The 144,179-nt window shown below is 39.3% G+C and overlaps 1 protein-coding gene across 1 annotated transcript; it reads right to left on the reverse strand.

Annotated features, from left to right (window-relative positions):
• Positions 1-16,177: 16,177 nt before the first annotated feature.
• On the reverse strand, positions 16,178-105,188 carry LOC146329223 (cGMP-inhibited 3',5'-cyclic phosphodiesterase 3A-like). Its single transcript, XM_084718157.1, has 16 exons — positions 102,873-105,188; positions 62,612-62,662; positions 46,205-46,450; positions 41,644-41,789; positions 40,026-40,132; positions 39,590-39,833; positions 39,320-39,396; positions 37,281-37,477; positions 35,594-35,731; positions 33,397-33,508; positions 29,806-29,913; positions 28,316-28,515; positions 26,095-26,298; positions 25,762-25,923; positions 19,182-19,449; positions 16,178-16,702 (listed from the first exon to the last, which is right to left on the reverse strand). The coding sequence occupies exons 1-16, from the start codon at positions 103,791-103,793 to the stop codon at positions 16,386-16,388; spliced, it is 3,498 nt and encodes a 1,165-aa protein (XP_084574283.1). The 5' UTR covers positions 103,794-105,188; the 3' UTR covers positions 16,178-16,385.
• Between the last annotated feature and the right edge of the window lie 38,991 nt (positions 105,189-144,179).

Consider the following 144,179-nt stretch of genomic DNA (forward strand, 5'->3'; position numbering starts at 1 on the left):
TTAATACAAATATTTTAATGAAGAGGTACAGTGATACAGTATGTCACCTCTTCTGCTTGAAAAGTGTGTGTTAATGACATTTTTTATTATTCGGAGGGGATCATGCGATTGCTTGCGTGTGTGGGTGTCCACAGCTAATCTTCATTACCACTGGGCTGTAATGTTTTTTGTGCACATTCATGACTGTAAACTGAAGGACCTGTGTGATTCACAATTTTTTCAACAACCTTGAATAACCTTTTTTATTGCTCTATGCCAGTGACAGCCATGAGCAGAGACATTATGTGTTCAAGTCATCGCGAAGCCAATATCTCAAGAGAATTTCTTAAACTTGGTACAAATGTCTGCTTGCACTCGAGGACGAACTGATCAAACCCTCGAGGGAAGTTCTTCAAACTTGGTACAAGTGTCCACTTGGACAAGAATTCATTTCACACAAATATTTAATGGGGTGAAATGATGAGGTGATGACATTTTATATATTTTTATATATAATAATTATATATAATTTTTTATATTTATATATTTTTATTTTATTTATATTTCTCACTTGAAATTATTCATTAAAATCATAAATGTGATTATTTCTGTTTTGCCAAAAAATACACTTAATACCTTTTATTAAATCCCTTCAAAGTTACAGGACAATATAATGCTAAATTCTATATCAATTTCCTTCTAAGTCATCACTGCATACATTATATAAGTCTGGACAGACAGATTTAAAAATACTTACAGGCATTCAATTTTAAATATGACAAATGACAGCTGACCTCTCACACTTCTGAACCGGCCACTAGGGGCCACAAGTGATCAACAACCGCTTCAGTTTGATGTCTTGTTTTAGCTCTTGACAGCGTTTGTGGGAGTCATGTTAATGCTGATGGAACTTCCAGTTTTAAGTTTGAATCTACTTTAAGTGGACAAACTTTTCAAAACGTACAAATTTACATAAAGTTATTAATACGTGAAGTTATTATTTTTTGGTCCAAATCACCAAAAGATTTAGATTCAGATTTACTGTATTATCTTTTGGTGATTTGGACATATTCCACGTCTTATGTATTGTTATTACAGTAAGCGTGACTCAGAAAGGATCACGGTGTGCTTGAACTGCTGTTGCAATTCCTCTGAGGAATTCAGTGGTGTGACCGTGGCCTTGGCCTGTATATAGTAAGCAGATATGTCATATGATTAGATACACATTACAGATGCTGTGCTGTGATTCGTAATATCATATGACACTATACATTCACATAAAACGTCATTGTCCTGTGCTGCAGGAATAATGACGACATTGTAAACTGCAGTTTCAACACGTTTTCACTCGCTGAACACACTGAATAGTTTGAGTGTGTTTACAGTGTGAGGAATTAATTGTGAAGAAAGCATGCAGGGTACAGGACTCACGTGGCAAAAAAAAAAAAAAAAAAAAAAAAAAAAATACATGACCCATATCCAACAAATACAATCATGTCAGTGATAGCAAGTCAAGGATACCATGTCTGTGCAACTTCAAACAGAGCCTTAGTGCTGGTTGTGTGTCAGTGAGTGTGTGCATATTGGAGTTATTGTGTTATGCTTTGATGTATGCACAGTAGTGCACATCTGCTGGCATCTGTTTGTATTTTTGCACTTCTTGTCCTTGTCATTTTTGTGTACCTGAAATAATCTTTGTCCTTTAAAAGTTAACTATTTGACCCTGATCACCACCGCTCAAAAAATATGTTTTTCTTCCTCCTACAGCTGAAGGTTTGAGCGTCACTGTGCAGAATGATGTATGTGCAGAGTTTGGAAAATAAAGGATGTTTTTATATTGATCTGCTGAAAGCAGAAAGTTTGTGTCTGCTCATTAAAAATCCCATTTTCCTGCGTAGGCTTGCAAGTATGGTTTGTGACATCAGAAATAGTTTGGACGTCAATCCTGGTCCAGCATTCAACTTGCAAAAGTGTGATGTTGAAACTTGAAACCTCACACACACATACACACACACACACACACACACACACACACACACACACACACACACACAAACAAACAAACAAGCTAATCAAGGACAAATAGTAAATTACTAAAAATAAAAGAACACCATCATCAGGTCAGAATTTCAGTCTCACCAATACTTTTAATCATGAATAAATACCTACAAAATGATGACTTTCCCAGCTGTAATAACTTTTGCCAGTTAGCAAATGTTAGCATGCTAACATACTGAACTACGATGACAAACATGCTAAACATTAGCACGTTAGCACTGTTGTTGTGAGCATGTTAGCATGCTGACATTAGCTCATAGCTCAAAACACTGCTGTAGACTTAGTCATCACTGTCAAAGATCTTTTTTCCCCTTTTAATTTTACATCTTATTTGTAAGCAACTTTATCAGCTATTTATTGTCAGTGTCTACAGTTAGCTTTGACTATGTGTACTTTGGAACGAGCACCTCCACGTCTTTACTTTTCGATCTACTTTTCCTAATTGGTCAGACAATCGGATCAGCTGTACTGTACATGTGTGAGATGACAGGAATCCTAGGTGAGGTGAGAGGGCTCTGGCAGATCTCATTTTAAACAGCTTATTTCCTGATGTCATTCCTTGGTGTGGGATTAATAGGGATTACAGGACTGCCTTAATTAATGTCCACACAAAGGTGTCTAAATCTTAATTTATAGTTACAATTTAAGTTTTTTTTAAGTCCCTTGTCCATAGTGAAATCTTAAACCAATAGGAAACCAGCTGGTATATATTTTTTTCTTTTTCATCTTCTGTTCTTCTACGACAAAATTGTGCAAATGTGCAAGTTCAGCCATTGTTGGGAGAATCCCTTCTTCCAGGAAGTGGTCACTCCATACTTCCAGGAAAGTGACCCAGTAAATCCTGCAAAGTAAGACAGATTTTTTTTGGACTTATCCACTCTGGTTTGATTGTGGTCACAGTATTATAAAAAAAAATACTGGTCTTAGAAAAATACTTAATTAAAAGTATTAATCTCAAAAACTTCTCAGAGTATTAGTTACTTTTTAAATGTTGATGTTTAATACCTGCGCTGTTCTGGTCGGTGGTCACAGTCACCTCTATAAAACCAGCCTGTCCTAATTTCCATCACATCACATCTGAACTATTTGTCACCGCTCCTCTGTGGATGGAACCCTTTCATGTCTGAAACCAACACACCAGGCTTTACAAGTGTCTTCAATGTGAACCAAAGACGCCCCAGGCTGTTGACGTGATGTGAAGAAGGAGAAAGTCCACACACAGAGACGGTTGGGTGGATGGATTGCTTTTCCATACACATGTGCTGGCTTGGCGTGACTGAGTTTTACTCGGCCCGTCAGCCCGGCACAGCAGGGATTTGCATTTCCATTCCAGCAGGGCTACTCGCTTGACGGTGTGTCTTTAACTGAAGACGGGCAGATTAGCTCAAGTCGAACAGCTGTAAAACAGCAAATAAACACAGAACTTATGCACAAAAAAATGTCCTGTATCATTGTGATATTCAAAAGCTTTTGTTATGGACCAGCAAAACCGGGACATTTTTGGTTTTCATCCTATTCATAACTAAAACAAGTAGTTTTAGTGCCTAAACCTAAACAAACCGCAGCTGTTTCACAGCATTAATCGCATGCTAAGTGGGCTTTCTGGCTGCACCAGAAACAGCTGCTAAAGGATACCTTGCGCTGCAGCATCAGGCGCTGAGGGACAGTGACAGTCGTCATCATGTGCTGGGTTTGCATGAGAAGGTGTTGCCGAACCAGTGCCTGCTGCAGCATTTGGGGTGTTTTTCATCAGAATGTCTGGTTTGGTTTTCAGTGGTCCGTTTGTGATTAGATAGCCATATCAGCTGCAAAAATACAGATTAAAGGTTTAGATATGAATTCAAATTGTACTTATTGTACACTAATGCACACTTAAGAACAGACTTGAAAATATACTCGTAAAAGTACAAGTATCTATGCTCAATATGTATAAAGTTAGATCTAGAAGGGGCACAGATTATCAGGACAGAGGAATGAATGAAGGGGAAGAAGTGAAGCTCTACAATAGTCGAGGATACAGACAGTTGGTGGGATGATGACAAGAAAGCTCAGACTTGGCAGTTAGGACAGGGAGGCAGCGAAAAAATACTGTGCCGTGTCACTTCTTAGCCGTTTACTGAAGTAGATATCAAATATTACATAATTGCCATTAAGATTGAGGGCCAAATGCTGGGCCAAAAGTTGGATCCTATCCTATAAGCTGAGTCCACTCAGTGGATGGAAGGAAAAGATGACTCTTGTTCTTTAAGATTCTCAGTTAATTCTAAAGGCTGAGGCAAAATTGACCAGACAAGAGGTGCTTCAAAGAAAAGGCAGCTTCAACCAAAACAAGATTACCAAAGGGACTGCTATCAAATTGCTTAAAACAAAATCCCAAAGCATTGACCGGTCCTGACAGTTTTAGCTCTGTTCTCCAATCACAGCTGAGCAAACTTTCTCTTGTTCCCGTAAAACTAATGTTAGCAAAACACTATCTAACTACTAAGAAAATGTAAATGAAATGTTAGCTAATTATCTAGCTAATATGGAGATTATCTAGCTAGCTAGCTAGTGTAAACATTAGCTCATGTAAAATGTTAATATATGTCATTTTTACAGGCCTCCCACCAATGTCTTAAAACCATCTTCAGAATTTGCTTTTCTTTTCAACATAGTTGACACTAGCATATAGCATATCTAACTACAGGAAAGGAAAGCAGAAACTTTAGTCAGGTACAGTCATTGGAGCACAAAGCAAAAAGGGGCAGGTCTTAGGAAGGGTCAATTGAGGCGAATGTTGTTAGCATCCAGGTGTCAGTACCCAGAAAAAATAACAAATGTGGCTATTTGTACTGGCATGTCACTTTCCTAAGCAAGTAGTTTTGATGCCTACACCTTATGATACCGCAACTAAAACGGAAAACTGAAAATAATAATAAAAATCAGTGTATATAATGCCTTACTGAAATGTCTAAGTCATGCTGCAAACTCAGTTACTTACCAGTTACATGTCACTTGAAATCAGGCATGATCCTGTGCGACTCACTGATCACCTTTCCTCTTCAGACTCCAATCAGATTGTTTGTTCTTGCAGCCATAAAGGCTCAGCGGTGGCAGCTGCAGGTTCCCAGCCCTGGTGGTACCTGTGGGAACTTTACATGATCTTTTCATGGTCTTTCCTCTCAGGTAGACAGCAGACTGCTAACAGCCCATGTGCAGGAGCTGTTTTAGACCTTTGATAGACAGCGTTTTACCTGAAGTGTGTCCTGCCTTTTACCCTGAGCGTCATCCCCTTGTGACTGGAGCTTTGAATTGGACTGTAAAGACAATAAATGGACTGTTCTGTTGATACTCACTGTTCTCTTAATAGTCTGTGGAACAGTGTTACTGTATTACACTTGGCTGCACTCCCACTACACATATTGTGAGGAGCTTAATTGTAAACACAAGACTCAGCCAAGCAGAAAAATACATGAACATCTAACAGTATTATTTATTACAAAGTCGTCAGCACATATGGTCAGAGACACAATGAAATAGGCTAAAGGCACAGAACTGTGTTTTATGTTACATGGCAGTACTGTATGTCAAGTTGAGTAATTATGGACCAACAAGACTGGAATATATAGAGTATATGTACACATTGCCAGCTGGACATGTATGAACAATGTTATCACCACAATTGCAACTGATATGAAGTCAAACTGTAATAAGATATATCTGAATTATGGTACACTAATAAGAAGTAACAAGCTGTCTTTGTGTCAGATTAGATAAATACTATAAATAATATGTGAAGGGTAATTTACACTTTAGTTTTCAGTATATTTCTGTTATAGTGTGTAACTAATTACTCTAATAAAGTCTAATAAGTGTATAATATTGTCTAATAAGTAACATTTTTTCTAATTTTTTTGTCTAATTTGATACAAAGCTTGTGAGATCTAAATAGTGTACTGTAAAATAAAGGGTGACCAAAAATTTTACTGTAGTACAGTGTAAAAAAAAAAAAGTTTTAACTGCCTTAAAATTTTAAAAAATATCAAGTCAAATAAACTTGATATTAATTCAGTTGTACTTAAAAATGTTCAATAAACTTAAGATATTAAGTTGGAGCAACAACTCCTCAGTCATGCTGATGAATATTACAGACAAACTTGATGACCATTTACATTTTGTTAGGTAATAAGTTAAATTAATGAGAACTGATTCTACTAAATTCCTGTATGATTTTTACAGTGTATTTAAAAAAAAAAAAAAAAGTTCCCTTCCACAAGTTATTGGAGAAATGGCTGAAGAACAAGACAGACACGTATGCAGCATTTATAAATCTTATTATTCAACAATATTCACATTACAACATCAACACTGCTCTGCTAGTGACATGGTCTAATAATCCCAATATATTGTATAGTTACTTTGTAATACATTATCGAGAGGCACTTCCAGTAAGTCTGGCAATAGAGGAGCTACAGTATTGTGTCTAAATTACAAAACAGTAAAAATAAATATTTTTCTAAAAGTTTTTTGTTATAATATACTTTTGAATCTGTACAGTATATATTTTTTTTATACAAAGTCAAACAATATCTAGAAATAAAATGTCATATTCCACTTAAACAAATACTGGTGAATCACACAATTTCCCCATCCTGTAGGTATTGCTACATGTGTTAAGTGCAAGATACTGGAGAGAAGAAAAGAATTGAGTCTGTGAAGCGCCTGCTATAGTAGATAAAAACATACCAGTCTTTGTTTGTCTTGTTTTAAAGGTGGTGAAAAAAAAAAAGTTTGTTTTGGTTTCCTTTGTGACAAACAAGGAAAGCTGACGAATAGAGCATTCAAACAATGTATTCATACATACGTACAAGTGAAAATGGTATGGCACAGGAGCATAGCCGCCTTTTTAAAATGGCTGAAACAACAAACAATACAAAAAGGGAATGTTTTTGGTTCAGACCATCAAAAGAAAGTACAAGGGCTTCAGTCTGAGAGCAGAACAGTTGGTCAGTCCCATTGTGGTGCTACTGCTGCCTATTGACACGGCAGTGAAATAATAACAGACGACACTGTGAGCTCCGGTCTGTTAGATGCAAGAGTTCTTACGCTGCTTTTAATCTGTCCTGTCTTCACATGAGAACTTGTGGCGAAGCGTGCGCGCATCCAGACGTCCTCGCCAGGCTCTGGATAACACTGACAAATAAGAAGATGCGAGGAACATGCTCCCTTTAGGGCTCGTTTTGTGCAAATCACAAAAAAACACAGAGTTCAAAAAGTTTCTTTGGTTTGCACAAGTTAATCCAGTGTGCAGCAATCCCCTTCTTCTCGTCACATAAAAGAAACCACTGGCTTTGATATACTGACATTATTTAGTTGTAGACCCTGTACTTGGTGTTCTGGCCCAGTTTTTAAACAAAGATATCATAAAAGGAGATTTATTAATGCCATGCCATTGCCTGCTATAAAACTGGCCTATGTTGTAATGATGACTTGAAAGAAAACAGATGACTTGGATTTTTATGTTTTGGTGGCCAAGAATCTTAACTTAATGAATTCAAAATGAAAATAATTTTGTCAAAAATATTTCTCTTGTTGAACATATATTAACCAGAACCAAAAAGACACAAGTTATAATGATCTTTAAGACCAACTTAACACCCCCTGGAAACCTTGTTTTTGTGACCTTGCGGCAGTGATGAACAACTGTACTCCTGGGTGTGTCAGCACGCCATGACATCACCGTCGGGTGTGGTCAGAGGTGAAAGAGACATGCAACATTCAGTCAGAGTGGGCAGTGAAACACTTTTGCAAACGATACTCCTGCGTTTCACAAATTTGTGTTTTATCAACTGTTCCAGGCGTCCGTTTGTTTCCATTAATTTCTGCACAACACGGAAATCTTGTAGTATACTTGAGGAACTTGTCCACGCTGAACAAAAATCAACTTTTTGCAGGCTGCAGTGTTGTTGTGGAGAGTTTTCATATTAAACTACACAGAAACTGCATAAAGATGCAAAGTAATGCAGGCAAATATTGACTATGATGGACTGTAGCGACAGTTTCAAACTGTAGAGAAATTAATGAAAACCAGTTGCTTGGCCTGGAAAAAAATACAGCTAAAAAAAAGTCTAAATCTGTAAAGCCTGCCCATGTAAAAATGTAAATATGTAAAGGAATAGTTTGGATAACTTGAAGTGGGGTTGCATGAGGTCAGTGTATTTGCTGCAGTAGATGGAGGTCAGTCAGCCCCCAGTTTGAAGAGTGGAGTACCAGCATGAAGCTTAGCAAAGTACTGCTGTGGACAGGGTCAGCAGCAAAAGATATTTTAAAAACTTAATTAAGATCCACCCCCCCAAAAAAAATCCATATCAGTGTAAGTGTATAGAATATTCTCAGCACACTTTGCCATCAGACAGCTTTTTTCTGATACAAAACTGCTGTTATGTAAGCCAAGTATCATTTTTCCTGAACCAACCAAACTCCATATGAAAAATCAGTCATTTCATTTTGCCAAACAAAGGAGTTTCTAATCTACCCCTGCCATGATCAGTTATTTAGTTTGTTATTGTGTGACTTCAGTGTGTTGAAAGGATAGTTCGGATTCACCAAAAGTTGCACAATTACACAAACAAATGAACAAATCAAGGCAGGGATAGACCAACAGTTCCCATATTCTATGAGGTAAAATGACTGATTTTGCCTATGGAGTTTGGTTGGTTACAAAGCCAGCGATATTTGGCTTATATAATGGCGGTTTCCAATCAGAAAAGGCTGGCTGATGGTAAGGTAAAGTGGTGAAATATTTTTAAATATAGAGTACACTTAAACTGATACTGATTTTTTTTAGGTGGCTAAAATACCTTTTATTCCTGACCCTGTCTACAGGAGTACATTGCTTTGCTTCCAAGCTGATACTACTCTGTTTCTCCATGCTGATACTAATACACTGACTATCAGTAAGAGTCTCATACAACCCCACATCAAATAATCCAGGCTATCCCTTTTAATATACATGATTTGTAATTAAGAGGCAAGATATTACACAAGTTTCATTGCAGAAATACCTGAAACCTGGTGTTAAAAGATTGAAGGAAACTCGTCCACTTTGCTGCTCCTGTATGTCTCACTCAAAATGGCTACACACACACACACACACACACACACACACACACACACACACACACACACACACACACACCAGTTCTAATGTTTTGGACTGTTTACGACAAAAATAGCGACCCCCGGAATTCTATCACAGCTTTGATTAAGTCTCTTTGATTGCTGCACTGTAGTTTACACAGTTAGTGAGGCAGAGCTGGAAGGGGACATCAGACGAGTGTCTATTTTGACTAACTTGATCCCTAGTGAGCTTTGAATCCTCTGATCGCACACAATTCAAGCAAATACTGTAAGTGAGGGGAGTGTGAGAAAGTCTTCAAACACAGAAGTGGAACATGGGATGGTACAAGTGTGAGATATGAGAAAAAAAGCCATTGCAATACTATGCACACATTGCAAGTGAGGCATTGATATACTATATGGTGCGTAGGGTATTTACAGTGCATGGAGCTTAAGCTCATTCATGTGTGAGCAAATGTCTGTTGTTTACAGGAGGCCTGCAGAGCTGTTTTCAGTGTTGGCTATTTTTAGAACAACTGTATGTATGAAAGCTACGTCGCTGTACAGTTTCAATGAATAGGCCCCAGTCGACTCCTTGCATGACCCACAGATGTGATCAGTTGTGCATCAGCTGGTGTTTACAGATCATTTTACTGCTACAGGTAGTCAGCACAAAGCCAGTGCGAGGAGAGGCTAGTGGAAGACATTTGGTTCAGGAGGGGACTCCAACTGCGCCTCACTGCGTACGCTACAATTACACTGCTGCCATTCGTGTCGGCAGGTAAGACACACATTGTTTCAGGGGTCAGATATCGCTTTGCCTTTTTTCTGTTGCTAAGCAACATTAGCTCTTTTCATTATGGGCTGTCTTTGTCCAGGGCTTCATGTCTGATTTGCACCAATGCTGGAGGTATTTTTTTTCTTTAATTAATAATAAAAAATTAACCATTACGCTGCATCCCAATTCAGTTTTTCCAAAATAAAAGATCCTCCTGTGAATGTTTGCAATAGCTACTGTAAAAAGAAAAAGAAAGAAAAAGAAAAATCAGACTTTGAACACCTATTAAGGGCTTTCAACTTGAACTGAAACACGGACAATAAGCTCAGGCTTTGGTTAGCACAGGCTTTCTTTCTCATAGAAGTAAAAACAAGCTCAACCACTGCACCCTTTTGTAAGTACAGGGAATAAGCAGTCAAGGGCATTATATTGCACAGTTTAGCCTTCCTTTGCACAATGGGCATTTTGATAACAGTGCAATGGATACAGCTGAGGATTTAGACAGTATTAACGTTAGCAAAACTCTAATTGAGTTAAGAAATTGGGTCACAGTAGGGCAAGTTCAGCCAGTAAAAACTTAAGACAGCGTCTGCAAACAAGCCTGTTTAATAGATTGCGTAGTTTTTATCCAGTGTATGTGGATCAACACTCACTGATTGCATAAAGTGTTTTGTATTTTTAGTGAATGTTTGTGTTTCTATATGCCCTTTTTGCTTGCTCTTTTCATGTCAGTCTTGCTGTTTCTGCAGTTTCCCTCCCTGGTAATGTTTTTTTCCTCTGCGACATCATCTCAGGTAGCGATCAGAGCGACTGACCCTCACCCAGGAACTCACCAGCACCACACAGGTTTGGTTGCTTTTAAAATAGTCAGTTTGCTATTTTGTGTCTAAATGTTTCCCAAATCCCAACACTCCTGGGAAATGACCCTTTGCTTTGCCGCACCCTCATAAGTTACTCTTGCTACGTCTGACAAGCTTCTCATTCTCACACTGCACATACACTGTTTACAGTGATAACAGTGGCAGATTTAACATCAAAATTGGGAGTAATTTTTGGAAATCCAAGGTCTTTCAATCCACAGAGGAGTAAACAAAAACAGGTTCTCATTTTTAGCTGATTATTGTGGATTTTGTTGGTTAAAATGATCTCGTTAGCAGAGTGTAGCTTGCTAATGAAAGCTAACGCTAATTCTTGAACTCCTTGAGTCCGCTAGGAAGTCTGTCTCCAGAGGACTTTTTAATGATTCCATCTGACACATTTAAAAAGGATAACGGCTGTCTTGTGTTTTATATTTTTGAAAGACTACACCGCCCAGAGTCATGAAACACTAGTCTTAGAGCCCTGGGCACACTGCTGCAACATGTAGAAAAATGCAAATCTTAACAGACCTGTGGTACCTAGTTGTAATTGCTAATCTATGATTGCACAGTTGCTATTTGGAGGCGGGGCTTGGTGAAGCAAATTTTATGTCATCACATGTGCACCTCAGCTAATCATTGAGGGAATTTTGCAGCACCAGTGTTGCAAATTTGCTACCTGCTCCAGAGCTATAGACAGTGTAAATAGTGGACGGTAGGCCTGTGATGGTAGGAATGTTTTCTGACAAAGCAGCTGGATGGTGGTTTACCATAACGGACTGGATAATTGCGTTTTATTGGAGTTTATTGAAGGATGTTGTTTTAAAAGTAGTGTCGCTCCTTTAAGGTATAGGGTAGAATATAAGTGTCTGCAGTGTGTAAGTGAGGGACAGCAAGCAGCAGACTAATGGCGTTGCTCATAGCGAACTTAGAAGAAAGTTGTCAGTCTGGCAGTAAATGTACAGTACAGGTTACAGTTTGTTAGTTAACAAACGCTACAGCTTTTCAACACCAAAACAAATCTCATTGGTTGTTTCCCAACTGCTGGAAAAGTGCTGTGGTTAGCCCCAAAGTAAGCCAAGCATAAGAGGCTAATGTTAAGCTAATGTTAATACTAAAGCTAGTGTTATACGTTTACAATGCTGGCTTCGGCGTGTCCGTATGCCTTTCAGAACCTTGATAATCCAGACTTAAACTGCAGTGTCTTTTTTGGAGATGTGGTAAAAATGAATGATAAATCCAACACTGGATGTCTTCTGTGATCATATATCAATTTTTCTTCATCGAAAACAGTTGTTGTTAACTTGTTGTTAGCTGCTCACTGACAATCTCAAGATGTCTTGGACAGAGTGTCAGTCAATCAGAGTCTATGCTCCTGACTTGTCTGCTAAGAGACAACAGGCTGTATTCCTGGTTTGGTGTGTGACAGCCGCTGCTCTCAAATGCATTGCATGATAGAATATCATGAGATCGACACTTCAAAATAAAATTTGCTGTGATGACGGCAATGAGCTCAACTCCACGATAAGCATCACATGACTGTGGTTTTGCAGCATTGCAGCATTACAGTAATGCGTTTTCGTGACAGCTCTAGTGGATGGAGCTACGGAGGTGCCTTAAACCTACACTGGTTCTAAGGGTGCGACTCCACCAAAGTTTATGGTCTCAACTGCTTGTTTCAAGTCTTCTTCAATACAACATGATGCTAATTTTTTATACATTTTGGTCCCATTTAGAGTAAAATTGACAATAAAGTAGGGTATGCTTTAAGGCCAGGGTCAAAAATGAACTAGCATCTGATTGGTCCTCATGTTCTCAGCCAGATCCAATCAGGAAAGGAGTGTAGAAATGTGTACTCTCGCCACCTCCAATCTCTTGTTCATATATGATCACTTCTGGCCACAGCAAATCAAGATGGCAACCGACATAATGCAGAACGTCACCAAATCAATGGGTGATGCCACAGTGGTTTTTGCACTTATGCAGAGATGAAGCAAAATTACACGTCAGCGCCAGTGACAAAGATGGACGACATGAGAACTCCCCAAAAGTGAAGCCAAAACATCTGTATTGCTCCCTGGTGGCTGGCTGCAGTATAGGTCATGACTTGTTTGGGAACATACCTCCAACCCTAATCAGTATTGCACAGACTTTGGTTCCAAATGACGTCAGCAGCACAACACGGCTACATTTTTGTACAGTAGGAAGAGTGAAGATGTGCCATACGTCTTTATTGTATATTCGTCAGTGACCAATCCTGCTTAAAGACCTCTGACAACTACCTTCCTATCCATCTGTACCTCAAGTCTTGAACCAGCCTTAAGTCTCAGGCTAATTCTCCAAAAAGTGCTATCAAAATCAAACAAAGTCCTTCAACTGTATTAAAACATACCCTGGTTCTCTTTGCAGTTTTGACCTGCTACAGATCGGTGTCTCTGTTGCTTTTCTGGTGTCAGATCTCATACACTGTCCTGCATATCACTGTAATACACTGGAAATGTAGATCATCACATGATTTTGAATCTGACCGAACTGGCTCATCTTCAAAGAGTTACATCTCAGAGAATCTACTGAAATATGAAACCTCTCTGACCCTTCATGAGCAGCTACGAGTCCAGCTAAAAGGCTTCTCACTCTCCTCCCTGCTCTTTCATTTCTGAGCCTTATTACTGAGGCTGCTCCCCTTGTTCACACTTTCCTCCATCACCACCAATCTGAATCTCTAAGGACATCAAAGGAGAGCACCGACACAACCTGTTAAGCCATACGCTGTATCATCAGTAAGGACTACAGATGGAGAAAAAAAATCCAGAGGTGTGTTGAGTCTATTGGCCCATGATCAGATTTCTGTTGCCAAAATATTACATGTGTGTTACTTTAAAAAGAAACTAAGCAGATCACAGACTACATCAATGACAGCTTTTGTCAAAGCACATTTATCTCTTCATCTGTGTCAAATACCTACATCTCGCGCTCTACTTGTTTTTATTTGCTCTCATGTGGACTGACTCCATGTATAAAATATTTTGATTTCCTCAGTGTAGGTTAAAGAAAAAGTCCTGGGGATGGTCCCATAGCTCAGTTGGCAGAGCATTTGCCCCATGTGCTGGGCCTGTTGGTCTTCTGCAGCGGTCGCTGGTTTGATTCCTGCCTGTGACCCATTTGCTGCATGTCATTCCAAGCTGTCCCTATCTAAAATAAAGGCAAAAGCCCAAAAAATAATCTTAAAAAAAAAAAAACCCTGACAGTGTCAAAGAAGAGACAGACAGCAGTATTTAAAACTATGCAGCTTGAACTCCATTAATCTTAAATTTGACTTCACTTGACTTAATGAATTAATAACTGACATGATATAATAAAGGTGCAATTGTGCATACAAAAATAAGAACTGCAGTCCAAATAGTGAGCTGGAGCCATAGATGCTATATTAAAAGGTTGAAATCCTATTCAATATTCAGTCTGTGGTTGAAATGAGTTGTTGACCCCCTGACCCCCCCCCCCCCTTCCTAGACCCGTGGAAGCTCAGGCAGGCTGCAGGAACACTACAGGAGTGCAAATCAAGTGCAACATTTGATAATAAAAAGTGGCAACCTGGAGAATCAGCTGTCAGTTGTCTGTCAATGTAAAGTTAAGTTTGTTATCCTGAAAACTAAAGCCCAGTGCACACTGGAGTTGGAGTTCAGTGACTGCCTGCCTTCTGCCTGCCAAACCCCATTAACATATTGCTCAATTTAACTGTTATAAACACCTATTCTGTCTAAAAAGACAATTCATGATTTCTTACAACACATAAACAAACACTTACTCACTCTGCGAACATTCGGCATTAATTTGAACTCTAATTAACATGAAATGGAATGGAAATTTCAAACAAGGACATCACGGCTGTAGCATTGTTGTCAGAGAAACGAATTTCAACTTTGCACGTTTCCTTCGTTTCTGCTGACATACCATGGTCAAGTTATGATTTATCACAGCAAATATATTACAGATTTCTCTTTTAATTATCACTATATATTTACATACTTGTGTACTTTTTTTTTTTTTTTAGTAAGCTGGGTTTTAAAGCTGGTTAATATTTTTTCCCCACATTACTTTCTCTGCTGTTTTGTGCAATAAAAAAACCCCCAAAAAATTATGAATGATTTGGATCTAATTGAGGTTCTTGTGGGTACAGCGCACACCCCCTGGATGGCAATGAGCTCCACAGGGTGGTTTTTACAAGAAAAAAATGTCTTACTGACGTAAATCCTTGTGGGTGATTTGGAGCTGCGAGTCAGCTCTGGCCGGGGCCACTATGGCTTACTGGATTACTTTACTCTCTGAAACATTTGCCCTACATACCAGGCTATAAATTATATTGCAAAGAAGAAAGAAATCTTGTCATTAGTGAGCACACTGCCGTAAAGATTAGGGAAACAAGTTAATAAGTGACATAAATGATATTTGACATAACACATAATCTGATTATCTAGTTTTGTATCATGTGTGTTAATTAGTTTTAATGTGATCTGCTGTGTTATAGAATAAGAACCAATGTGAGGCTGAGAAAATACAAAAGAGAATTGTGATATATAATTAAGTGTGATCAATAATCTCCTCTTTGTGGATATCATTAAATCAATAGCATCTCAAACAGCACAGACAAAATATTAAACAAGCGGCAAGAAAAAGGGCAAGGACACTGCAGGTCCTTTTCATTTTTTTTTCCTTTGTTTCCTACGGGTGTCTGCCTTCCTGAGTTGTGTGGCCTGGAGACGTGTAGGTGCGCTGGACGGACTTTGAGCAACAAGAGACGGGGAGAAAACATGCAGCTGAGGACAAACATTGTTCGACATGAAGAAAACCTTGTTTTGTATGTTTTTCCTTGAGTGAGAATAAAGCTTTCAGAGCAACAGGGTTCTTTGTTAGACTTCCTATCTGTTCGGACTGTGGAATGTGTTCCTACTGCACTGTGTGCGCGTGTGTGTGTGCATGTGTGTGTGGCGGTGTACGTCAGCATACACAATGCGCTACAACTGGCCCTTTTTTCTCTGAAATCCACACAGCTGAGCCTCAGTGGACACAGCCTTTTCCCTGGCTTTCATCCCATTGTCCTCAAGGAGAAGGGGCTTGTTGCACATCCTCGACCAGCCGGGTGGCTCCGCGGTGTGCTGATAGCACGGGAGCAGCAAGAAGGAGTGGGGAGTGGAGTGTGGGGGTGGGGGCTCGTGACAGTGTATTACTCACTGGTGGAGTGACTGGGGTTGGCCCATATAAGTGCAGGCTGGGCGGCCTGGGTGAGGGAAGGGCACCAGATCCAGACTAAAACAAATGCTACAATGAAAACAAATACAGTCCCAATCATTCTTTCTCATCTTCTGCCTCTACTCCTCAGTCGCTCCGTCTTTTGCTCGTCTCACCCCCCCTGCCCCCTCGTCAGATGAACTGGGCGTGCATCATCCCCCATCCTCAAACCCAGTTTTTGTTAGGCACATATTACCCAAAACATCTTCTACAGTGTTGTGTCGAAGTGATGTGCTGGCTACCATATCGAGTTAGGAAAGAAACAAACATTTTTTTTTTTTAGACAACGTTCAGATTCCTGCTTTAAGAGGAGGTCAAAGTTCACAACATCACTCTGGCTCCTCCTCTTTTTCCCCTGAAGTCTCTGATTGCGGAAGGATTTCCTCCTCCTCTATAGCCGGCACCTCTTCCCTTTCGTCCAGGCCGTTGGTGGACTCCTCCTCTTTGCTTGCTTGCTCCTCCTCTTCCTCGTGGATGGCTGTGATTGGGTCGGCGGGGCTGCTGATGCAGTTCGGCTCCTCTTTCTCAGCCTCCTCCTGGACCTCTGTGGCGAGGACTCTTTTCCACATTTCGTGGTTTTCCAGAAGATGCTGTGTGATCTGGCAAAACACTTTCCTCTGGTTGACCTTTTTGGTTTCTTGCCGCTCTGCCACAGATACAAAGAACACAGTTATTGCCAAGTTAGTGAGAAAGTTGGGCATGACCTCACTTTCTTGCCAAGAATTAGATGAAAGGACAGTGATGGACAGTAGTGAAGTACATTTACTTGAGTACTGTACTTAAGTACATTTTTTGAGAATCTGTACTTTACTTGAGTATTTGTTTTTTTTTGGAAACTTATTACTTTCACTCATTCACATTTCAAAGACAAATATTGTACTTTTGACTCCACTACATTTCTAGGAAGGTTGTTGTTACTTTTTGACTAAGCTTTGAAGTCAGCTGTTGGTGTTTTTTTCTTTTCTAAAATGCAATTGGTCACATGCTGTGATCCTCACAGAAAGAAACCAATCACAGTAGCTCCTCTCAAAGCAGAAATACGTCCAGGCGCTCTGTAACAAGCACAAGCAAGTTCTCCCTCTTTCATTCAAACAAAAAGCGGTAATGGTGACCACAGGAGAAAAACAAAATTAAATCTCAAGATGTTATTATAATTACTCATTATTCCAGGTAGCTTTTAAAGTTGGATTGTTTTTATTGGGGTGAAAAATATGACATAATTCATGTATATATACTGCCTCTGAAGACAGAAAGAAATCTCAGTTATTTAACAGACTTGGAGAAATCCTTACAGTTGGCTTCAATCTGCTTTTATGCAGTGATTTTAATACAGTTATATCAGAAAATGACAACAGCTGTCTTTTTTGTTTTTGATTGTATTTCTATACTGAAGTTTTTATAGGTGTTTCTATAGACTTTGTGTAGCAGAGTGGTTCTACAAGCATCAGTGCATCATTAGATGGTTTCAGAGAGTTACAAGCTTCTGTAAATGCACCATGATAACAATACAGCATGTATTGATATTACAAAATGTACTTTGTAATTTGTACTTTTGAATACTTAAGTATTTTTAAAAACATGTACTTTTGAATACTTAAGTATTTTTAAAAGCAAGTACTCTAGTACTTTAACTCAAGTAAAAATTTGACTGCGCAACTTTCACTTGTAGTTGAGTAATATTTGACCAGGAGTATCTGTACTTTGACTCAAGTACTGGGGTTGAGTACTTTGTCCACCACTGTGAAAGGATTGATACCACCCACATGACTGTACAATAAAAATATAATATGTACTATTTCTCCATTAAAACATCTAAACAGCAAACCAAGCTTTCCTTTTCTCTGTATGTTGAAGGTGTGCAGGAGGCACAGGAGGCAGGAAAGTTTGGCAGGCTTAGCAACAGTAACTAAGGAGGGCGGTGCTTAGCAAAGGGTCAATTTGTTGCTATATACCACCAGAGAGTGAGGAAGGAAGTTTGCGAACATGTCTAAACATAACTTGTGGACAACAACTCCCACAATGACGTGGCAGATTTGACAAAATTCATGCCTCTTTCCATCAAAACTTTCCCTAAGAAACAGGAATTCTCCGTTCCAGAGAGTCTGGTTTGGTGTAGCTGTATTGTCCGTGTGGAAACAGTAGACCTTTGGAGTCATGGGAGTTATCCACACTGTACAGTGCCAGAATCAGGTTGTTGTAGTGAAAGTAAAAAAAAAAAAAAAGGTGTGAAACCAGTCATAAACTGGGAGAGCTATGGAAGGATTGTGATCCCAGGGTCTCCTGGGAAATCGGGTGTATTGGCAAGTATGCACATGAACCCACACTACTACTACTACTCATGACGTCCTCAATATTTTGTTGTTTTAATTTAGTATTGCATGTTTAAATATGGCGCTACAGCCAAGAGATGGTTAGCTCAGCTTAGCATAAAGAGTTTAATCAGTGTGAAAGACACACTGTCTGTGTGGCTAAAGTGAAAACACATCTGCCAGCATCTGGAGGGTCATGTGCCGAACTTTTCCCTGACTGGGCAAACTGTTTTGGCAGGTTAAAGAAATATATAGATATATGTTTGTGTGTGTGAGCTTTCCACACTTCCAGTCTTTATGCTCGGCTAAGCTAACTGTCTCTTGACTCTAGTTTCATATTATCATGGGCACATATGAGAGTGGATTTTAATCTTCTAACTTTACTCTCAGCAAATCGTCCCAAAATGTCAAACTGTCCATTCAGATGTCCCGTTCAGGAAGTATGTTAGCTATGTAACAACTAATCACTAGTCCTTTTTCATGGTCACCTTCCCTGTGGGCATTCTCTCTAAGTATGTCAGAGTATGTCCAGTGGTTCAAAGACCTTTTAATAAATGTAAATAAAACTATTTGTATTAAAAAACAGTAAAAATCAAATGCTTTTTGCATAACAATTCTGAAATTTACAGCTCACCTGTAAACTAATTTGAATGGGCCAAATACCATAGATTGAGAAGTGACTAGTTATACAGTAACTCTACACCATGTGCTGCTTTTAAATGTGCTCTTGTGCACATCAATGTGTTGAAACCAACACAACCATATGTAATCAGCAGGACACTTTCTGCGTTATGAATGATCAAGAGGTCGACCTACGGGAGGTGTCAGAACTTGTTGATGCATCCTCGTCCGCTATATCCTCCTCTTCCTCTTCTGTATCTTGTCCCTCCTTCGCCTCTTCCGGCTCCGTCTCTTCCTCAGGTGGGTCAACCCAGCGTCCCGGCATGAGGGCAGCCGAGTCGTAGGAAGAGCACAGAGGTCCCACTATGTGAGTGATGAACGACTCCTGTAGCTTAGCGAGCTGCGGAGCCGACCGGTCCATGAACGGGCTGATGGGAAGGCCCAGGCTTGCTTCTTCGTCACCCTACATGGGTACAAACATGGCAATAACATTTATGATGATTTATGATAGATGTGTATTTATATTATATAATGATGAGATTTTAATTAAGAGAGAACTTTTCCACTGCTCCACATTTCTATACCCCCAAGACCAAAAAAATTATGTGTTTAGACAATCTATAGTGCGTCTAAGGTGCATGATGCATTTAGAGCATGTCCAACTTGCTATCTAAACAGCGCACAAAGTAAAGACACAAAGAGGTTTTATTTTGTCTCTTAATTAATCAAAGGTGTGTTTTGAGCATAACATGAATGAAACTAGTCAGAGTGTCATCTCTCATTCCCTTTCACAGCCAAGTGTACCTGCCTGATGGACTCGGCAGGTTGGAGGAGCAAACGGAGATGTGAAATGTGAAGACACTGCGTCTCCCCTTGTCCCAGCTGTATGTGTGCGCATTATTGCATGATCTGAGCCACAGAGGGACGACTGCTCTGACATTACAGCGCACATTAAAATATTATGCGCACATTTTTGTTTCCATGCGCGCATAATGCCACTTTGGCAAATATTGTTATTAATTAAGCAGGAAAACTGAAATCTGTAGTTATAAACAGAGACAGAGAAAGCTCTCCAAAGGAAAGAAGACATTTTTAAGACAGCTTTTGTTGGATCAATGGCACAGTCGGTTTCTGCTGCCTCAAGGTAGCAATGACCTGACCACACTTCATTTTAAGACCAACACACCCATGGCCGCAGCACGAGTACACTTGCTGCCTACGCAGTGTGGGTGCCAGGTGAGAAAATGACAACTGCATCCTTCAGAAAATAGCAATGACAACTACGCTGCACTGTGTGCCACTTTGTGCTAGAGAACCTCTTTTATAAAGCAATTTTTTTCAGTCTACTGAACATAAATTCATAAGAATTCATGAGGTACTTGAATTAAAACTTATCTTAAAATTAGACTTCTGTCTGTCCAGTTAATGTGACTTTCAACAACTAAAATCTGATTTTATCATACATGGATGAAGATATTTTTCTTTATTATTAATTTAAAAATGTCTTCTTGGATGTTTAAAGGGATTTACTGGCAGATTATGGCAGAAATGCAATATAATATGCAGAAGTATGTTTTCATTGGTGTTACATCACCTGATAATTAACACATGTTGTGTTTTCCTCATCATAGAATCAGTCCCTTATGTCTACAGAAGACGCGGGTTGAACAAAGAACAGAGCACAGAGCGAAGGATAGATGAGAGGAAACTGAAGATTGACACACTGCAGACCTGATAAATGCATTCAAAAATAGGTCAGTCCTGTCTGTTTGCTTTGTTACTGGACCGCAGTGTCATTTACAAAATAAAACATGGAATGATTACCTGTCATAAAGAATAAAGCACAGGCCACTGAATTAATTAAAATAATGATTGACAACCTTTATGTTTAAAACTTGCAACTGTACATCACTATACTGCTCGCATCATCCTCCCCTTCCAAATCCCCCTAAATCTTACATACTGGACCTTTAAGACAAGCACTGTGTTATACAAATTGAATTATTTATTACATATATTGTGTTGTATAGATATTAAACATTTAGATAAACAATATGTAATGTTCTGCATCAGATATACATTTTGTCCTCTGAACTGCTCCACTGGAAGCACAGACCCGTATACACTTCCCTCCGGGAACAATCTCGTGAAAGTAGGTCAAGAGGACTACAAATAGAAAAACATCAGTTGAAACTATGGCTCATCTGTACGCATCAACCATATAAATGAGACAATCAGCTGAGATATGGCGCAGTAACTGGGATTGTAATCTGTGTATTTGTTACTCAGAAGGTCACCCTATGAATACTGATATAAATGTTGGACGAAAATGGACTAATTATTACTAACTAATTGCACTACATAGACAAGAACCACAACATGTCCTAACAACATATCAGATGTTTGTGATTGTATTTGTTAGAGGACATACTGTTCCTTCCTCGTCTTTAACGTATTTGTCATTCATGCCTTTTCCCTTTTTCTGCTTTGCATCCACTGAAAGAAAGCTATAATGAATGCATATTCTGGATAGCCAGTGTTGTGATCTCATCATTTATTCTGTTTATTGCACCCCTGGTGGCGTTCATGTTCACCCACACTAACACCATGTTTACACTAACCTTTAAAATACATCAGTTCATCTGTTCTTATCTGACAATAAGATTACTCTTATAAATTATTTATAAATGGTTTATAATCAAATTATATGTAATGAATCATTAATAAGCTGTTCAACACATTAGATAAAAATGGCGACAGTGACCTGTTGCTGGTCAAATAGTGAACTCATGTTTATGTGTCCTCTTAAGCCTCAGGTCTCATTGCTCACTTTGTCTTCTCCATCAGCAGCATTTATACCTGTCAGCTTCATCAGATATTCATTAATAAATTGTTGGCATTTAACCACCATCAGTGTGTCCTAATGGTCAAAAATTTAATTTGCCATATCAAATTAACATATCAAATTACCAGATTCTAACATTAAAGCTTTGGCAAAATTGTATTTTCAGCAGCACCGTTTTATACTTTGCAACAAGGCTCCCTTTGCAGATTGACCCTTTCTTTCTAAGTCCCGCCTCTTTTCACCCTTTGTTCCAATAACAGTTCAGCAACCTTAGTACCTTGGTCAACTTGCTTCTTTCTTGTTTCATGTACTTGAATATGTTATGTGCTCGGCTTCTCAACGTTCACATTTTGAAGACTGTAAAAATATGTTACTAGGGAACCTGTAAAAGCAACATATTCACATCTTAAAGGTATAACAACAACAGCAACATTTTCCTGGAGAAAAAAAACAATGTATAGAGCATTCTTGCATCATCCCTTTCAGTCATAACTTATGACACACTAGAAGTGTGTGGTGGTGTCTGTATCTGCAGAGACTCTGCCCTCAACCTGTATTTCCTTATTTTTATTTTTATTTTTTATTTTTTTTGTGCTGAGGACATTTCACCAACCCAAAATGTTGGTATTTGCTGTGCTGATGCGTCTACGAACAGTTCAGCCAAATCCTACTGACTCACCTGTAAGTTAGCTAATGTTAGCAACACAATATTACATAACACTAGCTAACTAGCTAGCTAATCTGCATTAATCAATAGCTAGCCAATTAACATTTTGCCAACATTAGCTTAATTAAAATGTAACACTATATGTCACTTTTACGGGAAAAGGAGAAAGTTGACTGAGGTAACAAGTTTGCTCAACTGTTATTGGAGCACAGAGCAAAAAGGGGCGGGACTTAGAAAAGATTGGTTATAAATGTTAGTAACTAATTAGAAAAATTAATGAGTAGTAAGCAGTAACTGCCAAATCATGAGCCCACATCTATGTATAAAAACTATACAATTTACAACTGTTAATTAATTATTATTATTATTTACAACTTAATTAATAACTTAATTATAAAACCATTTGTAAATTAGTAAAAAATATCTTGACTTTGTTCATTTTATCACCAAAATGTAAATAAATGGATCTTATTTTGGAATATTTTCCATACTTTCCACCGTTTCTTGACAATAAAGGTGGTTTATGTTGCAGAACGTCTGATGTGAAATTCATTGTGACGCACTTTCATACATTGTGAGAGTCATGTATTTTGCCTTTGTGTTTGTTTTCTGATGTCAGGGCTTTTAAAGCAATTCAGTAGGAGGACAGAGGGGCAAGGGCTCCAATTGCTATGGCAACCTGAAACCTGGATGGCGTGGTTCATGTAAGAGGTGAGTGTACATACGTATAGTGAGAGCATGAGCGTGCAGAGAAAACTGTTAATCATAAGCAGAGATTCCTTATGATTTGAACATTAAAGTGTTGCTTTGCAGAGAATAACGTCAATGCATGTGTGTGTGTGTGTGTGTGAGTGTATGTGTGTACAATAAATACGTGTGTGTGCTGACTCTCTTGGCACCGCGAGGCTCAGTTCCATCCCTGTGATCTTCCTCTGAGTGACTGTGAATGAGTGCTGTCAAAGATGACTCATTTAGGTCATCCGTCTCCCCTCTGAAGAGAAAAACATACACACACCCTCTCTTACGTCACCCGCCTCACTCCTCCCCCCCCATACATAATTCTCAAAGCTATTATGAGAATTGAACAGAAGGTTTGAGAGGAGTAGCAGAATGCTCAGCCTCGGAAGCAGATCGGATCAGAGGGCGGACGTTTTCCTCAGTAATCATCACGTGTGATTTGTGTTTTCTAGCTGCCACTCAGTAGACACACACACCCCTTCATTAAAAACGGACAGACAAACAAAATAAAAAGAACCAGCCTGGCATTTTAAGAAGAGTGAATATCATGGATATCACCGACTGCAGTGCATAAAATTTCCTCAATTATAGCTTAAAGGGCTCAAATTAGTGCTATTCTACTTACAACATGTCGTTGCTAGGCAAGTAATCATATCTCTCCGGCTAATCAGATTTGATCTTTATCGACCTGCTCGGCACTGACTGACCTGAACAATGAGAGCCGGCATTAGTTAAGAACGGGATTTGTTGCCAGGCATCCATCTACAGTAATCTTTAACAAATTCATGAGCTAGAAGGAAAGTGTTTTGACTATTCTGTTTGTGTTTCCGAGAGTTCATCCAGGTGCACGTGTCAAACTCCGCTGAGGGGCTCCTGAGCATGAAGCTAAGTCTCCGTCATCATACGGAGGTGCTGCTACGCAGATGAGCCTGAAAATAAATGAGGACTTTACTTTGAAGTTTTTAGTTTTTACATGTAACTTTTAAGTTAAATGTGCAATATGTAAGTTTTACTTTAAAACAATAACAGATGTAGTTTGATGACATCTGAAAAAAAACCCTTATCGTCCGAAACTCCCTTAATGTTATTATTATTATATATTATTATAGACCTTTTCTATGATGTTCCTTACAGTGTGGGTGCCATAGGTGTCCTAATTTGGTATTCTGGGGGAATTTTTTATGAGCTCTCCTGTTGTCAAAATGGTTAAAATTTGCAGTAAATTTGCCTAATAAATGGTATCAACTTGACTCCATTTGTGCCACTGTTACACTTAATTTTGGCATTTACTGTTATATATATGCTATAATCACTTGTGATCTAACAGCATGCAATTTGTAATTTTCCTCTAACCTCATTTTCAGTTTCTACACTTTACATTTTTTTCCACTTCTGTTAGAAACAGTTTTTGCACATTTTTTTTTAGTTAAGTGGGTGGGTATTATTCAGTGTAACTTGCAGGCTGAATATTTTACTGGGTTCACAGTTTAAGTATAATGAAGAATATCCTGTGAAAGTTTAGTGCATGTTCAATGAAACGTAAAAGGCAGAAACTGAGAGAGAAAAGTTTGCATTTTGAGCAGCTCCCATTCTTCCAACAATGTGTCATACTGTGTAGTTTGAGACAGAGGCTCTCCCAGCTGCAGCACACTGTGTGTAGGTGCTAATTAATCTGAGAAGCTGTCATCATTTAATTCATTTGTTTGTTTGTTTTTTCACTGGTTTTGCTTTGCGTTTTTGATTTTTCGTCTTTTTGTTCTGCTCCTACTTTATGCTAATCCCATACACTTTTGGGAAAAAGCATGCAGTTATTTGCATCTAGTATAAATGTTGAATTTTTTGTCTGTTCTATTTGAATATTTCTGCACACTGGGGTCCCTAAACAGTATTGGGACTAAATAAATTACCAAGAAAGCTGAGACTCTTGTGTATTTGAATTCCTGTGTGATTTTATTATTGTATTATTGTGAGGACAGTATTTCATTGTAAAATAACCTATAGTAACCTCAAAGATAATCACAGCCTTCAGGAGAGGATGGATGGCTTTCCTACTTTTATTGACAATAATCTCTAACAGCATGAATTTTTCTATGATGTTTCTCAAGGTCTTAGAGTCTTACTGTGTTTTTGGAGGAAGTTTTGACCAGTTTTATCCACTCTACAGATCCAAATCTCTGTACTATATTGTATTTACTTTATGACTCTCCATTCGTGCCACTATTACACTTAATTTTAGCATCTATTGTCATGCTGTGATCATCATTTAGCTTCTTAACAGCAAAATTAGATCGATTTGCTTTTAATTTACAAACTTGTGAAAGTGGGCACTAAAGTTCTCAGTTTGATTTTATGTAAATGTATATATTTTGTCATTTTATGAGCCTCTAACCTCATTTTTTCAGTTTCTGCATGGGTGGATATTATTGGTATTATTCAGTGCTTAAAGTACATCTATCTAAATCCTAATAACTCTGACAGTGATGGTTTTTCTCCAGAAATCAGATTGCAGAGATTTCTAAGCTCACTTGTTCATAGAATTCATTGACGATCCCCTCCGTCCACTGCAGGTGCAGCTCTTTACACTTCAGCGGTCCATTGACATCAGCCAGCTTGATGCACATCTGGCACACCAGCAATCGGTCGTTTTCGTTAGTCCAATCAATGCCAGACACTCCTTCATCACCCACCTGTGGAGATGTGCACAAGAAGGTTTGTGTAAAGAAAAAAAAACAGGTATGGATTGTGAAGAATTCCAGATACAGATTGGTTGTCAGAAAGGACAATCTAGGACAAAAGACCATTTTTATCAAGAGAATAGAACAATATATTTGTTTTTTTAGTGGTATTTCAATTGTTACCTTTGCATTAAACTCTGCTAAGAAGTCGAAGTGCTTTTTGAGGTCGGTGGCCAGGATGGCTTCAATGACGAGGAAGCGGAAGCGCTTGAACTCCACATGTTCAAGGTTAACCAGGAAGTTATACTCAGGTCGAGACATGAAGAGGTTCCACGCTGAAGCTGCATGGTGATTTTCCAACACCGATCGATCGTTGTATAGAAGAGCCTGCAGCGGGAGGCCAAGAGGAGAAAGACACATTCAGTCTCATTATTCAACATGTAGATTCATGTGTTTCACATTCACAGCTTCATTTAGATTGTGATGTGGGCTGAAGAAATTAAAAATACAATTAATTATCACATTGCACCGCACTGTGATAATGTCAAGCTGTTTTAAGCTGTTGTGAGATATGAATACTCATGTTGTGTGTCATATTTCTCCCGAGGGTGACCAAATGAGAATGGGTGAACTTCAGGACAAGGGAGTTGAGCATGGGTGTGTCACGTCAGAGGGATTACAATGTGGAGAATAATTCAGAGCAGAGGTTTTCACAGTGGGAGGTGGACCTCCCAAGTAGGGCTTCATACATTTTCAGGGCAGGTGGATGGAAGTGAAACTATATTATATTACTTATTATGGATGAATACTAGAAGGAAAGTGCTGCTCAGGTCTGTCTGTTGATTATCTTGAGTAACTGGGTTATGATTTCTGGAAAGCGACACTGGTTTTGAATTTTTAAAACATATTTTTTTGGGCGCTTTAAGCCCCACAAGCCAAGTAGCATTATTCCCATTACACAGGAGAGAAGGCAGACATCTCTGCAAAACTCTGCAACTCACACCAAAAAAATCTAGACTATTAAATAGCACTACAGGCCAGGGACAAATGTGTAATTTTAGGGTGAACTGTCCCTTTAAGCTGCATTTTAAGCTCAAACAATGTAATTATAGTGATCTGCAGCCTGCGTAACATTTCATAAACAGACACTGTCTTCAAGCCTTGTTGTGAGCTTAACGTGCTTAAGTTGATGTCTCAGCCTGTTAATGTGCATCATGTAGATTTCTGATATTAGGTTTATCAATCACAATGTGATTTATCTTCTGCAGCATCTGGAGCTGATTGATGAGGAAATTTCCACACAGCAGCTGGTGCCCTGCAACACATGGCTGATTCAACATGATAGCTGGAGTTGGGCTCTGGATGCAGTTTTGGTTTGGATTAAGTTTATTTTTATCATATTCCAATTTAAGAGCTTAGTGTTTGTTGAGAGTGATCTGATTCACACTCTGCATTCACACAAATACATAGTTTTCATATGAGTGGGCTGACTGAAATAGCAGTTGTTGTAAAGGGTTACTTTAACTTACCGACAAAAAAAAGATCGGAACAGAAAATAAATTAGACTGCAAGACTGCATTTATCCCCATCAGACAACAGATGGTGAAGCACCTACTGCAATGCCACCACAGCTGCTAGATGCACCCAGCAGAGATTTGCAAAGCTCCGTCAACATTAACATGACCCCAACATATGTTGTCCTGAGCTGAAACAAGATTTCAAACTGAAGCAGTTGTATAAAACAGAGCAGACAAAAAAAATCGAATTATTTTCCTGCAGTTGTTTGTCTCCACCAACCAGTCAAGTTACAGTTTACATCTATGTGAGTACAGACTCAAAAAATGTGTGTAGTGAAGACTCTGAAGGAATTTAATATGGAGCCTACCACTATATTGACCTGAAACGTTGAAGAAATGTAATAAAATAAGTGGGGTTATTTTTGGCAAAATGGAAGTTAACTACACATGTGTGATTCCAGTGAATAATTTCCAGTTAGAAACATGCTGTCTTCACTTAGACTATTTTTAGAGAGGAGAAGAGGGGACTGATGGAGAGCTGAACATTATGACTTCACAGTGAAGCTGACCTTTGACATTTTGGATCTAATAGGTCACAAAGGTAACAAAACAACTGATTTTCAAAAAACTGTGAACCACAGAGGTCCTTCAGCGTACACTCACGAATGTGCAAAAAAAAAAATCAAGATTCATCAAGATTAAGATTACCTCTAGAAAAGCTGTAGGTTCAATGATCATGGACGCACACACTCACTCACTCACACACTGAAGTGATTACATGATCCCCTCTCGGTTTACGCCTGGCGGGTTTAATGATCTTCATTATCCATCACTGCTACCTCAGTTAATCCACCATCACCTCCTGAAGCACACCTACATGTATTTACCTGTGGTGCACTGGTAGCTACTAGGAAGGCGTTGGTTCTCCCAGGATGGTCGTAGTCGTGCATGGCAGCAGCTACATACAGGGCCATGAGCTCCAGGCCAGGGATCAGGCCAGCCAGGGAGTTGTAGCTTTCCTCCAGCACAGAGTTCATCTTGGACACCAGGAAGCCCGTGGCGCCAGGCGTGATGCCATTCTCTGTGTCTACGAGAAAAAAAAACAACAGCTCATGCACCAGCCACTGCTCTTTGCTCACATGCTTCCACCTCATTACTTTAAGGCGGTTTAACTTTAAGCATTCCACCTCCTCTACAGCGTTGATAAGCAGAATGTTGACTGTGAAATGAGTCATAAATGACAAAACAGGTGTGCAATCAGAGAGGCAGTGGGGAGCCAGAATACTTTCACATCAGTGGATTAAGGATTTATTTAAAACCATAGCTCCTGATTTTTGAACAGTGGAAAGACAATCCAAGACGTTTTATTTTGTTTCAGTCGACTCAGAGGATGAATTTTACGATGAGTTGAGAAGGCAATTAAAGGAGCAATATATGGCAGTTATGCATGCTAAACCCTATTCAATATAGATCTATAGTTGACTCAGGTTTTTCCCTCTGCCCCCTCCTCTCAGACTTGAGGAAGCTCAGGCAGGCTGCAGGAACACTGCAGGAGCGCAGGACGCACGCAACATCGTGAATTGACAATGACAAGCGAGGATGAGTCCTCCACTGTAAGCTGATCAGCTGCTAATAACTGTCAGTTGTGTGTCACTGTAAAGTTCAACCCGTTATCCTGAAAACAAAAGCCCACTGCTCCGAAAATACACACTCCGGACTTTGAGTTCAGTGAGTGCCTGTCTCACTGCCAGACCCCATTAACAAATTGCTCAGTTTAAGCATTGTAAACCAACCTATCTATTTTCAGTTCAATTCAATTCAAACTTTATTAGAGACTCAAGGTCCAGATCAAAGGCAGACATTACACATAATATAATTTGTCTTTGAGTGCATGTTTTGTAACTCCATTTTTTGCCTTGTTTTGAAATCCTCCGTCTATGAGTGTCTGTGTCACTGATATGCCTGTTGTATTAAATGGTTTATCCAGAGAAGAATAATGACAACACTGAGTTTCCCCCAGTTACAGGCAGACAAGAAGGGGCAGAGAACGTTGAAACAGAGAAAACATTTTTGGCAAATTAAACAGGATGTTGGATTTGTTCTCTTTTTGCAAAATAATTAGTTTGCAACATTTTAGAGGGGACGTTGTAATTTATGTTCGACGTCTCACTGCTTCAGCAACAGGACAAAAGGCTGATTTGGTTGACAAAGAAGAGTGATTTACAGCTAATAAATCTATTATTTATACCGCTTAAGCCAATCAAAAAGCTGCTGCCAGAGTCTAAAACTGGAAACAAAAAAAAAGTAGATTTTAAATTTCCCAGAATAAGGGTAAGAGAGAACGTTCTTCCAGCAGGTTGTTGTCAAAAGTCCTCACCTGTGTGTATCCCGTTCTCAGTGAGCAGGGTGGGCAGACCAGGCACAGGCTGAGTGGTGAGGTACCACACAGCGTGCAGCACGTCAGTGGCATGGATCCGGTTGTGATCTGAGGAGAGTGAAAGAAAATGCTGATTCATGCCAGTGGAGGGCAGTAAGACTGCTGTGAAGAAATCCCAGCTGGACCTGGAAACATCAGACACTAAAGCAACACTGATGCTGAAGTAATGGTTTTCTGAATTTTGTCATAAGTCTGTTTAAAGTGTTGAAAGTGTTGACCCATAATTAAATATGAGAGAACACAATATGGATAGGTACTACTGTGTTATTGGGCATCTGTAAGTTACAATAATTCAATTCAAACTTTATTTTGGACCCACAAGAGGGTCCACAGTAATAAAAACAAAAGAAAAGAAAAGAACAGAAAGACAAAAAAAAAGAGAGCAGCAATTCATCAGTCAATTTAAACAGTTTATATGTAGACTATCACAGGAACTATTTTCTTTCTAGTAGAAAGAAAGTAGTTCCAGTTGATTCTTCTGCAGAAAGAAAGTAGATCCTTCATGAAAGTGCTCGCATCAAGGTCTGTGGTCATGAGTAACCAGGTCACGATTTCTGGAAAGACACGTTGCTATTGAGCTTTTCCAATGTATTTTTTTTTACCTCTTTAAGCACCATAAGCTGAGTACCATTTATTTCCATTATGTTGGATAGACAGCAGACATATGTACGGCTGTATCTCCAAAGCTCTGCAACTCACATCAAAACGATGTAGATGGGTAAACAGCTCTACACACCAGAGGAAAAAAATATGTATTTTTGATTTTGGGGTGCACTGTCCCTTTAATGTCATAATCTTTGCCATAGTGTGAGTGTACCTTTAATAACTGCAGCAGCCCAGTGCCAGTGGTGGACAAAGTACTCAACCCCAGTACTTGAGTATAGATATATAGATAAGTATAAGTATAGATACTCCTGGTCAAATATTACTCAACTACAAGTGAAAGTTGCTCAGTCACAATTTTACTTGAGTTAAAGTACTAGAGTACTTGCTTTTAAAAATACTTAAGTATTCAAAAGTACATGTTTTTAAAAAATATTTAAGTATTCAAAAGTACAAATTACAAAGTACATTTTCTAATATCAATACATGCTGTATTGTTTTCATGATGCATTTACAGAAGCTTGTAACTCTCTGAAACCATCTAATGATGCACTGATGTTCTTGTAGAACCACTCTGCTACACAAAGTCTATAGAAACACCTATAAAAACTTCAGTATAGAAACAATCAAAACAAAAAGGACAGCTGTTGTCATTTTCTGATATAACTGTATTAAAATCACTGCATAAAATTAGATTGAAGCCAACTGTAAGGATTTCTCCAAGTCTGTTAAATAACTGAGATTTCTTTCTGTCTTCAGAGGCAGTATATATACATGAATTATGTGGTATTTTTCACCCTGATAAAAACAATCCAACTTTAAAAGCTACCTGGAACAATTAATAATTATAATAACATCTTGAGATTTAATTTTTTTCTTTCTCCTGCTGTCACCATTACCGCTTTTTGTTTGAATGAAAGAGGGAGAACTTGCTTGTGCTTGTTACAGAGCGCCTGGACGTATTTCTGCTTTGAGAGGAGCTACTGTGATTGGTTTCTTTCTGTGAGGATCGCAGCATGTGACCAATTACATTTTAGAAAAGAAAAAAACACCAACAGCTGACTTCAAAGCTCAGTCAAAAAGTAACAACAACCTTCCTAGAAATGTAGTGGAGTCAAAAGTACAATATTTGTCTTTGAAATGTAGTGGAGTAAAAGTCAGAAGTTTTCAAAAAAACAAATACTCATGTAAAGTACAGATACTCAAAAAATATACTTAAGTACAGTACTCAAGTAAATGTACTTTGTTACTGTCCACCACTGCCCAGTACTATATAGAAATTAAATAACAAGGTCATTAGGATATGTAATACGTCTTCTATATAATCATCAAATCAAAAACCTTGGCAAGCATCAATATTTAGATGAAGGACCCAATTTAACCTGCATTGTCTGCTGGGCACACCAGAAGAACAGCAATTTAATAATAATTATCTACCTTGGGACCACATACAATTTTTTAAGTAATTTTTCATGATTCAGTCTGTCAAAGGCCGTGGATGCATCAATAAAAAACATAGCTACAGTGGAATTGCGGCTTCCATATTTAGCAACTGTTTCCTTTAAGGCATAATTCCATGTTTTCTTTTAAAGCCAAACTGATTATCAGTGTAGAGAACAAACATTTCTTTCCAGCACTTTCGAAAGACCAATAGGTCTATAATTATCCACGCTGTTTAGTTTACCAGCTGAGCCTTTAATGACAGGAACAACACCGAGTGAAAAGGCTGTCGACTTGTTGCCTCGTCTGACTGAGTGAGAGCTGTCCTTTTCGCAAAGATAATGTGGCTCGTACAGCTTTGTCAAGTTTTCTTGGTTTCGTGGTTTCGTGGTTTCATGGTTTCATGGTTTCGTGGTCACTCCTTTTCAAGCAGCAACAGGTAAAAATTCGCAGGGCATTTTTGGATGAAATAGTATTTTTGCAAGGGGTTGATATTAACTGATTGCAGTCAGTGGTTGCAAACTTAATATAATTTAAGATAATAAAATTGTATAATTTCTATATGAAATGGTATGCAGGATGAGTTAAAGGGACAGTTCAGCCCAAAATCACAAGAGCAATTTCATGTAGGAACTACTTTATTTCTACTATAGAAAGAAAATAGTTTCTACATGAAACTGATCACAATAAAATCTGTGGATTTTTTTGAGTATTTTGGTGGTGATTTCTGGAAAGGGACATTCCCGTTGACTTTTTTGGTGCTTTGAGCACCCCAAACCGAGTGCTGTGTACTTCCGTTATTTTCGAGAGAAGGCAGACATCTCTACAGCAGATATCTCAAAAAAGTCCTGAACAATCCATGTGCCTAAGAGGAAAAATATTTATTTTTGATTTTGGATTGAACTATCTCGTTAAGGCTCACATTTGTCTATTGGGGACTGGTAAAATTTAAATGACACACACTGGGCTGGGACTACTTTTTCTTATTTTTATAGGAAATAGACATGGTGGTCCATGGAAACATACAAGTAAAAATAAGTTGCCCCCTGAAACTGTGTTAAGAATAAAACTGGTCACAACCGCTTCAGCATAAATTATGCTGTAGATATTAATATTTCATTCAAAATGCACAAATCATGCAATCAAAAACACTATGACGCTAAACAGAAAAGTGTTTGGTCACATACTATCATCCAAATTCCTTTGAGAAACTCCAGAGCTCCTGCCAGCCAGCGACATCTCCAGTCTCAACATGAGCTGACATAAACACTGCGGTTAATTAGATAATTAAAGAAAATTTAACCAACATGAAACGTGATATTCTTGCCAGCTGTGAGCAACACGAGCATGCCACAGATTACTGAGGCAGAAAGTCAGCGGCCCCATGGTGGGGCTTGATTTCACTGACAAAGCAATGTATCCACCTTGTGGCAGAGAAAGGTAACGCTGGATCTCAAAAATTGATCAACATGGAGACGTTCTACTCACATGGGATGACCCTGTATCCGCTCTCCAGGGCGTGGAAGTAGTTCATGAACTCTGGTACGGGAATTTTAAAGGTCTCAAACAGACCTGTGTCCTCAAAGAGTCTATAGGTAACCTGTGAAATAACAAGGAAGGAGGAAACAAGCTGTGAATTATATTTTATTTCTGCAGAGGTGTAGATGTACATTTATTGTTGTTCTTGTTGCAAGCTTAAATGGACTGTTCACCATTAAATCAAAAATACTTATTTTTCACCTGGCCTGCAGTACTATTCATGCACCTAATATTTTTTTGGTCTGAGTTGCACAGTTACACAGCCCTCACTCTAATATCATAAAACTACAGTGTTGTGAAAAAGTGATTGCCCCCTAAACCTAATAACTGGTTGGGCCACCCTTAGCAGGAACAACTGCAATCAAGTGTTTGCGATAACTTGCAATGAGTCTCTTACAGCACTGTGGAGGGATTTTGGCCATTTTTTTTGAGCATGAACTGCCTTTTTAAGGTCATGCCACAGCCTCTCAATAGGATTCAGGTCAGGACTTTGACTAGGCCACTCCAAAGTCTTCATTTTGTTTTTCTTCAGCCATTCAGAGGTGGACTTGCTGGTGTGTTTTGGATCATTGTCCTGCTGCAGAACCCAAGTTTGTTTCAGCTTGAGGTCACAAACAGATGGCCGGACATTCTCCTTCAGGATTTTTTGGTAAACAGCAGAATTCATGGTTCCATTTATCACACCAGGTCCTGAAGCAGCAAAACAGCCCCAGACCATCACACTACCACCACCATATTTTACTGTTGGTATGATGTTCTTTTTCTGAAATGTGGTGTTACTTTTATGCCAGATGTAATGGGACACACACCTTCCAAAAAGTTCAACTTTTGTCTCGTCAGACCACAGAGTATTTTCCCAAAAGTCTCGGGGATCATCAAGATGTTTTCTGGCAAAATTGAGACAAGCCTTATTGTTCTTTTTGCTCAGCAGTGGTTTTCGTCTTGGAACTCTGCCATGCAGGCCATTTTTGTCCAGTCTCTTTCTTATGGTGGAGTCATGAACACTGATCTAACTGAGGCAAGTGAGGCCTGCAGTTCTTTGGGATGTTGTTGTCGGGTCTTTTGTGAACTCTTGGATGAGTCGTCGCTGCGCTCTTGGGGTAATTTTGGTCGGCTGGCCACTCCTGGGAAGGTTCACCACTGTTCCATGTTTTCGCCATTTGTGGATAATGGCTCTCACTGTGGTTCACTGGAGTCCCAAAGCTTTAGAAATGGCTTCATAACCTTTTCCAGACTGATAGATCTCAATTACTTTCTTTCTCATTTGTTCCTGAATTTCTTTAGATCTTGACATGATGTCTAGCTTTTGAGGATCTTTTGGTCTACTTCACTTTGTCAGGCAGGTCCTATTTAAGTGACTTCTTGATTGAGAACAGGTGTGGCTAGGTATGATAAACCACAGTTAAGTTATGTGTTAACAGGGGGGGCAATTACTTTTTCCACACAGGGCCATGTAGGTTTGGATTTTTTTTCTCCCTTAATAATAAAAACTATTTAAAAACTGCATTTTGTGTTTACTTGTGTTGTCTTTGACTAATATTGTTTGATAATGTGAAACATTTAAGTGTGACAAACATGCAAAAAAATAAGAAATCAGGAAGGGGGAAAACACTTTTTCACACCACTGTAAGTGGCACAAGTCCTGTAGTGATCAAAGCACTAAGAAAATACAGTTGAAAAACCCAAAACCAGTGTCTCTTTCCAAAAATCTTGACCAAGTTGCTCAAAATAATCCAAAGACCTTGTTGTGAGCAGTTTCATGTAGGAACTACTTTCTTTCTGCATTAGATTCTGCCAGAAGTATTACAGGACTTGTGAAATTTAGTTTCGTTATACTGGAGAGAGGCCAGTCATCTGTAAACTCTGCAGCTCATACCAAAATATCTAAATGGATAAACAGCACTGCAGGCCAGAGGAAAAATACATATTTTTGTTTTTGGGGTGAATTGTCCCATTAAGATGCAGATGTTCTCATCCCACTGCCTGCAGTAAATGTTAATATCACTACCACATAAAGCTGCTAATTACATACATATGTTCACATGTTCCGTCGATATGAGTTCCCATTAATTAAATCAGTATTGATGTGTTTTCATTAAGTAAATGTCACATGGGTTACAACATTTCTTCACTAATTAGTCCGTACCTGACTGAGGATGCAGCCCGTCTTGCCGTGGGTCTTCTCTACTAGACTGAAAATGGGGAAGTTCCAGTTGTTGAGTTGACTCATCAGTGGCTCCAGCTCGGGCATCACCAGAGGCTCCTGGGCAAGGACTGGCTTGTCCTGTCAGGTAGATGAGGAAGCACAGAGGAGGTCAGGAAAACACAGACAAACTCTATCAGACCGCACCACTGCTCCAGCATTTAGGAATAAAGGTTAAATGACTGTGAAAACTATATTTATCTCCACCAAGGAGGTTGTGTTTGTCTGTTTGTCAGCAAGATAACGGAAAAAGTACTGGCCCTATTTTCAGGAAACTGTCCTTGGCACATGTACCATGTAACATGGGCCAAGGAAGAATCCATTAAAGTTTGGAATGGATATATCATGGCATGAATGCATAAATCAATTTTACTTCAGTTAGTATTGCAAGAAATGTCATCTGACCGTTCCTAAGTCCTGCACCTTGTCACTCTGTCCTCCAATGGCAGTTGATCAATGTTGGTACCTTGGTCAACTTTCTCCTTTCCCATTTCGTGCACTTCGGCATGTTATCTGCTAGACTCATCAATGTTGAAAAAGAAACCAAATTTTTAAGACATACTCAACGGGGATGAGCCTTCCACTTGTTTCACCTGGCATCACAGCATCCACTATCTGCATTTACAAACGTCCCCGGGAAACAACAACAACCACCTCCAAGCTAACAATCTGCAAACTTAAAATGGCAAATTACAGACGTAAATAAGGTAACAGCTGTAAACCAGTGACTAACATATTAGTTAGCAAATATTCATCATTAGCTAGCTAGTTAGCTAGCATTTTGCTAACATTAGCTATTTTTGCTAACATTAGCTAACTTAAATTATGACTACAGCATATGTCACTGACCAAGGTGCCCAGTTTGTTTAAATGTCACTGGAGATCAGAGCAAAAGGGCAAATTAAAATGAATGGTTTGCTGCAACTAAACATGCAACAAAACATACCAACCAATTCAAACATTGTTGTTTTTCAGTATAAACTTGTATTGATGTTTGTGTTTCTGCAACTACAGGTATTTTTAAGTTCCATCAGTTCAAATTTTGAATGTGTGAAAATTTACCAAATGATGCTTGATAAATATGTTTATACACAACATTAATAAACATCTTGATATAAGAAATAATTATTAAATTGTGTGATTTAATAACTTTTATGAAGCATTTTATGGGTCCAAACACTACGGTTGTTCATGTCCCACAACTGTGGTCTCAATTTTCAGATAAGTTAATCCAATCGCAATATGACATCATTTCAAATAAATTTTCTAAGAAACTTGACTTTATGCCATGTTAGAATTATTGTTTTTCTTTACTAATCACTTATATGTTTTTTTTCATCTAAATGTGTTTGTCCCACACTTACCACAACACTGAATACATGCCATATAAAAGGTTTTTTCAAAGCCAAACAAATCTAATTTGTATGAGAAACAGAAATGAGCAAGATCAAGCAAAATAAGGCAAATATAATCTTTTCTTCTGTGTGTTCTTACCAAATTGCATTCTAAAAATAAATGTTTATAATTGTTGAATTCATTATAATAGAAGACAGGACTACTGGCCTTTGTGGATGTCATGAAGAGATTATTATTATTATTGTTATTAAGGCTGTCTGATTACCCACAGTACCTCTGGTGATGGCAGGAGCGGGTGGAGGACGATGCCCTCTGCCAGGTACTCCCTGCAACCTTCCCTTGCTTCAGGCACCTTCTTGCCTCCCTCCCCCTCCTCCTCATTCTGTGCAAAGTCGCTGCTGTCACTGTGGTTGGTCTCGTAGGTGCTGTCATAGGTGCTGTCGTAGTCTGAAGACGCTACCACACGCTCATCTGGGGAGACGTCACACATGTTGGACACGTGCAGTTTCATGGAACTATGTTAGTGGTTAGTACAAAATTACAATGAGGGCAGTTGTGAAGAAGTTCAGTATGGGTGAATCAAATTATCAGGCTAGGAATTACACTGGAAGCACAATCTATAATTATCAATCAGGTTAAACTCTGGAAGCATTTCCTTTTATATCGTTTTATATCAGGATTCACAGATCTTTCTTTCATACCAGGAACCTGGACAGGCCTGTACATATGGCAGCATATTAGGGCCATTAGGTTAAAAAAATACATGGAGAAGCCTCATCAGCCACAGTTAGCCATTAATCATTTGTGAAATATTGTTTTTTTGGGCACTTCTGTGGACCCTAATTTTTTTTCTGTAAAAAGATTATTTGCCTACTTGGAGAGAAAAGTAAAAAGTCAACTTCTTCTGACTCTGTGGATTTGTAAGTTACCCTTCAGTGTGAGATGATGCACAATGAAATATTACAAAACAGAGTGCGTCAAGGCAAAAACAAAGTAGATAGGCAACCAACTGTCTCAAGTTGAACAGAAAGAATTTGCCATCACAAATTGTAATGTGAGGTATAATGTATTTTTCTTTTTGTTAAAAAGCATTTAGTTTCTAAAAAAAAGTATAATTCAGAAAACAGTAGCAAAAATCAAGGTACTGGTGCTGGTACCAGTATAAAAATTTGTGATTGAGGTAGGCAGGTAAGATTCTGAGATTAGAAGATGAGATGTTGTAAATTTACCAGAAAAAAACTCACAAATTTATGACAAAAAACTCAAGTATTATCTGAGATTATAAAGTCAATTTGCAAAAAAAGATTAGGAAATTCTCTGAGAAAAAAGTCAAAACAAAAAGCAAAAACAGGCAACTTTGCTAATTTTAGATTCAACTTCAGTAGATCCTGACATCACCTCATCCACATCATCATGTGTTTGGCAGTTGATGACACAGTTGATGCTGCTTTGACACAGTTGATGTTCAAGTTTGTTGTCTGTTGTAGTGTGGAAGGTTGTCAAATTGTTGTTGAATGGGAAAATAATGGGAAATAAAGTGACCATGATAGATGCAAATACTCACTACCCTGACAACAACGATACAGCTGAGGTGTCCTTTGAAATTTCCATTCTGGACCAGAAAAACTGTTACTGTTTGCCCATTTCACAATAATTGGTGTTCAAATTAATACAGAATGTTTTCTGAATTATTAAGTGTCTGTTTAAGACTTGTGAGAAATCATAAATAATTTTTCAGAGGGAGTACATGTTTATTATGGTAAAATTGATCAATTTGTTAATGGAGTCTGGCAGGCAGAAGGCAGACAGTAACTGAACTCCAACTCCGGTGTGTATTTTCAGAGCAGTGGGCTTTTGTTTCCAGGATGACAGAGTTAACTTTACATTGACAGTCATAAACAACTGATCATCATCACTCATTACTGTCAAAATATATAATTGAACTCATCTTGCACTCCTGCAGCCTGTCTGCGCTTCCTCAAGTCTGGGGAGGAGAGGACTGGAGGGAAACAACTCACTTCAATCATAGATCGTATATTAAATTGGATTTCAACCTATTAATATACAGTCTATGGCTCCAACTCACTATTTGGACTACATTACTCATTTTTGGACATGCAATTGTTATCTATTGTGCCTTTAATAACTATTAGATATAAGTTAACCTGGCCTTTTTAGATTTTTTTTTTTTTTACCTAATGGTCCTAATATGCCATTGTAGTGCATGATAAAACCTTTTGGAAGCATTTTTCCAGCTCAGTTGGGTAGATATGTCTAATGTCAAGCGCTCGCAGGCTGTAGTCTGCTGTTTACCTGGATGTGGTATCCTGTCTCCTTTGTCGACAGATTCTACCCCGTGGTTTAGTCGGTTGTTGAACGGCCTGCCACAGCTGATAGAAAGAGAGCAGAGAAACACAGACACATTCAGACACACAAGTCCGTCCTGATCATCCTCCCTCATCTGATAACCGAAGCAGCTCCCGTCCTCTCGGATGCTTCTGAGGCCTCATTCCAACATTTGCGAATCTGAACTTTCTATGTTTAGAAGTCGCTCATCAAACAGCAACAAAAGAGTGACTTCACCTGCCGCAGAGTGATGGAGGCCGCCAGTGAGGGGTGGTGGAGCTCGGGGCGCTCTGGCTGTGAGTTAAGGCTCTGTGGTGGCTCTTGGGGGCCACAGAGCCAGGGGTCCGCTCTGTCAGGGGCCCGGCCGGCTCCGGAAGCTGCACGGTACACGTCTTTGTGGTGGGGCTGGAGACAGGAGTGCCCTGGACGGGAGGAGATGGGCACGGAGAGCCCAGAGGTGACACGTTGGAGGGGGGGAAACCTGAAAAACAAAGTAATACTGAATCAAATTTTCCAGTCTTTATATAATTATCTCACTATATATCTATTTTGTTTAATCATTCAATTTTTTTCAATCAGCAATTACCCAAATAACATCCTGAATAAACTTAACTTTTAATCAGTGTGCTGAGTAGATTTGCACACACACACACACACACACACACACACAGACCTGGTCTTCCCAGTGGTTTGCTGTAGAGGTGGTTGGAGGCAGCGTAGGAGGCAGACATGGAGCGACTCTTTGAGATGGTCATCATCACCGAGTTGTTCCACGAATCACTGATTTGACGCAAGAAAACAAATAAATTACTGAAACCCTTCAATGTCTTCTTGCTGTGTTACTGTTGGAGGACCAAGTCATTGTTTTGTAAGTCACAACACTGTAAAGACAAAAAAGCTCAGAAAAGGTGACTTACTGAAATAGATTTTTGAGTTTGTGACACAACTCAGTCTCTTACCAAACACTAATCTTTTGTTGAAATAATTTTATTTTCCTCTTTAGATAAACTTGAATCTTTGAATTTTAGAAACTCAAAAAATGTATTTCAAAAATTACTGAGTAAACTCTTTGAGGTGAAAGTGAATAATGGTCAATATCTTAATATTTTCAATGAAAACAATTTAATTTTCACACACTCAAATAAAGTTTTCAACTCACTGTGACCAGTCTTTGGAAGATTTTTTGAGTTTCTAAAACTCAAAAGTTTATCTAAAGAAAAGATTTGTAGTTCATAAAACTTGATTTTCATTTATTTCAAAACTTAACTCAGATCCCAGGGCAGGACAGGCAAGTCTTGAATCAATTCCCACGTTAAGACTGACATGTTTCAAGCTCTAAACTTTGAGTTTTGGATCCTAAATGAGTCATAATACTCTCTTCACCAAATGTAAAGCCATTTTAACCACAGAGTCCCTACCTACTGTCAACTTGTACAACTTTTTGTTGGACAAAGTTGGAGTAAAGTCTGTAATTTTGTGAACCACACGTTTTGCATACTGCAATTAATTTTTTGTGTATTTTTTGTACATGAACAAAATTATCTTTGGCATCATTTTCTTCAACACTTGAGCTCAGTGATGTAACGTTCATGGTTCTGTTCTGTAACTTGTTTGGATGCTGACGGCTTGGTTCAGATAATGTCAACCTGGTGTCCAAAAGTATGTTTTTGACTCACTGGCCAAGGGGACTAGTAGATAAAAAAAATCCACCAGCCAAGCATATTTTTAGAGGCCAAAATGTATGCATAGGGAATATCAGTAATATAGTTTCAGTATTTAATTATCAAAAAATGCTGCAGTAAAACAACTTGAAAATTATGACACAGGTACTTGGGGACACAAGGATATGTGACTGAATAGTAAATTAATAAAAGCTGTAGACCTATGTATTTTAGCGAAGGAAAATAAGACAAAAAAATTTCCCATTTTAAAAAACCTGCATGGCCATTTGAGTACAGAGTTTACAAGGTGCACTTGAATGCACCATGAAACCACTAGTGCAGGGGAGTATACCTGCATTTCGTGCTTGGTGGGTGTTAATTTTAGGCATTAGCAGATTCAGGAAATGAAGGAAAATTAATTCAGTTTCTTGGCACACTATTTAAATAATATAATTTTAATCTTTTATTATCTTTTATTTATTTATTTTATTATTTTCAGGTCAAAAAGGCTCAAGTCCAAGTGAAGTCACCAGTCATCGGTGTTAAAGTCTGAGTCATGTGACTTGAGTCCACGCCTCTGCTTCAAAGTCATTGTGTTCCTCTTGACTGCAGTGTGCGAGTGAGGGTCACCTGTCTGTGGTGTGTTTGATGCTGGCTGAGCGGTCTCGTCGTACGGGGCCCGGCTCGATGGTGGGAAGCCCCGTAGCTGAGGTGGTCGTGGTCCAAGTGGACGAGATTCTCCTCAGCAGTCCTGGAGGCAGACTCCGTCTTAGACGCTGCGATGCAGACAAACAAACACACATTTACACACTCAAAGAGGGAGGATGAGACAAGCAGGACACAGTTAGAGCACTCAGGCACTGTATGTTTGTACTATAGGACTGTATGTGTGTAAGTAGTGCTGCACTTTGTTAAATTATAACAGACCTCCAACTAATAATAAAGTTACTCGTTGCATGGCTACATGTCTAAACATGTTAATATCACTGTGAAGCTCATTGATACAGAAGCTCTGAGTGGAAAAAATAGAGTCTTATCTAAATTGTTTTCTCTCATGTGTTTATGACTTAAGAACAGGTTTTTGCCAAGATAACTTTCCTAGGCTACTTTATTCACCTGTAAAAAAGGTGAATTTATTTATTTATGTATTGTTTGTAAGGATCATTTGGTTTTTTCTAAGTGTTTGTTGTTGTAATACTGATTTTGGCCACAAGGGGCTGAAGTGCACCACTATCCCATGTTCTAAACCAGTCCCTCCAGGACCTCACTGGCTTTTTTGGGGGATTGTTGCAGACTAAAATGCCTGATTTACAACAGCTTTTCCAAAAAAAAAAAACATGTGATGCTGTGTTGTGATGTTTTTAGGTGCTTTTTGCAATGAAATTACAGGAGAAAGTGAAAGTTGCAAAAAAAAAAGTTGCCTTCTTTGTATAGTTCATTAAAAATCAAAGCCAACTTGTTCTAGGGAGAATAAAATCGCACTCTGTTCTCAGTGTTCTGTGTGACTTCATCAAAAAGTCTCAGGATAACAAAAATCCTAACAAAATATGCTTCATAAGTAGATGAAGAAGTGCACCTAGGGGGTTCTCCACAAAGAACCAAACCCCTTTTGGAGCTCAACTCAGTCAAAACAGCAATCACAAAATTATAAAATATAAAAATTCAAAGAGCATCCTAGAGAATGGATCATCATTTTTTCACTTGACTCTCAGGGCTTCTGTACTGTTGACGCTTGGATGTAAATGAATATGAAGCAGTTCCTGTTATGAAACTGTCTCTTCAGATCTACTACAGTTTCTTCATACACACTAATGTTTCTTGTAATAATCAGAACTCCTGATAATCATCCATTTCTGGTAATTCACAAATATCTCAACATTGCATCAAAGTAGCATGTTTTGGCAGCAGTTATTTATTCCTAAAGTTATGCAGTATTTGTGTTCATGAAGTAAATATTGTTAATGTGACTACATTCTTATGTATATATTGTACTTGCTGCTGCGATGATGCAATTTCCCAGCATTTCCTTGATAATTACAGATAATAACATGATAGTAACATATTGCGTCAAAATCATTATCATTCAACAAGCAAATAAACAAAAAGCTTTGGTCACATTTTCTCCATGAGCATTAAAAAGTCACACACAGTCCACACAACTAGAGGCAAAGTGCTGCCAACAAAATATAAAAAAAGAAAGGCAGACAGAAGCATTCCTGCTCTGGGGGGAAAATATACTGCAGCTCTATTCAGTGGTTAAAATGTGGCGTTTCAGCCTCAGGCCCATGTTTTAACTGATAAACAGAGTTACAGAGCAACTGTTGTGCCTCGTCTTCTCCATCCATCAAACTAGAAGGATGCCACATTTGTTCTTCCAGCCTGTGTGTTTTTTTTAAAGCATATGGGAGACAGAATGGTGATTTGAAGGGCGTCATGCTTGTTTCCCCCCCGTGGTGTCAATCCATCCAGTGTTGTAAACTTTGTTGTAAAGCCATGAGCTAAACTCAGTTATTTGTCAGTTTGTATTTAGTTTTAGGTGGTGTATTTATGTCTCGCACGGTGGAATACAGAGGGCAGCAGAGGACCAACTTTAACATTGTACTGAAGAAAAGCATGTCCACCCCTCTGTCTCCTCATTTTTAGGCACACAACCACACACACACAAACAAGCATCATTTCCATCCCGACACACACACACACACAGACTCACAGTGGTCTACTTCTCTCCTACAGTGAAGGAAAGCAGCTAATCAAATGCATCTAATAGTGTGTGAAAGAATGACAGAGGAGGAGAGGGAGTAAAACAACAACACTTGGTGGTAATCAATCACCGTTAACATCATGTCTGCCTCGGCTGTTGTGAATTTCATTATTGTGTGGTAATGCAATTTAAAGTGCGATGAAACATCTGCACAGCATTATTATGCAACTTTAATGTAGCTGACAAAGACATAAGTAGACATGATGGTGGCAGTGATGGATTGCAGCATGTAGTTTTACAATTTCTGTGACTTCATCTGAGTATAAACTAATGGCCTCCAAAAATCTTGTAACACTGGTATGTTGTGGAAAACTATTAAAGGGACAGTTCACACCAAAATCAAAAATACATATTTTTCCTCTTACTGGTAGTGCTATTTTTCCCATCTAGATTATTTTTGTGGGTTATCGAGTCTTTGAGATATCAGCCATAGAAATGTCTGACTTCTCTTAAATATACTGAAACTGTTCCAATCACCAAAAAAGCACATTAGAAAAACTCATCAGCTGTCTCTTTCCAGTAGACTTGCATAAGCAGACCTCTATCCACAGCACTCAATGCTGAAGAAAGGTCTCCATGCATACAAGTCCTGCTATAAGGGAAAAAAGCTCTGCCTTGTTTGCATTTCTTTAAACCAATCACAATCATTATGGGCGGTGCTAAACCCAGGATGTAGCAACAGTGCTGCTGCAAAAATAGTGTCGAGGGGGAACTTGTTTTGATGGAACATTTGCACATCAGGAGACGAGCTCTGGCATTAAAATGACTACATCATTGCAAAAGAAAAGGAAACAGCTGTTAGCTTTTTTATGATCGTATCATTAGCATCCAAGGTGCTAATTTACCATTTCCAGCGTGCGTTGCAGTGCAGAGGTTGTTGTTGTTTCCTGGGGACATTGAAAACATAGATCGTGGACGTTGTGATGCTGCTTGAAACAAGCGACCAATGGCAGACTTATACTTGCAGTGTGCATTCAAAGAGTCAGACTTCTTTCCAGAAACCCACCAACCACATCATCATGCTAGCGACATCAGCCAAGGAGGATGCCATTAATATTTTACGCCCAACGCTTAAAACTCACTGTTTAAAACATGGGAATGAATAACCTCCAACTTCACAAAAGCAAATACTCACAAACTTATTAAAACTGTTAAGGATGTGTACTAACAAATTAACACAAATTAAATTGTGCTATGTTAAAAACTCACTCCTCAATCCCTTTACGCCTCCTGTCCCTGCCTGAACCCACTGTGTCTTCACTGTCCCCGGAGTCAGAGTCCAGTTGGAGCCTCTGTAATGTTAAATCTCCTCAGGTTCTGTGTTCCTAGTCAAACCAGCCTCCTTTAGGTGGTATCCCATGGGATTGCTAATTGAGCTTACTTGCTAATGGCAACTACATCACACTTAGCAGCAGTGCACTGGAAAAAAGGTCAGTGTTGCAACAATCCCCCAGGTGTAATGGCAAGGTGCAGCTCCTGAAAAGTGGGTTTCTATTTTTTTGTGGCGACTAATGAATAAATGACACGGTCAACTAAAATTCTTCTTACTGACTAACAGTTAAGTTCACCATTAGTGGGCAGCCCTAAACAAAGAAAGGGCTGCAGGCTGGAGACGAACCCAGGGCAACTACTGAGAACACAGATAAATCTGTTCATCAGAAGGTGGTTCAAAGTCTGAACGTTAGCCTGAAAGCCACAACTGCTGCCAATGGAAAACAATGAGTGAAATCCAAACAGTTCCAGAGCTTTTAACATGAAACAAAGTGTTTTCCTGTCCCGTCAGTCATGGATGTCAAATGCACCTCAGTCACCAACATTTCTTATTGCCTTTACGTAACTGCTATTTCTGTCCAACAACAGGGCAGCCCGAGTGAGCTGAATCACCAACTTCAACCCGTTGCCACATGCAGACTCACAAATCTCCAATGAGCTAAAATGAGGCAGCATCTCATTGAGTTTCACTACATGGGCCGGGCATTTGAGTGCACTCAGGCAGGGTTAAAGCTGCTTGTCACTTTCCTGGTAGGCTATCCTGCATTGCATCACACGCTTTATTTAGCTTCCTTGCCGCCTTAAGTGCCTGCATACATTTTGAAGCACCAGCCTTGTAAAACATTAAAAAGCCCTGTGGAAGCCTGTGCGTCATTGTTAGCTACATTAGAGCCCCACACTACACCAGCAGGGAGGGAGGAGACGGGGGTGATGTATGCAGGAGGAGGTACACCTGGGTATGTGTGTGTGTGGACTTGTATTACTCCTGTTGTGGGGACATAAATCTGTTTACTTCATTGTGAGGACTTGACTTCCTTATAGGGACAAAATGCAACACCATAATGTAAGTTTTCAGGATATGAATGTCCTCTGAAGTGATGGAAACATATGATTGTAGATTTATGATAATGATCAAAAACTAGAAAGACAGAGGTTTACCTTTGGGATGGCCAGTCTCTCCGATTTTTCAGGCCCATCCTCGGAGTCAGAGCAGGTGTGTGTGTCTGCAGGGAGGCGAGGCCGGTGGAGCGGCTGGAGGCTGATTTGGGTGCTGAGGAGGTTGCTGACGGCCTTCAGAGAGCTGCAGGTGTTAGGGGGCAGCGAGGGGTCCGCCAGCAGGTCTGATATCAAACCGTGGGCCTCACCCATCACCGCGATGTCTACGACCACGCTGGTGCCCGAAGACTGGAGACAGAGACGAGTGGAAAGGAGAGGAAAGGATCATTTTTAGTCATCTTCTCTGGTTTATTGTAATGATGATGGTGCCGATGAAATGTCACAAACCTGAGAAGGACTGTGTGTGTGTCGTGTTTATGTTAAACATTTTACATTCCCAGAGGAAACTAACTATGGCATCCATCCTAACTATCATAGTCATGACAATGTTATACATAATATAGGGTATAAAAACATGATTAACAATATTCATATAAAGACTAACACATCCCACCCCCACCCCCCAGCCTAACTTTAGCTGTCATTGATTCAGCATATTGACTGATAAGCCCAAAGGCTCGTCTATGTCAAAGGTCAACCATGTGTTGTTTCAGTAATGGATTCCACCGTTAATGTCAACATGTGCTAATCAGCTCCTCTTTAGCTTATAATCCATTTCCTCACACTCCACAACTTATCCGCACACAAACACACACACACACACACACACACACTAACGTGCAGTACATGCACAGTATAAGTGCATGCATGCAAAATGTAGCATTTGTAATGAACAAAAAGGCAGAAAAAAAAGCTAAAGACACAGTTTGGACATGAAAGGAGTTGATACTGTACACTTTGGATTTAATCCACAAATCTCGCAAGAGGTCAGTCTTAAAAAAAAACTTTCAATGTGATGATAACCGCATGACCACAATACCGCTTACTGCTGTCATCACCATTACTTTTATTTTGCTGGGTCAATCTTATGTTATTTCAAAGAAAAAGTCAATTCCCCAAAACACGTATCACCTCTGCATTGATTAATTCAAAGGAATTAGAAAAAGTGCAGATGTTTAGACATGACTGAAACACCTGCAATTTTTGAGAAAGGTCTTCATGACTGAAAATTTGACACTTTTTTAATAAATCTATGTAGAGGTGATATGTGTTCAGGAATTGACATTTTGTCTTTTGTATCAAGATTTGTAGTAAGCAACTGGACTTGGTAGTTTCTGGAAGTCTTCTCATACTCCCGCACCAGTCGAAGGGTGTTCGTGCCAAAGTTGTAGCAACATGTCTGTGAATATTCTCAGTCATCCAGCTCATGTTATTCGTACCAAGGTTTGTAGTAGGCAACTGGACTTGGTAAGACTAAGAAGATGAATTAGACTACATAGGCTACACATCCCGAAGTCGTGTTAGTAATGTCATGATTTTCTCCATCTCTAAGCTAACGTTGAAACTATGATGCCTGTTCTGTATGTTTTTCTCTGGGATGTAGTCACACAAACAACAGGTCTTACTTGTTCTTTCTCTTTGTGGCTGATAAAAGGACCAGGAGTCACTGGATAAAACACTTCAGGTAAGAAAATGTAAAACTGAGCCTTTTCACACAAAACTAAACAACCTACAACATATTGCGACTTTTCTGACTTTTAAAATTATGGTTTAAATTGACAAACATCACATGTGTAATTCATGGCACTGTTCAAATGGAATCAAAAAATTATTTGTCTCTTGCCATAGGTTCTCTTTTTCTTTTTAAAGTGAAGTCCTGACTGTCTTGACTTTGCCTCTCATGCATTTGAGATCACTGCTGTTACACACAAGTCAGGAATGCAGCCTCTGATTGACCAACAAACTCAACCCAAGGCATCGTGGGATTATCAGTGGAAGACTAATGACATTCTAACAACAACAGCTATTTTCAACACTGAGAAATGGATAAATAATCACAGAAGACATTCAGTGTCAGATTAATCATTATTGATTTCTTTTACAAAGTTTCAAAAAAGACACTGGAGTTCAAGGCTGGATCAACACCTCTGCACCGGAAATGATGTTGTAGGCACAAAGGTAACGACATTGTTAGCTTTTCCTCAGCTTACTTTGGTCTGACCCCCTTCACGTTTCCAGCCATCTTTTCTTTTCTTGTTCTTGAGAAACTGCATACACTGTACGCACTGACACAACCTGCACTGTACATTTACTGCTAGACTGACAATTTCCTGCTACCGTTTTCTTCTGCTTCACTTGCAGCACCGTCACTCACAGACTGCTGCTCGCTCTCCCTCATCTCACCCACACATGCTATAAACATACATTTTGCACTGCCTTAATCCCCAAAGGAGCCACGCTACTGTTATGACAGTATCCTTCAACAAAGTCCAATAAAACATAATTATTTGGGCAGTCGTTGTAAACTGCCATCCTGCAGGAATATGCTGCTTTTCACTGAAAATTCTGGAAAAGTTTTCTGTAAAATTTCTCATTATATAGCTTAGGTGCAAGACAACTGTTTAATTGGAAAGTTTGGAAAGTATGTAAATGTATATGTAAATGAATATTTCCAAAATAACAGTATATGTAAAAAATGTTACAAATAATTAGTTTTTAAAATGTATTATGTGTCATTTATTTATGTGACTATTACTGTCACTACAAATACTAGATATCCAATACCATCCACCACCATTCCATCAGCTTACACAGACTCACAACTTGAACAACTGACTTGCGAGAACTCAGATTCTTATGTGTGACAGTGCCCTAAACAAAAATTGGCAACAAGGACTGCACACGGCAGAGAGAGTAGGAGGTGAGTTAACTGTGTTTCAGCTGAGCTGTGGCTCTGAACTGAACCCTGCATGACCTGTGTTATAAAATAATTCTGTCAAACTCTCCCACTCATGCCTGTGATGTTGACGCTTGCAGTTTCAATCATGAAAGCCAAACATGTTTCAGCTGCGCTGACTGGACCAGAGAACAAAAGTTTGACACATCTGGATCTACTTAATTTTTGCTGTAACTGACAGTTGATGTTTTCAGCTGAACAATAGCCCTGGACATTTTTTACTTTTTGATACGAGGCCTGATTACGGTGCCCAAGAAGTCTTACCTACCAGGACAGAAACAATACTTTTTAGAGAACTTTAGATAACTTACTTTAAGAAATATAAATTATATAAATATGTTTTTCTGCAAAATCCTTTTTTCATTCAAGAAAAGAAGAAACAATTCCCTCAAGCAGCAATGTTATAAGAACTTTGCCTTAGTAAAACAGTCTTAAATTTTGATTTAAATCAGGACGTGTAAACGAGACTAAAAATCTGACCACACATGCTGTGCCAACTGTCAGTACTTGACCTTTTACTCAGTGCTACAGACATATTTTAGTTTGATACTCAGGCCTACCTAACAGTTTGGAAGTGTATATTCAGTCCTCAAGTTTCAGGTAGACTCTGAGACCTTTTTTAAAATCAGATCAGTGTGTCTAAAGCATTTTACAGGCAAAGATACATTTGGAAAAAAATGCTCATCACTGAAATATGAGAAAGCCATATAGTGGAGGAAGGTTATGTTAAAGAATAAATAATATTTTGGCCACCATTCATTGGATAACAGCAAAAAGACTGGTCTTTCCAGAAAAGATGGCAGTGACCTCACTCTGACCGGACATGGTCCTTCAATCTTGTCCCTGAGAGGACAGGCTAGCCAGCTTTCACCAACTGAAGACAGCCAAGAACCAGGATTTGATCAGTCTTATTTCCTACTGATGTCGGCCGCCGCGGTTTCCCAGCAACATCAGTGTGGTATTTCTTACTGAAAGGCGGTTTGGAACCCAGGCGACTGAAGAAAGCCACTGGGGAGCTCGCCATGGCCGCCAAGACTGCATGAGGAGCCCTCAGCTGGAACCCTTCTGCGGGTGAAGGCTAATTTAGTCTTAATTACACTCAGCCAAGAGATACGGGTCAAAGGGCTGACAGTTCTGACCCTAAGATATCTGCTGAAGATGTGAATGTTTTGACCACCTGCCACCAATGAATACCATCAAAAACTGCAACTTGCAGGATAATATCTTAAGTATAAAGTAACTTTGATGTTTAGTTCACAAAAAAGTTGGGACAAGAGCAACAACAGTTGTTTGGGACATTTGACAGGTAAACAGGTTAATTGGTAACAGGTGACATCCATCATCATCCATGAAAGGCTCAGTCATTCACAAGCAAGTTTTGTGAAAAACTATAGTCCAGCAGTTCAAGAACAATATTTCTTCAGACAAATCTACAGGAATGTCAGGATTTCACCTTCTACAATCCATAATATAATTAAAAGATTCAGAGAATACAGACAAATCTCTGCACATGAGGGGCAAAGCTCAAAACCAACATTGCAAGCCTGTGACCTTTGACCCCTCAGGTGACACTGCATTAAAAACTTACATAACTGTATACGGATCATACATGGGCTCGGGAACACTTGTGAAAACTATCTGTGTCTGTCACTACAGGTTCTGGAGCAGCATATTGTCTCTCCCCAGCATCAGGTCGCACTGGGTATCCAAATCACTGAAAGAAAGACGTTTTATTATGTCATCTAGTTAACATGTATCTTCATTGGGTGTCAGAAGTGTCCATCAAAGCACGCGTCTCACGCTTCTGCCCCGCCCTCCCTTTGTTGAGGAATAGCATCTGCAGAAACCAGAAGCAAATAACCAGCTGCCAGTTTTGTTCAAGTACAACCATGAACTTATTGTTTGACAACTGTATTTAAATTTGCACTGGTTAACAGTCATTGATTATCGTCATTTGAATGGATTAGTTTATGTATTTTTGTTCTTTACACCGCTATCCTGAAGGCTAACTGCTAGCTAACCTTAGCTGGCTAATGGTGATTAGATGGCTGACATTCTTTAAGGGACGTTCCTGCTTATTTGAGCAAGATGAGGCCAGGACACATTCTGAATGTGTTACAACAGTGTGGTGTTGTAGAAGAAGAGTTCTGATTTGCCTGCAGTCCAGTCCTGTCTTCCACTGAAAATATGTGGCGCATTATGGTGCACTAAATACAACAACAGAGACCGTGGACTGTTGAGAAACTGATTTTCAACAATAAGTGTTTTCAGGTCACAAACACAGTGTTGTTAAAAGAAATGTATGTGATGTAACACAGTGGTGAACGCGACCCTTTCCCATCTTTTTTGGAACATGTTGCAGGCTTCAAATTCAGATTGAGTGAATATTTACAAGAAACAATTAAGCTGATCAGTTGGAACATTAAATTACTTGTTGCACTGTATTCAATTGAATACAGGCTGCAAAGTTGTTGCAAATCATTGCATTCTGTTTTTATTTACACATTAAAATTAAAATTGGGGTTGTAAGAGGAGAGCTCATGGAGCACTGATGTTTCTTTCTTTTAGTCTTGCGTCCTCCTCTCCCAGCAACCTCGGCTTGTAACTGTGCCTATTTTTTCATATCCTAAGCCTGGGAGTTGTTTTCTATTTCTTCTTCTAGTCTGAATTAACCAAAAACCCAAATAGAGTACTATTTGGGTTTTTGGTTAATTCAGACTCCCTCTGTTTCTCAAGTGGTCCACATACAGAACATGCAGTTTAAAGATGAAGATGTGTGGGTGGAGCAAAGCGGGGAACATAAAAGGACATAAAAGGTAACAACAGCACCACCATCCCTCTGAATTTAAACAAAGTGACAGATGATTCCCATAATTTGCTTCCTTAAACAGATTGTATTAGCTCTTCAAACCTGTCGGAGGTTGGGGCTGTGATGTGATGAGTAAATGCATCGAGCACGTCGTAGGAGGACAGTTTCCTGGAAGAGCGCGTGTCTGCATGTGTGCATGTCAGGGGGGGAGTGCATGTGTCACCTCAACCTGAACAAAACCCATTAGACCACTCCAGAGCTTTATGACATCCTGCTATTGTGACATTCACCCATTACCTGGCAGTAATGGACTCTGTTCAGCTAATGTCAGGGAGAGACTGAGATAAAGGGAGCCTCTGTGTGTGTGTGTGTGTGTGTGTGTGTGTGTGTGTGTGTGTGTGTGTGTGTGTGTGTGTGTGTGTGTGTGTGTGTGTGTGTGTTGCAGCTGAGTTTTATGGCACTTTTCTCTGTTAGGGATTCTGATATTTCAGCATTACAAAAAACCCCAACAACCTACAGTATTTGTGTGCATTTGCAAGTCCATTCAGCGCAACATGCAGGAGCATTTGAGCAGATGGAGCCGTTGTGGTGGAGACGCAGCGGAGAGGCGAGGCGAGGGAGAAGGTTATCGATCCCTCCCGGCATAAAGGCACACAGGAGACGGCAGGGGGAGCGATGGTCAATGAGTAAATCAACAGTGGACACACACACACACAGTCACACACATATACACACACACACAGAGGCATGCATGTAGCAGAATTGCCCCTTGGGATCGGTCTGTCAGGCTCTCAGGGTTATACAGAACATGCTGTGCGCAGAAAGACGGGTCATAGTCCCTCAACAAACACAGCGCACTGTAACAGAAGACAATAAACAATAAACACAGCTCTGATGATGTACACAGATAAGTTAAATAAGATCTGTGTACATCAAGCTGCTAAGAATAGAACTACTGATTTAAATCACGAGTGAAGCCACAGAACATCATCACTGTCAAAAGGTAAACCAGTACTGTGAGGGGCTGCGCATCTAGATGGATGCAAAACATGTGATCACCTTACAAATTAACATACATCACATATAAGGCTGCAACAAAATTATTTTGGCAATCGATTGATCTGCAGATTATTTTCTCAATTCATCAGTTAATTGTTTGGCCCAAAAAATGTGAGAAAAATGCGAAAAATGTTGATCAGTGTTTCTCAAAGTCCAAGATGACGTCATCTAATGTCTTGATTTATCCACAGTGTAAAGATACTCACTTTACTGTCAGAGAGGAGCGAAAATACCAGAATCAGAGAATTTGCACATTTTTAATGAAAATATGACTTTAACAATAAACTGATTATCAAAATAGTTGACAATTAACTTAATAGATGAATAATGGATTAAAAAATTAATTGTTGCAGCTCTAATTACAATAATAACATGATAATGAATCAATATCTGATTCATTTATTTTATTTATAAGAACAGCACACATTAATTGACATTTTCCCTTGGCAAATTGTTTTGAAACCTATAAAATGATAAACAGCTACAAAACAAAAAGAACACAAGCCATAAGGCCGCAGTTAATGATTATTTTCATTGATTAATCTGTTGATTTTTTTTTTCCTCAATTCATTGATTAATTAATGCTGTCACAATCTTGTCACTTGAAAGATAGGTCCAAATATGTGAGTGATTTCATTGGTTATTTGGTCCATAAAACATGAGAAAATATTGATCAGTGTTTCCCACAGTCCAAGTTCACGTCCTCAAGTGTCTCGTTTTGTCCACAATCCAAAGATTTTCAGTTTACTGTCAGAGAGAAGTAAAATAACCAGAAAATATTCACACATTTTCCATTGATCGATCAGTTGTTTGGTCTATAAAGTGTCAGAAAACTGGTGAGGAAAATGCTTTCCAAAGCCAATGATGATATCCTCAGTTTTCCAGTTCTGTCCGCAACCCAAACATATTCAGTTTGCTGTAATAGAGGAGTGAAAAAAAAGAAAAAACTCACATTTAAAGAGACATTTGTTCTTAAATATCTTGTAAAGCAACAATAGATGTGTGTTTTGAGTTTGTCACCACAGAAACATGTTATTAACCACCCAGCCAAATTTGAATCATTAAAAATACTGCAAGGTATATAAAATTAGGTCTCAATCTCTAAATCATGTTATCAGTCTCAGTCAAAAAACCCCCCCAAAAGATCAGCTTTCTCTTCTCTGAAACACTGAGGGCGTGTCCACTCTGTTCTCTCAGTGTCAAACACCAGTATGACCTGAAAAGGAACTGAAACATGGATGCTCGGTCGAGCAGCTTTATTGGACATGTCCAGACATGACTGAGCCGCCAGAGGACAGTGACAGGACGGTATTTTTTTCTTCAGTGTTGGGTTGTTGGAACTGAAGTGAGCTGAAGTGAACAGCTGGGCTGATTTGGACTGAGAGAGTCACTGAAGGTACGCTCTTGACTGAGTGGGTTTCAGGTCTGCCCAAAAACTCCTTTTTCCTTTACAAGCAGTGAATGAAATCATTTACCACTGGAAATGCTGGAACTGCTGAAACTGGAAATTCTGTTTTAAATTTCCTTAATCTTTGATCATTTCAAAAGCAGCCGATAGTTCAAGAAACTCGAGACCACGAGTTTCATGATATACCACAAGAAAAGTCCTGCTGATTAGTGTTACTGTTTTAAATTTGTCATAAAATACTGTCCCACAATTTCTTAGTTATTGGCTGTAGAGTTGTCTGCCTTCTCTCCAATATAATGGGACTACATGGCACTCGGCTTGTGGTGCTCAAATACCAACAAAAATACATTTGAGTAGCAACATCTTTTTCAAGAAATCATGACCCATTTACTCAAGATGATCCACAGAGCGTGTTTCATGTTGGAACTACTTTCTCTCTAGTAGAAAGAAAGTAGTTCCTGTAGATCCTAACATAGAAAGGAAAAAGTCTCTACATGAAACTGCTCGCTAAGGATTATTTTGAATAACTGGGTCATAATTTTTGGAAAGAGACACTGATTTTAAAATTTTTCATGTATTTTTTTGGCACTTTGAGCACAAGTGGTATGACATCTTGGCAGACATCTCCACAGGTGATATCTCCAAAACTTGGCAACTCACATCAAAACTATCTATATGGATAAACAGCACTACAGGTAAGCAGAAAAAATATGTATTTTTGATTTTGGTGTGAACTGTCCCTTTGAAGACAGCCAGATGTCCAAGTTATTATCAGGATGATGGACACTATCATTACACCCAAGTTTAAAGCTGACTGGTACTCTGAAAAATAGAGACATAATGAAAAAAAAAACACACACAACAAAAAACTTAGAAAGTTAGTGTCCATGCTGCCTTAAAATTTGAAATAGACTGAATTTAAAATGTTTCATGTTTCTTTACAAACAAATTTAATGAGTTGATTTAACGCTGTACAGTAAATTTGTTCAACTCATAATTTCAAGTCAAAAGACTTGAAGTTAGAAAAACTGATGTTTATAAGTTCTGAAAATAAATACTAGAAAGTTCAAGTTTAATTAACCTGAATAAATAAAACTTGTATATTTAAGTTAAGTCAATGAGAAAAGATTAGTTGATTCCACTAATGTCCTGATTTTTTTGTATAGTGCACTGACGATTCCCCTTTTACTCTCTCCCTCACAGATTTATTCTTCCTCCAGTTCCTCCTCCTCTTCTTCTCATGCTATTTCCCACTATTTCAGTATTTCCCTCTCTAACCCCCCCATCCCCCAGCCCATCTCCTGAGAGACAGTTAGAGGATATGTAGACAGATCAGGCAGAAAGGCAGATGGTGAGAGCAGAGAAAGAGAGACCGAAAAAGAGAAAGAGAGACAGAGCCGGAGAAAGAAAACGATGGACGGAGAGAGAAAGAGAGGAGCTGAGTCCACAGGCAGGCCGTGTCCAGTCAAGTGAAAAAGAGAACGGCTAATTCTAGCAGGCCAGCTGAGCTCCTACACAACCTCATACAACAACTGTAAATACAGCAGCGCTACAGTGAGGAGCTGCCTATTGTTTCTGTACTACACCACGAGTACGAAACAATACACACACCTGTGTTAGGTTGAAGAATTAATGCTGCAGCAGTAGTGGCCAACAAAACAAAGCCAGAGACCAAGTTCACGTGGATGAAGGAGGATGACTGTAGAATTGCAAACAGTTGCAAGGAACGCCTCCCAGTTGCAAGGTTATTAATCCTTAACAAATGCACCTATTGATCTACTAATGACCAGCAAAGAATGTGTTTTGGAATGAGCGCAGGAGAGGACACAGGATGCATGGACACCAGAGACCACCATTTGTTTTAATCTTTGCAATAAATCATCCTTTTCTCTCATATTCACAACGTGCAAAACTGATGCAAACACAAAGAAAATCAATAGATATCGATGTGAGCTTGTGTTGAAGATAATGAAACTATGAAAACCATTGTGTTGGTGTGAGATAACACATGTAACACATTCTCTAGATCAAACGTATCACAGTTAACTGAAACACTAAAAGAAAAAATTATATTAAAAAAAATTATACACTTTATAATAACCATCATTAATAAAGTTAAATTAAAGGGGTAGTTCACTCTAAAATCAATTATTAGTTCCAGAGTTTTGGAGATATCATAGGTAGAGATGTCTGCCTCTTCTCCAGTCTGATGGGACTAAATGGCACTTAAAAAATGCTTTTGAAAAATTCAACATCAGTGTCTCTTTCCAGAAATCATGACCCTGTCACTCAAGACAATCCACAAACCTTGTGAGCAGTTTCATGTAGGGACTACTTTCTTTCTGCAGAAGAATCCAGAGCTACTTTTCTACTACTCTCTTTTATACTATAGAAAGAATACTTCCTTCATGAAAGTGTTCACAACAAGGTTTAGCAAAGTTGTGTTTTTAACTACAGAGAAATAAAGAGATTTAAAACTGGATGATGCGTCAGAGCTCCCGACGAATAGAGCTGAGCTGAGCTCCCCTTAGCTCCCCTGTGATTCAAACTAGGAAAATAACATTTGTTACTAAGTAAATTACTTGCATCAGTTCACATACGTAATGTATAAGTAGTCACACAGCTGCCTTCACCAGTTGTTGTGTTTGTATTGCAATAACTTTTCTGAACTTCATAAATCTTGCCTCTGACAAATACCCACAATATTATATTAAAAAATAAATTACATAGAGCTAATACTAAAACTAATAATTACACTAAACATTTTTAGCAATAAAACGTATTGGAAACAAGCAAACTGGAGGCTAACTGAATAAAAACTGAACTGAAAATCAAATTAAAAACAAAATAAAAATAAAAACTTGTGAAAACTCTGCTGTAGGTAACACATCCACCCTTACAGAAATTGCTGCTCAACAAACTACCCACATCCAAGAACAAAAGTGAGTCTGATTCTCTCAACAGAGACTTCACTCAGCTGCTTACGAACACCAGTCTCTCTCACGCGTAATTGACCTAAAAACTAAGAAGCTTAATTTAGACATTGCTCCAAGTTGTCCTATTTAAACCATCTCATCATGACTGATTAAATGGCTTTCCTTTTTCTGCACACATGTGCACACACACACACACACACACACACACACACACACACACACACATACACACACAAAATCCACACACATACACCAGTTTAATTCCAGGCAAGCCAATACTGAACCTGTTTAGGAGGATGTATATTGTCCTGATGGCGTCCCATGATGCTCGCTGAGTGCCTTCTCTGCATCATTCGTGCTCAGTCTGAACTCTCAACCCTGATCTTTGCTATATAAATTCCTACAGAAATGATGATACAAAAGCTTTACGCTCCCTTTCCTTTCATTAACCCTTTAGTCCAGATGTCACAGTGTCAATCCAGAGCAGCTGACGTTTCACTAACGTGTCCCGCAAACACTTCCTCCCCTCTGCTCTGCTCTCCTCCGCTGCCTCATGAACCTCCCTCTGTCCTCTCACCCGCCCCTGCCTCTCTGCGCCTGCCAATTGCAAATGTTCGCCATCGGCTCGGAGGATGAGGAGGCCTGCGGCACACAGAAATCAGTTGTATTGAAAAATACCTGGTTGCTAGGATACATCGGGACAAAGATCAAAGTGACTCGTCTGTGAACCATAAAATAGTTGTTCGGGGCTCAGTTGGCCACGGCGATACTACGCCCACTACTTGTCAAGTGTTTCCTGTGATAGCAGGTGGTGCATGACAACCGAGCAGCGAGTAGTGTGTATTATCAGAACAGGGCTTTCTGCATCAGGAAACTGAGCCACATATTGATTCATTAAAAGTCTATTAAGATGGCTGGTTTGTTGGTGGCTAAAGCTGGAGCTGAAGGTCTAATCTGGAGGAAACCCTGGATGATTTAAATGTTACATCTACTGACCTAACACATAAGTGGTGAGTATGACATAAAATAAAGTCAGTCTTCAATTGTTTGTTGAAAAGATTAACTTTAAAATCTGGAATCCTTGGTAGTTTAAGTCAAACCAGCATGAAAAATTTCTCTAAATTTATATGAATTATGATGTTCTGAACAACATTGTACATATGACTACTGGTGGTTTCACAAAATATTAACAAAATGAGATTTTAAGAAATAATTGACAGTAATGTGAGTATATTGATTAAGTGGGTGTAAGGGCCATTTCAAGTTATATGTATGTGTGTAGGACACTAAGTTGTCCGCTAGGTGTCACCTGTGTGTTCTTGGGTCACGTCTACTTAGGTAGGAACCTTTCGTTCTGGTGACGTGTTGCTAGACAGAGGAGGACATATAGTTTTTTGACCACTACGCTGGCACGCCACGCTGGGTGATGCTTTGTCGATGTATTTGTTATTGTGGAATATATGGATTTAGATTTTTTGGACTTCTGCAATAAATTATCCAAAATATCCGAAGAAGAAGATGTTTGATGTTGTTATTTCGCAAGACACAATGAAGCGGTGCAAGGCAAGTGCATCAATTAAGTCAGTAGCCTGTCTATGCAGCCCCTCAGTGGCTGTAAGTTTTAGGCTTAGCCACTACAGTGGGCAAAGAAATAATAAAACAGTTACAACAGTTTGGTACAGAGTGTCAGATTTTGTGTATTTTCTTTAACTGATAGTTGAAAAAGCTAACAATTGATTAATCATTACTTATTAATAAGATATGAAACTTTTGTCAAAAAAAAAAAAAAAAAATCTCTCATTTTATGTTTAAGCCAAACAAAACAATGTCAAAAGTGGTGCAGTTTCTATATTATCGATTAATACATTTTTAACTAAAATTCTTAATGAGATTAATTGATTCTTGAATAATCGTTAACATCCCCATTCTGGTAAGTTAAAAAAATACATCACTTTACTCAAATGTAATGTAAAACCAGGAGAAGACAAGACTTATGCAACATCACAATATAACGATACCCAAAATCTAAGATGATATCAAGTCTAACATCACAATATCGATATAATATTGAAATATTACTCAGCCCTGATAAGAATCACTGCATTTTTATGTTTTCTTTCTTCACTGGATGCAACAATACCAAAAAAACTCAAGGTAATATAAGTAAATTTTTTGTCCACATAAAGTTAGTTTTTCCTTGTAACTTAAAGTGCTTTTGGTTTCCTTCTAAAGTAGCCAGCCATGTCAGTAGCAGTCAATTTATAAAATAAAATAAAAATTCTAAAATAAAATAATTAACCATGTCATTTTGTGGTAAATGTAATCACAGGTCTCTCTCCTGGCCCCCATTCTTGAGTAGGAATCTGTGAAACAGTGCTTATTTTCAAATCTATGATAATCAAGACTCATAATTCACACTAACCCTCAATTTAGTATTCTTAAATTCTGGTGCTTTTGATGGCTGTACTGACACTGCTCCGCAAACACACACACACTTCATCAGCCTCTCTGAGCTGCTAGCATTAGTTCGTCTCGCCACAACACAGGTACAACACAGAAACTTTCTCAAAAAGGGCCACAGATGTTCTCCTAGTGACGGCCAAAGCAAGAAAGTGGAGAATTATTTGCTGCAATACAGCGAGTGGCCAGTGGGAAAAACTGTCAGAACGGCTGAGTGGCATCGCCCTGTCTAGTTCTATTATAAGTCCATGCTCATTATGTAGCAATGAGGCCATGTCCTCTAGAGTGGATGTCCTGTGCACCCCGACCCCCCTCTCAGCCCCCTGCCACTTTTTAGCATTTCTCAAAATTATGCAGTGGGTGCATAATTTGCTGCAGTTACACTTTAAGTAATCCAGGCACACCCAATCACCTGACTCTGAGTGATGTGAAATAGTTGTTAGCATTGCTGAAAACACTGAAAATCAGCGCTGGACTCTGCTGCTCTGTGTGAGTTTCAGCAGCGTTTAATTCATTATTTTACTCATGTAGACGAGGTAAAACTAAACCCAAAACTAAGCTTTCCCAGAGCCTCCTTAGCGCTTCGTGCATCATTAAGTTGTATCTTAAGGTCTCCCTTACAGGCTGTTTCCCAGAGTCTCCTCAGCTCCTCAGTAAGGTTTATCTGTAGGAGGGTAGTCTGAACCTTTTCATAAGCTGTCCCTAGTGATGCTGTCCATCCGTTGTCAATTTGTCCATTCTTATCATGATGGTAGCCTAATGAAATATAGAACCTATCCAGAATACTGGTCCAATTTGTGAAAAATTGTGGATTTTTTCATGTAATGGAGCGGGTGCCTTTAAAGAAGAGCTGCTAAGGTGATGTACCTTAGCAGCTCTTCTTTAAAGGCACCCGCTAAGGGATAGTCTGGAAACACTCCTAGGAAGATAAGTTCCTTTGTTAAGGTATACCTTAGAAACCTTTGTAGAACACTAAGGTACATCGAAACTGGGGAATGCAAAGTGAAGTACAACTTTTCACAACCCACCCAACACAAAATGACATAGTGAGATAATAATATGACTTGTGAGGAAAGTCAGACATTTTCTAAGCAAAAAAGAGCAAGTTATTTTCCTCATAATTCATAAACCTAACCAAGGCAACAATTAACAAGTAGGCATAAAGATGATTACAACAGGAAGCCAAAGATGTCTGTTTGTCTGTTTGTTATCCATACATCTTGATGAGCTACATGTAAGTGTGCACAGCTGAGTTTGTTGTGATTTTTTCTGCTCCCTGGTGGTAAAAACAAAATTACATGAAACAGCTTTAAACAGGCAAACTAATGACCAGACATGTTACAGTGACATTTTTGGTGATAACATTTCAAGAAGAAGGATTTTGGACAAGGGAAGGAATAACATTGTGTTTTCTTTTTGCAGTTCAATGTTTAAACACCATTTCAAAAATATTTTAGAAAGAAAACAGATGAATGCATAATTGCTACGTTACAGCTGGAGTGAAGTAATGTACAAGAGACCTCACTCACAGTGTGACAATAAACTGTGCTGGTTTAATTTGAAAATGATAATTACCACCATAAACCATCGTAACCCACCCTGTTCTGAGCAAACACATTACTAACACATGAGACATCACAACCACTAACAAACAGTGTCATTTTCATTTTGGAGCATAAAATGGCAAAACTGAACTCTCAGCAATGCATCATAGGATAATTATGCATATGGTGGCCGTCTCTCAGCCTCTCAGCTGCACATGTGTATGTCACAAGCCAGAGGCTTACAGTGTCCTACAATGGTTGGACAGCATTAAACAAGTTACATTACACAAACTACACAAGCTTCCCAGACAGAAGTTCACTCTCAGCCTCATGTAATCTTACTACTACTACTACTACTACCAGAGGTGGGAAGTAACTAAGTACTAATACTTTGTTACTGTATTTAAGTACTTTTATTCTTCTCACAACTTTTAACTTTTACTGCCTACATTTTAAACACATATCTGTATTTTCTGCTCTTTAGTTTAGTTTTTTGGGGGAATTATTGATTATGTTTGTCTTGCGTCACTGTGCGCCACTTTTTCAACATCAAGACTGATTTCAACAAGACAAACAATGTAAAAGATGTTACAAGACTGCAACAACGCTAAACAAGACAAAAAAGATGAAAAAGACTTCAAAATGTAACAAGACAAAAATAACATAAAAGACACAACAACAACAAGACAAAAACTTTGCAAAAAAAAAAATGTAACAAGACCAAAAAAAATATGTACGAGATATAACAAGACAATGCCATAAAAAACATAACAGGGCAAAAAAAAGACACGTAAAAAAACAAAAATGATGTGAAAGATATATCAAGACAAAAATTTTATAAAATATGTAACATGACAAAACATAAAAGACAAAAGACAAAAACAACGTCAAAGATGTAACAAGAAAAACATGAAGAAACAGAAATGTCCTTCAGATGGCCACTTTTTACTTTTATACTTTGAGTACATTTCAGAGCCTGTACTTTTTCACTTTAACATGAGCAAAAGAAGTTGAATCAGTACTTCTACTTTTACCAGGGTCTTGTTTTTACATAAGTATCTGTACTTCTGCTTGAGTAAAAAATGTGTGCATTTTGCCACCTCTGAATACTACAACTACTAATCATAAACATAAAGGAAAAAAGTATCTACATCAGCAGATATTAAAATTCAGATATCAGATGGAACTTAAAAAAGTGGATCAGTATATCTCTACTTACTACAACACTAAGCTCAAAATATCTGCCAAACACACACACACACACACACACACACACACACACACACACACACACACACACACACGTCCTCCCTTCCTTCCCTCTGGGCTGCACTGACCTGCGATCTGTTCAGAGCTCTCTTGTAGTCCCATTCTGGCTGGCACATCATCTGGAGAAAGAAGTACACAAACAGAAGCTGCTGTCAGAGGACCTGTCCACTCTGTGACACTACACAGCACGAGCTCAGCACAGAACTTATTGTCTCTTCTTCTGCTGTCCCTCCTGTACATCCTCCTCCCTCCATCCCTCTGTCCGTCAAGCCGTCTAAAAATAAAAGAAGAGCAGGCGCTGCTGATGATGAGGAGGAAGAAAAGAACACATCACCCTTGATGCTGGAGGGCTGATCTACATACGGTTTCCCTCCACCACCACCACCACCACCACTCTCTAGTTGTCTCTTCGCTGCAATTATTTTTCATTTTTATCCAATAAGAGAAAACTATAATTCAGTTTCACAGTCAGACAATGAGTTTTTCAAGTAGATTTCAACAACAACAAAACACATTTCATTTATATTAACAACAAATGCTGTAGTATAATATATATATGTATATACATACAGTATATGTTACAACGTTGGATGTCCATATTAATTAAATGTGGCCAAAGTGTCAAATAATGAGATAAATGTATATAGAAGTAATCCCTGTGAGGACAACACTCAGGTTTCAGACCACTCTAAATGCATCATTTTCAGTATTTTTCCTACTTTCGAGGACTTGCAGACTGGCTGATGTTGAGTATTTCTTTACACGGTTATGGCACAGCACAGTGTGCCCACAGTGTTCAGTATGTCTCACACACACCAATCTCTGAGCTAACTAGCTAACTAGCTAACTAGCTAACTAGCGGCTAACAAAATATTAAACTTGTCTCGCAATTATAGCGAAAATCTCTGAAAGTCGAGGCAGAGCAGCCAGAGAACATCACAGGGAAGACCAGAAAATATGTTCCCTAGTTTCACCAAAACACACACCAATTTCTGAGCTACCTAGCTAACTAACAGCTAAAATAGCTGTTAACAACATATTAAACTTGTCTTGCCACCAGTAAACTCTGTAGCGTAAATCGACAAAAGTTGAGGCAGAGCAGCCGGAGGACATCACAAGGAAGACCAGAAAATATGCTCTTTAATTTCACCAGAATCAGTGAATGAAGTTGTGTTGTTCTGTTGCTGCGAAGTGCAGTGCTCACATGACTCACGAGCAGAGGTCATGCCCCCTCAGCAGGCATCGTTGATGTTGGCCAATCAGAAGAAAGCGTTTTTTTGGGGGGGCTAAAATGTATTGTTTGGGTGAAAAGAGGGGGTGCATAAAGGTCCAGATTATGATAAAAAAGGTTATTTTTTAATTGTGAATCATGTAAAACTACTCCAGTGGAGTCCAAGAAAATATAAAGCTACAGATGAGCATAACTGGTCCTTGAACAGAGCTAACTGTTTCCTCTTGCATCTAGTATTTGTGGTGAGCTGGACTAAAGGCAATCCCTGTAGTGGACATGCAAAGATGAAATCAACTGATAAGATTACCAGTGAGGGTATTTCCCAAAATATAAATGGTCATTTAAAGCTGCAGCAGCCAACTAGTGGCACCAAATGGCAGCAAGAGGTAACTGACACTCCAACACCGTGCAGAAATCATGGAGCGAGCTCCTCTGACCTACATTTCAAGCCACTAACAGCTGGTGTAGTGGGGATGAAGAAGACGAAGAAGAGCCAAAAATGGAAAGCCCAGCTCACGCTGAATGAAGAATTAACAATGGCTGCTGCGTTGGAGCAAGTTGAGCACTTTGCACTTTAGTTTTGATTCATTATTTCATGTGCAGAGACAGCGCTTCACACCCATAATCACAGCAGACAGCAGAGGTTAATTTGGCGGTTGGACACACTTCTCTGTTGCATCCCCACTGCGTGATCCATACAGATAAAATGAGTTTATTTTTTGCAATTAGAAATTGTGTCATTGCAGTGTAGTTTTAAAAAACAGAGCATTAAATTATTTTGGTTTCTTGCCTTACAGGGCCTGTCAGCACAACTAAAAATAAAGGTTGACACAACAATCACCGGCATGTGACCTTGTTAAGGTTCTGACGCTGGATTTAAAACTGCAACTAAATAACAAAGCCAGTGCAAGTGTTGCACTTTTCATGGATGAACAAAAGATTGAGTAACTGCTGAACCAGACACCTGCAAGAGGGACAACTGCATATGAGTGTGTGCATCTGAATTACAACAATAGGCATATACAGTATAGAGCTGCACAATTAAAAAGATCCAGATGTCAACAAAAAGGCTAAATTCCATCAGGCGCGGCTGCATCATGCTACGGCTGCAATTTCACCAGCAGCATCTCGGTGCGTCCCAGAAGCAGCTCTCCACTTCAAATACGCGCCAAGTCTATTTTTGGTAGATGTCGCGTCAGTTAGCACAGAGCAGATCAAACAGACAGGAAGTCAGACACAGAAAAGGCAAGGAGAATCCAGCTAATTTTCAAAATAAAAGACCCTGTGCAGACTCACGTTCACAAAGACAGATAGAAAAGAAACAATTTAACCGCATGGCCTGCTTATGAAGCACAAAGAGCAAGAAAAGAGGACTTAATCAACAAAATATGAGCATGTAAACATAATTAGGCAGGTAAAACGCTCCACCAGAATCGTGGCGCAGACGTGCCGTGTGCGGTGGAATCATTCAGTAATAGTTTGTTTTTTAATGGAAATGAAAATTGATGATCTTGATATGGACAAAATCAAGTATCACAATATTTTTGATCAAATACCCGAATACCTCAATATATCATTGACTATTGGTGCTTTCACAAAATATTAATACAAAGATATTTTTGATGAATAATTGTCAGAAATAAAACACTATATTAGGATAAACAATTTCACCATACTTGGTACTGAGGTAATCCAAAAGTAACAGTAATCAAGTTACATTCCTTTAATATTGTGATACTTGGATTAAGTTACTGACTACCCCTTTTTCACAGTTAATTAGTAATTGTATCAGAATACATTTTGAAAATAACAATAATTACAGTGAATGTGGTTTATCATTTATTCAAACAAATATCGACCAGAAGTCTTCACATTCATGTGAAAGTATGCTTAACTTCAATTTGCAGAATATTTCTTCTAAAGATAGGAATAGGTACTTTAAATAATATATATTGTTTAATTCTCAATAATTATGATTATTATTATGTAATAACTGGTCCTAGGCTTCGTGTGTGTCTGTGACAGTGCATTGCGTCTGTGGGCTGCCCTAGCTGTCACAGTTGGTAGGCTGATGTATAAAACGGCATAAAATGAGTGGACTTGACAGTGCAACTGTCATCCAGTGGAGATGACGTTGCATCTTGAATGGCAGATGAGATAATCTGCCTAATACTGCAGATTCATGTTTTATGTGAGCCCCTGAGGATGGGACGGAGGTTGTGTGGAGGAATAAAAGCACTGTGAGACTGAATCACACTGAACTCCGTGATCATGGAAAATATGTAGACTTCATCAAGAAATAGCAGGGATGTTTCAGTACCGGACTGGACTGTGAAAATACATACAAAAGACATTATATTGGAGAGAAGGCAGACATCTCTGTATCTCCAAAACTCTGCACCTCACAATAAAACTGTCTGGATGGATAAACAGCACTACAGGACAGGAGAAGATATGCATTTTTGATTCCGGGATGAAGTGCGCTCTTAAGAAAAGGAACAGCAGCAATTATCACAACTGACAACCTGAAAACACGACACATTTGCTTTTAGCATGAAATGTTTGGCATCATTGCATCAAATACTTTTAACAGTCAATCCCTTATCAAAACAGTCCCTGATTATTAGTTTTGAAAACAAAATTGTTAAGCTCAAATTTCACATACTGTTTAATAGTTAGTTTTTTATATAATATTTGAAAAGTTCCTGGCATGTTCTACTTTTTTTCTTTTTAAGAAAAATTCTCTAATTTCAGCTTCTATAATGTGATTATTTTCTGGCTTCTTTACTCCTCAACGACTGTAAACTGAATATCTTTGAGTTGTGAGCACAACAAAACATCTGAGGACGGCATCTTGGACATTAAAAACAGTGAACAGTGATTAACAACTGTTAATCAATCAATCCATAAAATAACTGACCGCTTAATTGACTAAAAAATAATCGCTAGTTGCAACCCGAAACTGTAGCTGTCAAATAAATGTAATGGAGTAAAAGTGAAATATTTCTCTCTGAATGAATGTAGTGGAGTATAAACTGTTAAGAAACTGAAATAATTAATTAAAGCACTGATGCTTCAAATTTGAGTAAACAGGCTACAGTAGTTGAGTAAATGTACTTAGTTACATTCCACGACTGCATGGCGCTGCATTAATGTAATGATGCAGTTACAGTGCTGCATCATGACAGAAGTCCCCTTTCTCTGTATCACAATGTACACACACACACACACACACACACACACACACACACACACACACACACACACACACTTCAGCTCCTATCATTTACCCAGCAGGCCTTTAAATCCTCCTTTGTGCTCTGCTGTCCCTTGACAGCCTCCATTACGACTCAAATACACATCTCATGTCAAGTCTATAAGACGCCGGGAAATCACAGAGCTCTAATGCACTTCTGAGCCACATAATCTCTGACAGCTCCATCATTCACTCTTAACTAGACTGCTGCTAATTTCAGCCAGAGCTTCATATCAGTATAGGTGTTTGTGCAACAAAAACAAGCAAAAAAAAAGTCCAGCATTGTATGCAGGTGGGGTTCATTTTTGTATGTGTATTTTTGAGTGTGTATACTTGGATGTACAGTATATTATACTGTATACTGCTGGAATGGCTCACACATGCACACACACACTGCACACTGCAGGGGGAGCTCTCTTACATGAACACTGGGGTGTTTTTGTCATATGCAGAACTTCAGTCTGTTCACAGGAAAAAAACCCTCCTTACTTGTTAAATCCACACATTTAACAACAACAGAAAACAGAGCCAAGAATTTATTTTAAAGGAACAGTTCACCCCAAAATTATATACATATTTTATTTCTTTGACTAGAAAGAAAATAGTTCCTGTATGAAACTGCTCACAACAAGGTCTATGAATAATCTTGAGTAACCGGGTCATTATTTCTGGAAAGAGACACTGCGGTGCAGTTTTTCAGATGTTTTTATTTTGTTGTTTTGAGCACCACAAGTCGAGTGACATCAAGTTATATTTGATATTCAAGATTCATTTTATATGGATAAATCATATAACACTACAGGCCAGAGGAAAAAACATATTTGGTGGTGGACTGTCCCTTTAAAACAAGCATGACTTAATGTAAATTTTCATTGAAGTCAGTTTTTAAAAATAAATGACTGGATATTGATTCTCTCTGAATTCTCAAAGGTTAACACAATTAATGAGCAGGAAAAATCTGACAAAATATTCATATATTCACTTCATACAAAGATCTTTCAAGCTTAAAGGAGGCTGGATCCCATCCCAGCATGCACTGGGCAGACAGCAACACAGCCACGAAAAATCTTTATCCCTTAGGACCTTTAGTTTCACCTGACTTGCAAATGTGAGGCCTCTAAAACATGCAAAAGTCTTCCACTCCACACAGAGAACACCAGTGATCCAGACAGGGTATTACCACAAAACAGTTTTTGCTCCATTTTATTATAAATGACTTATGTTAATCTTGACTATCAATCTCACTGTTGTAACAAGACAGACCTCATTCAAAACCATAATCATGCAGCTTAGATGCAGATGTTGTGACCCACTTCTTAGGAAAATAAAATAAAATAATAATAATTAAAAAAAAGCAACTGCCTGAAAGATAAAAATAAAGAGACATTTCACTGGCAGACCTCGAGGCTTAAAGAAAAAATCCTTGTTTTGCATCGTAAAAAATACCGCTTTAATCCACCACTATTACAACATGAAAATACAATGTGTGTACTTTGACACGCTGTTTTTTTCTTGAGCTGCTCTTTGAGTACTTCACATGAAATTCAAACCATTTGGGACTGGTCACAGAAGTTGTAGATCTTGTTCTGAGACACACTGTAAATGTCTTTGAGGGGGAAGTTCAAATTTTTTGTGGGGTTACATGAGGTACTCATCAATAGTCAGTATTTCACCAACGCTGGGTGGTCAGCAGACTTCTAGTTTAGAGAAGCAGTGAGGAGTACCAGCATGGAAGCTAAGTAATGAACTGCTGTGGCCAAGTGCTAGCTATATTTATTATATTTATATTATATTTATTTATATTTTTGTTTTCACTGTTTTACCTTGACATCAGAAACCGCTGTTATGTAAGTCAAATATAGCTGTCTCCAAACCAACCAAACTCCATAGGAAAAATCAGTAACACACAGAGTTGCTGATCTACTGCTGCCTCAATCTATTAGTTTGTTTGTGTTATTGTGTAACTTTGGTGAATCTGAACCAACCTTTTAAAACAACAAGGTCACAAAATAACACAAACAAACAAACAGATCAAGGCAGTTGGAGACCAGCAAGTTCTGTGTTTATCAAGGTAGAATTACTGATTTCGCAAATGGGGTTTGGTTGGTTTGGAGAGATTGATATTTGGCTTACATAACAGTGGTATCCTGTTGTAAAAGACTGTCTGATGCCAAAGTAAAGCAGTCAAAATATTCTAAATATAGCGTACACTTAAACTGACATTGATTTTTTTTAGGTGGACCATTTTTAAGTGGCTTAAATACTGCTGACCCTGTTCACAGCAGTACTGCTTGTCCAAACTGGGAGCCTGCCAACTGCCATCTACTGTAGGTAATACACCAACTATCAATAAGTGTCTCATATAACCCCACCTCAGATAATCCGAACTATCCCTTTAACCCTAGCTCATTATTTAAACTACCAGCAATGTGTGTGTGTGTGTGTGTGTGTGTGTGTGTTTGTTTGTTATCATGTACTGTATGATAAAGCCCTGTGAGGGCTAAAGGGACAAAAATCTGGGTCTATCTTTACACATACACACCCACACACGCGAAGAGGCATGAGCACATACATGCACTGACACACACATTAACACACACGCTCTCTGTTTGTCACGACTCAGACACTCCGGCACTGAAGAACCCAGCAAGCCAGACCAAAACCCCTACTGGCCAGCAACTGTTCTTACTAGATCCCAGCTGAGGCAGAAAAAGAGACAGGAGGGAGAGACATGACACAAGTATGGACAGAGAAAAGACAGGAAATTTTTAGAGATAATAATATACAGATGAATGCAGAAATAGTTAATCCATTAATTTAATGGGATAGTTTGCATTTTATGAAGTGGAGCTGTGTGAGTTATGGACAGACAGTGTGTTAGCTACAGTACATGGCAGAGTTTGGAGAAGCAGAGAGGAGTACCAGCATGGAAGCTACACAACCAACTGCTGTGGACAGGGTCTGCAACAACATGTATTTTAGCCAGTTCAGTGTAAACTATATTTAGACAATCTTCTCCACTTTACTTTGCCGTCAGTCTTTTGCATCTGTTATATAAGCCAAATATCACCCTCTCAAAACTAACCAAATTCCATAGGTGAAATAAGTCATTTTACCTCACAAAACCTAGTTTGTTTGGGTTATTGTGTGACTTTGGTGAATACAAACTATCCTATCCTGAAACACTCGAGTCACATAAATTATTAGACAGAAAAAGTAGCCGTTCAGAACGGTTAAATTTAGCAATATGTTTACGGTGTCTGGCAGGCAGAAGGCAGGTAAGCCTGCCTGAGCTTCCTCGAGTCTGGGGAGGAGGGGGCGGGTGGAAACAATTTTGCTTTTTTTCCCCATCTTATTTTACATTAATTATGGCATTATATCACTGTTTTTATGTTCATTCTATGTCTTTGTTATAAAGCACTTGCATGAAAGGTGTCATACAAATAAAGTCAGTTATTATTACTCTTATTGTTATTAGAATTTGCTTCAACCATAGATCATATATTGAGTAGGATTTCAGCTTATTTAATATACTGTCTATGGCAGCAACTTGATATTCAGTCCACAGTGCTCATTTTTGGACATGCAATTGTTACATATTGCTCCTTTAATAGAAATATTTTCCATAGCTCAATTATATGGCAAATCCGTGCAAATGCTAAAATATCTTTCATTAGAATTTTGTAGATTTTTTTATTGTAACAGTCCAATTCACCAAGATTCAATAATATGATAATACCAAAGTATTGCTCATCTCATCTGTGATAAAATGAGGTTACACGTCCATCCGTCTCATCTTAAACTCGATCAATGCTCCCTGTTGAAGCACCGCATTTTTCAGGCTACATTATTGAAGTCAGTTTGCTTGTCTTATAGTATTGTTGCTCAATAAACTCATTTTGTCATAATCCTCATATAGTGCAGTAAGAGCAGATATCTTCACTGATTTTACAGCACAGAATGTTTTCTATACAAACTGGTTCATAATGACACCAAGAATCACAGTTTACCCTCTCTAGCTTGCCAAATGGATTTGGCAAAGCTGCCTGTGTATGCATGGTTAGCCTGTGTGTGTTTATGAGTGTGTGAGTGAGAGAGAGAGAGGGGGAGAGAGAGACTCCTGGGACTCCTGGGCTGGATGATGATGATGACTCACCCACCCACACAATCACACACGTGAACCAAGACATGCACTCATCGCCGTCATCACTCAAAACCATGTTAGCGCTGCTCACTGATGCTAATTGTTCCCAATCAGCGCATCAGCGGTCCTGTCAATGCACCGTGAAACCAGACCACACCAGCGATTGCTTATTGATCTCATTACACGCTCGCGTCACTCCGTCAAAAACCTGGTGTTTGTGTGTCTGCCTGCACATGTGTGAGAGGCCGACTGACACATCCATCAGAGCTCTACAGCTGCAGACCAGCGCTACAACTATTTTAAATGATCTGAGAATGTAATCAATACAAAACATTTGGATTTTGGATTTATTGAGACTGAGTGTTGAGTTGTCAGCCGTGCTAGCAGCAGCAGCTGCTCTCCTTGTGGGTTGATGTCCCTCTCTGTGCTTGATGTGATCACATGTTTCTCCAGTTGAGTGATTATATTTATTCGGTCACAGTCTACATTCAACATTATTTCTGTTTTCTCGATTAAAACATGGCCAAACCACGTTGGTTTTGCAAGCTGTCATCTGTCCAACTTTGCTGATAAAAACATGTGGGGTTTCATGGGCCATCGGGGCCTTCGCACTTGTGGCGTACGGTGAGAGGGGCAGTTAACTGGCATTGTGCACAAATAAAATATTCCTAAATAGTTTAACTGACTAGTATTTCTGGTGCTGACTAACGAGGGTGGCGACGTTTAATCGTGTGGTTGACATCCCTTATTTCATGTCCTATTTAAGAATGATGCTTGCAGCACTGGCAGAGAATTACTAAGACTCACAGTGACCCTGACCACAACCTTACATCTCTTCCTCCACACATCTCTTCACTTTCATCTCTTTTGTGTTTTGTTGCATTTTTGGGGCCTTTTTTTTTAACTTTATCAATCAGACGGCTGCTGGTGATATGACAGGAAGGGGAGAGAGGGAGAGGTGGGGAAAGACATGCAGCAAAGGGCCACATGCTGAAATCAAACCCCTTGGCCGCTGCAACTGAGCTACCAAGACGCCCCTATCTCTGGTGTTTTATATCTGTCCATAAAACACACAGGTCAGATGAGTAACACCTTTATTCTTTCATTTTTACTTCAGCTTCTTTCAACTTGGCTTACACGACTGGATGATAGGAAAAAAGACATTAAGGTTAAAATGTTACATATTTCTAAAACTCTTCAAGACAGCAAAGATGTTGTATATCATTCATGACTAAATTCACTGTGTTCCCAGAAGTCAGAGTGAGATGACTTGTTTACAGTACCTATGAATAAGTAAAAGTAGACTAGAGAGCTGCGGGAGAGACAGCTTTCAAAGGCCTTTCTCTCACTATGTAGCACATGTGCAAAATGTGCCAAAATGAAAAATGAGTTAATGCTGATAGTGAATTAAATATTAAGAGCATAGAAAAGCAAAATTATTTTCATCTTTTCATTTGTATCTCTACCCCTTTCTGTCCCCTGTGAATGGCTTGTGCTGATGGCAGCCACCAACATAGCCTCAGGCAAATGTGTGTGTGTGTGTGTGTGTGTGTGTGTGTGTGTGTGTTTCACAGCGAGGTTGCATGACTAAGCCTTTGCATGTACTGTCAAGTAAATGCATGCATGCCTCTTGTCAGCAAATTTAGATTTCTACGTCATCTTTGCAATTTCCTTCTCATGTGTGACACATGAACAGTTCATGAAACAGTGGTTCTGAAGTCGCGTGTGGTCGTGCGTCCTGTAGCATGACATCTTGTATCTGTTGATGTGTTAAATGTTTAATATAACTGCACCCTGTGTAATTAGACAACAAGTAAATCAATGAAACCACACAGGCTTTTGAAAGAACCTGAAGAAACATGGACTGAGTTGTCTGTGTCTTTATATGTTCTTCAAAGAGCTTTCAGGGGGTCACAGTTTGTCAAAGTTCAAATTATTTGAACTTTGTGTGCAGCGGTGTACCACGTTGAGGGTAGCAGTGCTAGCAGTGCTTACCGCTGATCATGTGTTGAGGCCTTAAGGCATTAATCAGGTATCAAACTTGCAACACTGATGCATATTCTGCTCTAAATTTATCCATCCAGGCAATATTGGATTTAAATTATTAGTGCATACTCACTGGATTAGCCAAAAACAGACATTCCCACTGGTTGTTTTATCTGTAAATTGTTCCTCCATTGAATTTTCAGATGTACTATATTAAAATATGTCAGTATGGCAATATCAAATAATCCATATCACCAAATCCTACTATTGATTAAAAAGAAAAAGATTCTTGCAATTAAAGACAATCTTTTGACTTGAAAATGTTTATTAGAATTTGATATTACTAATGGAAATTTGTAGGAAACAGTATTGTATTGATAAATAAACACTAAAACAACTCAAATCTGTTCAAATTATATGACTACAGCAGTGAATGAATAAATGAATGACAATGCATAATCAATTAATAATAAATTATTAAATTAATCACCCAATATTTTCATAATCAATTAATCAGAGAGAAAAGTCAAAAAGTCTGATTCTAAAAAAAAAGTGAAAATATTTTTTTTTTCCCCTGGTTTCTGAGGATGTTGTCTTGGCATTTACATTTTTGACACTTAATGGACCAGACAACTAATCAATTAATCAAGAAAAATGATCGACAGGTTCATTGATAATGGAAAGACTTGAAAAATAGATCCAAAAATGTGGGGCACACAGAGGCGTGTATTGTTAGTTGCAGCTCTAGAACAAACACAACTAACAAGAAGAAGAACTAGTAATAACAACAAAACACACAAATGTAAAAGTGTCCCATTCAAAACAGAATTACAGTGTGCATTCATGTTCTTGTACCATCTACTTGTCATCTTTACTTCATTGAGGGAGCTGCATCACACGCAAATGAGCCTTCATGCATGCACAAAACTCATCTGATACACACACACACACACACACACACACACACACACACACACACACACACACACACACCATTTCATCCTTCCTCCTCCCTCTAAGGCTCCATGGCTAAGTGGAGTGTTTTTCCCTCGCGTTGTTGTACCCATGTTAGGCTACTGACGCCAGCTTGTCATTCTCTACTCCCATTACCGTGAGAGGCGAGTGCGTCACAGCTCCCACAACCCACTTCTCTCTGTCAGCTTCCTGCTCTCACTGATTGACACTGACGTTGCCGGGCGTTAGCATTTCAGGCCGAGTCCCGCGGGGGCAACGTGAGCGTCCAGACACTGGTCTTCCATTTGGAGCTGCATGCATAATGACTTCCATCCCATTTTGTGTCTGTGCTTCAAGTTTTGCTTTTTCGTGTTTCCCCTCCGAAATCTTCCAGATGATACTTTCTACGGGAGATAACTGATGACAGACATTTCTGTTGAAGCAAAACTTTTGGCTATATTTCAGATTTTGATCTGTGGTGTAAACATTTCAGCTTTGAGCTGTATGAGCCTGTATTATGGCAGGTGTTACGTTACAGTGAGATGTCAGAAATATTCTAACAATATTCTGACATAATCAAAAGACTAAAAACATTTGATATGTCTAGTTTGTGTCTGAGCAGCCACAGAATAATATTCCACGCTCTGGTGCCTGGTGGATGACCTGCAGAACTGCTGTGCAGGTAAAACGGGTAAAAAATAAATTTATATAAATTTGCAGGTGCGGGTCAAGTGTGGGCAGGCAGCAGGTGAGAATAATAATATAACACACTCAATACAATGATGAATGAAAATGAAACATTTTTTTTCCCTAATACAGCAACATCAAGCCTAATCTGCCCCCTGGGTTTTATTGTGAAAGTCCACTACAAAACCTATGACCCCACATCCTGCCAAACAAACTAAATTAGCTAAAACTGATGACATAAAGGCCAAAATAGCCAGTGGAGGATACAAAATTGGGAAAAACAGATTGTTGAAAGCCAAGTCGGATATTTGGGAGGGTTTTGGTGTGCTCCAAGACCGTGAGAATAATGTTGTCGGTGGTTATGCTGCTTGTAAAAACTTTCAAAAAGTACTAGTTTTTTTAGTAGCCACAAGCGAGGCTCATATCACTATGGAAACACATATAACATTCATAATTTATGTGATGTACGTAAGTCATGTTACATACCTATTTTAACCCAAACCATGATCTTTACCTAAACCTACCCAAGAAGTTTTTGTGCCTTTATTTTGAAAGTCTACCTAGATGTGCAAAACTGCCTAGAAGAGTCCCGACGGCACCAAACTTTAAAGTGTTGGGACACTGATCGAGCTCCAGTATGTGACCAGCTGGACATGAGAACATGTTTTCTGTACATGGCCACACAGTCTTGAGAAGAGGTCTATTCAAGCAACATAAGAGACCTGTGTAGGTGGACTATGGGTGTGCACATCAGTATTATTAAAAGGCAACTGTATTATTTCCAGATTTTAGGCCTGTTGCCATTTACAATATCCACAGAAAACAACCAATTTATGGCTGTTTATCTGAACAATTTCTCCTGAGAAACATTAACCCCGACTGTAGAGGCCTGTAAGTACAAAGTATCAAATAATCTATCTTGGCTGCCACTGTATACTATTTTCAGTAATGATCCTTTAGTGTTAGTGATTGCACAATATACTTATTAAATACAAATTGAAGTTAGTGGTAGGTTGTGCCAACAACAACCAGTGTTGTGACAGGAACACACTAGTCTTTATGTTTGAAAGCAAAGCCTGATCTCAAGATAAATAATGTGTTCATAAAGCAGGTAGAAGAAGCCAAACTATAGAGAGTTATCACAATAATAAATTATCATGGACAAACACATACAGAGAGTGGTAACAACAATAGGAAACATTTAATCTGTAATTTAAAAATGTGCTAAATATCTGACAAAAGAAATTATCAAATCCAAAAGTATTCTAAGCTTTGTTCAGTAGTTTGGTCTAAGACTTCATTAGGTAATAAAAAAAAAGTTCCAGGATTTCGCAGGTCTTCTTTGGGGGATTGTTTCAGACTAAAATGCCTGATTTAAATTGCAATCGAATTGCAGGACCAAGAGAAAATTGCAAAATAAAGTTGTGATTTATGATTTGTTCCAGGGAGAAGAAAGCCTGAGTTTTCTAACTATCTTACTAAAAAGGTACAGAATTCCAAAAATGATAAAAAAAAAAAATTAAAAAAAACTTGTAAAATTTGTAAATTCATGAAGTGAATCTGAGGGTATTCCAGGAAGAAGCAAAATCGTTTTGGAGCTCAAACTCAAAAATATAATTTTGCACAGAGCATTGATGTTTACACACAAATGCTGTGTTCTTTAATGTGAATAATAAGACAAAACACTGAGTCAGTTCACTGAGACGGGCATGTATGACGTTTGCTGTGATTGGTGGAACTCAGGGGAAGCTACGATGATTGATCAAATTTGTGGAAAAGTTGCGCTTGAGTTTGGACAAAATTGCAAGGTCGCACAGAAGTCACACGGATTGGTTGAATTTGCTTGAACTGGTGCAATCGCAACATCACAACTTCCTGGAGGGACTAAAAAAACTGCAACTAGTTCAGAACAGTAACGTGCATCGTACAGTAATAAACAGAGCAATGCAATCATACTGCACAACAAATTATATGATTTTAAAAAACTGCTGAAAGAGTATTATTTAAAAAGAAACTTTAGAAATTTAAAAGTATTTTTGTTTTTTGAGTATTTCATGGACATTGTATGTTAAATGATTGTATTTATCAGTCTATTTTGTTTGTGTATGTGTACTACAGTGTGTTATGTTAGTGAGTTGTGAATGTGTATTTCTGTATTGTCATCATATACGTTATATATTTCTAAGAAGAATAGTTGAAGCCATGCAGAGGCTAATGGAGATCATAATGAACAAACAAACAAACAAACAAAATGAATATATGATTATTTCTCTGTATGGATTCATAACACTGTCACTGTCTTATTCATATGCATACAGGCTGGTATATAGTCCATACAACAGCTATGACCGTTGTTGGTCTTTGTGTATCTTTGTGTACACAAAAGATAACACATAGTAAACACTGGTCAGACAGACCAACAACAACAAGAAAGGCAGCGAGTAAGAAACTTGAATGGGAACAAATCCATAGAAAGAAAGCGTCTCTTCTGGGTAGACTTGTCTTCAGGCTAAACTAAAGACACTCAGCATGTTTCACACCAGAGCAGCTTCATCCAATAAGGATGCGCTCATTCAATTCCTTGTTGAATGAGACTGGACAGAGAGAGGTGGAGAGGAGAAGACGTGGGAGGAGGATAAAGAGAGAGGAAGACGCTGGAGACTATAAGATGAATGAAAGAAGGGAGCGCAAAGCTGCATCAGGCCTGAAGGAACCAAACCGGCCGCACGTTCGTGTATACGTGTGTGTGAGTGACTGAGACATGGAGAGAGAGAGTGTGTGTGTGTGTGTGTGTGTGTGTGTGTGTGTGTGTGTGTGTGTGTGTGTGTGTGTGTGTGTGTGTGTGCCGTCCTATACACACATCGCAGCTCAAGGCCAGCTCCTTCATCTGCTCCTCTGATGAGAACCAAGCGCTCCCTCTGTGATGCTTTACCACAGCTCTGAGAAAACAGGGCGCCATTTATAGAATGGATCCAATTATTTCTAAATACTGAAACTTGACCTGAAATAAACTCTCTGCTCCGTACCTGGTTAAACATGCCCTGAGAGAGACGTCATGATTAAGCACGACGCGCTTGAAAAACTGCAGATGTGGAATTTTGGATTTTTGAGTTTTCACTGGTGCAAAGTGCATTTTTCACAACAAGTGATATTAGAGTTCTGATGCTGATGCAACCTCACGCAAAATAATGCAAACTGTCCCTTTTAAGGGGTACATAGAGGGAATATAGGTCACATTCAAATGCATCATAAAAACACAAACACCATGCATGTAAGTTTATTTGAGTCCTAATGTCCTCTAAAAAGTGCATTCTGGGCTTTCACACATGTGGGTGTGGCCAACTGAGCACTTATTCTGTCATTTCAAATTTATAAAGGTAAATTGTTCTGGTCTTCATACCAATGTTTTTTTTTCATATTTATGAGAGTCTTGACTATATTTTATTAATATTTATTAAGAGTTTATGTCACTTTTAAGCCTTTCACAATACACATTTAACTCATTTTTTGGGCAGAAGAGTTTTTGATCTGACCACATGATCAGCCCGTATCTAAGGTCAAGTCGCACAAAGAAGTGGACTTTCTGCACCATCCTGCACATCTTTATCATCTGCCACAAACAGCTGGATCCAGTACAGGTCAGACCACCAGGCCTCTGTGCAGCCTCAAAACGACAGGTCACAGTACGCACTTTATTTAAAAAATGGTGCAGGTGCAAGTGTGTCAAGTGCAACATGTGCCTCAGAGACCAAGAACTGCTTCCTAATGAGGCATTAATGACGTGAGCACGTTCATGTCATGTTTTGAGTGATTTCCACCATCAAGATTTACCCACTAAGCGGAGTTTTGGATAAAATAAAGTGATACTTGTAAAATCACACATGACACAATTTGTTTTTGATGCCTTGTATGCCATGTGTTTTTTTGTGGAAAATATTGGCCTGATGTCCACTAAAATGGACATGTTATAACAAAAACTAATAATAATTTTGGAGAGAAAACTCTTTGTGATATGTTTCCTACATCCCAATTACTTAAATTGTGTAAAAAAATAAACATCTAAATACTAAAGCCTTTTTCTCCTGGGATATCTGCAGTTTTTCCAGCACACAGTGCTTTATCATCACTCCTCTTTCAGCATATGTTTAACCAGCTATGGGTATGAGAGTTTATTTCAGGCCAAGTTGCAGTATTTAGAAATAATTGAATCCATTGAATATTCTGGGTACTTAGTGATAGTCTACAGAAGATGGCAAGTATTGAAGAGTACCAGAGCGGAGGCTGAACAGTGAACTGCTGTGGACAGGGTCAGCAGCAAAATTGTTTGATGCCACTTAAACAGGACCGTGCAGAACGTGAGCCGCTGGACCATCACTGCCTTAAACGGTTACTTTATTTAATATTATTGTGCGACTTTGGTGAATCCAAACTAATCTTTTAAAAGAGCGAAGTGGCACAACCTAACCTATCAGTGCAGTGGTCGAAACTTTGTTCTGCAAGTAAAATGTTTTTCTGTGAGGAGTCTGTTTGCTTTGGAGAGAGAGCAATATTTGGCTTATATAACAATGATTTAGCATTAGAAAAGACTGTTTCATGGCGAGGTAAAGTGGTGAAAATATCTTAAATATAGGCAACACTAACACTGATATTGATTTTTTTTGGATAGACTTTTTTAAATGGCTAAAATAAATGTTGCTGATGACCACATCCACAGCAGTTCATTGTTTAGCTATAAATTCTAACTGGTATTCCACTCTGCTTCTTCAAAGTGGGGTTGTGCCCACCTCTCACTATTTTAGTTAAAGACCCAGTCCAATGAATATTATGTTTTAACCTTGTTAACATGTCCATGTGATGTTTTTTTTTTTAACTTATTTTGCCAAAACAACAACAACAAAAAAAACATATCAGACAATTTATTACTTCTTGTAGAGCATTTTATATTGTTTAAAACATGACTGGAGGTGGACTTTGATACAGTGTCTTTGGATAAGTACCTTTTATAACCCCATTAAAGTTTTCCAAACTATCCCCAATTAAAATGTTTATTAAATTAAACTTAGCATTAAGCTGCAATTTGGGTCACAAATTGTCTCTCGCCGTCAGAACTCAGTCAGATCTGAACACAGAGACATAATACAAACAATTTAGATCGATTTTGACGTACGCTTTTCAAGGATATTATCAATTCTTACGTCTATCGCAAGCAAATGTCTTATACCTGCTTGGAAATCATAGAGAAATGACGCTCTGAATAACTCTGGAACTTTCCTGGGAATCAGTGTTTTTTAAGATTTATTTTTATGGTGCCAGTTTGCCAAAATGTAAACAAGTTAGTATAACAGAAAGTTTTAGCATACACCATTTATAACTCACATAGCAACATTTCCTGTTTATCTCCCCCAAAGAATTATGGGGAGTGTATTTCCAAAAGTTAAAGCCACAAAATAAAAATAATACTAAAAGTAATAGTAATAGGAGTGACAAAATCTATTCATATGAACTTTAATTTCATGTTTGTTGCATAATAAATATTTTTCTGATGTTAGTAAGGCTCAGAATGTCTTATCCACAAAGAGACACACTTACACACACAGAGACACACATATGCAGTGTGTTACATAACAAAGTGAGTGATGGCAGCTGAGGACACAAAAATACTGCCTTTGGCATTTGTCCTGTGAAAGTTGGACAGGGAGGAAATCGGGTGAGTGGGAGAGAAAACAGAGAGGGACAGGCGGACAAAAAAGGGACAGAAAGAGAGAGAGGGAGAGAAAGAAGGGGGAGAAAAGGCTGAGAGGATGAAAGAGATGCAAAGGGAGGAAGGAGAGAAAGATTTTTTTTTGACTACACATGCACATAGCCTGAGGTGAAATGCCCCAAGGGAAAATATTACCCGAATTAATGCTGCAGTCCAGTCATTTCCACGTCCTCTCAGTTTTCTATTTCATCTAGAGTCACTAAAGACGTCTCCCAGACTACAGTATGTAATGTAAAGCTTGAGACTATGAAGTAATGCACCAGAGTTTATTGCCTATATTTGATGCATCATTTGAATACCCTTCAAATCTCAAAGCAAGTTCATTCTCAAACGCTTGAAGAGGTCACTCAGCGGAGAGCACATCCCTGCCAGGCAACAGATGGTGAAGCACCTACTGCAATGCCACCACAACTGCCAGATGCAACCAGCTGAGATTTGCAAAGTTCCTCCAACATTAACATGACCTCCATGTCCCTAATCCCTAACTGAAACAAGATTTCAAACTGAACTTCCAGCCCACAGCACCAGTTTTTCACTATACATGTGTGATTCCAGGTAATAGTTTCCAGTGAGAAACATGCTGAGAGCTGAACATTATGATGTCACAGTGAAGCTGACCTTTGACCTTTTGGATACAAAATGTCATCACCTCATCTAGGGCTGCACAAGTATTTGCAATGTTATTGAAATAAATGCAATAATGATGCAAAATAATGATGCAAAAATGATCATTCCCACTGATTGTATTACATATCACAAAATGTGATTTACCATATTGTACCAACCGTTTTTTTTTTCCAAAATTCTCAGAGGTCCTTCAGCATACAGTCATGAATGTGCATTTAAAAAAATTAGGCTGATTGGTCCAGTATTGGCTGTGGACAAGATAGCTGCAGGCAATCCCATGATCCCCTGGGAGGGATAATAAACTGAGCGATCTTTGAGGTTACTACTCCCATCATGAAAATCTCATAGACATACTGTATTTAAGACAAGGTTTGCTTGGTTGAATGGTCTCTTCTATAAGCGATGCTCAAAAAATGCGGCAGCCTAAAAACAGCCACACAGGACACAATAATAAAAACTAAAAACTGAAAAAGAATCAGTTTATAGCTCAGGAAAGGCTGCTTGTACTCAGGTGTGTACTTTCCTCCTGACACGAGATGTCCTGGGGAAATGCTATTCATTTACAGATTTGAGCCATGGAAAGTTTAAATTGAAGATGACTTCTCATAAATGTTGTACACCGTTTTAATTTGCATGTCCCCAAAAGCACTTCCTTTTCATTTTAAGACATGAGATCAGATGAGTCCCAGTTTAGACTGCAGGGACCTCTGATGCTGACTTATCTAATAGCTACTTATCTTTGCTCTGAATTTCAGATGCTTTCAAACAGAGCTGCATCAAAGAATAAGGTACATTTTGGGTTTTGTAGCAACCAAACATGTAAGAAAGGGTTCACCCTGTAATGGACACATTGGAAAAGAACCTAGATTCAGGTGGAACCTTGTTCCAATCTGGAACAGTGAGGGACCTGGAATTTATAGTGACATATCTACTCTTTGAAAATCCTTTTAGGTAGGACTGTGAAGTCTGAGTGTGTACTGCAGTGGTGTAGTATGCATGCGAGCCAGTAAGTATTTTATGTGGATCTGTGCAAAGGCACCAAAAATAACTTATACTAAGTAGGGCCTGACTGATACTGGATGTTTGGGGCTGATGTTAGGAAGCAAAGAAATTCCGATATTGATATCAATGGTTTATTCTTTATATTCTATATTCTGTAGCCTATATTTTATTCTGAATAAACACACAGATTTCTTTCTAACGTGGTTATCAAACTGTTGTGACAAAGATATGCAATGATGGCAGGATATTTTACAGTTTAACAATAAACTTTATTGTATGAAGGTGCTGAAACAGTTAACCTTTATCATTATTTTTTAACAATAATAGAAAATAACTATAAATAAAAAACAAATACAACAAATATATTTGGAACTTGAGGACAAAAGATTGAATATAATAAAATGTTGCTTGTAAAACTAAAAAAAAATAAAAACAATCTGCATTATTTTCTATCATGCTTAACATTCAGCATTTATTCCTGTATTAAAACACCTGACAAAAGATTCTGGATTTAGATTCCAGTCCAGTGTTTTGTGCTTTTGGTGGTGTGCTTTTTGTTCTTTTTAATTGGATCTTTTTTCTCTTATTCCGTATGAGATAAGCAGTTATATAACTGTAAAATAAAGTTACCATTTCATTGCTAAGCTAATTGCATTGCATAACAAAATGGTATTACATCTGTACTTAAAGACAAATGTGATATGATATGCATAAGTCTATTCGCAGTGATAAAAGTCTTCCAGGGATTGAAATGAACTTTTTTCCTCAGTGTCCAGAATTCTACTTTCAACTGTCCCAGACAGAACAAACAGTATCCCAAACTAAAGTTCATATAGTTTAATAATTTTGTTTCTCTGACTCGCTTGACTTCGTTGACTCACTCTGGTTCACCGTGGAAGTTCTGCTTGTTCACTCCATGTGTTCGGCCACAGTAAGTTTAAAACACAAAAAGAGTTCACAGTATCACCTGTTAGAAAATAGGGCCTATTACATACTGAGTTATTTTAAACATCAAACTCTCTTATCCATCATTTCAACATTACAACATTATAACTTCACAATCTTTTTCTCTCTGTCTGTCAACACAAAGTCCAGCACGTAAAGACGCAGCTTTCACATTTTTATGTCCAGATGAGGCCGTGAGTGTCTCTGAGCACAGACAACCTCTGGCAATTAGCTGCTATATGTACGTCATCGATGTGTGTCTGCACCTGGTGTGTGTGTGTGACGTGTGTGTGTGCATTATGAGGGATAATGGAAGGGAAAAACACTCCCAGATGCATGTGATGCAATTATACCCTTGATTATCTGATTGGGTAATCTACAGGCCGGCTGGAGGCGTCCAAGACAAACACACTGCTGGCAGACTGTTGACCGAGCGTAAACCACTAGGAAGAGCACACACACACACACACACACACACACACACACACACACACACACACACACACACACATTCACACACACCTGTATTTGAGCATGTGCTCAATGATACGTAGATATAGTGAAGGATGAACAGAAACGCAGCAGCTATTTGTATCCATCACAAAAAATTGTATTTGTGTCTCTGTACACACAGTACAGTGGAAGCTACTGTGTGTGTGTGAATGCGTGTGTGTGTGTGTGTAGCTGTGTATTATGGACTCAATGGAGGAGAATGAGCCGCTGATTGTATTGCAACATTTGTCGCAAACATACATGAGGCTGGCAGCTGAAAACATGTGTTGTATGTTGTTTGTGTGTGTGTGTATGTGTGTGTGTATGACAGACGTCGCTCGAATGGGTCAGTGATCTAACCCACAATGACACTTCAACTCAGTCTGAATAAAGGTCTTGCTTTACGAGGACACGGCACATCTGGGGGCTTCACTGAGGCCAGGCTAAGTGTGTGTGTGTGTGTGTGTGTGTGTGTGTGTACACTTTATGTTTGCACACATCTTTATGCAGTGTACACAATTCACAATACAATACCTTCACATTACATGTAGTCAATTGATTCAGTGTTAATATAAAAATATTAATGAGTGCAGCTTTATATAGTGGCATGCTGGGATCATATCAGCTGTATTATTATATATTTATTATATATATATATATATATATATTTTTTTTTTATAGCTTTAAAATTCTAAATGTATTGTTACTTTAGCTTTATTGCTCCATTCACTTCTAGTGATTTCTAGGGATGTGCCCGATTAGTCGACTACACCATTAAGCATCGCCACCCTCGCAAGTCGGCACCAGAATACTAGTTGGTTAAACTATTTATGAATATATTATTTCTGCACAATTCCAGTTATCTGTTGCCTCTAAGGTGTTATGCAGCCACCTGTCACTAGTCGGGTTCTCATTTTTTCAGACAGTGTTTAACATTATCAGTAATAAAATTTTAATTGCATTCTGAGAGTTTTCTTTCTGTTAGACTAGTTGACTAGTCCAAATTTAGTTTTGTGTTTAATCGACAGGTGAATTAGTCACCAGGAACATCCCTTGTGATTTCTCCCAGCTTTACACTTACTGGTGTCCAGTCTCAGGATTGAAATGTTCTTCGTGTCAACCTAATTTCAGTCATATAAAGTTGACTTAAATGCTTACCTAGATAATGCTGTTTAAACTTTCCAAATGAGGTGGGACCACTAAAGTGTTGTCTATGAATAATCTCACATATCTATCTAGAGAAACAGAGCACTGGAAAAACTGTTGTCACAAAACACACGGATAATAAAGGCCAAAGGCAGGATTTTTAATTGCTTCTACATTTAAATGAGGATTCCTACAAATGTCCCCCCGAAATGGTGTCACTGTGTGAGATTACTGAATAAGTAATGTCCTCCCTTCTCCTTCTCCTTCATCTTTTTATTATTTTCAACAAATCTCATGAAAATACCAGAAACAAACAAGTCTGTGTACTCACGGCCTGATATCTCTTCTGCTATGACAACAAGCACTACTGTCGTTTTGGCTTATTTCTATAGTGCTATGACAGGAGATATACACGTAACACACATGAGCTGAGACGTTGTACTGTTTGTGTTTAGAATAATGAGAAAAAAAATGTCTCCCAGTGAAACAGAACGGCTCTTTTATGTGTTTTTAATAGTTTTTGGATGATAATGGCACTGAGGCCTGTATGTGCTTGTTAAAAGGATAAATGTGTTTACATATTTTCATTAGGTTTGCTGATGATTATAAAAAAGATAAAATAAAATCAGAATTATGCTTTAAGCTATGTAGCTCAAGTCAGCAACACTGCAGCCCTGTAGTGCTACTGGGCAGCTCCCAGGTAGGTCAGTAGGTGTTAAATGTGTCTGCAAACCAAGGGCACAGCTGTGAAACAACACACAGAGGAATGAATGCCAACCATTCCTGCATAAATAAAGTTTAGAAACCAGACCTCTTCTTTGGATAGTGCAGATTATTTGAACTGGGGCTATACGCACTTATTGACAGTCAGTGTGTTACCTACAGCAGCCAGTCGACACACTCCCAGTTTGGAGAAGACGGCAGGAGTATCAGCAGGGAAGCTAAGGAATGAACTGCTATGAACACCCGCTTAAAAAAGTCAGCCCTGCCAAAAATGAGGCTATATTTAGAATATTTTCACTGCTTTATCTTGCTGTAAGACAGCATTTTCTGACAGGAAACCGCCTGTATACAATCCAAATATCACTCACTCCAAACCAACCAAACTTCATTTGCAAAAGCAGTAATTCTACTTTGCAGAACACAGAGAGGAGTTGCTGGTCTGAACTAACCTTTTAAATCACCAAAGTCACACAATGACAAAGTAACCAGTGGAGGCAGTGGTAGATCAGCAACTCCTGTGTTCTGCCAGGAAGGTTTTTGCCACTGGAGTCTGGTTGGTTTGGACAGAACAGTTTCCCATCTGAAAAGGTTGTCTGACAGCAAGGTTAAGTGGTGCAAATATTCTAAATAGAGCATACACTTAAAGGACCAGTGTATAATAATTACAGGAATTTATTTACATAAATGAGATATATTATATATAAGTATGTTATTTATTATTATCAATCAACGTAAACTCATAATCTATATGTTCCCGTTACTTTAGAAATAGCCATTTATAGTTACATACTGTCGGGTCGACTTACGGAGATCATCATCCTGCGCCGTCTACGGCAGCACAGAGCGGACAAACTGCACTAACAGTGAGTCTTGGGAAGCCCGTGGCGACCTTACGTAGACGCCGCAGCGTAAACACGGAAGTAGACGGGGAGGATAGACGCGGGTGATTGCTGGCAGACCATTTAGCGTTGTGAACCTTGACTGGCACAGTTTTGACAAATGGAGGATCATACATACACTGTACCAGAACAAAAACCAGCGGACAGTGAATCCCCGTCATCCAAGAAGCGGAGACGCGAAGAAAGTAAACGCAAGCATGACAGGAAACGGCAAAAACACGAATCAACATCAGCATAGCGTTTACACGAAGGAAATCGCTGATGGAGGACAAACGTTTTCACAGTGACGCCAAGGTTGCCTGTTTTCTGCTGGACAGGTAATTCATCCTAAACACATAAGTGTAGTTTGTTGTGAGATAGCTTTCGCTCGCCATTTTGTCCGCTGACGGCCACCGTACTCTTGGTGAGAGAGGGGCGGTGTCGGGGTAAATCCTCTTAGTTGCAACCTAAGGTTTGAACGCTAGATGCCACTGGAAATCACACACTTCTCCTTTAAGCTGATATAGATTTTGTTTAGGTGGGCCTTTGTTAAGTAGCCAAGCAAAGCAACTCATCACATGCCGACACTTTGTCACTGCCCCTTTGTGTCTGATATCAAAGCAGGATGTAGCCCTGCTGTACCCTTTAGTGGCTGTGTCTGACAAGGCCAGGAGGCCATTTTTAACATGAGCTTAATGCTGTGAAATGTTCACAATTTGGTAAGGTCTGGCACAAAAACACCATGTTTGGGGGCACCAACACATGAACCTCAGTCTCCTGGGTGAAAGTCTTATGTTTGTTTGAGCCATCTATCCACCACGCCTCCTCCATGTGCGGGGTTTCTCCCTCTTTAAACTACATCATACAGCTGCGAATGCAGAGTATTGAAGTCACGTGTACCGTTCATGTCTGTATGAGTCCTGAGGGGCAGTGACAGGTCATCTTTCTGCTGCTCCAAACTGGGGTGCCATCTACTGTAGGTAATACACTGATTATGGATTGGTACCTCATACAACCCCACTTCAAATGCTCTGAACTATCCCTTTAAGTCTGTTACTGTGTTCTATGGTTTCCAAAACGCACATGTCAATGGTGTAAAGGGACAGATGAACATTGCAAATCCCTAATTACTTTCAAACTAACAACTGTCACAGAGGTAAAGCACTCAGCAGGACGGACTGGCTGACTGTCCGCCACACGGCTGAGTCTGTTGACTGTATAGTGCAACAGAAAAGCAGACGGACATGCAGACAGATGTATGGACAGATCTAGATTCTGCCCCCTCCCCCCTCTTCTCACCTCTCACCGAGCATATTTTGGAGCTAAAACACACCATTGAATCGAGCAACAAGGCAATCCTTGTCCAGGGCCACCAAACCTCATTTGGACAGCCAGCAGGGAAGCCACTGTGTGTGTATGTGTTGAGTGTGTGTGTGTGAGGGAGTGTGTGTGAGCACGTGTATACAGTAGTGGCCAGACCAGGTTAAAATTATTTGCTGCTGCTGCCTCTCAGAAGTGAGGCCACTCTCTCACACTCTCACACATATTTTTTTTTTGGCTCTTGCTCTCCTCTCCTCTCCTCTCCTCTCCTCTCCTCTCTTCTCCTCTCCTCTCCTCTCCTCTCCTCTCCTCTCCTCTCCTCTCCTCTCCTCTCTCTGTGGGAGCTTATGACATGGAGCCATATTCACATTGCGCGGAGACAAACACACACACGCAATATCTGTATCTGTCGCACAAACCATTATATGCGACCGACACAGACTCGCCTCAACAACAGTGCGCCTGGTGTGTTTCGAGCTGCAGCAGCGAGGCTGGACACGGAGACCAGATAGTTGTCCTTTTACCATCAACACTTCTGCTGTGCTTGGCAGCTAAACCTCCTCTCACTCCCCCTCTTTTCCTCACCCTCCCCAGCAAATCTTTCAACACTCTCTCTTTCCCCTCCCCTCCTCTCCCTCGCTCCTCTCTCACGCAGCAGCTCCTGCATTAGGTCCCCTCAAGCTAGTTTGTCCCCCTCCTCCTCCTCGTCCTCCTCCTCCTCCTCATCCTCTCTCTCACACACACTCACTCACTCACTCACACACATTTGGCTAGTTGACGGCCGCTCGGGGCTGGATGCGGCCTGTGCTAATGCCAGCGTGTTCTTTTCTCTCAATCACGTCTTTTTTTAACCCGCCTTTCCTCCTCTGGTCCACTATCTGTCTTCTGTCTACCTGTCCTGTTTTTTTCAGCATTTCTTTTGAATGAAATCATCCATTCAAGAAAGCTACAGCTGCCTCTCTGACAACACAGGCCTGGCTACTACATTCCTTCTTTATAACCTTTTTTTTTTCTTTAACTAGGTTTGTGCAACACAGCTGTCACAATAAAATGTGTAATTTCAGTTGATACTGATAATGATCAATACTTTTTAATGACTGTTTTTAATAAAGGCCAAGAGAAAAGAATTAACTTTATTTTGAATTGAACCACCTTGAAGGAGAAATCTTGAATACATTTATTGTAATAAATCATAAAACATGTTAAGTTGAAATACTTTCTTCTAAAACAGCAACTCTGCAGCTGCTGTGTCCTGAAATTTCTGTTCCTGACCGGAATAACTGTTTTCCCGTTTCACGTTAAAATTAATGACAAATATTCACCAAATGAGTATGTGTCTGTTTATGAGTCGCATGAAATCATTACTAACTGTTCTGAAGGCGTAGGAGGTTATAACAGTTAAATTGAGGCCACCTATGGTAGCCAGGAAACTGGCATGAAATGCAAAGGGCCGCATCCAGAGACAGTATTTGGTTTGTCTGTTCTGGGCTACTGTAGAAACATGGCAGTGCGACATGGGACCCTCTGTAGACATTAATAACTCATTCTAAGGGAATGAAACACAATGATTCTCATTTTCAGGTGAGTAAACACAACTTTATATTCAATTTCTGCTATATTCCGCTAATAAATCCCAGTAAATCTTACGCACTGGACCTTTAAGGTTTCCCCCCTTTCCCTTTTTAAAATGACTGGTGGTGTGAAAAGGCCTTTCCTGAATTTAACTGCTTTATTTCATCAAGCACACAGGTAACAGACTTAAAGAAGCAAGTCTTAAAGAAGACTTGAAAAAAACAAACTGCCTTAACCTGGTCTTACTCACCATCTGCACTCATTTTCTCGCTCCACACTGTTTCTGTTGTTGTGTCACGTCAATGGTGCGACTGAACACAGAGCATATTCGTTATGTGCTTTAATGGCGGTTTGTAGTGAAACTATTCATAGTTTCCACATGACGTCACGCTCGCATGAGACTGAGAGCAAAACATTGCTATTTTCCGCTGCCCGCCAGCTTATGAACTGAAGCGTCTCCGTACTTTCGCTAAAGTGCCGGATAGTTGTTGTGCGATCAGACGCACTAACCAGTGAGGAGACAAGCCTGGGGTGTGTTTCTACGGGATCCCATGTGACAAAAAACGGCCACAAAGGATGAGATTGTGGATATGTGCCATTAATCGTGCCTCTGTCCCCGGGGAGGGCGACCATCGGCAGCCGTCAAAGTACACATATATTTACAGCCAACGCTTTACTAAAGTTTTGATTCGATTTATGTTACGAGATATAACCTGACAAAATGACACTGCCTTGTCGTTACTGTCCTACAACAGTGACCGCAATGACCCTGAAACTAACTAAAACTCATGCATTAATGTTAGATAGCTAACGTAGCTAACACAGCTAACATAGCTAACGTAGCTCCTTCACCTCCCACACAGCAGTATTATTCAACCATCCAGATTGAAATTACCTATAACTGTCTGTACTTTTGTACATTTTCATCCTGGCAGCAGGATACAGTGAGGGGATCCCCACATGATAGATGTAAACATCGCTAAAGTGGAGCTCTGGCAGCGACTTGGTGTTTTTTAGTGACTCAAACACAATAGATTGTGCTGTATATGGATCACAAGTGCCCAAAACTTGTAGCTTATTTTCATATCTTTGTTTTTCTTTAGTTGAGAGGTGATCCAAATATTCATGGCTTTGAACAGAAGCGAATTTTACCAGCTTGTGCTGCGTCTCTATGGAGAGTCCGAGTGTGAGCCACCATGTTGGCCCACTGTTTTGCCCTCGAGGTCACCGGGCATGTCACGTGACCGAAAACTATGAATTAAACAATTGTCTTATTGCTGCTGATGAAGTGTCTGTTGCAGATAGATTTCACTATTATCTTCATGCCCAAACCTATCTTTCAACTTACCTAATTTCTGCACATCAGACTCTGCTTCTTCCTCTCTTTCCTCTGCTCAGCACCACTCTTTGACAGATCTTTTTATCTATCTCACGTTTTATTCATTCCCATCTTCAATGAACAATCAAGACTCCCTCAGACACTTGATATTTCATTTGATTATATTCACTGAGAATTAATTAATTGATAGGAGTAGGAGTTGTATCTATAATTGATTAACATGTATTTTGGATGAAAAATATTATCCTTTTTTCTGTTTCATACTGAGTGAGTTCAGAGCCATCAATAGAGGGGTGTATACATGACATACCCATCCATCCAGCTTCACTGGGGGTTGTGAAACCTTAATTTTAAAAAATACACACAGTTCACCTATATCTCAATTTTTCATTTATTTCTGTAAAGAAAACTAAATGAAAATATTATTTTTAACATTTAGATTATTTAAAATATTAAGTTAAAATGAAAACTCACAGGCTCAGGGCCCAGTGAAAACCTGAACATGAATGATGAACAACCAAAAACCTAAGAGAACAATGGCCAAGTCTTCATGGAGGTGCCTACAATAATTCCATTAGCAGTGCAGAGGTGACATTTGTGGTACTGGGAAACAGTGGCAGAGTGAGACCTCTTACTTTCCTCTGTGCTGTAGACTAACTTCAATTGTTTCTCTCCTCTTACCTGTAAATAACACCATATTAGCTGTCAGAAACACTCTTGGCCTCGGCTCCAGGTTATTTATGTGACAGGTCTTCCATCTGAGGGGGTGAACTGACTCACCCACAAGCTAACAGGTTAGCTGCACTTATATTACTGAGTTATCATTGGTGCAGATAAATAGCTTTTGGTATGATGCCTCAAAATTTGGTATAGAACCACAATGTTTCTATAAAGCATCTCAGTTACCTAGCCTTAAAGGGATAGTTCACCCAAAAATGAAATTTGCTCACCCTCATGCAAATTTGGGCTAAAAACATGGTGTAAAGGATGCCTTTCAAGTCAACTTGGCTTTTTTTTTTTTTGTTAGTTTGTTTGTTTGTTTTTTACATTTGGGTGAACTATCCCTTTAACCTTTTTTTTTTTTTTGCAATGCAAATTGTTGTAGAAAAAAATATCATTGAACCTAATTCCAGGTTTTGTAGAATTGTCAAATATCAACGTTCTCTCTGGTGAAAAGGGTTGTCATAACCTCACTGTGTTATAAATTCATTATAGGAATAAAAAACAATACTTTCCATTATCTCAATAAATGTATAATAAGTTTTGATGCCAAACGAAGTCGGATAGCTCCGGCAACCGGAACAGATGTGTGTCTCCCTGGAAATGTGTTTGCGTCAATGAGAGAATGTGGGCCTTCCCTCAAATAGATCTCTGAGCACGTTTGATGTCCCTGCTTTAAAATCTGCTTCCCCCTTCTCCTGTGTCACAAAGATATACTGTATATGATGACGAGATGATGAACATGTGACGCAGCACACTGTAGCCTTAAAGGTCTGACCTCCATTTTCAAATGACCAAAGACTTTGAAATTACAAGAAAGATAATTAGTTTCACTCTGACATCTTTAGAATGTAGTCCAACTTTGGCATGTTTTCACACAATATCTGTAATGACTTAGTGTGACTGTGCAATAGAGGAACAAAGGAAACTGCATGCTGAAACATTAAAAAAACAAAACACTTGGAAATATTGCTGCTTTTTTTAGACATTCTATTTACGGCTGTCGTTATCTTGTATGGCGCGAGTGCTTTTCGATTGCATGTGACCCAAAAACCACTAGCAGAGCCCCCCCCCCCCAAAACTGAAAAAATCCCCGTTCCACTGAGACCCCGGCTAAACACAAACAACTTCTGTCAAAACACAAGGCCTCTGGGTGGAGTTGGTGCAGAAAGATCATCAGTCCTCGAGTACTGAGGCTCAACATTGCATCACAGACCTCTCATTAGCTAAACAGAAACTAATTTGCAGCAGTACAACAGCAAAACAATAAATCCCATTCACCTTAAAAAGAAAAAAAAAAAACATACAGAAATAAAGCCACGGAGCCGAGCCGACGATATTTTCCAGCTTCCAGTTGAGCAGAGTGCCTGTCTTGCCTCTGGCTTGGCAGGCTGCACCAGCCTGCTTCATAAATACTGCACAAGCAACGCTTGATGAAAACCCCCGCTTCTCTCAGGTACAACTGCACTCTGGAGAGCTTCATTATCTACAGTATGTATAAACTGTACTTACAAACTGTGTGTGTTTGTGTCAGAGAAAGACTAGAAGAGAGGAGGAAGAAAGGAGATGAAAGATAAAGAAAATTTGAGCAGCTGATTTGACTCATTTGTTCAATGTCTTTAAAAGTCTCTTCTGTAATACTTAAGTTAGAGATGGTACGGATCGTCGTTGGACCGTGGTCCATATGGATCATCCACCACCATTCAGCCAACATGTGATGCACAGACTAAATGAAACCATCATAGTGTGATATGCTGTTACTAAGTACTAATTCTCTGAATCTTGATGCAGAGTTGTGATGAAAAGACGAGACAGATGTGTGTTGAGTTTCACTCTGCAGCGCATCTCTGTGTGGCAGTGAAGTATCAGCTCCATTGAGTGAAATCTCGATCATGACTTCATACATTTTTACTGGTGTAACTGTGAAACTGGGCATACTTGTCATCACAGAAATAGGTAAGATTTTGATGCTTATTGTAACTTTGGCTGCATCTGCTGTCTGAACTTCCACACACAGCTCCTCTCAGCTCACCAGAGCAGATCTGTGGCTGCCTGTCTGTGTCACAGGCTGGATTGTTTTTTTTTTATTATAAAGCACATTATCATTATTATTACTATTATGATATTTACCATTACATTACTACAGTGATGACTACAGACAGAGGTCAATGCCAAGTGCATGTTTAAAATAATTTGAGTCTAATCACATTTTTCTCCCTTTTTTGCTGATCCAAACTGATCTGAACCAAGAGATGTCTGATCTGTTGCATTCCTTCTTAAGGTGAATGGATACATGGCAGGTTTTAAAATGGTAACATCTAACAAAACCTTGCAAATAAAGTGTGTTCACACAAAGTTTCATTTCAGTTTGACAATATGCAGTAGTATGATGCATGAGGAGATAGGAAATGTAGTCTTAAATAGGTTACTGAAACTCTGCTAATATGGCACGGGTCCCTATGCCGACTAGCAACAGAGGTTACGGTGCCTCATTTCATTGGCATACACACTTGAGATGTCAACTGACATAGTTGCCCTCTGATGCAGATGTAACAGACGCATCACCTAACTGCTAGTTAACATTATAGCAGCACTCATCTACATGGCTCTGGCAGCAGGTAGCCTTCCATTAGCTAGTAGCTAATTTAAACAAAGTTAAAATGCCAAATTAAACAGTGTAAGGTCCTGCTGTATTTCACTGGAAAGGCTTCAAACACCGGGTGGGACGTCCAACAGATGTTTAAAAATTGGGTTTAAAAGGGGAAAGCACCTGGCAACGCACAGGATACGCTTGAAAGTGACCCCCAAGCCAAGCTCACCAGTCAGCAGTGTGAGCCTCCCTGACCCTGAAGATGAGGAGCACAGATAAAATATATAAAAAAGATGAATGAAGCTAGAACAGAATGGTTTTCATGTGTCTGAAACTATCTGTCTGTTCTTTCTCTTGATATGTCCCATGTTAACATAACAAATTCACAGAACTGAATTTTCTGTGGGTATTGGAAAACCAAAACCTTTTTTTTTTTTTTTTTTAAATGGGAAAAGAGGGTAAACGCAAACTGATTTGTTCAGTTAATGGTTCACCAAGACTGCAATCACGTTCAATAAACAGCACTTTTTTAGTGCAATCATGCTTCTGCAGGTTACCATAGCGACGGCATATAAACCTCACAGGTTAAACTAAGCTAACCACTGGTAAAACAAAACTAACCACAAACAATGTGTGAAGCTTCATTAAGCGATGAAACGGCACATGTGAAAGGAGTCGCTGACGGTGACGGAGCCAACAGAGATTTATCACCCAACTCTGCAGCTTATGTAAGTTTTTAGCATCTTTTAATATTTGCTAATTGCTGTGGCTTTACAGACTGCGTGTTTATTGTTTCGGTTCAGGCTGACCGCTCTCATCAACACTGTTTACAGCTTCAGCAGGCCGCTGGTTTTTTGTTCTGACAAAGTACTGTGTATGAACAGCCCAGAACCAAACAGCACACAGACAAAGACAGCGACTAACTGGTGAATAAAGTTGAACAACAAAAGTAAAAGGACACAATTTATATTGGATGTCCATTCATCAAGTGGCCACAAACAAATGAAATACGATGAAACAAGACTGGAGAAAAAGGCAACATTTAGGTTTGTAAGCTCTTTATTTTGAAGTGCAATCCTTTGTTGTGTGTGGCCTACACGAGGACGGGCCACAGGAGGACACGCTGTCCTCAGCATCTGGTCAGTTGTGAGGGCCTTTTTTTAAGTTTCAAAGTTCAATTTGCCATCAGTCCTGTTCCAGGGTAGAACAGGTAATGGAGCTGTTCTAATAGTACAGACAGTCCACTAACTCAGTGTTCCCTGGATACCAATCAGCAACAAACGACCAAGCATCAAGAGTCAGACAGGTGATCTGGGATCAGCGCCAGCTTCCCGATGAGAGGATGAAAACTGGGAGATGGGACAAGATTAGAGCTGCGACGATAAATCACCAACTATTTTGATAATCGGTTAATCTGGTTTCTTTACTCCTCTCTGGCAGTAAACTGAATATCTTTGGGTTGTGTACAAAACAAGACATTTGAGGAAGTCATTGACATTTTTCAACGTTTTCTGACTTTTAAAAACAAACAACTGTTAATCGATTAATCAAGAAAATAACTGACCAGTTAATCTACTATGAAAATAATCTTTAGTTCCAGCCCTAGATAAGTGCAGTGGGAACTCAAAAATAGGGAGGATTTCAAAACAAAGTAGTTTCAGAGACTTTGTTTCCTGCACTCTGGTGACTTTTAAGGAATGAAAGTAGACTCCAAAGGAATTGTTATGTTAAACACTTTACTCTAAATTCTCAGGAAAGACAAAAATACAGAATAATTTGCAGAAATCTCTGGAATAAACCAAAACTCATTAGTTTCCCTTCATTCATTTATTTTCATCCCTGCTCCTAAATGAACTTTGATGCAGCAGATCTTAGAAAAAGCGTGCCCCTTTCCTTTAAAACTTCCCTTCAGAAATGGGAATTCTTCTTTCCGGGATTTGTTGTACAGGAGCAAACATTGCTTATACACTTTGTGCATTGTCAGAAACAGGTTGTGATAATGAAAAGATGTGTAAATCTGTCAGAAATATGGATTAATGAAGGAGAACTGTGATCCCGGGAGGACACAGGGAGAGGGCAATGAAAAACGGCAGTCTCCTGGGAAACTTGAGGGGATTGGCAAGTATGCCACAGTGAAACATCACGATTGGTGATGATATCGTTGCTATGACTAAAAAGGGGTTTTCTCAGCACCATATGTCCCTGACTTTGTTGAGTTTATAAAGAAAATAATAAAAAAGGGACAACAAGACATAGTGCAAGAAACAGCAGCAACAGCTTCTTTTTATTTTCCAGCTTGTCTAAAACAGAACTTTGGCAACAACTCTCTGGCACCTCTGAGGGGACAAACTGCCTCAATACAGAAGAACAGTGTTAGGGTGGCAGAGGGCTCAGTGGTCGATCGTCCATCAGCCAAACCATTCAAGATCAGGTGGATGTGATGAGCCTCGACAGAACCACTGGTGACTCACCATCACCCACACTGACCAGTTCAATCTCTCATAAACTGCACTGACAATGAAAACACGAACTTTTAATCTTCGTCATAAAAGGTTCCATTTGTGGCTATTGCTCTTGTGATTTGCCTAAAAACATCAGCACTAGAATTGAAAAGTTGTGTATCTAAGGTAGAGGGTCATTATTTTTTTTATTTTATTTAAAAACATTGAAATTAATTTGTGTATATTTGTGATGTGCCAGATTGTATCATTCACAACCAAACTTGGGGAGTAACAGATTACATGTCAGGGGACTGCATAATCTGGATACAAACATAAAGCAACTGTATTCCATTACACTTATAGATACAAAAGATGTAATCAGATTATAGTTACATTTAATAAAAATTGAGATTATTTAGCAGGATTACAATTTCAAAATAAAAAGCAATTTACTGCCATGTGTAGTGAACACACATTACGACACTGACGAATCTCACAACACCCTTCTGGTCTCAAGTGAAATCAGATAATCTTAGAGTTACAGATTAATTTCTATGACCTCTAGTGAGAAAATACTTCACTGCCATTTCGTTGTCTTAAATCAACAAATACATGAATTGTGCACAACAACGGAAGGAACAGCTGGACAAACTAATAACCTACAACCTAATAAACATAAAACATGATATTAAGCTAAACAATTTCATCATATTTCATACTGAGTTACATTAGTTAATATTGTCACATTACTTTAATACTGTGATACTGATTAGGTTACTGAATACACGGTAATTCGTAATTGTATCAGATTACATTTTTAAAGTAACCCTCCCAACCCTGTTAAGGATATACAGTTTAATTGTTTTCATTATAAAATAAATCATATTATGATAATGGCATTATTACGACTGACAGAATGGCGTCATACCATTACACACAGTAACAACAAACATGGCTGAAAGTGAAAGTAATATTTCTACCGGCTTCACACAGTTCCAACAAGAGGAGCAACTTTATTATTGTGGAATAAGGCTGCACAATATGAATAAGGCTGCACAATATGATAAAATAAATCATATTGCCATTCTTCTGACAGATGTTGTCTTTGTGATATGATACCGTATTAGATGCAATGATCATTTTCTGCATCACATTTTCATTTTCACTAAGAAACTATTTATATCATGATGATGTGACATTTGTTGGGGTCCGTATCAAACATGTTTTGATTTGTAGGTCAGAGGATCTCTGCAGCACTACAGCACTGTTTTTTTATAATGCTGTTTTATCAAGCATTTTTCCCTTATCAAAAAAATTTCAGCTTTTGTGCCTTAGATATTGCACCTGGCCATATTGCAATTTCAATCAAATATTTTTCTGTATTTTGTCATATTGTCTAGAATATTGTGATATTATTTTAGGACCATATTTCCCACTCCTAGCATTTATTTTCATTGTTTAAAATCACAAGAAAATTACATTAAAAGAAAATGAATGATGCAAAAATCTATAGTGAATTTGATCTGATTGAAAATGTGATTTGCTTCCTTTTTAAATATCCAGTAAAAACACAGCTTTAAAGCAGCTTTAAAGTAGCTGGGTAAAAAAACTGCAGGCACACATGGTACCCACATAGTCACCCGTCACCCCACTGTGAGGTGTACACACCCCCGAGCGTTTACACTGTCAACTACAATTACACCACAAATCAAAAGCAGAGAACTGATGAGCCATTTAATTGCTGCTATTAAGCTTTTCCTTCTCAGTCACATTTTCATTCCCACTCTAGTCTCAAAATCTACAAATGAGATCAGGGCAAAGTTGCCAACAGAGGAAAAAGACCAGTGTAATCAGTCAGGATTATGCTGCTTCTTTTGCTAAATCATCAAACATGGGTGAGTGTGACACAAGCTCACCCACTCAGGATGATCACTGTGAATCCCCACTGTACGCACATGAGTACGGATAACAATCTCTATCTCCCATGCTCCTCATGTATTTCCTCAAATCTCTTGCTGTATGTCTCACAATTAGGGGCAAAGACTGCAGCTTCAGCTAAGCTTCAGAGTAGGTATGAAAGACTAAGACTAATGTTTGAGTGATAAAGAAAATTCATTTTGTGATAATGGTAAAATTATCATTAGAGATGCACCGATCGACCGGCCAGTTTTCAGTGTGACTGGCCCTGACTGGTGACCAACCAGTCAGCGTCACATGTCCGATTCTGTGACAGTCATTTTTGCACACATGCTCTACACGATGTTCACGTCAGACACCGGCCACATAAACACAACAGTGCTGATCACAGACACACACACTCAGACACATGCTTGCAGGAAGTCGGTGTTAGCGACAGCTTCCAAGAACAGGATAAAGAGAAGACAGACACTCTGCAACGAGACAGAGCAGCTGATGGCGTCGCCAAAAAGCGGAAAACTTTTCTAGCTCTTCATGCTAATGTTAGCCAGCAGCAGACTGCTGTTCACAGAGGGACAGTTAAAATCTCACCTTCTGTTCTGGCTGAAGAATAAACAACCTGTGTCGATGTGTCTCCTCAAACATTTTCTCATCCACACTCGTTTAACTTCTGCTTCTATTTTTCTCACTGCAAAGTTTTACTGCAGTAAACTGTTGCACCGCATCAGTCTCTGGTTTGTTTACGTCTGCTTCCACATGAGATCACGTTAAATTACATCCCGCAAGATCCCGTGAGATCATGTTCCCTCTAGTGAATAATTTTAATATATTAATATAATAATATAGCAAGGCCTGGCTGTCATCTGGAGCACTTTTGGAGAAAATGTATACATTATTTAACAGTCAGTGTTTTATTATGAACATCAAATTTAATTTTACAAGAAAAGTTGCAAAAATGTTTGCTGAATGCTGTCTATTATAGTTCTTAGACAGACTGAAAATCGGAAATTGGCAGGTCAGACCCTTGCAAAAATCAGAAATCAGAATTGGCCAAAAAAAAAATTGGAAACGGTGAATCTCTAATTACCACTAATTGAGAGAAAGTCGTCACACCATTACACACAGCAACAACAAGCATGGTGGAAATTGAAAGTATAGAGCGGGGGGACGATGCAAAAAAAATGATTTCATCATCTCAAGCAGAAGTAGTTGAGTACTTGGAGAGGTCAAGAGCTGCTGTGGGTTCTAAGCTAGTACTAAGATAGTTCTAAGATAGTATTTTAGAGCCAAATCGTCCACCCCTGATCCAAATATGAGCTGATATCAGGGATAGGTCCGAGACAATTCACTACCGAAATTGATGTCATCCACTACATAAACGAACGTCCTGGTCAGAGCATTGTTTCACCCGGAGAACGAGCTGCAGTGACACAAAACTTGCAGCAATCATCTGAAGTGTGTGAGTATTTTAGAAAGAGATGCAACAGTATGGTTCTCTGTAATCTCCACAAACTGGAAGAAGCGTATCACAGCAGAACAACTGTTCTGCACGAGCACTTGAAGTGAAGGCTGGAGCGCAATGAGACTGCGCTGTAAGGCTGCAACTAATGATCATTTTGTCCATTAATCTGTAAATTATTTTCTCAATTAATCGTGCTCCAAAACGTGTAGCACGTCCAGGTTTGGACCTATTTTCCAGATCTTTCCTCTAATTATTATTTTCATTACTAATTAATCTGTGAATTACTTTATTGATTAACTGATTAGGTGTTTTGTCCATAAAATGTTAGAAAATGGTGAAAAATGTCGACAGCGTGTCTATTGATCTGTGTGACCAAGATTGTCGCACCCTGCAAATGTTTTGTTTTGTCCACAAGTCACAGAAAGTCAGTGTGCTGTCAGAGAGGAGTAAAGAAACCAGAGAATTTGACCTCTTTTCTAAAAAAAAAAAAAAAAAAACAGAAGACAATTCATCGATTCTCAGAACAGTTGTCAAATAGGAGTCAATCCCAGTCAGAAGCATCTGATGAGACACTGATCTGTTACACACCAACAAACCAAAACATGAGCCAGAAGCTGACATTCTGATTAAAATAAAATATTCCCAAAGAGCATCACACTAACATGCCCAAAATAAACCTTTTTTCAATGAAAAACAAACCAACACAGTTTCAGAGAGTATGATCAGAAGCTATTTTGGGATGTGAGCGGCTCAAGCTGGATGAACAAACAGGGATGTGCTTCAAGCTCCAAGTTAGCTCATTGAACCAGTATTCAGAGCAGAGCTCATCCACCTCATTCATGGATTTCTGGCCAAATCCAGCCAATGATTTATCACAGGTCAAACTGTAATCATCTCCCTGTATCACTACACCTTCATCTACACCATTCTCTGAATATTTTTTAGGAAAAAAAAGTCAAAATTCTCTGATTTCAGCTCCTTAATTGTTGAATATTTGTTGTTGTCTTTACTCCTCTCTGGCAGTAAACTGAATATTTTTTGGGTTGTGAGTAAAATGTGTCAGTTGAGGACATCATCTTAGGCTTTGGGAAAAACTGATCAACATTTTTCACCATTTTCTCACTTTCAATAAAAACATATTCATCGAGAAAATAATCTACCGATTAATCTGCTATAAAAATCATCATTAGTTGCAGCCCTGCTGTCAGTCATCACATATGATGTGCTAGAAGTGTGTGGTGGTGTCTGTATCTGCAGAGACTCTGCTCTCTGCCTGTATTTCTCATTATTTTGCTGTTCCCGGGACACTTTACCAACCAAATATATGAGTATTTGACGTGCTGGGAACGAGACACAACAATAAACTATCTTTCTGCTGCGTTTAAGAACAGTCTGGAAAACACGGATACTTAGATTCCATTTAATAAACAAATCAGAATAAGGACAGATTGATATACGGTGTACCTGACTATCTGCTGTTGTTCCCACAGACACTCGTGCACTAATCATATCATGCACAAGCTGGGGTTCCTGTGAGGACACCGTTGTATCAAATTTGGCTCCATCATGTGTGGAGTCTGGGAGCACGTGCACCACAGCACTGGCCAGCACCCACGATAAACAGAGGCTCTCAAAATATTTAGATGTGACCTCACACCTATGCATGCGCGCACACACGCACACACACACTGGCAGGCACACACAGTAACTTGGCGTGCTAAGTGCACCATCCATTTGCTTATCAGCAACACAAACACAGCAGCAGCACAATGATGATGACCAAATTAACAGCAGCGTCAGAGAGAAGGTAAACAGCAGAGGATGTTGAGATTTGAAATCAGGCGTTAAGTCACAAACACAATGCACTAGTAATGGCTAGGGTTGGGCAACATATCAATATTATATCAATATTCTGATATAAGACTTGATGTCGTCTTAGATTTTTAATATCCTTATATCATGATATGACATAAGTGCGTTACAGAACAGTGATGTAATTTTCTAAAATTAACAGACTGTTCTAGCTGTTCTATTATTTGCTTTTCTCCACTTAGGCATTGTTTCCACATAACTGATGATTATACATCAAAAATTTGGACGTCTTTGTATTTTACACTACAGTAACAAGCTCTACTTAAATCAGATGCAAACTAGAAATAAAATATACTTTATTAAATAGTTTTAGCCCGTTTATTAGACCCTTAATAGACTTTACTAGTAGATGGGGAAATATTACAACAGAACTGTACTGTAAACTAAAATGCATTAGACTATTAGACATTTATTAGGCTTATTTAGAGGGTAATTATGGAGACATTGCAACAGAAAACTTATTTCTCTATAATTTCAGCCTTTACTTTGTAGATCTGGTTCACATATTGATTTTAAACAGGGAAGTAACAGATGTGTGATTTCACTTTAGTTTACAGTACAAATCTGTTATAATATGTCCCTAATTATCTTTTAATAAAGTCTAATAAGGGTCCAACAGTGGTAAATAATAGTTACAATTAGTTAACAGTACAGTTCTGTTGTAATGTGTCCCTATAATTACCCTCTAATAAAGTCTAATAAATGGTCTAATCCTGTCTAATAAAGAGCATGTTACTTCTAATTTTAGTCTACAAGTAAAAGTTCTGCACTCTGCAGTAACATGGTCACTGTCAGTGTTTTACTGGTGTTTTTAGATTAATATTACTGCTGCATTAATGTACTTTGCATTTTACTGAGGTAGATATTTAAGGTTGACAACTTTATATACTGTTGGGTGATTTAATATACATCAGTGCATCATCATATGTTTGCACTATTTGAGAATTTGTGGTGTCTTGTTTTAAGGAAAATGTGGATATGAGATGTAGTCATATCTTATATCGCCCAGCCCTTGTAATGGCTCTCAGAAAGTGGATACAGGCCTACATGGAGCAAACAAATCATCTCAATCATAATAAAGCGTCTTATTACAATCTAATTGTCCCGGTTGACATGAGGGAGACATGTAAAGCTGTCACACATGCCCTCAGCAAAAGACAGAGGACACCAAAAGGCGTTATAGGTCTCTAGTAGAAAGGCCATAAGCATTGACAAAACATTCAATCCGCTTTGCTTCGGGCGTCCAAAGTTGGACATGTCCTACCTGGTCCCGCGGAATGCAGGGCAGCGAAGTCCTGCGGTGGGACTTGCTGTTGCTCTGAGTGTGAGCCATCATCTCCGAGGCCGCTATGGAGCTGGACCTCCGTCTCCTTTTGAAGACAGGGATGTCCTCCTCCTTCGCCCCGGTCACAGAGCCACAGCACCCCGTCCCGCTGGTCCCTGAGGCCGGCAGGAGCCGGTCAGCATACCGCGCAAGCAAAACCCCCAGCAGCCCCAGCAGGTAGGCCAGGTAGGGTCTCCAGCTGGCCCGGACCCTGCTCAGCGAGACGAGGGACACGGCCCTGATGACGCTGATGAAGACGAGGATGGACACTCCCTGACGCAGCCGGACGACCAGCAGAGCCCCGCCGCCCAGGCAGCCGAGGACTACCAGGGTCGCGGGGAGGGAGAGCAGCTGCTCCTCGGCGCCGCGCAGGAGGGACTGCGCCGCGGCTTCGCCCAAGTGGCACACCGCTAAGAGAAAGAGCGCGGTCCGGACGAGCACGCCGCAGCGGATCAGATACAGCCCGACCCAGAAGAAGGCACATACGAGTGTGAAAACGGGGGAGACGCAGTAAGACGCGCTGAAAAGCAGCTCCACAGCGCAGCCCGCCGCGAAATGAAGACGAGAGCCGGAGCTGCTATTTCTGCTGCTGCTGCCGCTGCTGCTGCTGCTGCCTGCATCCCAGTCGACCAATCTGAGCAGCAGAGCGAGAATAACGGAGACGGAGGCAACGCAGACCGCAGACGACACTCCTCGGCAAGTCCATGTCACGGCGAGTCTCAGCCACGACTGGCTCCCTGCGTCCCGGTGCAACGGGGTGACACATGTCTTCACGTAGCCGTTGCGCTCAAACGCCGCCCGGGGATATTTTTCATGAGCGCTTCTTGATGAACCTCTGTCGCTGTCTGCCTCCAAGGCCATCGCTGTCAGTCAGTCAGGCGGAATGCTGCGCTGCTGACCGTCCGAGGAAATAATAGATTTAAACCCCCGTGTGTGTGTTTGTGTGTGTGTGTGTGTGTGTGTGTGTGCGTCCCAGTTTACATGTTGCACCTATAATAATCCCCCTGATCATTCATGTTCCCTGTGCATCCAACACTAAACTTCAATATGTGTGCAAATCATGGACTTCACAACTTTTCCTTCAGTTTTTGTGGTGCACAACTTCCCCATTACATTTCTATTGAGTTGCCCCCTGGTACTCAACCAGTGAACCAAAAAAGCAACCCCTGGCGTTTCACACATCTAGGCCACTGCCTCCACTCCTCCACAGTGTCTCTCTCTGTGTCTCTCCCCTCCCACTAGACACTATCCCCCTCTTTTTTTTGTGCCGCTCCGGTGATTCCTCCGTCACGTTTCAGCTCTTTTTCCCCGTGTTCCTGTTCATTCTGCAGGCTCCAGCAGCAGCGCGCCCTGGACGTGACTCAGTGCGCGGTGGATGGATGCCATGTTTACATGAAGATTTCCTGGCTTGTTCTGGAAGATGGAGCGGCCCCATTATGTGAATTAACTGTGGTAATCCTGTAATACATTTTAAAGGTACTGCACTATGACAGGAGACCAAAAAGGGATAGAACCCAGTGAACACCAGCCGGGGTTTCAGTGTTGATTTCTGGTTGAAAACTAGTCTGAACCACTCTTCTGGCCCTCTTTTCAGCTAAAGGCAGAAGCCACATCAACATGTCACAAAATACAAATTTGTTTCATGAGTTGTAAGGTGGAACAGAGGAGTGTAAGAACATATCGATAAAGAGAATCGTGATATTATTAGTGGTACAGATCAAGCCTCAAAAACACTGTTTGTTGAAAGGGCTGCTTTTACATTGCTGGTCACCAGCATCACCAGCTAAACTCCCAGAATACCTTTCACTATTCATGTTTAAAGTATGTAAAGATCTTGGATATTCTACTTACTCACAACTTTGTGATGCATGTGTCTCCCCTGTATTAAATTATGCTTTGGGGATATGGAGTTTTAAAGAACATCAAGCAGCAGAACAGAGCTGCATGCTGTTTTTTAGGCGCTCATAAGTTTTCTCCTATTTAAAGCATAAATGTGAAATGATCAGAATGTGAAATCATCTGCTTAATATGTCAGAAAACAGGATCAATAAGAAGGTTTTTCTTTGGAGTAAACTGCACAGTTCTGCATGGGTTAAAGAGATTCATTATATCTTTAAAGAGGCTGACTTATAATATATGTATAGTAATAATTTAACTTGCAGCATAAGTGCAATTAGAAGAAAGTTACTTGTTGGATTTGAGACAAAATGGTTAAATTATATTTTTTTAAAAACCAAAATTTCAAACGCATATCCAAATCAACACAATAATTATTCTGAATCTACTGTTAGAGCAAATTTAACGAGGAGTCAGAGGTGTTTAGTTGTGAGAACAAGAATCCTCCCTCTGAAGCTTGAAGTCGGCAGATTTAAAAACATCCAGGAGGACGGCAGAATACGTGAATTGCGTGATTTAGGAGAAGTTGAGAATGAATCACATTTTCTTCTGTGTTGTCCTTTTTATGATGAGTTTAAGAAATGTCTGTTCCAAATCCGGACAGAATGGAACGGTTATTTAATTTTAATGTTTATATGTTGGCTAATTTTGTCTCTAAAGGTTGGAAAAAGCGTCAGAATGTTGCTACTCTGGTTTGTTTTGCTCAATCATGGTGTCTTATAAGCCTGTTTGGACTGGACACATTGCTTGTGCATGAGACAATAATAAAATGTATTTATTCATTCATTTATTCAGTATTGTCAGGTGAAATTCTCTGTAGCTAACATTATCAGCTGGTGTTACCTGTAAATGTGAAATTAGATTGGATGATGACAGCATGTTCACCAGTGGTGGACAGTAACAAAGTACATTTTTTGAGTATCTGTACTTAAATTGAGTATTTGTTTTTTTTTAAAACTTATGACTTATGACTCCGCTACATTTCTAGGAAAGTTGTGACTTGTTACTTTTAGGTTAAGCAGAGCTTTGAAGTCAGCTGTTGCTGTTTTTTCTTTTCTAAAATGCAACTGGCCACACGCTGTGTTCCTCACAGAAGAAAACCAATCACAGTACCCGCTCTCAACTGGGACTGATGTAAAAACAGAAATGCATCATCCAGGTGCTCTGTAACGAGAGCAAGCAAGCTCTCCCTCTTTCATTCAAACAAAAAATACAACATAATTCATGTATATATACTGCCCCTGAAGACAGAAAGAAATCTCAGTTATTTAACAGACTTGGAGAAATCCTTACAGTTGGCTTCGATCTGCTTTTATGCAGTGATTTTAATACAGTTACATCAGAAAATGACAACAGCTGTCCTTTTTGTTTTTGATTGTATTTCTATACTGAAGTTTTTATAGGTGTTTCTATAGGCTTTGTGTAGCAGAGTGGTTCTACAAGAACATCAGTGCATCATTAGATGGTTTCAGAGAGTTACAAGCTTCTGTAAATGCATCATGAAAACAATACAGCATGTATTGATATTAGAAAATGTACTTTGTGATTTGTACTTTTGAATAGTTTAATATTTTTAAAAGCAGGTACTCCAGTACTTTAACTCAAGTAAAATTTTGACTGAGCAACTTTCACTTGTAGTTGAGAAATATTTGATCATGAGTATCTATATTTTGACTCAAGTACTGGGGTTGAGTACTTTGTCCACCTCTGGTTTTCACAGCTGGAAGCAGAACATGCACCACACTGCAATGTTGTTCCCCTTTTATGTTTTAAAGACAAAATAAGGGCAGTGAAGCATTTTATCACTATAGGACGAATCATGATTTTTATTAAATGTAACGATAATCCTATTACATCTTTTTTCTGTAACTATAACACTTTGTATCCTGATTATGTAATCCTGTTACATGTAATCCGTCATTCCCCAATCCCGGTATTGTGATATACAGGCCAACAAGTAATTGATTAATCTGCCAGTTAATTTCACAACAGTTAATTAATTGTTTTGTCAAATAACTGGAAAATACTCACGATTTCCCAGAGACCAAAGCAACATTTTCAAATGACTTCTTTTGTCCAAACAATAGTCCAAAACCCCAGTAAATGAAAAAGACTTTTCATTTACCATCATAAATGACAATGAAGAGAAGAGGCAGTTCCTAACATTTAAGAAGAAGGAACCAGCAAATGTTTTTGAGACTTTCAAAATAGTTGGTCTCATTTTCTTTCAAACTGATGACTTAATAGACTAAGATTTCTGACAGTGGTTCATTTAGTGTTGTTTTTAAACCCCCTGTCCAATAGATAATAGTGTTGTAATCTGTCTCCACTGTTCTGATTGACTGAAGAAGTCTGAGACTTTTCACTTCATCTCATGTAAAATGGGAGCAAAAACAAAAGTGTCTATATTTTAGTACGTGTACATAGAAACCTGTCATATGCACCCAGTGGTCATTTCCATGGATGCACTCCAAAAAACAGACACAAAATGAAAAGCACAATCCTACAAAACAACAAACAGCATAATTTAGCTCTTGCAATAATCATGTTGCCAACCATCATTTTTTTTTACTGTATTAAAATCCTAAATCACATCATCCTCTGCCTCCTGTGCGGCAGACTGGCCGAGGACAAGTTAGAAGCCTTCACCTGTTTGCCCTACATTTTATGAGAGGATTTAAAAGGATGCACTGCAATCACATAAAGCTATTTCAAGTCTGTCATCTCGTTTTGTAGTAACTGGTTCTGTGAGAGGGAAAAGTATTGTGTTTTGTTATCAGGCCCGACGCAAACTGAGAGTCAACTGGTTCAGACGGCTGCAGCTGGAATTTTAGCTTTGTAAAACTGGAAAATGTAACAATATTACACCATTTTTTTTAGCTCTGCGTTGTCTCCATGTCATGACTCTAAATACAGTTTCTTATGCTTTGGTTCCTTCAGGTCTTGTATCTGTTACCATTATCCTTCTGGCAGATCAGCCTCAGTCTTAACAAGAAGAGAGTGGAGTGCTGATCCCCTCCAGGCAACAGATGGTGAAGCACCTACTGCAATGCCACCACAACTGCCAAATGCAACCAGCAGAGATTTGCAAAGTTCCACCAACATTAACGTGACCCTCACACGCGTTGTCCCGAGCTGAAACTAGTTTTCAAACTGAGGCAGTTGTTGATCACGTGTGGCCTCTAGTGGCCAGTCAATAGGAGTGAGAGGTCAGCTGTCAGTGGTCAAAAAATAGAATTACTGCCTCAGTTATATGTCTCCATCAACCAGTCAAATTACAGTTTACAACTGTGTCTGACCTGACTTGTATAATGTCTGTACTGAAGACTTTAAAGGATTTTAATAAAGGTATTAAGTTTATTTCTTGGCAAAATTGAGGCTCTCACTGTAAATGTATGATTCCAGTGAATAATTTCCAGCAAAAAACATGCTGTCTTCACTTAGAGACTAGAGGAGGACAGAGGACTAATAGAGAGCTGAACATGACCTAATATGAAGTTGACCTTTGACCTTTTGGATGTTAAACATCATCACCTCATCATTTTATCATGTTAGATATTTGTGTGTAATTTTGTCGTAGTTGGCATGTGAATTCTTGAGTTATGGCCAAAAAATTGTGTTTCGTGAGGTCACCATGATCTTTGACCTTTGACCCTTGTCCACCAAAATCCAATCAACTCCTCTTTGAGTCCAAGTGGACGTTTGTACCAAGTTTGAAGAAATTCCCTCCATGCGTTCCTGAGATATCGCTTTTAGGAGAATGGGACTGACATGGGGTCACAGTGACCTTGACCTTTGACCTTTGACCACCAAACTCTAATCAGTTCACTGTTTAGACCCAGCGAACATTTGTGCCTAGTTTGAAGAAATTTCCTCGAGGCGTTTTTTGAGATATTTTACGAAAGCCTGTGAAAATGTCTGTGACCACAGCTGCTGCTGGCATGGAGGCACAAAATAAGGTTTTTCAAAACCTGTGAATCACAGAGGTCCTTCAGCATACAGTCATGAATGTGCACAAAAAACCAGGTGGATTGGTCCAGTAGTGTTTGTGATTAGCTGTGGACAAGCTGCAGGTCAGTTGATCACTCATACATGCACACAAGGCACATTGAATCATTTAAGCTCAGTACTTAGTTCATGTTTGTGCTGCTGGTGAGAATACTGTAAACAAAACCCTCTGCAAAACTACTGACCCTCTGCTTGTTTGTTTGTTTGTTTGTTGCCCCACAAGCACAGCTGCATGCCTATCTCTGTCTTTATCCCCGTCTCTCCCTAGTTTCTCTTCCATATCCTCTCCTTTCACCCTGTAATTCCAGATGTTTTTGCATCTGTATCTTCATCCTGAGGGACAAACATCCAGGAGATTCAGCCTGTCCTCTTCTCTCTCTCTCTCTCTCTCTCTCACCCGTGTGTGTTCTTTCCTCACCTGTTTGAATGCTGTGGTGGAGATTTAGTTTTTGTGTGTTTATATGGTTTGTCCTCGTTCCATGTGTCCATAGTGTAGAACAGTGGTTCTCAAAAAGGGGTCCAGGGACCCTTAGAGGTTCATGGCCCTATGCTAGGAGGTCCGTGAAAAGTTTTCAGATTCATTAATTTAAATTATCATAATATTAAAAAGTTTTTACTTTATTAATTTTTTGTTATTTATTTTTATTTACTACAAAAGGACTCATTATAACCTGCATTTATTTTATTATTAGTCTTTTAGCAATTGTTACTTCTTTGTGTAAACAATTTCCTTTCTAAAACAATTCTATAGGCCTAACATATTCAAGTCCCAAGCTAAACCTATTATTGTTCTTTTTATGTTTTTTATTTCTTTTTTTATTGTATATTACTTAAAATAATCAGAATCTGAATTTTAGTGAAACGCACTACACATTTAATATCTTTCTAATACATTTCTCTTGTGTCGTTCTTTCACAAAACTATGTAGACATATAAAATAAATAGGCCACATCAAATGCATGAGGTAATCCCTTGTATATTTCCGATCTTGTTACAGGTCCTTGGATGAAAAAAGTGAGAGCTTCAAGAGGAGATGAGGGCCTGCAGCTCACTTTCTTTATGTTTGGTGGGACCAAAGTTATTTGACATCTTCCCAAATCCATATTTATTCATATATGTTTACAATAATTTTGTCATCCTTGGTGTAATTTTACAAGACTGGTCCATATTCTGTACAAACCTCTTTTAGCTGTCTGTCTGTCCTGAGAGAGGGATCCCTCTTCTGTAGCCCTTCCTGGTCGGGTTTCACCTCTGAATGAAGGTTCTAGAGCAGATTCAACGTTTTCAGGTCATGGACCTTCTGGCTGATAGAGAGACAGATCAGGGACGCCCTATTATATATATATATTGCATCAAATATTTTCGTGTCTTCTCTTGCTTGTGCTTACCTGTAGCTACTAAGTCAGCAGCAGTTGCAGCATGGCTAATGTTAGCTGCATTAGTCTCACCTGCTCCTTTGTGGTTTCAGAGGTGAGAGATCTGACAGAATCTGTTGCTCATGAAGTTACAAAACGATCCACTGTGGCTCATAAGAGCGTCTATACACTTGGGATAATGCCAATATGTTTCAATAATACTTAGCTAACTAGTTAGCCGGTAAGAATAGGTGCTGCACAGCGATTTAGTAGATTAGCTAGCTCACGATTGCACAAGGACTCACACAAGTATTATCTTTGCTAATAATATATTGGATTTATGTTCATGTGTATTTTCAAGCATATTTAATTTTTGACAACAAAATAAAAAAAAAAATCAAACAATAATATGCAGGCCCGCCTGCAGTGACTCTGAGGACCCCCTAGAGCTCACAGATCTGCTGTAGAAGACCCAGGTGTTCTAAATTTGTTACTTGTTATTTCTGGCTATATAAAACTGACTTGAGTGGACTTGAAAAATGCTGTATTTGGTCTGAATTTCGGACAAAAGAGTCAAAAACATGAGCGTAAACTTTGGGTACAATTTGTTTTGTGTAAGAAATTTATGAGCTCTCTTTTCCGCCCATTAGTAGTTTGAGATATGATGTAACATAGAAACAGTGTTTTATTACAGTGGTGTTACACAACATGGGTCGGTACAATCAGTCAGGTTTAATCAGGGTATAAATCTCATGTTTTAGTCATCCCGTCACAATGGACGGTGGACATTTGGCAGTACAAATTGTTCTTATTTAAGCTCCGTAAAAACCTAGAAAACATAATGCACGAATGCCAAACAGTTACGTTCTGGTTTTATTTTATTACTCATACTGTTTGATGACTTTCTTAACTGTTAAACAGCTTTAAAGTCACAGTCCTGAACCGTGACATGGTCCCATACGTGGTGACCCACAGGTGCAATAAAGGAGCAGAGTCTGGGCCGGCTCCAGCAGGGATCAGCCCTGTCTTTGCTGTACATCAGCACTAACACACTGTAAATCACATTTTGGCAAAGTAAGCCATCACAATAACATTGTTTGACCTTTGCCCTCAGAGATGTTGTCCAGACACTCTCCTCCTGTTGTACGGAGGAAGTGTTGTAACAGTGTCATCTATCATTGTGAAGAGAAATGGATGTGTGCGTGTGTGTGTGTTTAAATTTTGGCTTTCATCAGGTTTTCAGTTTGTGTTTGCTTATACAGCCACACTTATACATCCTGATAGTATATATTTATACTGTCATCATATGAAAACATTACGCTTTATGGTGTGGCCTGTCACAGTAGATGACAGGACTTCTTCACAAAATGGTCCTGTAAGATGATGTAATGTCTCTGTGGTTTATAATAGGACATATTGTTTGCTGGAGCTACGCAGCTTTAAAGATAATTCTAACTGAAAGAGACAGAAAAAACATAAAGGGATTTTGCGGGTCCAAGACGTTTGATTTCAACCAAAGTGGTGCTATTTTGTCAAACATTAATTCATACTTTCTTACGAACAAATGCCCTCCATCAAACATATAAGTTGCAGAAAACTTTTAAGACACATTGGATGAATATACATTTTATTCTAATCTTGTATCCCTGTCTTAATTGACCACCCCTAAGTCCTGCCCCCTTTCGCTCTGTGCTCCAGTAAGAGTCAATCGAGCCTGTTACCTGTAAACTTTTTCCTTTCCTGTTTTGTGTATTTAAATTTGTTATGTGCTAGGCTCATCTGTATTGAAAAGAAAACCAAATTCTGAACACAGTTAAAAGATGTTGTTCAATAAAAGCCTACAGGTAGTCGCATCTTATATTAGCTAGTGTTAGTAAAACGCTAGCTCACTACCTTGCTAATCTGCGTCAGTGATTCACCTGCTAACTAGCTCTCTAGTCCCTTGTAGTAGCTTTAACAACACCTGAAAAACACATAATTGTATCATGATGCAGCAACAAATAGAGTAAATGTGTTTTTCTCATGTGCTTCAACACTGCCTGATATGCTGTATGTGACTTTGAGCTGCAAGTGATGGAGTACCCAGATCAGTTGACTTATGATCCAGAAAGTAGCCACTGTCACATAATTAACCCAGACATAATATGTTGTGTTCAAAACTAAGATCCCCCCTAAAAATAGAACTCCAAATATTTTCTGGACACATGGCTCCCATTTTTATAACACACTCATGAGCATGAATACTACCACATAACAGCGAAAAACACTGCAACTTTCCAAATTATGGTGTGACTCACAATGATAACAGTTTTTTAATTTTGTTATGGTTAACTAATTAGCTTTGTCATGGTTAACTTAGAGCTCTGGGCTCTGAAGATCTGGCCGTGCACAGTGAGAGAGAGAGAGTTGCAGTGTTACACATTTTAAGAAGCTAAAAATACCCTCTGTACCCCACAGAAGGACACCAAGAGGAATGTTACAGGTTTGTGGGCCAATTCTAATCAAGAGTGGGTGTGATTTCTCTTCTCATCTGACATGTGAGTCAGGCTTTAAATAGCTGAATTTCTGTGGAACAGGAAAAAGTCTGTGTTTTTCTCTAAACAAAATGTACATGATAGAAAATAACTTCTCAAAACATGACAGCACTGAGAACTATGTAGCACTGAATTGTAGAATTACACCATTAAACTGTTTTTCACCACTTCTGTGTTCAGAAACATTTTTTTTAGAAGGCTTGAAATATTGCTTGCATCTTTTGCTGTCCATTCAAACATGCACAAAGGGAATTTGAAAAGTCATGTAAAAAGTTGCATTAGCTAAACATACATAGTAAATATGGGCTGTGTTTGTGAACTTAACTCAGATCAGCTAGAAACAGCAAAGACAACTGACCTTTCCTAAGCCCCACCCCCTTTTGCTGGACTCTCAGTCAACTTTCTCCTTTCCTGCTTGCTGTAATGAAAAAATAATCTGCATCGCTCATTAGCTAGCTGGTTATATTTGATAGCCCCCACGAACCAACTCATGAACAACACCACCCTCCACCCCTCACCCTCAACTACGGTCACTCATAAACCTTTAGCGACTCTTTCAGCTCCTATTAGCTGGCAGTTACGGCTCATTTCAGTTCCAACATCCCAACACTCGAAAAAAAAAACACTGTCAACCTGTTGCAGACTGACACGTCCTCTGGCTGTGGTGGCTCAAACGTGCCTGTACAAGTCCAATAAAGCTGCTAGATGGACCGTCCGAGGTTGTAGTGGTGATTGACACACGAGAGAGAGGCGTGTACATTCCCCCAGCATTTCAGAGCAAAGAAAACTGCTTTCTTTTCTTGATTTTGAGATTTGGTGATGTTTTTAATCATTCAAATTTGGCTGGGTGGTTAATACGTTTCAAACTCTGAACACATATTTGTCATTGGTTTATACAGTCTTTAAGCACAAAACGAGTCCATTCAAACAATAATCTAACTGCTGACAAAGAGCCAAGAACATCCAACTGTCTCTCACACACACATCATCACATACGCATGCACAATTCCTTGTTATTTATTTCGCAGCTATGAAAGTGTGAAGCAAAACTGAGCGTGTCATGGCTTTTGGTTTATCTCCAAGTTACACACACGGGGAAAGTTTACAGCCTCGTCCTAACGCCCGAGTTCTCGAATAAACTTCTGCTTTTCAGACATTATAGCATGTGTTCCTGTTGTCATAACCTTTTTGGATAATGGCACATAAAACTATTCGTCATGTTCTGACACACTGGGCCAGAGAGACGTCATTGGCCAGTTGTTTGGCTGCCAGAGACAACAGACTGCCTGTGCTTGTGCCTGTCGAAGCAGAACGCAGGCCATGCTGCTGCCCTTGTATGTGTATATGTGTGTGTGCGCGCGTGTGTGTGTATACCGCATGCGTTTGAGTGCTTGTACATGTGCGAATGCGAGGAGAGAGAAGGGACTGTGTCTCAGGGGGCTGTGGAGCAGTGAGATGACTCTTCTCCCTCTCACGTCTTCCCTCTGCCTCTCCGTGTTTTGCTAAACACCAGAAATGTTATTTGAAGGTGCTGCTCTGACCCTCTCCTGCTCCGAGGGGGGAAACTCTTAACGTGAGCCTGTGGCGCTCCACGGTTTTGAGTGCAGTGGCACACTCCACCAGCGACTGAGGAGAGCCTGTATTCCAAGGACACACGACTCACTGCTCTAAACAAAGCACACCAAATTAGTGAACCCCTGCGGATGTCACACAAAAGGCTGATTTTGATTACACGAGTGGGTCAGGAGGAAGCGAGGCTTTTAAATACCTTGGCAGTCAGAGAGTGCCATGAACACTTCTTGACATTTGGGGCAGGAAGCATAGCCTTATATGGTATTACTGGGACATTAATTAGGCTTTACAAGCCTCATATGCATGCACTCGAATACACACAGGTGGATCATTTACACAGTTTATCTTAAGTTATAAGTGCTGAGTGGCTCGTTCGTACAAAAAAGTATGAAAAATTTATGATAAGAATACGAAAATGTTCTCACATTAGGTCCATTGCTGTTGAGTTTTGCAAATGTATTTTTTGGCACTTTGAGCACCACAAGCCAAGTCCCATTATTCTGGAGAGAAGGCAGACATGTTTACGGCCAGTATCTCCAAAACTCTGCAACTCATCAGCATCTAGATGGATAAATAGCACAACAGGCCAGGGGATAAATATGCATTTTTGATTTTGGGGTGGTCTATCCCTTTAAAATAAAGCTTTATTATGTCCTCAGGAAATCATGCACTGTAATCTAATATTTGGACATCAGCTAAATTAACTGACATCTACAATTATGTGGTTGTCTCTTAAATGGAAAATGCAAACTTGCTTGGTGGGATCCAAACTACAAAACTATGGAACTTATTTTATTCTATTTCATTTGATGGAACTGCTTTGCTAAACAGGAAAATATCAAAATTACACTGATATGCACACATGCAGTATCTCAACCCTCCACCTCCACCCCTACATCACTGGCCCTGCGGATCAGTTTGTTGAGTCTGTGGGAGGCCGCAACACTCAGCCTGCTGCCCCAGCATGCAACAGCTTAGATGATAGCATCAGCTACCACAGACTAAGAGAACATCCTGAGCATACGCCGGTAGATGGTGAAGGACCTCCGCCGCCTCAGAAAATAGAGCCGGCTCTGGCACTTCTCGTAGAGGGCATCAGAGTTCTTCACCCAGTCCAGTTTATCATCAGTGTGAACTATAATCCTCCACAATGTCCACACTGACCCACTGGGTAAATCGTTAGCTAGCTAGTTAGCCAGTATGACTACATGTCCCTTTTACAGGTCCCCCAGAAGTTCCCGCTCTGCCCACACATTTGCATTGCAGTGATGTCACAGGCTTTTGAATCGCCTTTCTCGGCTCCAGGAAAGTTTTACAAGTATAAAACCTCCATGGATCAAAAATTCCCAATAGAAAAAGTCATAACCTTGTTGGCAGTTTGAAGTGTCTTGTTCCTTTACTGGTTTCTCTTTTAAAATGGATGTTTTCTGGGCTACAGGGAGATTTTTTGCTGCAATACTGCGAGTGGCCACTGGGAAACATTGGAAGCAAGGCTAAGCAGCAGATCCCTGGTGAGGTTCATATACATCTAAGCACAGGAAACAGGAACGGAGAAAGTTGGTTCTTCTGGGTACCAAACCTGCTCAACTATTATTGGGCCACAGAGCAAAAGAGAGCGGGGCTTAGAGAAGGTCCATTCATGTAAAGACAAAAAGTTTTTGCCCTCATATGGTGTTCAAGCCATTTTTAGGTAGGCATTGTTAATTTGTTGCTTTAAGATCTTTGTTTAGAAAAGGATCATTAAAGTCCATGTTTCAGCAAAGACCGACTAACTGATCCATCCAGGCGAGACGTGCAGTAATTTATCATGTCATCTTCCTTTTGGCTGCAGACCAAAATGTGTTGTGATGCTGGTCACTTGCTTGTAGCACCATCTGCCATCTCTGAGCAGCTGAAAATGACCGGGATGCAAAACTGACAGCATGAAGAAAGTCCGGAGAGACAGAAATCTGTTGATCATGAAAACAGTCTTACTTCCTTTAACAACGTCAGATGACTTGTAACTTACAGTTTGACAATCAGCTGCAGTGTTCGGATTATTTTGATGTGGTACTGTTTCTGTACCTTCGCACAGAAAATTTTTCGTAGAGTGGGAAACTGCACGGAAATGACTTTGAAGCAGGGACACTGAATTCTCACTAAATATTTTACCGCAACAAAAACAAACCAGCCTTGTGAACTGAAAAGTCTTGTAGGAGGCTTGATAATAAAGCCTGTCCAAAACCTCATCTGCACAGAGAACTTTGAGAGACGATCTTCATACCGGCTTTGATTAATGTTAAATGAAACAAGTAGTGTTTTATGCATCAGCAAGAAACATTGACAGAATTACAAATGATAAAGGAAGCTATGGAACGCCTCAGTGTCAGCTAATCAATATTGCCTGAAAACTGTTACAGAAAAGGAAAAGACATAAATGGCCTATGAGAATAGTCACTGATTATCCACGGATGAGGTATGCTTAAAGGGCCAGTTCACTCCAAAAAAAAAAAAAAAAAAAAAAGATTTTTCTTTTGGCCTGTGTGTTACTTATCCATTAAGATTGTTTAGGTGTGAGCTGCAGAGTTCTGGAGATATCAGCTGTAGAGATGTCTGCCCTCTCTCCAATATAATGAGACTAAATGGCACCAAAGCACCAAAAAATATATTAGGAAACTCACACAGAAATCATGACCCAGTTACTCAAGATTATCCACAGAACCTATGGCGAGCATGTAGGAACTACTTACTTTCCAGTAGAAAGAAAGAAGTTTCGGTGAATTCTACTGCAGAAAGAAAGTAGTTCCTACACAAAACTTCTCACAACAAGGTCTGTGGATTATCTTGAGTAACCTGGTTATGATTTTTAAGAAGAGACACTTGGCCTCATGCAAGAACCACTCGCACGAACAGACTGTTCCAGACCTGTCGTAGGAGTCGTGCAGTCAGTCTGTTGTTATCTAAACCAAAGTTTTGTCAGTAATGACTGCATATTTCATTAGTCTGAAGACATTTTCAGTTTGATTAATAAAGTACATCTAATAATTAAGTCAACATTATCCTGTATGACTACATTTTAAAGTATAATTGTAAATTCACACATAAAGCCTATCATCATTAGTTTAATGATGTATTATTACCTCCTGTCATGTGTGTTGGCTGTATATCTTCACATGCAGGTTTATGAATGTGGTGTTCATGGGAACATCCTCACTAATTCTGTCCTCTATCATTTGATTTGTTTTGTAAATTTTGTAGTTTTGAAGCCATTTAAGACATTTCTTCCTTATTTCAGTGAAAGTCTGACCATCAGGTAGCATTAGCTGCACTTGTTTTTCCCCATTCTTTGCTTTAGCAGGTTGTTGAAACGACAGATTTCAGGCTTCAAACTCATAAAGTTTTACTCTTTGATGCCATAAACACTTAACATATGGACCAGGAAGCCAATCCTTATATGATATTGTGCTAATTTTCAAGTCTTGCAAACATGTGCTCAAATACGCACAGGCGGATCATTTACACAGTTATCCTAAGTTGTAAGTGCTGAATCTGACGTGGCTTGTTCATACAAGCCCTCCGTACAAAAAAGTAAGAGAAATTTAAGATGAGAATACGCAACAAGTGCCGTTTAGTCCCATCATATTGGAGAGAAGGCAGACATTTCTACAGCCTTATCTCCAAAACTCAGAAACTCACACCAAATCTATTACAGGCCAGGGAATAAAATATCGATTTTTGATTTTGGGGTGAACTGTCACTTTAAAAAGCATTATTATTGTTATGTCTTCAGGAAATCATGCACTGTAACCTAAGATTTAGACATCACCTAAATTTAACATGCACAATTGTGTGGTTGTCTCTTAAATGGAAAATAATGCAAAATTGCTTGGTGGGATCAAAACTACAAAACTATGGAACTTGTATTATTCAATTTCATTTGATGGAACTGCTTTGCTAAACAGGAAAATATCAAAATTACACTGATATGCACACATGCAATATCTCAACCCTCTCCCTGCACACACACACACACACACACACACACACACACACACACACCTTGTTCAGTCCAGCTCTGTCTATCCTTAATTGTTACCATATGATGGATTAGGAGTTGTTTATGAGTTAGCGCAGCAGAAATTGTACCATATCCTGTTTGTTACTCTCCACCAGGGATAAATCTCCAGCAGTGGCCTGTTCGCACCAGTAATGACTTGGAACATGGAGCTCAAATACCCTTGTCTTTATAGGTTTGTGTGTGCGTATATGTGTGTGTGTGTGTGTGTGTGTGTGTGTTGTAGCAGAGGAGAGAAATTTATGTTGTGGTTATGAAATATGCATTTTAATGTTCTTGTGTCTTATTTACAAGTCTACATTTTACAAGGAGGGAAAAAAACTGCTATAAATCTGTGACTCTAGAGAAAAGCCACAGTATATTTTGCTCAACCGTCTTGTTTTTTTGAGCTGCAACAGGCGCCCAGCCCAATACAGACCCCTGCTGCTGCTTGATGTCTGTAGACCAGAGCAGGAAACACAACCGAACCAGTCAGTCCCCGTTGGTCAAACTAAAAAGAGTCTCTTTACTGGGCAGCAGGATGGCATTGCGTCAGCAGCTTGATAAGCTGTGTCTGCTAACCCTTCAGGAATCCATAAAAACCTGCTTATCAGGGCAGTGATAGCAGCCTCAGTGTGTGTGTGTGTGTGTGTGTGTGTGTGTGTGTGTCCCTTTAACTCAGGTAGTCAAAGGACTAGTGCCCGTTTGCATAAAGCCCCTTAGGCTAAGGTTTCCCTTATGTTTTAATCTAAGGCCTTAGAAAAAACTCAAGTTTCAACACCAAAAGAGTTTTCTCAGGATGATGTAAAGGAAACCCCTTTCATTTAAATTATGTCGCACTAAATTTTTAAACTAACTTCAAATTAAGAATGATGAGATTTAAACATTTCTTCAACTCTCAGTTTAGCTTTTACTCTAAACCTAGATTAAACTTACTTCTCTTACAGAAAAACTAGAAATTCCAGGAGGAGAAATTAGAGCTTCTCTACTGAACTATCATGGGTGAGCTAACAAAGCTAACTGCAATATAGCTAGTTAGTTGGCAGATACTATAAGCTACTCATTTTTTTTACGTTTTAGTTAGAAAGCAAACGATTTAACTTTTTTGTTTACCTTTTAGCTAGCTAGCAAAGAATATAACATTATAAAAAAAAACCTTTGATCTAGCTAGCAAATAATGCAACATTTTGTTAACTTTTTAGCTACACATGTACTCCCTTATGCATTGCCAGAAGGTTGTTAGCTACCATTTTTCCTAAGAACATTTTAAAAATCCAGAACAGCCCCATAAAAGTGAAGTAACTTGTAGAATATAAGACAACGGCTGAATTTATGGTGATTGAAGAGGTGAAGGAGATACCAAGACACATTTTTCAGGACCCACTGGACACTATGAGCGATGTGCATAGATTTGATACTAGCTCTAGCAACTTTGTAGCTAGCTAGCCAAATGTTTACATAACCCAGTCTCATATATTTAGCTTAGCTTGTCTTATTGAAACTCATGTTTTTGTTGACCCCTGTTGATGCTTTCTTCTTTCTTGCTGTGACAATAATACATCTATTATTTTTAATAGATGTTTTCCTGTTTCATGTTAGAGTTCAAATTAATGCCGAATGTTCACTGACACAGAAGAAGACAACCTAAGAGGCTTTATTCAACACCTCTAAGTGAACCCCTTAGCTTCGGGACATTTTTTACATGGGACAAATTTAAGTTTGAAACTGACGGTGGTTTATGCAACCGGGAACAGACTGAGACATTCAAAGCACTTCCTGTCTGAAGTTGCATACATATATATGTAGGTATGTCTTCTGTATGTGGTGATGTGTGCTGTATCTATGGGATCACAGGTAAAGAGCAGATATGGTTAGAGTTTGAGTATTCATTCGCTCCCTTTATTTGTATGCATAGACTGTGTGACCTCGGCGTATAAAGAGACAGAGAAAAGGACAGAGATGTGTTATCAGGAGTTCTACCTGTGCTTCACCGCCGGTCTCAGTCCAATTTATTTGCACACAGTCGCTCCATTCTTGTGCATCTCGCCCCTCACATGTGCCACCTCTGACTGACCCTCTCTCACTGTGTGTTTGTCCAGCTATCTACAAACCACGCTGATCCACTGGGATAACACACACTCGCACATACACACACACACACATATACCTGTGTACACAAAGAAGGGCTACTCATTCATCCAAATGTGCTTTACAAATCCCACTTAAATAGAACAAATATCAGGTCTAACTTGGTGTGACAGTATGAAAGGTGTGAGATGAGGAGACGTGAGGAGTGGCTGCCAACAGAAAATACCACTGAATCATATGGGAAGGCCTGACACCTTATCTGTTAGCTACAAGATCAGACTATTGATGATTCTAGAGGAGAGATTTACCTAAAACAAAAGATGCTGAAAGACATTTTTCTTTACCAGTAAAACACATTCACAATTGTAATCAGGCTGCATTTTGTTTGCTTCATTACCTCCATAGGTATACATGCATTGGTTGAGGTAGCTGCCCTGTACCAACATGACAGCCAGTATGATGGCGTCCTCAGTCCAATAAACGTGTTTAATAGCTTGAAGCCATAGATGCTGCCGATTGCTCTGAAATGGTCTTGACCCATGACCCCCACATTTTCCCAGGCATTATGTTTATTAGCAAGGTAGTTTTTAATGTTGTGTTTTTTCCACTTTTCTTCGGTCGTGTTTGGAAGGGAAACTCTCGCTGGATTTTTTTTATGTTGTTCCTTCAGTGTGACGTTAAAATCATCACTCTTTCGTAGGTCTGGGGTTCCCTTCAAGACTCGACCATCAGTCTTTCCCTCCTCTACTCGTGTCACTTCCACACATCTGTGGTCTCTTCTGCCTGCGTTGTCACGTACAGCTGTTTTCTCATTGGTTGTACTTTGAAAGGTCAGCAGCACACAAGGTCAAAGTTCAAGTAATTTTAACTTTGAGCGCGGCGGTCAGTGGCAGATCCAAGCGGTACACCATGCCAAGGGTAGCAGTGCCGAGTGAAATAATAGAAGAACTGGATGTATTTTTTTGATTTCCTTGGAAAAGAGGATGGATTATCTGCATAATGGCCAGGCACAGGGGAGAGGTTCATAATGTTACATCAGGTAAGACACAAAGTTTTGTTTTGACAATTTGTAAATTGACCTTAACTTGATAGCAATCAGTTGTGACATTGTGTTAATTGGATATTTGAGTCTCACGGGCGACATTTCTTGGTTCTGCATGGGTCTGAGTCCTAGCTTTCAAATAATAGATGGGTCTGGTAGGACATTTCTGTGTCTTTTGGGGTTTCAGGCACAAATTTCTCGACCTGTGAAGACTTTGAGATGTCACTTGTATGTTTGTACCTATTTTTTTGAATGGAAAAATCCAAATAAAATGTATAAATATATCTTTAGAGCTGAGGTAATCTGCAGAGAAAGGTAAAAAAAATTCCATGGGTTTGTCACTGTAAGCAACACCTTTCACATGCAAGTGGTCATGTGATCCATTGTTAATGTGAAAATATCGAAGATGGACGCTTAAAGTCTGATAAAAGGTCATAGTTGATTTAAACGTCATACTCTCTTGTCTATCCAGCAGAGATCCAGAAGTACTGTGCAATTTTAGCTGTAACATAATTTAAAATTAAGTACTTTAAAGAAGCTCATTTGTTGGGATGCCTTGGAATTATTTGGTCTTGTTACACTGAAGCGTATCATTGTGAAAGAACAAAGCTTCTGGTGTATAAACTTGTAAGGATTCAGTATGTATACGTGCATGTGTTTATGTGTGCACAGATGTGGACAGCTGTTTGCGAGTTCACCTCACAGTGAACAGAGTGATAGAAGAGAAACTGACTGTTTTCCTTTCTTCCATCCGATTAGACCTTGCAGTTCAGCACCAGAGAGCATACTTCTTATTCCAAACTCTGTTCTGAGTACTTTTCAAGCTACAAAACATGCACTCATGTCCATCATACAAACACACAGCCACACACGAATGTAAGCATACACCTAAGCCACACTGTGAAATATGAAAAATTGATGTGGATGTACGACATCAGTTCTTCATCTCTTAGTTATTCTCTACACTGACTGACACACAACTCATTATACTTCCATTATACCAAAGTGGACGTCATCTACCTCAAGTAGAAGAGGTCACTCAAGGCATTTCTGAGACATTCACAAGAATGGGATGACCTGAAAACATAATGGCTGTGGCCATGGATTTCGTCAGTTTGGAGCAATAAAAGGTTTTCAGAGGTCCTTTAGCATACAGTCATGAATGTGCACAAAAAAAATTAGGTGGATCGCTCCAATAATGTTCAAGATCAGCTGCAGGTTCAGTCATCACGCGCGCACACAAGTGATCACATAACGGAAATTTAGCACTTGTGTGCAACATGGGTCGACATAACCAAACAAAAAAACTTACATTTGGTTCATTTTGGCTCAAGAAGGAGAAAGGTAGGGGGGAGGGATTTACATGTGAATCAAAATAGGCCATGTGTCTCTGTATTTATGTGAGCAACTCCGAGGGCCTCTTGTTGTCCTCCAGACAAATACCCATCTAGTGTGAATTGTTCTTTGCTTTTGAACCTTATGCTAATAGTCTGTTTATACCTGTTTGCTATTCACAGTAATATTTTGTTTGGCGCACTATGGCATATGTCGTCATGGGCACTGTGGGCAGCTGATTGAATAATTGTCAGTTCTTCCCTAATGATGTGGCTTCACAATACTCTGAGCATCACATTATAATAACTGCAAAGCTGCTCTTTTCTCGCTGACTGTATCTCACTGGCAAATGAAACGGTGCCTTTAAAAAAGCAAAACAAAACACAAAAGATGACTGTGTTGTCATTGAATGATTATTAAAGAAATTGTTTGACGGTTTGCTTTTTGGCTTTCTTGTGTTTCTCTGTATATTACTGTGTGTGATACCTGTCCTGGTTTTCTGCAGGATTCTGCAGATTCCATGTTGGCAGATTACCAATCACTGCAATGTCAAACCTTGCTTGCATTCCTGAGGCTAAAGTACTTCCCTGATGATATGATTTGCATGCAGCGTTTTTGTTCAAGTTGCAGTATTAACTGCGCCAACTTCATTCTTGCAGTAAATCTGCCATCTAAGTATAAGAGAACATCATTTATTTATAAATTATAATACCTCATATGTGGTTTGCTGACTTGAGTGTCCATGTGGCTGCTTTTAAATTGAGAGAAAAACTGGCAGAACGTAAACATGCTGTAAGAACTGGCAACCCCAAACACCCTTTGGCTCTACATTACCAAGAGAATGACCACAGCAGATATGCAGGCACAGAGTATGTAGGGGTTGGTTAGGGGTGGAGACCGATTAAAAAGTCTCTTGAGAATCATTTTGGATATATGCATACCCTCGCTCTGCATATAATATTTGTTTTGTTAAAGGTAGAATTTGTAGATTTGTCCGGGCTGCTCGTAAACACACCAGAAAGATACCAGGATTTCAGATACCTGCGTTTTGGGTTGGTGAAGTGTCCCCAGCATAGCAAAATAATGAGAAAAATAAGGAAATGCAGGCAGAGACAGGCTGAATGCAATTGTTTGTATCAGTCTGTTCATTGTTTTTTAGGAAAATATTGCATATTATACCTTTAAGTTGTCAGATTTGAACAATCATTTTATATATTTTTGTTTTCGTAATTGCATTTTACACAATGTAAGACAGAATTTCATGTTCTGCTGCATGAAAGCCTAAAGAGCCAATGTAAACCTTTAACCCATCATTACAGAGCTGACTGACACAGATGGTGGAAGGAAAAAGGTGCACGAGAGTCAAAGGAGAGAGAGCCTGTGGGTCCACTGAAGTTAATGTAACTGTGCCAAGCTTGATTACCATCAAAACCAGCTCAGTTTCCCCTGACCACCTCCTTTACATGCAGCCCGAGCACTAACACACACACACACACACACGCACACACACACACACGATAAACATGATTACCACCACTTTTGGTTGTCATTGATCAGCTTTTGTAATATCCAGCACTCAGAGGCTGCTTTCATTAGCATCACATTACTCCCTTCTTACCACAACTGGTGCACGAGGATTGTAACATATTCTAATAGCCAATGGATGATTTGTCCGGTAATGAAAAGCACCATATTAGCCATACAGCTTATTTCCCCTCTTATTTACCTTGAAAACTCTACAGTTAGGGCTGGACAATATGGCTTATAAAAACAAATCAATATTTTTTAAGCTATTCTATGATATGCAATATATGTCTCTAAAATAACATACCATATATTCTCAAATAATGGGTTCAGCCTTAAACCTACAGCAGTAAAACGCAACATACACATAATGCAGCAGTAATATTAATCGCTCATTCTTGAGAATTGGGACAAAACCATATTTTTTGACTTCACTCTTCATTTATGCTGGAAAACATATTTTAAAAGATAAAACTGTTGTCAGACCTTGCAAATGTACAACCTCCTTGATTTTTTTATTGTTTTTTTCTTCATTCACTTTGAAGGTTATAATTCATACAAAAGTGCCATAAAAGGCATTAAAATTTTCATGCACTTCGGACACTGCAAGAAGAAATTCAATGGCACTTCCTGTCTCCACTAGGTGGCACTATGACTATGAGTCCTGATTGTCATGATGATGTGTTCAGGGCGGGACTGTTATCAAACGTGAAGTTTGGTGCAGTTTGTACCATTTACAGCAAAGTTGTAGCTTTTAATAACTTTTGATTACAAGCTAGTCTAGATGGCACACACTGATTTTGAATTCATTATAATTAATTCTGCAGGAGGAGTTTCTTAAAATTCAATGCATGGTTATTGACGAAATTGACCACAAAATTCAAAATGGCTGATTTCCTGTTGGGTTTAGGCGTTTTTTAGAGTTTTTTTGTGCAAAAAAGGAATTAGTTTGTATTAGTGTAACATAAAAACATCAGATAAGATAGCAAAACACTGACAGGGATCATTTTACTGCACAGTGACTGCTTTACATAAAATTTGCCACAATACTTTCGTACTTTCATGAATGTTTAGAATGCAGAACCTTTACTTTAGCAGAGTTGGACTTCTGGCAATATCAATATTGCAACATCACTGTAGGCATGACTTTAAAAAAATATTAACACAATTAGATTTTTGATAACTAGTCATCAGTAATATGGATATAATGACTAAGTGGGTAACAGCAAATAATAGAACAGTGAGAACAGCCTGGTAAGTTTAGAAAATTACATCACTTTACTGTAATGTATCCTTTAAATCCAGGAAAACACTTATGATATAACAAAATCCAAAATCTAAGACGATCTGGTCTGATATCACAGTATCTGTTTAATATTGTTATATTGCTCAGCTCTGGTTCCAGCAAGGGGCAAAGACCTCTCCTTAAAATATCTGATGAAAATATTTCCCATAACATGATGAAATCATAGCATGTGATCATAGTTGGGAAGCATTTCCTGACAAAGACCAAACGCCAAAATGAAGATGTATTCAGGCAGACAGGGAAAGACACTTGTACATGTTCATGCATGGTTGCACATGCTTGAACAGTAACACTAGTACACATAAATACACAACCGAAGACACACAGATGTGGAACTGGAAGAAAACACAAAAGAGAGACGCGGCATCGATGCAAACAGCTCCTGCTCTAAGGTCAGAAACAGCCGAGGGCCTGGATGCTAAACGTCTGTCTTTCGGTAACAATTATCCTTATAGAGAGAGGCGGCATGTTTCTTCCAGACAGTCTTTGTTTGTATGTGCTTGTGTGTGTGTGTGTGTGTGTGTGTGTGTGTGTAGGGGAGGGGGGTATATTCATGCAACATTCATCCTCACTGAGAAGGCCCAGGCCTCACATCCCTGCTGATCTTACTGTAAGTGACAGAACCAGTCCATTTAGCACAATCCTCCCTTCATCTCAGCGTCGTGCCCTCCCTTCTCAAAGTCCCCGGCTGAACCCTGGTCAACGCAGATCGGCCGTCCAAGCCTCCGCGTCCGTCTTTATGATGCTGACCCTTCCTCCCTGTCCTTAACTGTCTCACCTCACCGGCTCGAGCTCCTCCAGTACCCTCCGGTTCTCACCCGCCCACGTCCCACCCTTCCCGTTCCATGGCACTTACAGCATGTTACCACACATTGCTCTTACTTCACTGACACACACTCATCCGTATGCTTGTCACTTTACAAACATAAGATGGAAAAACGCTTGAGGAAAAGCCATTATTACTAATTCCCTCAACCCATCCCACTGCAAGCTGCTAACATGAAATGAAGGGCCCAGAAGTGAAATCCTGAATGGCAGGCACAATACAAAAATGCAATCAAGGTTTACACCACGCTGCCTCAATCCCTCTGTAAATACAGAGGTTGAGCGATGCTACAAGCCTCCGAGGGAAATCTATTTACCATTACATCAGCTAGTGTTTTCTATGGATCGAATCGAAAAGAGAGTAAGAATAAAAATAAAAAGGAGAAACTTCATTTATATACTATATAGTAATTTCAGCAAACAATGTAGAAGATGGAACAAGACAACAACAATGTCAAAGACAACAATGCAAAAATGACAAAACATGACAAAAAAGACATAATAAGACAAAAGAGATGTAACATAATCAAAAGAACAATACAGTGCAATAAGACAAAAACAGTAAAAGCGTAACAATGACATGAAAGATGAAACAAGGCAAAAAAGACGTAACAAAACATAAAAGATAAAAAATGTTACTAGATGAAAACAACATAAAAATGTAACACGACAAAAACAATGTAAAAGACATAACGAGAAAAACACCACATAAAAGTTGTACCAAGATTAAAAAATGACATAAAAGATAGAAAAGATGTCAGGATGTTACAAGACAAAAAAAGACGTAACAAAACAAAAACAACATAAAAGATGGAACAAAGACAAAAAGAAGACAGAACAGACAGCGGGGGAGACTCATTCACAGAGGAAAAGTGATGTTCAGTTCACTTTGCACAAACAGAAACAGAAATGTCCCTCAGAGGGCGACTTTTTACGTTTATACTTTGAGTACATTTCCGTAAAGTTGAATCAGTATGTCTACTTTTACCAGAATCTTTTTACACAAGTATCTGTTTGTACGTGAGTAAAGAATGTATGAATGTATGAGTGTAAGAATGTATGAATGTATGAAAAAACCCAGTGATTTCTATTTAACAATTCATAAACGCCCAGTGTAAGTTAGCTAACACAGGAGTAATATCTGATCATATTTTTTGTGCTTCTTAAAATATGAGTGGCATCATTCTGTAACAGTATGAGTGACAGCTCTGGCATTACAGTAGTCAAGACTGGAAAAAATAAAAGTAAGTCAGATTAGAAGAGATCTTTGGCATGTTGCCTCACACTATAACATAAAAGAACAAAGTAGTTTTCTTGTTGGGCTTTTAAATATTTTATATCTTTCATGCTGTACTGTAACAAATACAGTGGCAGACTCAGGCTGTCTGAAGGGCAAGGGCAAAAAAAATAAATAAAAAGGGAACCACCTGAATGAGAAGGGGCACTAGTGTGGTGAAAAATGTTAATCATAATAAAAACACACTATTTAACTATTTAAATGCACGCAGAGGCCAAATAATTTTCCAATATGTATGGTAGCCTGCATTGGATTTTCTCCACAGAAGGGGCACTTCAGAGTGCACTTTACCACTTTTTGTCCACTAGAACGGCACTTTAGAGGGCACCTGACCGCATTTTGTCCACTGAAAAGGTACTTCAGAGTGTACTTTACCACATTTTGTCTGCTAGAGGGGCACTTTAGAGGGCACTTTACCACATTTTGTTCACTGGAAGCGCACTTTAGAGGGCACATTTTCATGTTTTGTTAATTTGAAGAGCACCCTAAAGGGCACTTGACCATGTTTTGTTCACTCCAAGGACATTTTACCTCATGTTATCCACTGGAGGGGTACTTTACAGGGCACATTTTCATGTTGTCCATTTGAAGAGCACCCTAAAGGGCGCTTGACCACATTTTGTCCACTAGTAGGGCACTTTAGAGGGCATTTTATAATTTTTTGTCCACTGGAAGAGGCTCTCTAGGTCAAGTGCCCTAGAGAGCACTTGACCATGTTTTGTCCACTAAAAAGAAACCTTAGAGGACACTTCATCATGTTCTATTCTCCACAGGGGCATCCATGAGGGTACCTTTTGTGTTGCTTTTTTTCCCTTTGAGTTCACCTGTGAACAAATACCACATATATTCTATTCAGCTAAGGATTCCAATCAATGATACACGAGACGATTAGAGCTTATAGCAGCCAAAAGGACTTGCCAAGCAGGTTCACTCTGGGATAAAATATTCCTGTCGCTTTCCTCTGCAACCGCCCTCCAATCACCTCATCCATATCCATTGGCAGACAGTGTACTTATACTGAAATAGAAACCATTCCTGAGGGACAGTGTGGTGGTTAAGCTTCTGCAGCACTTTCTGCTCTGGACAGCGACCAGTAACACCGCTGCACGTCTGGCCTATGGATGTTTTAAATTAGTTGATTTCCAGACGACAGTGTGAAATGCTGCCACAGTGGATCAGACTTTTAGCAATACTGGCGTGGCATTGGTTATGATGGATGATGTCAACAGCACTTAAGAAGCGAGTAGAGCTTTGATGGTCAACACTGACCAAATCTCTGGAGTGAATGTGACTTTCATGGTACAGTCGGGTAGAACTGTTTGAATGTTGCAGGAAACACAAGTCTGTTTTTCTTTTGTGTGTATTTATCTCTTCTGCAATATTGAATTTATTCGTCACATTGCCCCACATTTTGCCCCACAAGAGCTTTGAAATGCATATGTGGGGAGAACTGATTTCCATCACACAGGCAGTCCTTTATTGCAGTCATTTGTTATACTCTGACAACCTCTACTAAAAGAAATGAGGAAGCATAATTCTGCTTTAAATATAATATACCAGATTTATCTTTTCATGGTCATAATATGGAACAACTCTCCACAGATCGTTTACAGTCTTTGAAGCAAAAACATGTTATTCTTACTCCAGTCAAACGCTGAACCTCAGATTCCGAATTAAAGATGCCGATTCCATCCTGGTAGTTGAATGGTGCACAACCTGTACACAAAGATTGAATACTGTGCATTGAGCCAAGCATGTTCAAGATGGTTATTAAAATGCTGAAAGTAGCTTTTCCCCTCCCTTCTGTCGTTATTATCATGCCACATAATACTGGGTCGTGCCATCGCTTGCATGTGTGCGTGTCTGCATCTGTACATGATCAACAGACCTTTAGCTTGGACGGATGTAAACTGTAACTTGCCTGGTTGGTGGAGACGTACAACTGTGAGGCAGTAATTCTATTTCTTCTATTTAGTTCTATATGACCTTTAACAGCTGACTTCTCACTCTTCTTAACCACGAGGGGCAGAAAGTGATAAACAGCTGCTTCAGTTTGAAATCTTGTTTCAGCTTGGGACAATGTATGTAGTAACACTGGCTGAACATTGCAGTAGGTGCTTCACAGTCTATTTCCTGGTGGGGATCTGCACTCTTCTAGTTTATAATGTTCATTGTCAAAATATCCAGGAACAGCTCAGGTCTGCAGACCACTCATTTCGGTGACATATGGTGGCTTCATCCTTCTTACTGAACTAAGGTCTCTGAGATGCAGTGAAGCTAGAGAGCAGCTTTGGAACATTTGAACAGAGAAACCAGTGTAACACACACCAAGTGGAGAACTTCAGGATCTTAGAAACTTGCAGGAGCTGGCATGCTGAAACTGAAGTGCTTGTTGGACGGTAGAACAGCTTCAGGGACGTCCGCCATCCGGCGTGCTGGAATGCGTTGTCTTTTAGAGCATAATCCGACCTTTATCCAAGTGACAGTGAGAAGTGTTGTAACATGAATCACCAATTAAGTGCAGTAGCTACAGTAGTGACCAAAAAAATGAGCTTGTGGATACACTCAGAGATTAGCCTGCAGGGATGCTGCTCTGTTTGTGTTCCTGAGCCAGTTGACAAAGAGGCTCTCTCTGGGGTTCCTCACTAGAGATACAGAGGGGACAACCAATTGGGAAGAAATGCAGGACAAAATGGATGAACTACACATGTCTCAGCTGGCCTGGCAATTACCTGGTAATGCCTTACAAGAATCTGCAGGTTTCAAGTAAAAAGGTCAGCTGGGCCGCTCATCCTGTCTGCATGTTTGCATGCTTTGTTTGCGGCCAACAGTCATCAGTCATTGAGCCCTAAGTGTTGGCGATGAAGAAATCCTGTTGTTGATGTAGAGAGAAAATGAAAAGAAGCTGTTGCTGCTGGTCATTTTTTTTAATTTAAACATTCCCAGGTAGTTGAACCCAAGTCAGTCGGTTAGCTGGCTGCTGTTAGTGTTTCCTTAAATTGTGCCATTGTTATTTGCACTTAGCTTCCTCAGCCAGCTAACTTTGATTCAAGCTTCAGAGGCTGAACACAACTATGATGGAGATGTGGTCCCGAGGCCAAGACTCTTACGATCCCACTGCCCACTGGTCATCTTGGGGTTTCTAAATGCACGGTAGCTGCAAGAACAGTGGAAAGTACAGCCACTAACAAACCTATGCACCTTAAATATTTTCAAGGATAAGCTTTACTGGACACTTGTAGCGCTTTTCCATGCACAGAGCTGGTCTGGCTCGCCTCAATTTGACTCAGCATGTTAGCCCAGCATGGTGGGGGTAAAGCGGTGGATAAACTGTTCATATACATCTCTGAGATAAACATAATGTTTCCTTAAATTCTTCACAATAAAAGTCCCGTATTGTTTCGTTATTTAAACACTTTTATTATGAAGCAGCACAAACAAGAAATGTTTTCATCCGGGGATTTCATCAGCAGTAACGAAACACAACTCCGACACAGCTGAAAGCAATTATTAAACAGTAAAATAATGCAGATACCTGAAAGTTCAAACCACAATGGAGAGAAACTACATTTCAAAAGATAAAGATTCTGTTATAAGCTACAAAAGTACTGGGAGCTGAACATAGAGAGACTTTAAGAAACGTCTGTCTCTTTGCTCCCCTGCACACACGAGCTGAGTATCACATCACTCACTTGTTTGAGGTGGAGAAAGGAAGGTCATCATGGGTTGGCTGCGGCTGGCAAGACATCACTGCAGCCTGCTTGAAGGCAGGTGCTTTGGCCCCACTGCAGAGTAGGTTCATGTTGGGTGCAGCTCAGTGTAGCTCGGTGTGCTGAAATGCAATGTGGTTCGGTACGGTTTGGCTTGATGCGGCCAAAAGCGCCAGTGGAAAAGACCCATTGGGAACTGGATTTAGGTGAACCAATCACAGAGGAACAGTGGGTCTCCCCTATCTCACTAATCACTTCCCCATCCTTCTGCCTGAAGCTCAATCTAATACAATTCAAAGTATGTCACCGGCTACATTAATGTAAGGATAAGCTGGCCAAAATCAACCCATCTGTTCGTCCATATTGTCCCAGATGTCATTATACCCCAGTCTTTCTGGGACAAGTGGCCCCCCTTCCTTTACTCAGTGAGTCCAGCAGGTGCTGCTAATACTGGAGGTAGAAAAAAACAAATTACCAAAATTTGAGGAAACATAGTCGCCATATTTTAGTTAGTTGGTTATACTAAGGCGCTTATAATCCTGACAAATGATAATTGAAACTGATCAATAAAGTGGTTAATTGAATACTGATGATGTTCCTTTTAAGAGGTCTAGCTTAAAATATATCACTTTAGCTGTATTTTATACACCCAGTTATGTACTGAGTGTGTATATACAAGTGATACAAGTGTATACACGTGTACCTATACGTCAACATACACTGTATAGTGAAACATAATAAAAAGAAGGAAACTAAGCTTTACCGCACACAATGCTCTCCCTCCATTCTTAGGCTGGTTGTTTAATTGTTTCCCCCACGTTTTAGCCACAAAAGCAGGGCTATTGTCCTCTACCGAGCAAAGTGTTTAGACACTCACTTGTGAGTCTAGACAAATGTAGACATATATGTATAGATATACACACATGTACACATACCCAGACTGTGTACACAGATGAATACAAACACTAGGAGATGGACAAAGCAAGTAAGTAAGTGGAGGACAGACATAAGGAAAAGCCTGGTCCATTTAGCCATCATCCTTATGGGCTTGTTGCCCAGCAAGAGAGCCATTATTGGCCCATCGTACCAGTGTCACACTGGCTCACAGCGAGCGGGCGCACAAGGAAGTACATGTAATTGGCCTTATTTGTAAAGCCATAAACCCAGCAGGGGGGGATCCAGAGAGGTGAGGACAAAGATCCTTGGAGGTCATGTTGAGCAGAGACGGGATGCTACATCCTCTTATAACATGTATTCAAATGAGAACATATACAAATACCACAATAATACTCAAGAGTGACTTTGCAGAGAGCTGTCTTTGCTGTAGATGTGTACAAATGGTGTAAATAAATTTAAAAAAAAAAGATCTTTCCAAGTTAGCTGGACTGTCTCTGTCTCCCTCTCTTCAGAGGCAAAACAAAAACACTGAAGAATCATATTTGGAACTGTTCTGCAAAAGTATCTGCATTCATTGTATTTTCCCTTGGAGGCATATTAGAGTCATGTTAGACTTGGAAGCACTGACTCATCATCACTTTATTGAGGTTTTATGATGAACATGTTAGTAAACAGTTTATTATTTAGACATCCAGCACACATGGAACAACATTAGCATTGTTTAGGAGTTGTGTTTCTGGCAAATACAGTACAAATACAGTCCAATATTCATTCGCCTTTTAGCTCTGTTTTGGTCGCCACCAACTCCTGACGGAAGTGTATGTCTGCTTAGCTGCTTACTGCTCAACTGTTTTCACCAGCCAGTCCCTAAATTTGTCAAATTTAATACAAACCATCAGGAGATTTGTCGTCTCCTGATGGTTTGTGTTATTCACTCTTGTGTCTGCAGTCTGTTTAACAATCTACAGCTGAGCCAGGCCTGTGATTTTAGTTTTTCTGAACAATTAGTTTGTTGTTCACAACAGATTTTAATGTCTCATTCATTCAAGCGAATGTTTGCACATGTTTTGGCACATGGCGATCACCCTGTTACTGCGGTGGTACATTGTGACATCACCATTGGTGTCTGCTGGTTGGGTCTAGAAGGGAACCCCAAATTTGTGAGACTTTTTTTGTGAGATTTTTCATGGGTTCTGTCAGAACTTTCACTCTCACAGATCTGAATCACTGGTCTTGTTAACTCCCAGTACTTCACCAGATTCGTCTATAAACAGAGATTTATGAATACAAAACATTTCCAGTGCTGACTGTCACAATGAAAAAAAAAAAACACATCTAAACCATTTGACCGGTACAGCTCACACTTTGCAATTTGGTGGCATAGACCAATATACTGACACAATAACTTGATTTTGAAGCTTAAATGAAATGTTTTGGGTGAGTTACTACCTTTTGCAAACATGCAATGAAGCTCAGCGTAAGTTCAATCAGGAAGACCTTCTATTTCACTGCCTTCATTAATAACTTTCCTTTACTCCAGCTCTCTCCTCCTATTCCCTCTAATCAGCTGATTGTGGGCGTTCACCTTCGTCTTTACTATCCAATCAGGCTTTGCCACGGTCGCGATAGCCAGTGAATTTGCTGCTGCCAAACTTTAAATCGCCTCTGTCTTTGCTCCATCAGTTGTCATTCAGTCAATCGCGCGACCCTCCTCCACCCCTCTCTCCTCCAGTCACTGGACCCAGGTAGCAGAAGATGTTCACCTCGATCCTCCCTGACGCCCTCTCCTCCAGCCTTCAGGTCCAGGCAGCAGGAGTCCAGAGCCACTTCACCTCACCAGTCTCTGCTTTGCACCTCATCATCACCACCACCACCACCAGTGTCTAGACCCTGGGGGGTTCTCTTCACTACAGCTTCATCACCAACATTTATATATATATACATATAGTTTCACCTCAATGGGGTCTAACCGCCAAAGACTTTTCATGTTTCATATATCATGCATGTGCCAATAAACCATTTCTCTTTTACTCTTAGTCTCTCCTGATTGAAATAGAGTTATGATGGCCTGTGAAACTGTTGAGACAATCGCACTTACAGTTGTTGATGTTAAAAATGAGTCAAAACAATTGAGAAAAACTGTAAAATAAAAAAAACAGATATAAGTAAGTCTATTACAACACTAGCACACAAAGGATTTAATGGTCTGTAGTTTAGAGAGTGTGAGGTAGAGACAGACACAAGGTCGTTGGTTCAACTTCTCAGAACAGCAGCAAAAAAGAGTAAATGAGCAACATTCCCTGCTGCCTCACAGCTACCATCACAATGGCACTGACTAAATCGTAGAAGAATGTGGCTGAGCTGGGCAACTTCCAGGTAACTACACGCTTTTTAACCTGAATAAATAAAGATATTATGGAGCAAATGTTGATATTATTACTTCATATTCTTCTCCCTTTTTCTCTTTAAAGGGACAGTTCCCACCTTCAGTGCTATTTATCAATCTTTTTTAATTTTTTTGGTGTGAGTTACAGAGTTTTGAAGATATCAGCTGCACAGATGTCTGCCTTCTCTCCAGTAGTATGGGACTAAATGGCACTCAGCTTATGGTGCTCAAAGCACCAAGAAATCAAAAATCATGAACTGATTACTCAAGATAATCCACTGACCTTGTTGTGAGCAGTCTTATGTAAGAACTATTTTTTTTTTCTATCAGAAAGACAGTAGTTCTGGTAGATTGTACTGCAGACAGAAAGTAGTTCCCACATGAACCTGCTCACAACAAGGTCTGTGGATTATCTTGAGAGAAGGCACACATCTGTACAGAGGATGTCCAAAATTCTGCAACTCACACCAAAAAAATCTCAGGGGATAAATAGCACTACAGCACTATTTTGATTTTGAGGTGAACTGTCCCTTTAATGTCTTTCTGCTTCTCATTCCTCCTGCCTCCTTTCCTGGTAAAGTAGTCCCTGAACAAAGCACCACGTCAAAGTTATGCAACAAAATGCACCACCTGGTGACCTGACTGTTAAAAGACATTTAGCTAAATACACTCACAGCATATTAAGCAATTAATGCTGGCATGCGCGTCATGTGTCCGTGTGCATGTGCACCTCCACTAAACCAGGATTTGCCCGACAAACATCTGGGAATCATGAATAGAAAGAGAATAAAGCGCTTGACACAGCTGTAAAGGCCCCAGCTACTCCGCTCCCCCGCTCCCTTCCTGCCTCTCCCTGCTTTCCAGACTGTCTGTTTCTTATCGTCCCAACACCTTCCCATAGGAGCTGTGGGCTTACAGCAGCAGAGGGCGGGAGAGAGGGTGAGAACACAGGGAAGAAAGTAGATGGAAATGCAGATTAATGTACAGTAAAAAAAAATCCCAGGGGATTACAACAATCACATCAGCTTGTACAAATACGTGCCCATGGAAAATTCACATCATTATTCTACATATTGAAGTTGGTCTGGACTTAATGTTTGTACCAGCATGAGTGCAGCCAGATGGTCAATGTGCAATTTGTTCCCAACACTTAGAATTCATGTTGTGTGTCAGAAAACAATGTTTCTAATAAAGTATTGATATGGAAAGGCCTATTTTTCATCTAGAGTGTTTATTATTCACGATATAAACAGATAGTGACAGTGCAAGTGCTTTGAAATAAATAATTTTATTAAACAATGGGCAAATGCATGTATGGTATTTATACAGAGTGCTTTCATAGGTTATACAATATAATATATAATGTAATTTGTGCATCACATCAGCTATGTGGGAACATTACAGGAGAAGTTAGCAGGCCCCTTTGATTAGCCACATCCCGGCCTCACTGTCACTCTGCTGGACCCCTCTTGAGAAGAACGACTAGTTCACAGCATCCTGACGTCATACATTTCCCACAATTCTCAGAGGTATTTCTTAACTAAGTTTGTGAATTTCTCTCATTGCTGTTTCCTGAGTCACAGTGAGCCTATAGCAGTATTTTTATCCCTTCCTATGCTGCCTTGCCTTAACTGCACTCTTTGCAATAGCTGATAAGGTTGTTGTGAAACAACCGCTGACATCCTGTCAGCTCAGAGTGCGATCCGCCCCTCAGGTGCAACGGTCTGATCCAGGATGCCGTGGAGAGGGTCCCTATGTGTGGGCACAAAATGTCTCCGGTTTCCCATTGTTTGGCCAGCCTGAGTCCCACTTCTGTTTCATTTTCCCTGCCGGGCATTATCCAGGAGCAGCCTGAAGTCTCAGCTGCAACATGACTCTTACCCACCACCTCTTCTTCTCCTGGGGTGGTCACCTACGGCAGTGCGTCCAGCTGATCTGACTACATCACATCACATCACATCACATCACATCACATCACATTTTTGTTTTCCAATGTTTACAAGTGTATTTCTGTCATCTGTGATGCATAATTGGGCAATAAAGCTGAAAAAAATAAGAGCAACACAACAAAATGTTATTATAGCATCATTAATATGGATATATTTGATATGAGCATGATTCAACTAACAGTCACAATCAGGATTATCAGAGAGCACCACATGCCCTATCTACAGGTCGGGGTCACCATAAAGTAAATAGTGGAAGCCAATGCAGAAATGCCTTAAACCTGCATTCTTTCTAATGGCCAGCAGGGGGCTACTGCACGGGTTTCAAAAAGAAGTAAAAAAAAATTACTTTAATTTATTACCTCAGAAAACAATTTCCAAATGGGTTTCTGTCTCAATCACTAGTTTCAAGTCTTCCTCAATTCAGCATGATGTTCACTTTGTAATTTATGGTCCCATTTAGAGCAAAATAGACAATAAGCAGGTGGGTTCATCCAGTGCAACACACAGGGCTCAGTGCTGATCAAATATGGATCAGTATCTGTTACTACATTGCCTATTTCTTGACTCAGATATTTTTAAAATCATATATTAGTGTACTGTTTAGCTGTAAAATAAAAAGATTGTGACCAGGCAGCTGCCATTTCTTTTTCCAGCTGAGCAGATGAGCCAAAACCAAGCTGCACCCAACTTGCAAGCTCCATACTCTCCTCAGTACTGTGCATGCTCTGCGTGTGCTTGGCTGGGCTACGTGCTGAGTATGTCATCAAATGCATTCACTTTTAAGAACTTCTTTTTTGCCAAAATATCTGTCTTTGGCGTTTGAAGATGTTGGCCTAATGTGGCTGGAATGACTAAAATTTTAAATATGTCAGCAGTGAAGCTCAGATGGGACTGAAAGGTCATCTAAACTCAAGTGTTGTTATGCAGATGGTCAATCCAACAAATTTTTGTTGAGGCCAGTGTTTAATCCCTCCTGCGGGGGTCAGTCAGGCCAAAGTGTGAGTGAGGGCGTGTGTGTGTCTGTACACAAAGGCATACAGTACAACATTTAAGCTGTAGTGTTACTGGTACTCCAGGGAGCAACACACTACTAATCCCTTCATAATAGGTAGGATTTAAATTCAAGTTGACAGTTATTTCTTTTAAAAAGTGAAGGTCTCTGATCAATGTGTGCATGTGTGTGTCTGTGCTTATGAATGGGAGCACGTCCACCTATATGCTCCTGTCTGGGATCGATACAGTTTTACCATCACCAGCACAGAGTACATGACACACACACTATTTGTACACACGTCCATCAATATTCATGAATGATGTATGTGCACATGTTTGTGCCTGCAGATTTGCATCGCACACAGACTTGCATACATACATGGGGCTCAGGGGTCATTAAGGGGGGCTGAACTCTGCCAAGAAAAAATATTGCCTCTCCCTACGAACAATATTATGTTGTCAGATTAAAACAGCATTTTCTTATTATAGAAATTTATAGAAAGTAATTCTTCTAAAACAGGATCTATATGATTTGACAGACAATCAGTTTCAGATGGCTGCTGCGTAAGTGTGTTGTGTTTTCATTACACAGCACAGTCACCACCTACAACGAATACTCTGTTCTGCTCCGTTCTTGATGTGTAACATGACTGTGGAACATGAACGGCGTGAGCAGCAGCAGCTGCCGCTCAGTGTGCGCGAGAGGCATAGAGTCAGACACAAAAAGAGAGTTCTTTGTTGAGCAGAGAAACATGATCTGGCTACCTGGATTCCTTCATGTGCATGTGTGCGCAAATGTGCATTTTTGTCTATTTCACAAACATGCATTAGGTCCTTGCATGTGTGTCCTGCATCTGTCTTTGTGTGTACGTACACACGTCTCACAGTTGGAGCAGAGACGTTGGCCTTAAGGATTTTGTATTGTGCACAGCAAAACATCAAATGCCACTGAATGCTTCCAAGGTGGATCTGTATAACATCTGTGGCTTTGGTCCACTGGGCTTTTTTTTTTCTCTTAGCATGCCTACAAGGTTAGACCAGTGGTGGACTCGAGGGGGGTTATCTGGTAAACCTGGTAATTCTTCTACTTTTGACTGCTCCTGCCCCCTTCAGTCCACCAGTGGCGAAACAGTTGCAGCTTTGGTAGGTTTACGCACAAAAACTACTTAGGTAGGTAGGTTAGGCAGGTTTAGAAAAATACCATGTTTGGGGTCCATGACAAGTACTTCACTGAAGCAAGTCACAAGGCAAAAGTCACATTACGCAAGTCATGTGATGCACATAACATTATGATCCTTAAAACTTTTATTAACATTTTTGTGTCACACGGAACACAAACCGTGATCTCCAGGGTGAAAGTCCTGTGTTTGTTTGAGCCGACCTCCTGCAGACATGGACTCCTCCTCGTCATACTACATACTACTACTGTGTGTGTCTGTAGAAAATAAATAAGACCAAAATTATTTTCACACCAATTTCAACCCCGCCACTAACAGTATAACTTACTATTAAATTAAGTTAATGCAGAATGTAAATAGAATACAGGAGGGTAGGATATAGGATGTTCTCTTTAAAGCTGCAACAACTAGTTGATTAACTGATTGAAAGAAAATCAGCTGACAACTATTTTGATAATGGATTATCGTTACAGTCATTTTTCAAGCAAAAATATTTACTTAATGCTACTACAAGGAACTTTCATATTTAGTTTGTCCACTAGGGACAAAAACAGTAGTGTTTCCACTGTCATAACCACCCATATATAACATAGAAACAAAACTATCTAAATAAAAATCTTGTTTAATCTGATTTCATGGAGGAGCAAACCCAGTGGCAGCTTGAGGAGAACTAAATAGAAACAGATGGTCTTGCTTGGTTCTGCAGGTCATGTAGACGCACTGGTATTAAATTAAGGCTGTTTCATGACCAGTTAAGATCTCCTTGTAGTAACTTTAAACGTGAGAATTTGCTGCTTTTCCTTTCTTTTTTTTTTACAATGGTAAATTAATTGGGTTTTGGACTGTTGGTTGGACAAAAGAAGCAGTTTGAAGACATTAGTACAGTCTGTGGGAAATTGTGATGAGCATTTTACCACATTTTCTCTCTAAAATAATCATTAGTTGCAGCCCTGATCCCATTGAAATTTTGCTTTACATGCAAAATCAATGGATTTTGTGTGGGATATAATTTAGGTTTTCATATACTGGATTTTTACAAAGTACAGTGAATTATTATTTTCCGTTATTGTAAAATACTTTTTTTAGGCAGCATAAGCACATTTATAAATCAGACATCCACAGTGTCTTATGTTTTGCTATAATCGCTGTCCACTGATGTTTTTCTATTTTATATGTGCACATAAGTGTGCATGAAAAAAGAAAAGGTTTTGGCTCGTGCAAAATGAATCAAACATGGATTATAAAGCAGAGAGTGTGTGGGCTGTGTTTTTGTAATGGAGTATCACTGTATGCTCACTCCGTCTGTCTACTCATTGGAAAGCTCCCTCATGCAGGCAACTCTCATCCCATGCCAGCATTGATGTCATAAGTGGCCCCATTTCTCTGCCTCCTATTGGTCCGTTCAGCGTGACACCGCTCTCCTGTTTGACGTACAGTTAACAAACTCGCGTCACTGTAGTAAGTGGTCTGATCTCTCTCCCTCTCCCTCTCACACCTTTCAGCTGTTTTTTTCCCTTTTCAGTCATTTGTTTCTGCCCTCTCTTCTTCTCATGCTGCAGTAAAAGGAAACACCCAGTGAGCCGTTTGCTGATTGGCTCAGACAAAAGCAGCCAGTGATGCGTGTAGCTGTCAGAAACAGGAATAGACCTCCATACAGCAGGACCTAGTGTGTTTGTGTGTGTGTGTGTGCCTGCATTCAGTGTATGTTTATATCACAGATCTCATCACAAAGGAGAGCCCGCCATGAGCGCGGGTGGCGATAAGTGCCTACGTCACACCTCTTAGTCTGAGTGTGTGTATATGGTCATGTGTCCTCTTGCATAAAACATCCTCTGCTATTGTATTCCTGATTCTGCTTCCACCTGATCCATACTTGCTTTGATATTTCATTCACTACAAAGATTAAATGGATCTTTATATTCATCTGTGGGAACCTTCAATAAAATAACAATTATTATAAAACAAGCTGCTCTAAAACAGAAATCTTCCTTGTATCATTAAAAAATCATTATCTATCATAACCTTTGTGCAATCTGCCTCTTCAAGTCAACAAAGTTTACAGTGGAAGGTGTATATATTGTAAATAGTCTGTGTGTACAGTCCTGTACTTAATACTTTAAATTTTATATTTCTTAGATTTTATATTTTTAAACTGATATGTACATACATATCTTCCTTCTTTTTTATCTTAATATTTTTAAGTACTTATTGTCACTTTCTGTCTGTACTGCTGAGCTGCTGTGACAAGTGAATTTCCCCGGTGTGGGATCAATAAAGTTCATCTTATCTTATCTTATCATCTTACACACGTGGATTAGACATGATCCAATGATGAGATTAAATCCAAAAATGTAGAGAATCAATACACTAGAATAAAACTTTACAAACTTTATCAGAGAAGACAATGTAGAAATCTGGAACATTAGTTGAACTGCCACCCTCCCCCGGCCCAAATATGGATTTGCATTGAATTTCTGCATCAAATTCCAGCTGACCAACTACATTTTATTACCCAGTTAATGTTAATGATTTATTAATTAAATCATTAATTACAGCATTCTAAGGTCTGTTATTTCTGTGTAACAGGCTGTTGCTATGGACACAGTTCTGATCACAGACTCATGAAGGAACAATAAAATAATTGTTAAATCACTAAAATATTTTTTTAAAATGAATATCTTGTGCCAAATTATTGATTTGTTTCAGTACATAATCACGTTACAAGCAGGATAATGAACTGTGAGCAGGTCCTTATTGTGAAATAATCCTCCTCAGGTTGATGCAGGACTCCCCGACGCAAAGGGGTCCTTCATCATGATATAAAACATTTAAAAAAAATACATTTCAAACATAATACTGATCAGTTGATTGACTAAAGTATCTAGAAATCCAGTTATACAATTATGCTGCAGTGATACATATGGGTGCAACAGGACTTGAGATCCAGGGCAACTTGATGTAACGTATATAAAAATACTGGTGTTAAAAAATAAAGATATTAAAGGGTAGGAAGAACTGGCCACACTGGCCACAAATATACCAAAATATTCAGTCTTTCCAAGGTAATCAGCAGCACTGGATTATTAAGTGTAACAATTGTGTAAAATAAAATACTTAAAGCCTTTTATGGAACATGCATTTCATATTAATTCAAGCCATTTTTAGGGTCCTACAAAGCAGCATCACAGAGAATTTGTCATGGACATCACATATCTCCACCTGATAAAGAAAACTCACAAACAGCTGTATTTCTTAAGTAAACTTAAAGTTAGAAGATAAAACTCCTGTACCAAGTTCATGTTAGCTTTTACAGCATCAGGGATTTCAGGGAGGTGAGGTTCCTGTGCAGATCCCAAAGGATATTAAAAGACAACACAAACTCCAGACAAAGCTTGTTCATCTGCTGCCATCTGCCAAGAGATACAGAAGTATCTGCTGTCGTACCACCAGTCTGAAGAGCAGCTTCTTCCCTCAGACTGTGAGACTTCTTAATTCATCCTCAGCACTCCTCCATGAAAAATTATTTATTTTATTTTTATTTCTGCTACTTATTAGTTGTGGTAAAATGCCCTCTATATGCCCTTCCAGTGGAGAAAATGTGATAAAGTACCATCTAAATTGTGCTTCCAATGGGCAAAAAAATGATAAAGTGCCCTCTGAAGTGCCCTTCCATTGGACGAAACATCTCTATGTTGCACTTTTAGTGGAGAAAATGTGGCATCTATAGTGCTGTTCCAGTGGAGAAAGTAAAGTGCCCTCTGTCTAAAACAGGGATTATAACGGTTGCACCATGATTGCATCACTATTTTCGCCCCACTGGTGCCCATATTTATTTATTTATTTGCCCCTGCCCCTCAGACAGCCTGAGATCCTTGTACAGTTACAGTAAAATGTAGAGTACAGAAGGATTTAGTCCCTTTGAATGACACACAGAAGTGGTAGCTGCTAGCTGTCTGAATCTGGCTTCAGTAAATGCAGTTCAGTTTTCCCTCGTGTCTGGAAAGAGCAAGGCAGAAACATATCGATCACAACAGTGTGAGCGGTTTAAGAAACACCGGGCCCCTTGATAAACAGGGTTGTCATGCTTGAATGCCATAAAGGCATCTTAACATTATTGCCAATCAAATGCATTGACTTCATTTCACTCCCAGTGAATCCATCTGTAAATGCATTTCTTTTTAATCAGTAGTGTTCAAATAGTTAAGATAATTCAGAAAAGATTTGATTTTTAAAAGCTGCATCTGGCGGTTTGTTCTAACTTCACTGGTCCATATTATCCTGTGATGCGTGTTCATATCATGTGGTCTGACTCGGTGTCCTATCTTTTTTTCAAATGGTGATGAGGAAGACCACATTATTTTTCCTTCAGCGGTCTTTTACATGGCTTACCACTGATATTGAGCGGGTGTGTAGTGTGTGTGTGTGTGTGTGGTGGGGGTCTGCTGGTGCATTTGCATGCGTGTGGATGTCGGAAGTTACATGAGAGGTGCATCGCATGTGGGTCTGTTTTAGCATTCATGCATATGTGAGTAAATGTTTGCATGGCACAGGATGAGGACATGCATGAGGGAGCAACCGCGTGCAAACTGCATCCTACATGCAAATTAAGGATGGTGACTTTCTCTTTCTGTTTTTTTTTCTTTTACAGATCAAACAATCTCATAATGTGCTCAGTTTCAGATTAATGTCTCACATGGGGAAAATATTGTGATGCTGCTTTTCCATTTGGCTCAGCTGTACATATAGATACATGCTTATACAGTAAGTTATCTGCATGTAACTCTAATTTTATTACTATGTAAATAGAATTTCAACAGACTTCGCTATTGGTTTAGCCAGCCAGTGGGTTGGATGATCTAAATACTGAGATGACTGACAGTCCAGCTGTCACTCCCTCTGAACTCAGTGAACTCAGAACAATGGAGGAGTTTTCGTAATTAAACTTTGGGGGCCCATGTTTCATACATATTCAAAAGAGTGAATGAATGAATAAATGAATCAGTGAATTTATTTGATGATAAAAGATGAATGACACTACACTACAATCACTGCATACATTAAAGAGGAAAGATATTTACTGCAGTAAGTCATAAAAATGGCTGTAACTATATGCCATCAGCGATTAAGGAAACATGTTAAATAATACTACAGCTCCCTTAAAATTTCTATTCCAGCTTTCTATTGTTGTGTTCTTGTTTACCTGTTTCAAATGAATTCAAGTTCAAACCAATGTCGAATGTTTGCAGAATGCAGAATGCAGAATGTTTATGAGTCGTAATAAATCATTAATAATATTGTAATGGGAGTAGAAGTTTATTA

Source organism: Lutjanus erythropterus, chromosome 4 (assembly GCF_056507025.1).
Source record: "Lutjanus erythropterus isolate fLutEry1 chromosome 4, fLutEry1.hap2, whole genome shotgun sequence".
NCBI lineage: Eukaryota > Metazoa > Chordata > Actinopteri > Lutjaniformes > Lutjanidae > Lutjanus > Lutjanus erythropterus.

Bases quoted from the DNA above. Each gene is read 5' to 3' on its own strand.
- LOC146329223 (XM_084718157.1), bottom strand. From the start codon at position 103,793: ATGGCCTTGGAGGCAGACAGCGACAGAGGTTCATCAAGAAGCGCTCAT. The intron at 26,299-28,315 runs GTAAATACATGT...CTCCCGCTGCAG, and splicing joins TAGCTACCAGTGCACCACAG to GCTCTTCTATACAACGATCG. The intron at 19,450-25,761 runs GTGAGCTTAGAA...GTACCCATGTAG, and splicing joins TCAATGAATTCTATGAACAA to GGTGACGAAGAAGCAAGCCT.